We start from the raw sequence: 121,896 nt of genomic DNA on the forward strand, positions 1-121,896 counted from the left end.
TTTGTATAATTGAAAATTTTATTACGTAAATGTATTTTTGCAATTCAACAGTAATCAAGGACGTACAAATGAAATATTTCAGTACAAAACCAGATTGTGTTGTTCATGACCTGCCTGTATTTAACAATGTTCTATACCAGCAGCATTTCACGATGCATTTGAAGAAATGACAACATCCTAAGGCATTCTTTCACTTGTCAAAGTGTGTCGGAATGGAAGTGGCCTCCATGTCCGTCCAGCATGGTGGAGAGAAAGCAGCAGTTTCCCTCTGTGGTGATGGCCGTTCTGTTTGACACGTGTAAAAACTGAACGGAGTTGTGGGTTTTGCCAGGCTGGGAGCATAAGGATGACTTCCTCAGTGCTCTCCACGGGATTGCCAATGAGTCAAAACAAGGAAAGCATGAACTGGAGCACTTTTCATCTATCTGTGCAGCAGAAGTGCACCCTGCAAGGATGTGCAAGAAGGATTAGGCCTCATCCCGTGGAAGGGTAAAGCCATTTCCTAGACTGCTAGCTGTGCAGATGCTCAGTGAAGGTTCAGGTCCTGACATGCCCACCTCTTCTGTGGCAGGTCTGAAAATCCATCAGATTCTCCGAGCGTGTGGTGATTTAGAGCTGCAACAATGGTGCACGTCAGTCTGGTGTGAAATTCTCTGGGAGGAAGTTACCATAAGAACACTCAAACTAATCAGACAAATGGTCCAGGCTGTACAAATGCCTGTCTGACTGCATCTTATTCTGGAACATTCTTCTGCTTGTAGGACTGCAAAATGCCTTAGCTAGTAGCTAGTGCGCAAGTCACTTCTTGCAACTGAAGAAGGAATACTTCACTAAGACGAGCGCTGAAGATAGTAGAAATGAGTCCGGGATAGTTGCCAGGAGAGAATACCTAGGAGAGGCCATAAGACAAAGGCACGCAAACAGTGATAGCTTTGCAGCACCCTCACCCAGCAGTTTGCAGCTCAGAGACCTCCTGGGCGTGTCTTTATGTTTGCTAGCTCTCCCGTGTGCTTTGCTTTCTGGGCCGCCTGGGATTCCGTGGGTTTGAACATTGGAAAAGCTTAGTATGCACAAAACCGATCAGCGAGAAGTTCCGTTGCTTAATGGCAGGAGAACCACCTCCTGTTTGCTTTAAGTCACCCACCTGCTGTTCGCATTTCATGCCACCTTTCCTTTCACAACACTGTCACCCAAAAATGTACAGATCCGTTGCAAGTTGCTTGTATTCAGGCAGCGTGTATCTCTTGCTTTGATGCGGGTCACTGTATCTGCCACTCAGAAATTACGGAGGTTCCCCACTGAACAACCGCTGCAGAAGGTTCATCCAGCTGCCAAGCCACATCTTTGGTCCGTTTATTCTTTCTTCAGATCTCTTCTCTTTCATTGCAAGTGCAGCTACCTCTAGGTGAAATTTGATCAGAAGAGGGCGGTACTTCCCTGATTTTGACAAAGAGTTTCCCAACCTGGAGTACTCTTACGAGGGAGGGGTACAGCCTGTGGGGCCCTCAGAACATCCTCTGATGAGGGTTTGCTTTTCAGCTCTGCCCACTGCTTAGCTTCCAAGCAGGTTTACCTGCAATGAACACATTTCTCCTTAACCTAATTAAAAACGGTAACTTCAACCACACTTCCTCCAGTTCAGAAAGATAATATCCTGGAGGATTTTTGCTACATCCTGGGGGAATTTTACAAGAGCACTTGCTACATGCAGTTAAAATTGCCTCAAGCGGCTTAACTTCATGCAATTGCGTAGAAATATATCTCAGTTATAAACCTTCCATTTTTAGGGCTGTGAAGCGTCTCACCTGATGGCTGATGATCTACTGGGTTTTTGCAAGTCAAGGAGCTTCACTTCAGCAAAGGTAGATATGGAGGAATGCAAAATATTGTAATAAACCCGGAACAGTCCCTTCCAATATGCTTACGGTTAGAATTAGTCCGAGTGGGAAAATGGCGTGTGACCCTGGATCCCGACGTAATGCATGTACGTTGCGGGCACAGATCTCTGGAAGTACGTGCACAGCCCTGTGTCTGTTTGGAGCCACGCTGGTTCAAAGGGTCGATTAGTGACATACCTAGGTCTGGTTGCAGGGAAAAAGACACAGTTTCTGAAAGCATCCCTTGGGGTGTTTGCAGGGACTTCTTTCATGTTGTTTGTCATTGTCATTGCTGTTTTTATATCAGACTACATAGCAGGAATTTACTTGTCCCTGCAAGCAGCGTATTCGCTTGGATGGATACTTTTGCTAAGCTTTTAAGTTTTGTCAGTGTAGTTTGCAGGTATGAACGGGAAACACGCATGCCCACAACGGATCTGTATGCATGAGATCAAAGCTGATGTGAACACTGATGCAGAGACGTAAGATGACTGCAGGAAGCAGTTGATCACAGTGCCGATCTGTAGCAGGGAAGGGTCTCCTGGGAGTCATTCTGATTCTGACAGGAAAAGAAAAATCACGCAGGAAATGTCTTAGAAGTGCGTGAAGTAAGGCATTTCTGTGGTATCTCTTTCCAGATTCTGGATGGTACTTCTCCCTTTTTAAAGTTGCAGAGCCTGTGGAAAGGACGAGCAAGAGAAGTTCCATATTCCGTATGTCTTTCTTTTATCTTTATCTTTTTAATAGCTCCAGTTGAGAAAAATGCTGCACTATTTAAAGTGAAAATGTTTACAGAGTTTGGGGATTTATGGAGTTCTGGAGGCATCCCAATTAACATAGAGGTGCATAACCTTGGTGCTAAAAAAATGCATGTATTATATGGTATATTTTCATGCGCCTATATTTACATGTACCTCTTAGTATGTGTTCAATGGCATGCATGCCGGACCGTTATCAAAAGGAATCCACACAAAAATGGGTAGTCACCTATTCCTGAAAGTCACATTGCAAATTAGGTCTGACAAACTGAGAGCAGAATGCTAACTAATGTTGTTAGAGTATGGACCCTCTGAGCATGAATCTAGGTCAAATGCTTCTTGCACAGGGTTCACACTTGTGATTGGAATATATAACACATGAATGCTGAGAAATAAACACCAGCCAGAATCCACACCAGGCGTAGCCTGGGACATTTAGAATAGACCACAGGGCCTATCCACATGGTCCAACCTCCTAGAATGAGACAGTTTACAAATTGCCTGAGAGAGAGTGCTCCAGGTACCTATGACAGTATCGTGCCAGTTGGCAAAAACCACCGTCGTGTTCTAAGACCCACGGTCCGCCTAGAGTACAGAAAAAGCAGGACATCACTATCTGATGTAATTTAACATGTCTCAGCAGAAATACAGAGGGATTAGACTTAAGTGATGTATGCAGCCATAACCGTACCATTTATTTTGAATCCTGGCCTTTGCCTCCCTAACAGAACCACTGAGTACAATTTCTTTTTGGATGGGAGGAAGCATATGAGAAACTTTTTTTCCAGAAGTAGCTTCTCAATAAAATATACCAGGAAAATAAACATCATCTATATCGAAAGCATTCTTATCAGCTCACAGAACTGGCCATGACATGTTGTTCTACCTAAGAATGCAAGCAGAGATGTGTGATTTTGTTGTTGGCGGTGTTGTCCCCTTGTGAATAACTTACTTTAAAGGTGGGGGTTTTTTATCCTTGAAGGCAAGGACAACACTGGGAGGTAGTCACAAAGGGAGGTCAAGAAGACTGAACAGTTTCAGCTGAAATAAAAATCCCAAGATCAGCAGAAGAGAGAGAAATTATTCCTCCTAGAGCATAATGGTTATGGGTCTGTCCTAGCAGACAGTGCTAGATTTCAGTCCATTTACTTAGTAGCAGAAACTGCACCTGTGTCATACCTCCTGCTTTGTGTCCTGAGGATGGCTGCTAAGTATAAGCAGCGCAGAACTGTACTAGTTTCCCTCTTTGTTTACTTTGTATAAGCAAAATGAAGTTATTAGAATAGATTCTTTACACAACTCAAATACTCCCACGGCACCGCAGAGAGCTTGAGGTTGGGAGGGACCTCCGGATGCCATCTTGTCAAGGCCGCCTGCTCCAGCAGAGGCAGCTCGAGCCGCTAAGCCAGGACCATGTCCAGACTGCTCTTCGTCATCCCTGCTCCTGTGACTGGGCACCACCAGAGAGAGCCCGGCTCCACCTTCTTGGCAGCCTCCCTTCAGGCCTTTTTATACATTGATCAGATCCCCTCCGAGCCTTCTCTTCGCCAGGCTGAACAGTCCTAGCTGGCTCAGCCTTTCCTCAGAGGAGAGACGCTTCAGTGCCTTAATCATCTTCACGGCCCTTTGCGGGACTCTCTCCAGCACATGCACCTCTCTCTTGCACTAGGGAGCCCAGCAGTGGACGCAGCGCTCCTGGTGTGGCATCAGCAGGGCCAGGTAGAGAGGAAAGACCACCTTCCTCGACCCGTTGGCAAAACGCCTCCTAACGCAGCCCAGGACTCCCTTCGTGTTCCTTGTGGCCAGGGCACATCGTTGGCTCGTGGTCAACTTGGTGCCTACCAGGACCTCCAGGGCTTTTTCTGCAAAGCTGCTTTCCAGCCGGGCAGCGCGCCGCACGTGCTGGTGCCTGGCGGTGTCCCTCTGAGGGGCAGGACTTTGCGCTTCCCCTTGCTGAGCTTGTCGGGGCTCCTGCCTCGGCAGGGTACGACCCTAGGCTGACGCAGAGAGCAGCACCGAGTCGGGAGTCTGCGCAGGAGGAGGGATTTGGGTGCCGCTGTAGCGAGGCTGCGCCCGGCAGTACAGGCTGGTGGGAGAGCAGAGCCCCGGGACGTGGGGGCAGAGGGTGCGGTGAGGAGGAGGACGAGCCCGGGGTGATGAGCGGTGGGGCACGGGCTGGTCCTGGAGAGCCCCCGGCTGGAAACATCTGCCCCGGGAGCAGTCTAGACCTGCTGAAGGCTGACTTCAGGCAGGCTGAAGGCAATTTATTGTCTTTCACAGGTCGAGGCTGCCGAGAGCCTTCTTTCTGGTTGACTTGCGGGCCGGCACGTACCCCCGCTGCTGGCCCGGCCCTGGTTTTGGCAGCTCCCGGGCACTAGGTCTAGTTCTGCCAGCGGGGTGGCCTCTTGGGGGGCTGGGAAGAGTCCCGGGAGCTGCCGGCCCTCCTCTTCGGGGGTCGCCGTGGCCCCCCAGGTGAGCGGTCCCTGTCGCGGCTGGGACTGGAGGGACCCGCCACAGCCTCCCCCGGATCCTGGCGCGGCTCTTCCTGCTCCCCGTGGGTGGGAACGGGGACGTCGCGGGGGCTGCTGGGACGCCCACGAAGAGCAGCGGTGGACGTGCTGGGGCGCTCCTCTTCGCCGGCTCCAGGTGGGCTGCCGGCGGGGGCTGGGCCAGGGGCAGGAGACCCCCTCTGGGAGGCAGCAGGACGACGGGCAGCCGCGGGGCTGCCCTCCCGCTCCTCAGCAGCGTGGCCAGCCTCCAGGCCCAGCAGGCGGTGGGCGTCCCTGCTGCAGCGCTGCACGGCGACATCGATAAGCTGTTGGACGAATGTCGCCGCGCGATGCTGGAGGCTGGCCTGCAGCAGCCGGACCAGGACCTCTTCGTCCAGCCCAAAGAGGCCCAGCACGGACAGGATGAGGTCCTCCAACACGACGGCCGTCGAGGGCTCCTCCGCAAAGATCAGCCCCAGCTGCTGTTGCAGCCAGGGCAGAAAGCGTCGGAGCAGAGCTGGGTGGTCGTCGAAAAGGGACGCCCAGGTGTCGGGCTGGAGGCCACCCACTGGAGCCCTGGGCACTGACTCCACCGCCAGCGCCCGGGGTGTTACAGGGCGAGGGGGGCGGCGGGGAGCTGGGTGCCTGGGTGCTCCTCCTGCCTGGCGGGTGCCGACCGACGCCGACGCCAGCCCAGATGGTGTGATGACGACCTCTTCGAAGTCGTCATCTGCCCGCACCGAGTGCACGAGGGATTGCACTCTCCTCTTGCAGAGGGGGCACTCGGGCTTGCTCTCAGCCCACCGCAGGATGCACTGGTAACAAAACTGGTGGAGGCATGGCATCACGTAGGCAGCATCGTCCCAGCTGCCCAGGCAGATGGGACAGCGGGTGTCCGGCTCCGTGGCCATGCTCTCCACCTGCTGCGGTGGGCTGGGGGGAGCTGGGGATGACGAACTGATCCCTCCGTTTGGTGTTGCAGCAGCCGGTGTCGCGCTAGAAAAGGAAGAGAGGGCAGGGTCACTAGCTGGCCCGGGGAGGGGTGGAAGAAATGCCCCGGTCCCTTAAGAAGAAAACGCTCCCAGCTCCTCAGGCTGAGGTGTCCCCAGCCAGCTCACCTCTGCTGCTGCGAGCGTGCCTCCTGGGTGCCCCGGCTGCCTGGAGCTGGCAGGGCCGGGGCCGGGGCAAATCCTCCAATGGCTCTGGGGTCAGGCACAGGGAGCTGCCAGGAACAACTCCCCAGTCAGGACACCAGCACCGAGACCTCGCTCAACGCTCGAGCCTCACGAACTGCTCGGCTGGAGTGTGGGCACAAGCCAGCTGGGTGGTCGGCTGGTCACATTCCATCGCTAGGTGACATCACAGCCCGTCCCTCGGTGTCGTCGGAACCCGCTGTCCCATCGGGGACGTCAGCGTCCATCGCCTGGGGACATCACGATGGGCCGTCCTCGCCCACGGCGCTCGCCCCAGCAGCGCTGTGGCCCCAGCACAGGCGTCCGGGCTTGCCGCAGCACCACTGCCCGCTCCATCCTCCCAACTCTTGCCTCGTGCTCGGCATCGGTGTTTCACACCAGTCACGGAGGCCTCGGCCGTGTCTTCCCGGGGCCCCGTCAGGTCACTCTGTCCAGAGCAGAGGTCTCCGGGCGCGTGCGGCAAGAGGGTTCACCGGATAACACCTCGTGCCTCCCCGGGAGGCTGCGGGACAAAGTTCCCACAGGCTCTGCCCACACCCCAGCACTGCTGGCCAGCCCTCCGCGCTCCCCTGCTTCCTCCCACGGGGGGTCACAGACAGGACTTGGCTCGCCCTCGTGGGTCTTCTCCTGTCTTTCTCCCCTAGCCTAGAAGGCACAAGGGTGGTCTGCCTCTGCTTAGCACCCATCCGGCCTCATCCGGCCACTACGTCCTCTTTGGGGTCCTGGGCAGGAGGGAGGCTGACAAAGCAGAGGGGCTCAGGGCAGGCAAGGAGGGTCTGCGGGCCCGGGGCTGCTTCAGCATGGAGCCAGGCGGCAGACGGCACACGCCAGTGCCCATGGGGAAGGAGTCAAGGGGTTGGGGACAGGCTCTTCCCAGCCCTGCCTGGTGGGAGGGTGGGAGACGCTGGCATCTCCTGGAACTCGAGAGGTTCGGGCTGGAGATACGGAATCAAAACCAAAATCCCCGTGAGGATCATGAAGCCCTGGAGCAGGCTGCTGTATTGGGTCTGGCTGAGATGGAGTTAGTTCTCCCCATAGCAGCCCTCGTAGCGCTGTGCTCTGCATCAGTAGCCAGAAAGGTGTTGATAACACACCAGTGTTTTGGCTACTGCTGAGCAGTGCTGGCACAGCATCGAGGCTGCCTCTCCAACATTTTTGCCCCCTCTATGGCAGGCTGGGGCTGGGCAAGATCTTGGGAGGGGACACAGCCAGGACAGCTGACCTGAACTAACCAGACAGATATTCCATTCCATATGACGTCAGCTCAGATATAAAGGCTAAGTAAAGGGAGACGGAAGGGGGGGCAATTTTGTCTTCCGGAGCAGCCACTATGCCTGCTGAAGCCCCGCTTCCCAGGAGGTGACTAGACATCGCCTGCCGGTGGGAAGTAGAGAATAACATCATTTGTTTTTCTTTGCTTTCGCGCGTGACCTTTGCTTTCACTTTATTAAACTGTCCTTATCTTGACCCACGAGCCTTTTGTTGTATTTTCTCCCCGCTGTCCAGCTGAGGAGGGGGAGTGATAGAGCGGCTTTGGTGGGCACCTGGCGCCCAGCCAGGGTCAACCCGCCACAGTTGCCCAGAGAGGAGGTGGGATCCCTGAGCCTGGAGATCAGCCTGCAAGACCTGAGTGGCCACAACCCGGCACATCCAGGTCTATATTCACTGTTGACCCCGCCCTAGGCCAGTGCAGTTCTTTCCTCAATGTGGCATCCAGATGAAATGCCAAGAGGCCACGTACTGGTTTCTAACGCTGTTCCTCTCTGGTCTCAGGGGAGCTGCCGCAAGGCACCCTATGGGCCAGCAACTTCTCTGGGCCCTGCCAGACTCTGGCGAGGCTGAACTGTAGCCTCTGAGTTTCTTAAAATATCCAGTAGTGATCAGAACTTCAGAAGCGCTGCAGTTTTAAAAGTGAAAAATCGGGAAGCTTACATGTCCTCAAAGAGCAAGACATCCAGTTAAACTGCATGCCATGTATTTCAGGAATGGCCTTGGGAAACACTGACACTCTCTTCTTCCCTTCTCCCCTAGCAGCTAGTGCTGGAATATTTCAGGCAGCCTCACGGATTCTACAGACAGGTTCCATAATTTAACATCTCGATATTCCAGCGTAGACTATAAGCACAGTAGCTCACGCCAAGACACAAAAGCAGAACGGAAGGGATTAATTTTTATTTTTTTTTTACCCTGACGACATTTGGCCACAAAACATCTTTCTTGTGGTTTTGCAACTAACCATTCTAACGTGACATTCAAGACCTTCTTAAGTGCCCACTTCGTGAAGAAAGGTAGCCAAAGGCAAGGTAGTCTATCTTTCTTGATTTGAACGTGGCGTAACCGTCAGCAGCATTCGGTCAGCAGCGAGGCCAGTGGAGGCAAGGGTAAGCGTGCGGCCAAGTGCTGGACTGAGGCGGACCGGGAGGTTCCCGAGGCCCTGGAGCGCCGGGGAAGAGTGGAGGGACCGGCCAGAGCCGGTGGCTCTGGCGAGAGAGGCTGGCGCGCCGCGGGAGATTTGAACGGCCCCTTTCTGTTTAATATCTTTATCGATGATTGGATGAGGGGATTGAGTGCACCCTCAGCAAGTTTGCAGTTGACACCAAGCTGGGAGGCAGGGTCGATCTGCTGGAGGGAAGGAAGGCTCTACAGAGGGATCTGGACAGGCTGGATCGATGGGCCAAGGCCAATTGTATGAAGTTCAACAAGGCCAAGCGCCGGGTCCTGCACTTGGGTCACGGCAACCCCATGCAGCACTACAGGCTTGGGGAAGAGTGGCTGGAAAGCTGCCCGGCAGAAAAGGACCTGGGGTTGATGGCTGACAGCCGGCTGAATAGGAGCCAGCAGTGTGCCCAGGTGGCCAAGAAGGCCAACGGCATCCTGGCCTGCATCAGAAATAGTGTGGCCAGCAGGAGCAGGGCAGTGATCACCCCCCTGTACTTGGCACTGGTGAGGCCGCACCTCGAGTGCTGTGTTCAGTTTTGGGCCCCTCACTACAGGAAAGACACTGAGGTGCTGGAGCGTGTTCAGAGAAGGGCAACCAAGTTGGTGTGGGGCCTGGAGCACAAGTCTTATGAGGAGCGGCTGAGGGAACTGGGGCTGTTTAGTTTGGAGAAAAGTGGAGGCTGAGGGGACACCTTATCGCTCTCTACAACTACCTCAAAGGGGGTTGTAGTGAGGTGGGTGCTGGTCTCTTCTGTCAGGTGGCTGGAGATAGGACGAGAGGAAATGGCCTCAAGTTGCAGCATGGGAGATTTAGGTTGGATATTAGGAAATTTTTTTTTTACTGAGAGGGTTGTCAAACATTGGAATGGGTTGCCCAGGGACGTGGTTGAGTCACCATCCCTGGAGATATTCAAAAAGCAAGTGGACAGGGTACTTCAGGACATGGTTTAGTGGACATGGTTGATGGTTGGACTCTATGATCTTGAAGGTCTTTTCCAACCTAAATGATTCTCTGATTCTGTATCTCCCAGTTACAGTGCATGGAGGAACAGAGGATACTGCTGCTGTAGTTGTTTCCAGGTCTGAGAAAGGAGCAGGAAATCCAGTAACTGCACCAAAGCAGAGCTGATATGGGCGTGATGGAGCAAAAGAGCAGCAGAATTTAATAAACAGGCAGGAAAAGTTAAATTTTTGAGAGAAACACTTTCTGATAGTGTTTGAGCCTCCCATTTCTCCCTTACATATGTCTTATGGGAGACAGAAGGCAGGAGGAATAAAAGGGTTAAGAACAAGGACTAAGACTGTCAAACCAGGCAGGCTAGCTAAAACAAATGGATCCTTTCATGCTAAGTTGGATTTGCCCAGTGCAATGTTTATAGCTGGGCAATAAAGACACAAAAAGCCTTATTATGTTGCCAAGGAGCTAGAAATATCCTTCAGGCCAAGTCAAAGCCGCTTCTTTCTAATTTGAGACTCCAGCACAAACTGAAGTTCTCTCTCACACAGACGCACGGTTTGTTTTTCTGAACCTCAAAATAAGCTTTCAGAAAGTTGTTACTGGATAGGAGCTGAGCCAAAGACCACGAACCATCTCAGTCTTTCCCTGATGGCAAGCACCTCAGGAAGTGCCAGTCAGCTCTGCATTCATGTGCTGATGCGGCGCCAAGAATATTCTTTGGCCCGAGTCCTTTTCAAGTGCTTCCTCAGCCACCCTTCTATCTCTACAGTGTCAGTTTTACTCGGATTCAAGCAGTAAACAAACCTGGCATTTGTACCTTTGAACAACATACTTGAGGACGGCAGTCAAATCAGAAAGTTGAGAGAATTCAGCAGAATACTGCACTTGGTTTCCACACTGCTGCTTTCCCAGGAGCATCAGCCCTTCTCGCCCAAAGTAAACAGATACATATATTGACTCTGTGGCCGATTTAACCACACTAGCACAGCTCACAGGACACCACTGTGAATACAGCCTCCAGCACTCACAGGTGCACACACAGCAGGCCTGAAGGCAGCAACCATCAGAAGCTGGAACTTAAAACATCCTGGAAGGAGCGGTGTCAACAAACGTAAACACTGAATTTTCAAACAGATGCAGATTTAAGCAGTGGCACCCATTTTCAGAATTGCAGAGCAAGGTACGTCCATCCAACTGACCTTAGCTCTCTCAGCTGGGCTGCTCTGGTTGGAGAGCTAAGCACCATCTGCTTCCTCCATTAAGGAATGAGTAGGTTCCCTTGAAAATCCCCAACAGCCAAGTTCCTTCTGGACACACATTTTCCTCCCCGGCCTAGAGAGGGAGCCTCAGGCAGCCAAGCTGCTAACATCAGCATCATAAGTAAAAGTTATGTGGCAGTTGGTCCAAACTAGCCTCTTTAGTCCTCCTAAAATGAGAGGTACGGGTACATGAGCAGACTTGAGAACCAAAAGCAGTGCTTTCTCCCTGCAAGTCACCTGGTGTCATTTATTCTAAGAAATCTTATTTCAACCGGGGTAGTTCAGAGCTGGGATGTAATAATGTGAATGACCAAGCTACTGTATTTTCAGCTTTTATTAAAAAAGAAAAAAGACATCACATTTACATTTCAGAATATTTTCAAACAAGGCCTTTTTGTTAAAGCTTTAGATATCTTGAAAGTGTCTACATGATTCACACTTGCATGGAGCTTTGCAAATCACACAGTACTCACCAAACAGCTATATTGCACAAAGATCCACACAATACCACACCATTCTTAGCTTAGCCTACATTGTAAAGTGCTGTTTCATAGGAAGAAACTTATTCTGGAAAAATAAGTATCTGGACAGGCAAGTACTGCTAAACTGTACTTCTGAAAGGTGGCAGTTCCATTGCAGTGGAAAAAATCTGACGGTGTTTTCAGTGCCTCTGACTGTGTTATTTAATAAGCTGGAGTAAGCACCACAGAGTACTGTAATGAATCCATCCTAAATATTCAAGTAACACCAAAAGCCAAATCATTTAAACTCGGAATGAGAGAAATACAAACAGACATATCAAAAGGTAGATTGGATAAATGTTTAAGGTAGTGTCAGTCTCTGTCCAGTAGAATAAGTAATTGCATAGCAGAGCACATCTCAAACGAATGTAAGGTAAAGCTATAGTAGAAAAAAAACCCTAAATCTTTAATTTCTCACTTCTATGTTCTCAAATCAGTAAAATTTAATCTTTTTTAAAAAATAAATGAGTCTGAGAGACTGTCTTCATTCTAAGATAGAGTATTCAGTTTATTAATATTTCCATGAAGTAATGAAAGGCCAAAGCCTGGTGATATTGGTCCAGATGCTTATAAAGAATCCAAACGTGGAACTGTGGAGTGCTAACCATGACAAAAACCTCTAACTTAGACCCATTTCTGAAACAGAGGAATCAAAAATGGTACATTTGTCTGTGGAAGGAGATTTGGTCTAGCAAAAACAAAAACCAGAAAGTTCAACCCTGTAATCTATAGCTTTGAGCCATTACCAGGTTTGGTAGATGAACGGACAAATGGTGATTATACAATGGGAGAAATCACAGCTACTGAAGAGAAAATCCTGTCTCCTGGGTTTATCCTACTACAGGGCTCACACACACAAGAACATGAGTCATCTACTCAACAGAGTGTACTAACATGTAAAAGTTTCCAGTGCTTCACTAGCTAATCATGATTTAGTGAATGACTCAGGGGAAAAAAAGTGGAAGGAACAATAAATTTTAACAGCAGAAAGAGATTTGCTGCGTCCCCCTACAACTTAAGTTGCCCCACGATCTGGAAAAGCAAGCAAAAAAATGATCACGTTTGTGTTACCTATGAAGCTACTCAGGAACATTCAGCTCTAGCAGTGACTGAAGAGCTGCAGGAGGCCCTCAGGACTAAGTGACTAAGTAAACAAGCAGATGACATTCAACATTAACAAATGCAAAATAACACACAAGGTGGAGAAACCCTGTATGTGCACAACTTGTTTACAACTCACCATCAGGACTGCGTGGAAAACACTGCAGAAGAAACTTTGTAATGTCACCTTAACATTTGGTATCAACCAAAAAGGCAAATATGGTTTTAGAACTATGGAAAAAAGGAAAACCCAGAATTTTGTCATCCTTCACAGCAACAGAGTGTCAGAAGGCAAGAGGAGAAAGGAGGGCAGCAGGATGCTCACCAGTACAGAATGGCTTCCCTCAGCAAGAGGAAACATGAAGGGGAGGGCATAATGGGACAGAACGGCTATGATAACCATCTATTACAAAAAGAAATGGCCTAAAGAATAATTAGCGAGGGACAATTTGCTATTTCTCCTGCAGGATAAAGCTTCAGAAGATATCCACTCCTTCACACCTGCCGCCTGGGACATCAAAGTGTTTCTCACACAAGCATACAATTAAGGCGTGGAACATACTTCCATACAGCCTTACTGAGGCAGAAATATTTGCAGGTGAGGCCCAGACAAGAAGTTGCCCTTGCTGGGCCTTTCTAGCCCCGAAAGGGCTGTCAAGCACACCTTGGCGCAGATGACATTTCTGCCAATTACCATTTCTGCCAATTTCTTCTGACAGAGGCTTACGAGAGAGGACACTGTGAGGGACGGACTCCAGGTCAGATCAGTATGACAGTTCAGACAGCAAAGCACACAAAGGTTTTGCATTATGACCTACATTCATTAAAGTGTATTGTGATTTTCAGGTCCCGTTTCATAACTCCACAGCTGTATACATGTACTTAGTAAGCATACTTCACACACTTTCATCAAGATGCAACACTATCCCCAAATTAGAAAGCATATCCCCAAATTAGAAAGCACCAAGTATGTATTAGAAACATCCTTCACTTTAGATCCTTATTTTTCCACAACACAAGTTAACAGTGCAAGTACCCAAGTGGTTTTTTATGTAGATTTCTATAAACAGATGCAGTCCACCTCCGTGCCCAGTAAGATCACGTAACAGATCCTCCTGGAAGATACACTGAAACATATGGAAGACAGGGAGGTGATTAGAGACAGCCAGCATGAGTTCACAAAGGGCAAATTGTGCCTGTCTCAGTTAGTGGCCTTCTGTGATGGAGTGACTGCATCAACGGGCAAGGGAAGAGCTACAGATGTCATATAACTGGACTTCTGTAAGGCCTTTGATAAGATCCCCCACAACATTCTTACCTCTAAATTTGAGGGAAATGGGTTTGATGGATGGACTGTTCAATGGAAAAGGAACTGGCTGGATGGCCACGTCCAAAGAGTTACAGTCAACAGCTCAATGTCCAAGTGGAAACCAGTAATGAGTGGTGTCCCTCAGGGGTCTGTACTGGCACCAGTATTATTTAGTATCTTCATTAACAACACAGTGGGATCGAGTACACCCTCAACAAGTTTGCAGATGACACCAAACTGAGCAGTTCACTTGCTAGAGGGAGGGGTTGCCATCCAGAGGGACCCTGACAGGTTTGAGGAATGGACCCATGTGAACCTCATGAGGTTCACTGAGGCCACATGCAAGGTCCTGCACTTGGGTCTGGGCAGTCTCCAGTGTCAGTACAGGCTAGGGGATGGAGAGCAGCCCTGCAGAGAAGGGCTTGCGGATCCTGGTGGATGAAAAATTGGACATGAACCAGCAATGTGCCGAGAACCTAAACGTTCAGCTGCAGTTCTGATTTCTCCCTGCTTTATACTGTATTTTTGCAAATGTTATTTCGATCTGAAAGGCCCAGCCTCCGGTGCTCAGGGGCTAACTGGAAAACATTTGACCCTTCAGAGGTATTCAGGCAGATTTCTTAAAAGGAGAACAGCAATCACGTGCTGTCAGCTTTGACTTCATTCAATGGAAAACTGACTACGTAGGTTTAAGTTACATAAAAGGCAGATTTCTACCCCCGAAGAGTAATTTTGGTTGCTAGTCAAACTCCTTCCCTGCTTCCCCCCGGGAAGAAAGTCTGCAGATAACAGCATTGCACAGATCACAAGAAAGGCAGGAGAGTTCCTGGAAGAACATTTCCCACTGGTGTGGGAAGTGTCTGGACTGTTTGTTTAAAAAAAGCATGGCCCAGAGGCTTGTGAGCAACATGTAGGTAGAATGTAATTAATCAGGACTGAAAACCAAGGTAGAATTCTTCTGCTTTCATCTTCCATCTCAGAACAGCAATGGGAAGGGATTACTGCACTAGATGTCATCGTGGTACTCCCCATACCTTGCTGTGACAGCTTCCTCAAGATGAACCGCTGCGCCACCCATTAAGGCAAATGCTGGGTACATCATGCCAGAGCAGTCCACCTTGGATTCATAAAGGCATTTCATACTACCTGCGTCGTAAAACCCCACCTTGCCTTTGTCACAGTCAAGGCAGATGCCCAAGCACGACGGCAGGGGGAGGATTCTGCTTGCTGGATCCTTGGGGGAAGCAGGTGTCATGGGGATAAAGAACTTCTTCATGCCTAAAGTGACTAGTGTGACAGGCTGCGATGAGTCAAAGAAGGCATCTTCAGTCCCACTGTCATGGCCACTGTCTTGCTCGTATCTAGAACAGAAAAACAACCATTTGCTTTTGTCATATTCTGAAGCGGGATCAGTGATGTGAACTGGAGAAAACATTTTTGTATGAGAGGTAACACCACGCTATCAACCACAAAAACTTGTGGGGTAAAAATATAGCTAAGCCAGGAGGGAAGATGAATTTAGTAGGTGGAGAACAGTTACTTGGGCCACCTCAAACAATTAATAACAGCTAAACACTACTACTGAGGACGAGGCCACAGAAGGCTTTACTAAGGAGTGGATGTATCTAAATGTACTCATGCTAGGCAATCATTAATGAACCTACAGGTAAATTAGTTAACTTGAGAAGTAATTTAGCAAATATGACTAATCATTACAGACAACATACGTTTAACTTTATTTACGTAATCTCAAACAGCACCAGTAAATACATTTCACATTACTGTTGCCCTATGAGTTTTCCATGACGCTGCTGTATTACATTGTCTTCAAATCTCAAAATACAAAAAGCAGTGGTTTCAGGTTTTGGTTGGGGGTTTGTTTGTTTGTTTGTTTGTTGGGGTTTTAAAAGTGCTCTGCCTGGAGGCTTCCGTGAACCCCTGTTCCCCAGCTGGTTACTGGGGAAAGTTTGTAGCTAGGTTTGTTCAGTTTACATGCTTTTCCCCCTACTCCTGTCCCCAGATGAAGACAGAGCTGAGGAGCACGCATTCTTCTGTGCAGACAATCCCTAGCTAGGTGTGCAGGTTTGGGGTGTATGGGGGCAAGTTGGATGTGTGTCAGCTAAAGTTTTCCAGATATTCGTGTGGATAAGGAAAAAGAAATCAGGAAATCAGGATCTAATTTCTCACTTTGCAAAAAGGCTCCATCTGACTTTAAGCAGCTCAAGACATTTGCATTTTTACACTTTCACTATGTTATACAGGAGGAAGCCAATACATTTGTTAGATTCCTGAAAAAGTTAAGAGTTCCCAGGAGATAGCCTCCCAGCCTGCAGTTCCTGCACACATCCAGGCTTACTACAACTGTAATTGAGAGCTGGAGATCATTTTGCTGGTTTGTCCACTGTACTCTGGCTTGTGCTCAGTAGCACTCCAGCACTGTAAGCAAGCTTATAGCCTGGGATAAGCCAGTGACTTGGAATCCACCATGATGCAAGCTACAGCAAAGTTACACAGATATGCACAGTGAACATTGTACCTCTGAATGGCTGCCAAACCCAGTATGCTATGGGAATTAAGGCAGAGTCTTACTATTGACAAATAAGCATTGCTTCGATCTCGCAACTGACAGCTTTTTTTTACGTTCTGGCTTTACATCCCTATAGATGTATCTTGACATTTCTTTCCCAAAGATTTCTTTCCCAAAAAGAAAGAAAATAGGACTCTGGATAATTAGAATTTCTTTCTACTAGTAGTAGGGGATAAACAGGACAACCTGCTTACACCATATCCTTCAAGCCACTTTCCACTGGTTAGCTTCTCCTTCTGTACTAATTGAGACCAGACTCACCCTTACTTTATTTTTTAAAAAGCCATCTCCTTACATAAAACATGTATTAAGCAAGAGTCTGGAATTTACCTTGGGCTGGTCACATCATGGGTATTATGGAACAATTTCTGTATCTTGCTGCTAGAAACAACTCCCACTTTCACCAGGTAGGAATAGGCTTCCACATGAAAAGCCCAGAAGTGCTTCCCTTTGGCAATCCCAGTGTCACCAATGATGTAATCCAGGGTTGTGTAGCATCCAACCTGCATGTGCTCAGATCCCAGCAGTAGAGGAAATCCAGCCCTGCTTTCCACAGAGGTTCTTCTTGGGTTCAGCAGGAGATGTTCGCTGTTGTACCCACATTTGTCATCAAAAAGAAAACTGAAAACTGAAAAACAGTATCCCCAAAAATTTCCTCTTAGTTAAGTATTTGACCTTCTGTGCTTATAAACTACATTTTAAGTCACACGGGTGTTAGAATTTCTCACTTTTAAAGGCTACCAGGAATGTCATGCAAGCCTCAGTATGCTACCCATTTAACCTGTTTGTTAACAGTGTTTCTCAACATTTATGCAACCAGTAACAGTATAGTAGAAGTCTGGGAGCTACTGGAAACCACCTACAGCTCTTAACACGGACAGACATGGATTCAGCACCTGGTCGACGTAAGAAAATCCAATACCTGGAGCTGGAGGCGTATGCAAAATAACTTCTTGGCTCCAAGGGCTACAGATGGACCCTTTATATCCTCGAACTCTAAAGGCATAGCTGCTGTTGTCATCAAGATCAGATATTACTTTGCTCTTGCTGCAAACTTTGATCTCCTGCCACGTCGCACTCTCCTCTTCTCTGTTAAGCTTATGATACTCAAGAACATAGGTATCAGCTGTGTCTGTCTTCCCAGGGCGTTCCCAACTGATCAGAGCTTTGTTGTAGACTCTGCTCTGCTCTTCATCGATTTCTGGTGTTTCTAGACCTGGAATGCCAGAGATTCAGGAGAAAAAAAAAATCTCAAATTCAGATATACGTTGTTTCAGAGTTAACAACACAAGCCCTTTCTTGAGTGGCTATAGCACTGCGTGTGTGCGAGTTGAATCTGATCTGCCTAGTTGAAGAGTGCATACGAGGATGGTTCTGTTCATGCACTTAAATAAATCCCCTGTTTTCTGTTTTTACTTTGAAATTTGTATTACTTATTTCTGCTGGCAGCTAAAAAAAACCATGTAAAAAATTAGTTTTTTCTCTCATACAACAAAAAGCTTCTCGGAAGACCTAGTATTATTTAATTACGATATTTTGAAAGCCAGTGTAAACTGGTACTGAATGCAATGGCATCTTAGCTTCTTTATCAAAGCTGAAGTTAGCCTTGGTACCAGGCAATGCCTTGTGGATCACGGAGACAGAAGGGACAACACAAGCCACAACACTGAGTTCTGCAACTACAGCCCTGCATAAGCTTTGCCTCTTTCCAGAGAAGCCCTTAAAGCCGTAACTCGAGAAAGACCTGATGCTCTCGCTATTTACCATTGGAATGGAAGGCCAAGTCACCAAGGATGTCTTCTTGCTTGGCTATGTCCACCACAAAGTCTTCAAAAGTAGTTTCAGCTGCTGGCCTGAAGTTCTTCAGAGATTCAGTAGCTTTTTGGATTCTGAAAGCACAGAAGCAGAAGTATGGCAGAAGAGAGAAAAGGGAATTCACATGTCTGCATTCCTTAAGGCAAAAATGCTAGGTTTTGCTTTAAAAAAAGTTCTGTTTTCATGTACTCACTCATGCCTCCCAGAAATTTCTGTCTCTCTAGACAGAATTCAAATGCAAAATTTAAAGGGTTTTTGTAGATCAGTGTAAATATAAGGAACAGGTAATTGTTCAGCTGGCAAAGCATTGTAACAATTTGGGGCATTATGTTCAAAGAACAACACAGGTGTGAAGCACTAACAGAGAACAACCATTAAGATCAAAGAGTTTAAAGCCAGAAGAGACCTGTTAGATTAACTTGCAAATACCCAATACAATCTCTGAGCAAAGGAATGTGTCAGTGAGCTGAATGGGCTACCCTTCCACTGCAGTCCTACTGAACAAGGCTAGGCGTTGTCGCAGGACAGAGCCCCTCCTGTGTGCTGTTCCTTAACGCACTCTGTCACGTAGTAATTTCTACTGCATGGTACCAGGACCATCTCCTGAGCATCTGCAATACAAGGTATTGCATTCAATACTTTGCTAGCAGGCGTCAAAAGAGCATGACTGACCCGACATCCTGGAACAGTGCCTGTACCTCAAACAGAAGATAATTAAGATACCTGACATGAAGTTGTTTTGCTGTTTGAACAAAGAAAGATGGATCAGTTTCTTTAAGCACTTCTTGAGCATATCCTACAAGGCCGTTATTTTCCAGGAGCCCTTGATATTCTTCTGCTTGCGCCTGCAATTTTTCCAGCCTTAAATTCTTAGAGGCTTCAATTGCCTTAAGAGCTGCAGATTTCTTCTCTTCCAGGACATGAGATAATTTCTCAAAACTCTGAGATGCTTCTTCTTTAGCTCTCTCACTGTTGCACTAGGAGGGAACAAAAGACATTTTAGACAGAGTCCACAGCACTGTGACTGTGTACAGGAACACACCTAAGGTTGCTCAAGGTATCATAGCAATCTAGTCACCCATTTGACAGACAAGACTAATGAGCTTTGTTATGCTCCTCAGCACTGAAAATGGAATCAGCACTGCACCCAAGCTAGTGAGCATTTACTATCTTAACACAGAGAAGGAAGACCAGGAAAGTATTCCTCTGATTACGTCTTGAGTTATGCACAGCGTTTGTCTGAACAGCTCATCGAAAAGCACTGTAAAAGCAGGTCAGTCTCTGAAATCTCCATGCCCAAGAGCTGGGTGCTCTTCCACCTTCCCCAATCACCCTCAACTGGGTGTCCAGCCCAGTTTCTCACATGTGCCCTCAGAACTGTAGTGCCACCTCTGCCCAGTGCCCTGGATAAAAGGAACTACAAAGTACGAAGACAATCTCTGTCAAGATAAAGGCAAGTGCCAGAACTCCTGCAATTTCTGCCACTGCGTTTTTCAGCTTGTATGTGAGCTCCCAGCTCTGGCTCCTCTGCAGGGAGATTTTTGCCCTTAATTCTGACTTTCCTGCAACATCCTCAAGGCAAACAGACGGTGTAAATTGTGCAGCACCATTAATACACCAGAGCTGTAAGTCTAACCCACCTCTCTTTGGTTAAGGTATCGAATAAGCTTTATTTCAATTAAACTTACAGCAGCACCCGAAACTTAACTTCCCTCTGTATCTGTATGTTGCCCAAATTTCCCATGCTGTCAGGACTAGGTCTTACCGTGTGTGATTCAGGACTAACACAAACTGTTCAGAAATTGTTTTACTGGCTAACTGAAAAACCCCAAAGGATTTGAAACACTTCACTAAAGACAGTTCAAGTCCCTGCTGTGTCCCTGCAAGGGCCATCCCCAGACAACCCACAAGCCACTCTTACCTCTGTTTCTTTCAGCAGCAGATCCAGCTGTGTGATGTGAGCTTTCACCTGGCTCTCCTTACTGATGAGGTACTCGATATCTTTTGAAAGCTTCTCCTGTTAAAAAAAACCCAGCAAACTGGCAGAATAAGGGTATCCCACCCAAACTGACCACCGGCGCAGGCAGAACATCCCACTTGTGCTCGGTTTATCTAGTTAAAAGGACAGCAGCCTGCCACCAGTCACGAGCAGCAACCCTGCGGAGAATTGCTCGGTGACCTCTGATGACTGCACAGGGGTATCAGGCCACTGCTGTGAGCAAGACTGAGGGCACAGCCTCTAAGGACAAGAGGCAACAGCCTCAGCTGGCTCATTCTTCCCCAGCCACAGGAGTCACCTTCTCTTAGGCTAGGAACACGAGGCTTCAGGACACTACTAAAACTTACAGAAAAGCCTTGTTAGTTATTAACTCATTTGTAGTCAGATTTGCTAGAAAAATTAGTGTTTCAAAGCATGAACTTGGGAGTGTCTCTGCACTTCCTTAGTTGCAAGAGGTAACAGTTGTACAGGAAAAGCCTTGCAAACAGTCAAGGAGGCCAAAGAGCACAAGGCTGGCTGGTTTGGTCTTTCCTTTTTTTTTTCCCCTGTGAGCAAGAGAGGAAGAAAAGAAAGAAGCGGAGGTAGCAGCAAATCATTAATAACAAAGCAATGTCTGCAAGTCTTCCCTGTTGTACTGTGCTTAGGGAACGAACAGCTATGCAACTTCAGAATTATACAAGGTCCCAACAGATAACTTCAGATGCAAATTTTTCAGGAGGGCTTCTAAAGTTGTCAGCTAACCCAAGCCACAAGGACATTTACCTTCAAAATGCTAGACTGTAAAGTAGTAAGTGCTTAAACCTTCGACATTGCTCAGTACTGCTGTACAGTCGGCTAAAATGAGGTGAAAGCACTTTTAAGGGGTTATGTTTCAAGCCTCATAGAAAATACAGTTCAGTTTCTCAGAGGTGCACTATGTCACACTAATATATACATTAACAGGTGCTGCCCAACAGCATGCCTCATGACTGGTTCAGTGTCCTCTAAACACATGTCCTGGCTTCCTGCCAGAAGGAGTTTGCCCTTACACCAGAAGCTCAGTACTCTTCCCCTTCTTAAGGCCAGGTCCAACAGTATTTACTTTTACCTTAAGGGTTTTGTAGGCAGTGCTCATGGTTGTTACTCTATGGTTTGCATGACATCCACCCAGTTTACAAAGATGACAAACAGGCCTTCTGCAGAGTTCACAGTACATGTTTACCCTCTCCATTTCATGTTCTGGACACATCAAAATCTGAAAAAAAAGAGCAGAGCGAATGCAGGGGTACTTCCAAAAACTGAGGTGCTCAACAAGCCATCAAACCACTCAATCATCCCACAGCAGTGTCTGATTTCATTAGTGAATTTTTTATATTCAGTTTATCTTCCACCTTTTATATGTGGCCATGCCAGTGACAGCCAGCAGATGAGCACACTGTTTCACAAGGTTTACAGTCAGTAAACCTGTGGCAATGTCTGTGTACACATCATGTAGCCTCTATCTTGCAATCAACCCTGTGGCTAATCCCTGAAGTTGTTTGCATGCCTCAAACTCCCTACACTCCTGTTCAGACCTGTAAATGCAACATACAACACACCCACCCTGTCAAATTTAACCGCGTCCATGCCAGCATCTCTTGAAACAGCTATGAAGTGTTTCTTAAAGCAAGAGTTGCCATAATATGGTAATGATTTAAGTTTAAGCTGGACTCTGATCAGCCACACAGCTGTTGCTCTTGGAGCAACAAACAAAATGCAGCCACCACCACCAGTCACAGTCATTTTAAAGACAAAAGGCTCCAGTGTTTCAATTTTTCTGTCTGACTCCAGTTACGAGTTGTTCATGCTGAACGCTAATTCCAGCAACAGCTTAAACAGCATTGCAAAACATACACACACAGGGCTGTGCAGGCAGACATCTCCAAACACTGCGGTCATGCTCTTAGCCTGTAGAAGGAATTTTTCCACAGCAGTGCATAGTCACACCTAACAGAAACCTCGTATAAACCAGAATGACAGCCTGCAAGCTGGAGACAGAAGAGGTTAGCAGATTACCTTGTCTAGTTCTCTCAAAATTCAAGAACAATCAGCCCAGTATGCGCTTTTCCTATCCCCACCACACACGTTACAAAGTGCTTTCCAGTCTGGTTGTAAATTAAAGTGATGACTGGGAACATTGTTCAGGTGACCAGCAAATACTCCATGCATTCAGCTCAGGTCTTAACAATGCGGTGCAATGAAAAACACGCACTTTTCTTTCTTTATATTAAGCTCAAACAGTCCTCAAAAAAGTCTCTACAAGAGCACACTAAAGTTCAGTTTAACCACTTCTCCCCCTTTTGCTCTGCTTCAACAGAATTCAACTCCTGACTTTTAAACCCAAATTCAGTCTGCATGTAGTATAACAACATGGTACCTTTATGACTACACAAGGATCACAAGATGCCTTTGGTGTTTTTACGTAGCAGCTTTGCAGCGGTGAGGGTTTAGATAACATAGAAGCAAAGGTTTTAAGGAGCTGTACAGCATTTTAGATCAAGAGCTGGAAGACAGCATGCAAACCTTTACCTTACCCATTTATCCAATGAAGGGACATTTCACAAAGACGGCTGTGTGCTAGTGCATTTTAAAGCACACCAAGCACATGCTTGTTCTTAACTACAATGAATGTGTTAGACTCAAGAAAAATGGCACCAAGTGGACTTCTAGAAGTTCACTATCTGCCAGCTCGCTAACTTTTGAGGCTCTAATTTCTCCAGCCTCAGAAAGAAGGTACACCACCAGTCAAGAGTTTCTTACGCATTGCCCATTAAATCAGATCTACTTAATTTAATCAAAATTAATCAGGACTCTTTGAACACCAGCATTTCCAATATTTGTGGGACCTCCAGCAAGGTCACTGGCCACAGACACTGCCATGTTCTGCACCACACTTAGCAGGAGAAACAAGGTAACGGAACTTGCAATCACTCTGTATTGTCTAAGTGCAGCAGCAGCAGCAGTATGTAAAGTAGGAAACTTGCCATTACATTTTTCTCTTCTGCTCTAGCTAAAAAAATAACAGGGTGTAGTAACAACAGAGACCTGAACTCCACCTTTTGCTATTGCTAGACGCAAGGAAGAAGAGAAAGAAGATGCTTTGTGATGGATCAAGTTCAGACACAAAACATCCAAAGGCAACCTGCCTTAAGGGGGCAGGGGGGAGGCCACTTGTTTTGGGGTTTTTTAAGTTTCGGCACACAGGCATTCTCCTTAACCCGACTTTCAGAGAAAAGCACTGTCATTCTAGATGTTCAAGATCATTAAGTGTTCCAAAAAAAAAAAGAAAAAAGACCCAAATCACAAATAACACAATCCATTCCCCAAAGTAAAGAAATCCTTATTTTTAGAGTCCCCTTCAAATATGTTCTCAGTGTCCTCTTGAACAACAACCACTTCATCATCAACAAGAACAAAAGCTTAGGGTTCGCTCAATAAATAACAGCAATAATCAGTAAAGCAATAACGGTCCTAAAAAGCGACTGCCGTTGCACAGGTATGTCTGAAGCTTTATGTGAATGGCACAACCCAAATTCTGTAAGATACGGTATCCTTACCTTGGGTCTGAAGTTGGTGGTTGGTCCTACATATTCATGCTGGGCTTTCACAGTTCCCCAAGGATGGTGTATTTTGAAACACTCATTGCAATAGCTTGCACTGCAGTCCATGCAGCTCTTTGTGGACTCTTGAGGTGGAGGTTTGCAGAAATCGCACATAATAGCAATGGCTGCCCTGGCTGCCTGTCTGTACCTTTCCACAATGGTTTCCAGAGTAAAATTGCGAAATAAGCCATTGATGCCACGTTCTCCGAGATCAATATCCCGCTGGCAACCCGGACAAGGAAATAGACTCGATCGAGGAGTCAGTGAATTGCGTTTTCTGCCTGTGTAGACACCAAATCCTGATTTAGGAGGAGCATAAAGAGAAGAGGTTTAGATTTTAAAGGGAGAAGCACAGGAATTTATGAACCAATTCCGAACTATTGTAGCACATCGTCCAAACCAGTACAATACCAATTCATATGCAGTCTGCCAAGCCAAAGAGAATACATTTGCCACCACAAGGTAGTGTAAGGTCCGAATCCAGGGGACGTTGCAAACTACTGCTCTAAAACTTAAATCTATGTTAAGATTAATTTAGCTGTTCCAACCCTATCTTCTTCACCTAGTTTTGGATGCACTCAAGCTGCAGCCTTTCAAAACACTAAACACAAACCCTTCCAGAAACCAGCTGGTTTTAGGCTAACTGGGTGCCCATATAGAGAGCAACAGCTTCGTAACATATTGACGTGAAAGATGCTTATTTCCACTGTGAGACTAGTTATTCCCATACAAATATAGGCAACTTTGAGCTCCCTCAAGTTTGCTTTGGCTGAGTTGAGCTTATCTGGCTCATCCCAAGAGGCACCATCTAAAAATAAAGAGGAAAACAAAAGAACTAGATATTACCTGTATGAAATCCCAGACAAATCATTTAGTCAAAATACGCAGAGGCTGACTTGGCCCTTGCTGAATGGCCTTGATAAAGGAGGGCTGCTAAGTAAGCCCCGCGCACCAAAGGCAATGCCGAGATGGTTACGCCTGAGAGATTCCTCTACCTTCAGCTGGGGAATCACAGAATGGCTTGGGCTGGAAGGGACCTTGAAGGTCCTCTAGTTCCACCTCCCTTGCCATAGGCAGGGACACCTTCCACTAGACCAGGTTGCTCAAAGCCCCATCCAACCTGGCCTTGAACGCTTCCAGGGATGGGGCATCCACAGCCTCTCTGGGCAACCCGTTCCAGTGCCTCACCACCCTCACAGTCAAGAACTTCTTCCTTACATCCAATCTAAATCTACCCTCTTTCAGTTTAAAGCCGTTACCCCTTGTCCTATCACTACATGTCCTTGTAAAAAGTCCCTCTCGGGCTTTCTTGTTGGCGCCCTTTAGGTGCTGGAAGGCTGCTGTAAGGTCTCCCTGGAGCCTCCTCTTCTCCAGGCTGAACAACCCCAACTCTCTCAGCTTGTCTCCATAGGAGAGGTTCCCCAGCCCTCTGATCATCTTCATGGCCTTCCTCCGGAATCACGTATCTGCATGGTTACACAGGGTACATCTAACTCTTTTCATTTCAAAAGGACACAGCAGAGAAACTGCACTCCTACCAAACAGCTACGCACAAATTTCCCCTCCTCTCCAAAATAAAGGGATCGAAGGCTCAGGTAAAGCCACAAGCCTAAGGAGCCTCTGGAGCCTGTTCAGGGGGATGGCTCACACAGACCCAAAAGCTGATTTACAGGGTAACGTTCTTGAGGCTATCAAACAGGGAGTGCATCCCCGTATCTCACTCATGAACCCACAGGACACAACTATCAAACAGAGCCCTTTAGGTATTTCTGAAGCAGGGCAAGCCAGTGTTTAGGCTTAACATGTATCCTCTCAGCTTCTCCTTGCAAAGAAACAAAAAAGCATTCTTTGTAGCCGGGGTGTGGTTTTAAGATCCCTTTGAGAGGACTGCACGCTGGTATAACTAACGCATTTGTAAATGGAGGTATGACTTAAAAGTTGAATTCTTAGTGTTGAAACAGGTTCTTCTTCAGAAGGGGACATTTGTTCTCATCTGTATTTAGTCTGTATTTAGATCTTCCCATCAGAAATGTCAGTGCTTCATTTCTTTTCGAAGTGTCCTTTGCTGCTATCTAAAAGACACTTGCCTTGTGCTGCTCTCCTGTGGCTGCTTCACCCAACAATCCAAAACCTCCCTTCCTATCACGACCCTTCCAGTCTCTTCAAAAAGCCCGAACCAACACTCCATAAGGAACCAGTTCCTTTAAAAATCTTTGGCATGTATCCCATGGTGGTTATGCACGACTGCCAGCTAAGAACCCACAGAAAGAGCATGTGTGTACAAGGTGGCAGTCTCAAATTCAGCTGGTCTCATGCTTTTCTGTAGGTTCTGAGCAGAACAACTAGACTGCATTTACAGAACAGCATGGGTGACAAAAGCCACTGGTATAGAACTCTCTGGCCAAGGGAAGCACAGATATTTTTTTATGATTTTTTTTTAGTACTTACTTGATGTGAATTAATTACTCAAACTGTATGTCCTGCAGTACCTGTAACTTGGCATACGCAGCAACACACACACATGCAATGCACAGCCACAGCAGTGAAACACAAACTGTATTTGCAATGTATGCTCCAAGCTAGCACTGCACACAGGAACACAGAGAGATCTTCTACACAAACTTCTACAATGGCCTGAACAAAAAGATGATTTTGCATGCAGCACCATGCAGTCAACGGCTACAGAAAGGCATCTGGAGTACTTACATTTCCTAAAACTAAGAAAATAATGATACAGTGTACAGGGACTGCCTACAAGCAGTGCGCTGTAGCAGAGAGCAAGCAATGACAAAGAAGGATAACAAGAGGAAAAACCATGGTGCAGTGGTCAAGTTTAAAAATACTATCTGAAATTCGTATCCAGTAGCATGCTTTTGAAGTCTGGCCCAAGCGGCTCAAACGTGGAAGGGGTGTTTGTTTAACTCAAAGGCGAGTTCACCTGCACCCCAATGGAGGCCTTTCATTCTGCCCGTGGTGGACTGACACAAGACCGTCATCACGAGCCATGCTCTGTGAAGACTGGCGACACTCTGCTTACGGAAAGCAATCCAGTATCGAGGAAGTCCTGTGCACCTTCAGATGTCTCATCCCTTTTCTTTGACAGCACTCTAAGAGCCTAGGGTTGGTTCTTTTCCCCTATTTTAAACCCTGGAAGTTTACTTGCCAAACGTCTTGGCATGCTCTGCCACTTCAACATCTAAAGTATGGAAACATCCTCTTTTTGCCTGGCGAGTGTTAAAATATTAAGATGCAGTAAGAATTACTCTGCTTTCTGCTCACAGGATTTCTACGCTTGTATTTTAAAAAGAAAGCACTGACGAAGTGCTAAATTACTTCAAGACTTATCTTTCCTATCGGCCTTCTGTCCAGTTTGCTAAAACTGAACTCTGCTTACATACCAAAAAAGCCCCCAATCCACAGAGCAGCAAAACCCATGGATTTTGTAGTCATATTAGATGTGCGGCTCAGAGATTAGCTCCTCCCCGTATTCTCTTTTACACTTTGTCAATCTGGTTTACAACAAACAAGTATGTATTTTGCAAACTATTAGGAATCATCACAAGAAATTTTCCACTGTGGTTTGTAGACAGACTGCTCCACTTGCAATGAACAGCTCAATGCTTAACTAAAAAATGAGCACAAAAATTAGCACACCATATGTTAATGCTCAAACTCACAAATATTAGGATATAGATTGCAAAGACCCAAGTCAAAGAGCAATCTTAAGTGTGTCTAGACACAAAGGCAATGTTTAAATGTCCTCTTCCCAAGGAGAGGTACCAACACTTAAAATGTTGAAAAGCCCAACCTGCAGCTGATGGTTTGCAAAGGGATAAGACATCTTAAAGATAAAATTGTGTTTTCCAAGTAAACAGTGTCACCAGAATTCTATGGTTATGGAAGACATGGAAGTTAAATGTGTGAGAGCTTAAAGAATAAAGATTTTAAAAGTCAACTGGATTCTCATAAAAAAATTTTTAAAAATGTAAACGTATATTGCTACCCCCAACCCCTGACTCGGTTAATGCTTTTGGACAAATTTTTAGGAAGAAAGAAAAGAAAAAAAATGTGAGAGAAGTCAGTAGCTGCAAAATGTCATTTTCAGATACTTTGATCTTCCCCAAATCAAGGGTGCTTTCTGCAAAAAAAGCAGATAAGGACAGCTTTCCAAGAGCTCTGCCGGTGTCCTACGGTATCCTTGTTTTATGACACTTTCAGTCTTCAAATGAGCCAATTTAAACTTCCCCTTCTGATTAGCTGCTTTGTCCTCCACTGAGTGTGAAATCCAGATTTGTGTTTGGCTTAGTTCACGACTTTCTTGAAGGACACAGTATTTCTATGGATTGTTCATGTACCTGTCAATATTACGGCAACATGGAGGTTTGGGCTTTTTTTTTTTTTTTTTTTTTTTTTTTTTTTTTTCCTGTTTTTGACAGAGCATCACATAGAAAAAAGAGAAGTATTTATGTTAACAAGCCCATACAGTGGCTGAGATGCTCAGACTAGCTCAGTTTTGGAAATCAGATGTACTTAAAACAAAGAGACACTGGCTATCCTTCAACCCGACTGTGCCACTAAGCATACCAAACACTACAAGTGTATCAATTTGAAATATTTAGTTTTCCTCGCATATTGATGTGCCGTGCTTAATTGCCAGATCCAGAACTACCTACTCAGATTAACATGGTGTAAACTTCAACCTGCTTCTTTATCAAATTAAGCAGGCTCGGGTATAATGAAGAACCAGTATGACCTTCCATTTAAAAGTGATGGCCAAGCATGACCTCTCAATGTTACAAAGATCAGTCTAATAATTACACTTCACTACCAGTAAGACAGCAGTTTTAACTGAAACTTGAGCATGTAAACTCTTGAAAATTAAAAAGTATGGGGCGGGGGGGACGACACACACGGGCCGGGACTGTTGGGTTTTTGTTTTAAAGGGAAGAGGGAACGTGCATTTTTGTACCCATCAATGTATATTCAGTCATGCATACAGACAAGAAAAAAAAAAATACAATCCAACCCTTAACTGAATTCCAGTCCAGTTGACCTTTAAGTCAGTGTTAAACAGAATGAAAAGCTTTCCTTACAGAAGTCATTTGCTGTACCTTTGCTCACCGCAAAAGCCATTTTGTGGACTTGACCACTGACAAAAAGCTATATGCTAACCAGCAATATTTAACTTGAGATCTAAATGCTAGACTATCTCTAGCCAATACAAGAAGGGAAGCATTTCTACCTCTCCACCCAAAAGACCTCCTCTGTGAGGCTGCGAACAATGAACAGAAAGCTGTTTAGAAATGAAAAAAGGAGATATACCATTGGTTTACGAAATGATGCTTTTCAAACGAAAAGCATCAACTGTTTTCTCTCCTGTGGCTGTTACACTACTGCAGGGCTGAAAGGCAAGAATGTTTAATTTCCTAGCACATGAAACAACTGTAGTATTTAAGCAGAAGAGAAAAAAGGACAAAGAAGAGACTGGGGGGCGGGGGGTGCATGGAGAGGTATTTGAAACATTCAGTTTCTGCGTTATCAGTCAGTGCTGCGCAAGTGTCAACACAACCACATTTCATGCTTTACTCTAATTACACCAACATTGTAATCGCAGTAACGTTACAGAAGATGGATTAGCAATAAGAAAGATCCCTTATTTTCATTTTCTATGCAACATTCTTTTTTAATCGAAACTTATTTTATATAAAACAGAAACAGTGGGGGGGGGGTTTAAACCAACACATCGGATTTTCAGAAGCACACGCACTCCGTTTCAATTGAAAAATAAAGAGTTCTACCAGTTCCGGCCTTTTTACATTAAGATAAATTGTATTTGTAAATGCAAGCTGCGTGTGCGCAACAACTACGGAACATGGAGCAGTTCCTTCTGGCACCTCAAGAACTTAAATGCCAAACTCATTTTAAATAGATGATACTCCTTATGGAGATAGCAGGGATTCCTTAAGTGAAATAAAGAAAAAGAAAAAAGCCACAGCGGGAGGAAGGTGTCGTATACGTTTTCAAATATAACAATAATGTCTCGACAGCGACGTGCCCTCCATTAAGCTTACCAGAAATTCTAGTGGTTTTTTGGTTACATACATGAGGCCCCACTTTGGATGTTTTCTTGTATGCTTTCTCTCTTATGGAGCTGTTTTATTACAAATTGCCCTACGGATCACAAAATGGATTAAGAAAGGCAATGCACAGCATGGGTACGTCAGATGCAAGACGAGAATTGTACGAATGTAAGCGGGTTGAACGTTACTGGTACCAAACATCTGAGAGCAAATCTCACACCCTACATCGCAATGGAGCTATAATGCCTGTAACATTAGAAACAAAGACAGTACAACCTGAATGTCCAAATGTGTTCTTTAAAGCTCCCATTTCCATATGCTTTTCATTTTGCAAATTTGAACTGTCTGAGAAGCTAATTTTCCTGTGATGTGCATCTGCCCAACACTCTTTGGGGGGAAGGGGGGAAAGCCCATTATTTCCAAGTCTCAACCCTCTCTCGCTACTCATCAAACAGGTATGAAGTCTTCAGCAAAGCATTTATCTCCCTCTACTAGCAGGTCAGATGAGGAGATAACACACGTAACTTCCCACCAGTCTGCTGGGATGGTGGCGGACCACGGTGGCTTTAAAGATTACCACCCTGCCACAACTTGTGCGCATGTATGGGGGCATGGGGGGGGGGGGTGGGCAGGAGTGCCAGGAATGGGTCTTTCTTGCCCTCTCATTAAGGGCATCACAAGCAGTAATGCTGAACCTTGCAAGAAGAGCAGCCAACAGCTATGGCAGCACTGCGAACTCAACTCTGCGCATCTAGTGGTAATTAAATGCCAGGTTCCCAAGGGAGCTCTGCCTCCTCCGCGCAGCGGGCAGACCGTGCCGCAGCACCGCGTGCGGGCCGAGTCACGCTACGTCGCTATTTCTACTGCCCGACGGGGAGGAAGCTGGAGGGCAGCTTTCGACCAGAGAGAAAGGATTTACCGCCTCCCTTAGGCTGCTGAAGGCAGCGTGGGGGGGCTGTTAGCTCCCCGTGTGAAGCCCGTCCGATTCTCCCACACTTCACAAGCCCCAGTTCTCACAGGGAGGTGGCGTCACCCACGGCGCATCCACCGCTCCCCGGGGAACCCAGCCTGGTGCTCCAAGGTCCGCGTTGCAAAAACGTAAATCGGACAGCTGCGGCAGAAACCGGCGACGGCTTCGGTCCACGCGCCCAATGCCATCCCAGAACATTATGCTTACTGAGGAAAAAAGGGAATAGACTTGGATTTGGGAGAAGGCAGTCACCCATGGGCTCTCTCCGTTCAAACTTAACGCTGCCGTTAGAAAGGGCTCAGAAAGCAGCTGAAATGTACGCGGAGCTCAAGAGCGACCGTGGGGCTGTGCACCCCGTGCCCAGAAAATAGGACCGTAACGAAGATAACTAGCCACTTGGTTTGGGGATTGCCCCAAACCATGTAAGCCTCAACCAGCCAAGCGATAGCAAACACAGCACTCGCTTGTCAAACTGATTTGAAAGAGCACCAGTACGAACAACTCGGGCGCTGTTTAAAAGAAGCGGGTGAAATAAAACATTTGAACTTTGAAAACTGGGAAGGGGAGGATGAATGTTAGTAACATATGAAATGCAAGATACAGCTTTAGGGTTTGTCTTGGGGGTGACTCTTCCAGAGCACTGTGGAGTGTGGTTTTAAAGTGGATAATTATGTCAGAAGGAAGCCTAAAAGCCAAGCCAAGGTTTCTTCCAACAAGTACAGCACACACAAAGTACTTCTGCTGTATCTGCGTAAAAGTACTTCTGACATCGTTATCTGCGTAAAAGTACTTCTGACATCGTATCTGCGTAAAAGCGGATCAACTCACGCGCGGATTGCACAGACAGCTGTAAGAATCTTTCTAGCGTGACAGCACAAAGAGCCTGAGCGGTCCTGCAGCTACGCGCTCCCGAAAGCTTCGAGCAGAGCCCGCTGAAAGAGACTGTTGGTGCAGTCGTCTTTCTTGCGGTCATCTGCCCTCCAATTCTGCAACCATGCAACGATCGTCACCTATGGAAAAGGACTTGTTGGAAGCACAATGGAACGGGCAGGACAAAGGTATCATCTGCCAAGTCTGGAGAGGCTCAGAAGGAAGTTGGAACTGCTGAATTTAGGCTGGCCGGTTGGAACTGCTGAATTTAGGCTGGCCGAAACCTGAGAGAACCACCTCCACAGTACTTCTGACAGGCAACAAAACTGCTGAAATCTACATCTCGACGCTATGGAACATGATGCTACTGCATCTCGCTGTAGGTGAAATAAACAAACACAATGGTTACAGAGATTTACAGGATGCCACAAAGACAAGTCTACTATCTCTGAAATGCAGTGCACTCTCCTTGAAAAATATTCCCATTGTTCTTGCCACAGAATGAACAAGACTTGCAGTATCCCCTTTAACCACGTCAGGAGTACTGGGAGGACATTTTGCCACCACAGATACCCTTCAGCTCACATCAGTCTAACGGACGAAATCAGTCAGGAAAACACGCAAAAATTCCGATACATACCTGATCTACTAATCCTGTCAATTCTGTCCAGGCTAGAAGAAGTGATTTTAATCCGCGGGCTACTCTGATTAGAGGATTCGGAGCCTCCATCAGCAAAAGCGTCCTCAAACGCAAAGAGTATTTCTTTCACGCATTTGTGACAGACGTTGTGCTGGCAAGGAAGGATCAGTGGGTGGGTAAATAATTCCTTGCACGCCGGGCAGATGAGCTCTCTTTCGATACCCTTAATGGTAACCTTCGTGACAGAAAGAGGGAGAAACCAGCGTAAGCGCGGAAAACGTGAGCCAGCAAGACGTGGGGCACCGCCGCACGTCGTCTGCGTGCCACCAAAGCCCAGCTCTGCAGAATAACCGCTGCGCCCAGTTTTAGATGGTCTGAAGCACTCCCCGGGTTGACGCTGCGAACGAAGCCCAGTTAACACTTACGGAGGCACTGGCAACGCTCGTTTCGACCGAAACGAGCGCTGGTTCATCCTCGGGTCATGTCTGCATTGCAGGGGAGGGAAGGAGAGGAGGGGAGCCGTCTAAATTCCGCTCAAGGACCTAGGGAAAGGAAAGCAGCCCTACTTCCGAACAAAAGGAGTCCACACGTTTAACGCGGCTTGCTCGCTCGCTTTCCAAGGGGGGCGAGGGACGGGGAGAAAAAAGGAGCTTAGGTGTCGGGCTGGTTAAACAGGAGGCTTTCCCGGCGCGTAATTCCCATGGGAGGACTGAGGCTGCCCTGGCTTCCCTCGGCTGACAGCTCGAGTCGGGACCGTTCCCGTTTGCTTGCTTGCTTGCTTGCTTGCTTATTTATTTATTATCTATGATTCGCCGCACAAAGAGCAGCCCGTGGATCAGCGCAGCTCTGCCGTAATTCGACGACCCCACCGCCATCTGGCGCCGCGCCGCGCCGCGCTCCCAGCCCGGGGCACCTGCCGGGAAAGCCAGCGGCAACCGAACCCGGCTTCGACGCCCCAAGCTGCGGGCGGGGGCGCCCCCCCCGCGCCCTCCCCGTTCGGCCCGCCACGCACTCGCGCCGCGTTCACTCCTGCGCCTGCGGGAGCGCCCCCCCGGCGCGCCCCCAGCCCCCGTCCCAAGCCCTCCGGGCGAGCCCTGCCCGCCGCCCCCAGCGCCGCGGGGCCGCCGCCGGCGCCGCTCCCAGCCGGGCAGGGGCAGGGACCGGGCTCCCGCCGCCGCCGCCGCCGCCGCCGCCGCCGCCGCCGCCGCCGCGCACCGAGGGGCGGCGAGCGCCCCCCGCCGCGGCACAAGGCGACAGCCCCCGACCCGGCGGCCGCGTCCCCCGGCTGCTCACCGCGCTCTCCAGCCGGTCGCCCTCCATCCCCGCGGCGGCGGCTGCCAGCCCGGCGGGGCGCCGTCAGGTCGGGCGGGAGGCGTCCCGCCGAGGGGCGGGGGGCGAGTGCCGGCCGCCGGGCGGGGCCAACGGCGCCGCCCAGCGCACAATGGCGAGCGGGCGGGGCACCGGGCACCGGCGCGGCGCGGCGCGGCGCGGGGGCGGCCACGCCCGCCGCGGCGGCGCGGCCGGCAGGGGGCAGCGCAGGGCCGGTCCCGCTCCCGCCGGGGCCCCGCCCCCGCCGCCAGCCCCCGCCTGGCCGGGGCCGGAGTCGGGGCCGGGGCCGGGGCCGGGGCACAAGCGGCTCTTTAATTAATTTGGGTTTCCCTTTGGCCAAGCGGCGCCGGATAATGCCGCCCACCCCGGCGGCGGGGAGCGGCCAGCGCGTTCCCCGCTCTCCCCCCGCCGCTGCCGCGGCGCCGGGGTACCGGCGTGTGCCTGCGCCCGGGGAGAGAACGGCGCGGTGCGCGGGGCACGGGAACGCGAGCGGGGCCGGCGCGTTTCAGAGGCGGAGCAGGCGCGCACCGGGCGGCCGTCGCGGCAGCTGGCACGAAACGGGGGGGCGGGGGGGCGCCACGGCTGCCCGCACCTCCTGCCCTCGCCGCGCAGCGTGGGCAGGAGGGGCAGCGAGCGCCCCGCTGTTGACCGCCGGCCGGGACGAACGGAAGAACTTCTGCCTCCCCAGCTGCTGCTCCAGGTCTCGGGAGGGTGCGGACGCCGCCGCTGCGGACGCGCGCGGTGCTGCCCGTCCCTCCCGTAGCGTTCGGCTAAGGGGGGAATGGCTAGTCGGGGAGCTCGGAGCAAGAGCCTGCGGTGTCCTTGCGTTACGCGACGGAAGGAGGCCGAGCGAACAGGAGCGGGGGGAGCCCGAAAGGCCGTCAGTTTGGCAAGCGCTGCATGCGACCTGCTCGCCTGCCCGAAAGACTCGCCGCGGGACAAGAAGTTCCTTTTTCCCCTCAGAGGTACCCTTCCTCTGTTTGCCAACAGAACGAACAGAACCTTCTGTTTGCCAACAGAACAAACACGCCGGACGTGTCTTGTTTGGGGTTTGGTCACAGTCGTGACCCCCAGGAGTCACACCCGGGCTTCAGCGGCCTGGGCGTGGAATTTGGATGGAAAAGTACACTCGGCAATCGGGAAGACAGAGCGGAGGGTTTGGCACGACCAGGACTACTAAAAACTTTCTAGAGAACGCGTGTAAAGACGTGATTTCACGTTCACTTTAGGAACCACCCTCATAAAGACACGGACTACTCTGCTTGAAAGGATTCCAACAATGTCGGTAATGCACAGAACGTCTATTCAAACTGAAACGTGTCACTTGACCAAGGGGGGGGCAGGGGATGGGGAGACGGGTTGGTGAGGACTTGAGTTGTCAGCCTTCCAACTACGTTTTGAGTAATGATTTGCAAGCACCTCAATAACTGTATTATCCCGTAACCACCTCAGCTATCCCCAAATTTCCTGCTGTTACAGGCAGACGTGGCTCTTGCTAAGCCCCTGTTTACATTAGCACACTACCCATCGCTGACACTGGATGTGGTTGATTTGGAGCCACGTTGAACTACCAGCCGCGGAACAAAACAAAGCCCCTTTGGCTCTGCTGCCGCCTTTGAAGCGGTGCGAAGAAGTTTCGTCTTTGGGGCGCAGCGAGGCAAACTAGTCTGCGCTTCATGCCAGAGGGGCAGGTGCCAGCAGAGGAGGGTGTTCCTAGCGTGGGCAAACCTGGAGCAGGTATTTTCCTCCTGTCCTCCCACAGCCTTCAGGCAGACCACGGTGCCAACTACTGTTACCACCGGGACTTGCGGCTGACTCTTTGAGCAATCCTTGAATAGATCATTAAGGTATTAGCTTGTTTGTGTGCCTGTTTGCTCTGGCTTCAGGGTACTTTAGGGCAGGATTTGAATTGCCACCTCCCCCTCCACCACATTCAGGTGGTACACGGCTGAAAAGGTCCTTGAAGGCCTCCAGACGGCAAAACTCCCCCTTCTGCGCTCGCACCTTTTTCCTAGCCATCCTGATCCTCCCCCCAGCCTAGGACTAGGGCATTTGCAGTGCCAAAATTCGCATTAGCTTTAAGGTACTGGGAGGAAAAAACAGCACTTAGGAATCACTGGTACTTGAAAGAGGTCAGAGCACAAACCACTGTCAGAAAAGGCTCCTGTTGGCAGCCTCTGCAGAAGGGGTTAGTAAGACCAGCGTGGCCACAGAAGTCGGAGCTACCCTTCTGCTTTGTTTCCACCACACGACTGGACACCTCTTCTGCTAATGAGGGACTCCTTTTACATGGAGTAATACCTGGGAAGTGTCAAGATACTACAACACACCCCTCATAATTTGCTCCTGCGCCCTCAGCAGGCAGCGTCTGAGCAGGCGTTGCTGGCGTGCCTCGCATTCCCAAGACAGGAGCACAAGACAGAAACGGGGGGGGGGGGGACGGGACGGGACTGCCATCCTATTTTCCCTCCTACCTCAGGTTAAATGTGCTTGTTAATTTAATCATTGATACGCAGCAGTCTCCCGAGCGCTCATTTGCATTAACTGTCAGTACAATTCAAAGGAAGGATGCGGCACTGGTTTTCAACAAGCCATAAAAATCCTACGCTTGTTACACAATGCAGTTGGGGTCCTACTGCGCGAAGCAACGCAGCCCTGCCCCAAAGCGCTCGGGAGGTTCTGGCAACACCTCCCCTGCCTTCGGTAGTCCAGTCCTCAGACCAAAGCTTTCCTGGACATTTTTTTCCACGCTGCTTTTGCAACCATGGCTCGACCCGGAGCCAGTTCCCTGTTGGTCTGCACCCATCTGACTGAACTGCTGCTACCTGCCTTGCACTAGGCTTGCATCAGAGCAGAGCCACTGATGTGTCCACAGTGGAGACAACACAGGGTGAATAGTGAGATTCGTTCCTGAGCTAACATGACTGTCCTGTGGACCGAATTACCAGGGAGACACTGGTGCAGTGGAAGTACTTTCTGCCAGGATGGATGCTGTGGGGTTTTAGCCCGCATCTCACTCTCTGTAAATTGTCAGCGATGCGATGCGCTTCTTTCTCTGCGTAGCCCTGCAAAGTTGAACCTTGAAGATGACTCTTTGCCCCAGGATCTTCTCAGGCATGCAGGCTGAAAGGTAAAGTGTTCGCTCAGCAATAAGGCAGGAATTTATGCTGCCTGAGAGAAATGTGCCCGTTTCAGCTCAGGAATACAGGCTTCTCTTTGTCTTCTTGATGGTTGCCCTTCAACTGTGTCACCCTGAACAGCCAGCAAGGTCCTCTAGACCTTGGGTTTTTCAACACGAAAATAGCGATGACTTGAGGATCTCTTGTCATAAAACAAAAATATCAATCCCTAATCCTTTGACTCTAGTTTTTTATCTGCTCTGAGAGATGTGCTGCAAGCCTATAACCCTCATGGCTGGATGGGTTTCCTAACAGATCCCATGACCCGATCGGCTGGACCGAACAAGTTTGGAAGGTCACACAAGCCACTGCTATGCACAGAGCACTGAGCCAATAAAGACTGCAGTCATCGAACTGCCAGAATATTGGGCTTGCCGTCAGCTTTGGGTAGCATCTGTAGCTAGCACATCTCAACGTGTGCTAAGTTGGCTCAGTATATCTTTACTTTTTCACTTACTGCCACGGGTACGGTACTCTGCTTCACGCCCAGGACACATGGAAAGCAGCAGTTGCAGGGGATCCAAAGAGCAGGTACAGACAGCAGTCCACACAGAGGACTCTGCTGTTTCCCTCCACACATTGTAATCGCTTGCCAAGCAAATGAAAGAATTACAGTGAAAAAGCTTCCCCAAAATACATGATGTTCAAGTCAAAATACCCTCCAGCTCTGAACTGTCTGAATCGTACCTGTAAACGAATCACTGCTGTTTAGCAGAAAGGAACTGTTATTTTTGAAAAGGATTTGGAATATGAAAAGTTTACATTTTAAAAAACTAAAATCAAATTTACAGGAAGCCCAGCCACAGGCTCAGTTTCTGACACCATAAAGATGTGGCATGAAAAATACGAACAATGCACACGTAGCACATCGGGAACTCGTATTCTGTCCTGCTGCCTTCTCTCCCTCGCTTCAGATTGTAGCTACCCCTGTCACCGAGGGCAAGGCTGGCAGCTCGTCCTTTCCATGTCGTATCCCATTGTCCTGGTTTCTTGTAGGCGCTTCAGAGAACCCACTACCGGAGCGATGAGGACATGGCTAAGCTGTGGAAACACACCTTTGCCACACAGGCTGACTAACTCCTCAAAGTAACTCAGATTGAAAGCTGTGAAGACAGGCAAATTGGATTTTAACTCCTCTTAGCTGCTAGATTTCAAACTCAGACTCCTCTGCAGTATTTAACTGAAGCTGTCACCTGAATTTGAACTCCAAGTTTTCTTTACATGCTCTTTTAACCCAGGTCACCTTTTTGTTCAAATACTCCTCATAATATAGACATAACCTGGCACATTTCTGGATACTCAGTAAATGGAAGAAAATTGCTGTTAAAAGAGCTATTCTCCTCATAGGACTCAAACGAGCACTTCCCCACACATGAGCAAGAAATATGTAAAGCCTTATCTTCTCAAAGATGAGGAGCAGAACTCCAGTTCAGCCGAGTCAGGCAGCCCAGAGCCACCCGCCAGCCCCCACAGCCGCTAGTAAACTTTGCTGTATTCCCTCTCTCGAGTTCCTCATGTGATTTGGTTTTTGTACCCCCCCCCCCCCCCCGCCCCGTGCAGCTCCATGTCTTGCTCTAACCTGGCGAAAAGCTGAAATGCTACCACGAGAGAACTGTACATCAGTCACTATATGAAACCAGGCAGAAGGGAGGGACAGAAATCAGTCTCACCTGCAAGGTCCGGGTGGAGAGCATGCAGAATCTGAAATGCCCTTGAAATTATTTTTACACATTTCTCACGTTCACATCATATGGGCTTAGGGCTTGATTTTAGTTGTATCTGTTTCTCTAAATGCTTTTTCTGGAGAAATGATTTTAAAGCTGCTCCCTATGAATCACAAACTGTCAGTTTCTGCAAAGCATGCGGAGGGTAGGAATCGATGGTAAAACAAAGCAAATGAGTTGAGGGGAAAAAACAGAGAGGGCAAGGGGGTTGATTAAAAAATGGAGCATGCCAAGATCCTTATTTCAGTGAAGTCAACAGCTAGTGCACAAGGACAGTGTCAGTGTTGCTAGCCTCGCTCTGAAACTCACATTGGGTTTTATCGGTTTATTGATTTTACTCCACTTACAGGATGATGCCCAAAAATGGTTCTACAAAACGGATGGCAACTGTTGGTATCAGTTACCCCCATCGGACACAAATATTCCTTCACAGCATCTAAAACTTCTTTGACGTTAATACTACAGGAGAAGCAGATGCGTTCCAATGAAGAAAACACACATCTATGCAAGTAAAAGAATGTTGAACGGAGTGAGGGTGAATAATTGTGGGGGTGTTCGTGTGTTTGACTTTTGCAAGAGGAAACTTACAGACAGTGAAGAAGAGAGAGAGAAAAAAGAAGCCTGAAACCATTTCTGGAATACTGCGTCGTATTGAGACAGTTGAGCGTCCGTCCTTGCTGTGATTTGAACTGGGATTTCAGAGTCCTGAAAGAAGGTCATACAATCTCTTTCTGCCTCAGTGCCTCTGCTACAAAGTGCAGTTAACTGTTAATCTATCTCACAGGGGCGTTTTGGAGCGCTCAGATGCTGCTGTGAGGTTTGTGACAGGTGCCTCGGAGGCCCAGAATCTCTCACAGAATATCGTAGTGAGCCCTAAACAGATGTTGTGGACGTACAGATTACACAAGGACTCTCTTATTGGGGCTAAAAGCGTTACAGGCATCTTTCTGTTCCAGGTACAATGTGCAAGTTGCGCGTGTGAAACAGAGTCACAGAGGAATAATTAGTACAGATCATTAAAAGAGATAACAGGTTTTTGAAGGGACCTTCCCCCTGGGAAAAGCGATATACAATGATTTGCCCTGTTTGAGAAGCCTGACGGAGGCTGCAAGCTAAGTCGAAAACCAGCACGAGTGCCGACAGAGGTCACAGTGCCATGGGGTCTAAGAGCTGACGTATCGTACCTGTCGGGGACCCTACGCAGGGAGAGGTGAGCGTAAAGTACGGTTATTGCAGTCGTGTTTCTCCGGCAGTTCTTTGTTCAGCGAAAGCCTGGTGCTTAGCCGTTCGTTCAGAGCATGTTAACGCTCTCAGGCTTTGCTGCAAAAGCTTTACTGGTAAGGGAGAACGGGAAAGGGAAAACTGGAGTGCTGGGACCTCTAAGCAGTTAAAATCCTGCCCACAAGCAAACACAGTTTACCACGCAGAACTGTCCTTTTGCTGGCATGATTTATGTCACCTGAGAAAGCTGCTTAACTATCCCAGCAGAATACCGCCGAGCTGCTGGACAACATCAATAAATTACAAAAGGGCTGTAATCTAACACCCCGGTCCGGAGGTAAGGAAATGCAAAAGGAAGATGTGGAGAGCGAGAGGTCTCAGAGCTGGCCCTTGGGGAGCCTCAAGCAGTGACCGCCACTACGGAAAGCGTTTGAGGGTCACACGACTGCTACTGCTCCTCTCCAGGTACATCAGGTGTCTCTGAGGATGGGGCTTGGCAATCCTCCACGTATAAACAACAGCACTGTTTGTAATAAACGTGCGTCTTTCACGCTACTGCGCTAACTGGGCTCTCTGACGAACCGTATGCTCTTGCAGAGGGTGTCCGATTCAAGCGACCAGCACAGACTCTTTCACTGAGAGATAAGGAGCAGGCGTAGCACCCCTTAAAGGGAAGTCACAGGCAAAAGGAGTTTCTTGCCCGAAACCCTCTGTGATTTTGTGTATTGCATAACATGGGCAGGAATAAGACTTGGCCACCTGAATTCTCCTGTGGCGGCCCAGGCCTGGTTACTCCCGGGCGAGAAGCAACAGAACGTCACGCGGGCAGGAAGCTCCTCTCTCATCTGCTCCGCAGTTTCATCCACGACTTTTGGAAGAGGCAGTGGGGGGGAGGAAGGGTGGGCGCAAAAGACGGAGTGTGAAGACAGCCTCCGGCGACGAGCTGCAAGGTCTTCGGGATGTGTTCAGAACAAACCGGCTTTCCAAGAACGCCGTTGTCTGCCGCACGTTCTGAAGTTCAAAGGTGCCGTGACTACAGTATCTTCTTCCAAACCCACCACAGCAGAGTCTTTGGGGGGAGGGCGGAAGAAGCGCTCCCTGTTTTTTATACCTGTCAGCAGCTCACAAGTACCAGCAGTTGGGTTCCCCCCTGCCTTTCCTACGGAACGCACGTGCTCGTTTCCCTCCCAGCATTCGCCGACTCCGAGCCACTTCCCGGGCGACGCTTTTCACGCCACCGTCGCCCGCAGCCAGTCCGGCCGTGTGGGGGTGACAGACGAAGCCCCCGTGGCCGGCTGGCACGGCCGCGGCCCGCGTTAGCCCGGCAGCGCCACGGAGGAGCCGGAGAAGCTGTCCCGCACCGAGCGGAAGGCGGCGAGACCGGCAGGAGAAGCTGTCCCGCACCGAGCGGAAGGCGGCGAGACCGGCAGGAGAAGCTGTCCCGCACCGAGCGGAAGGCGGCGAGACCGGCAGGAGAAGCTGTCCCGCACCGAGCGGAAGGCGGCGAGACCGGCAGGTGCCTCGCTGTGCCGGGCTGAGCGACACTTGGCGTGGCCGCCTTTCTGAACTTTCTCGCCCGGCAGCCGCCGAGGCGTGCGGCAGGTATCGGGCGAGCCTCCAAAGTGCATCAGCTCTGAAGACGAGCCAAGCTCCTTCCCCGCCGCCCTCCCCCCCCCCCCCCCCCCCCAAGACCCGAACCCCCAGCAAGAACGGACGGAGGGAGCGGGCTCCCCCCCGCTCCGGGAGGCGCACGCCCGCCCAGCGGCACGCCGCTCCCGGCGCTGCTGCCTGCCCGCACCCCCGCCGACACGCCGCCGCCGCCGCCGGGGACCCCCGCCGGCAGTCCCGCCGCCCCCGCACACGGGCGGCTCCGCGGCCGCGCCGCCCCCACCTTGTCGCGCTTCAGCAGGTCCAAGACGTGGCCGAAGCGGCTGCTCTCGGCGCCCACCGCCATGGCCCCGCGCTCCACGCGGGTCAGCCGCGCCCCGGCAGAAGGAAAGGGAAGGGAAGGGAAGGAGAGGGAAGAAGGAGAGGAAGGCCGCCCCGGCAGAAGGAAGGCAGGCCGCCCCGCCGCTCCCTCCCTCCCTCCCTCCGTCCCTCCCCCCGCCGCGCCGCGCCGCGCCGCGCATCCCCGGCCTCCCCCCCCCCGCGGGGCTCGCCGCGGGTGGGGCGGGGAGCCGGCGCGGCGCGAGAGATGCGCTCCGCGCCTCCGCTCCCCCCGCCGCGGCGGAGGATGCTCCCGGCAGCGAGGGCGCCGGCGGGAAGCTCTCACCCCGCCGCGGCGTGGGCGGGCGGCGCGGCGCGGCGCGCCGAGGGGCCCGGAGGCGCCGCCGCTGCTGCGGTGCTGCGGGCCGTGTCGAGGCGGGCGCGGCTGGAGCCGCGTGCGGTCCCGCCGCGCCCGAGTGCTGCTGGGTGAGCCGCTCTGGGTCGCCGCTGCGCCCGTGGCGTGGGGCTGGTGCCGCAGCCGCGCCCGCCCGCCCGGGGCAGCACCCGGGGTGGGCACGGCTCTTTTCGAAGAGGCTCGAAAGCGCGGCTTCGAGCGGGACGCGTGCCGAGGCGCAGCACGGTGCCCGCGCCCCCTGCGCGCCCGTCCGCTTTTCTCACGCTCCGCGCTTTTGTTCAGGGGAAAACTGCGCCTAAACGCCGCTGCGGGGAAGGGCACCTGCTGACGCAATGCCCGTACCTGCGTGTAGGCCCTGTCCCGCGTGCTCGCCCTTGGCGGGTGGCGCGTCTCTCCCTGCCTGGGGTGGCTCAGACAGGAGGAAAGCTCCCGCTCGGCCGCGTTTCTGCAGCCCGGGCCTGATGCGAGACGGGATGGGTACCACAACTGCGGCAGAAAGACTGCTCCCAGCAAGCCGAGCGCCCCGCAGCCCTTGAGGACGGCGATCCTCGGGGCCAGCTGAAACGTTCGCACCGGGCAAGGGGGCCAGCTACCGGGAGAGGCACTGCGAGACGCCACCCAGAGGCGGGGAGCGAGGGGCCCCCACGGGACAGCTGGGGAAGGGGTGCTGGAGGTGTTGCAGACGTCGCCCCCCGGCTCCGTGCCCGGCCCCGCTCCACGCCCCACGCCGCCGCTCCACGCCGCTGCAATAGCTCGCTGCTGGCAGAGGCGCCACGGGTCACGTCAGTCAGCAGCTGGCCCGTTGCTTCCTCCTCCGGTCTCAGACTGCCCCAACCCCCAAGGTCCCCGCCGCCCCCAAGACCTGGGGGAGAGGGACGGGTGAAGGGCCCGTCCGCTGCTCTCTCGGCAGCTCTCGCCCAGACTGAGAGGCGGAAGGGGGCAAGCCGCCCCTGCGCTGTAGCTACCGGGTAGCCCGCGGAGCACGTCACCCCTCGGCGGTGAAAACATGCCAGAGGGTGTTCTGCAGCAGTATAACCCGCCTCTTGGGAGGCCGTCTTGCCCAAGCCTATTGCTAGGGTAGTAACGTTATCCCGGATTCTCTCTACGGGCTACTCGCGGAAACGGTATACCCTTTCTTTCGCGGGAAAGAGGGATTCGTGAATAGCCACCAGACTTTCCTGCTACTAGATACTGTACAATTATATGTGTCAGATGACTCACTAATCAAATAGCTCGCTGTTGGGATGTAGACGGGCTTTCAGCGTTCCACGTATTGCTTTTCTGTGAGCAGCCCGGCAATGAACAGTGGGCAGCGGCGCAGGGAGCAGTCAGCTGTCATCGCCCAGGCAGCTGAGAGGTCCTCGGTACGTCATTTACCTCGATGCGAGATACCTTGCTTCTCTGATCTAATTCCGGCTCACCGAACGGCACTCACGTAGGAAGTTGTCGCTACTGTAATTTCTTTGGGTCAGCGTTGAGCGCTGTCAGGGAGCGGGGCTGGCCGAGGCTGGGACAAGGGACTGCCTGAAGGAGCGCCTCGCCTCGCCTCTCTCAGGCTGCTCAAGTCCCCTAGTCACCTGCGGGACACCGTGCTGGCGGTGGCCTCAGCAGCAGCGGCACTCCCGCGGCAAGGAAGGTCGTACCGCCAGCGCCAAGCACCAAACGTGCCTTTGACCTTAATGCCCAGTCGTGACAGGCTGTGTGGAAAGCCAGGGGGCTTGCAACCCTTTCTGCTCCCTAGTGCAAGAAGACAACGTGCAGCAGTTTAGGCCCCTGGAACCCTTTCAGCTGGAGGTATGTCTGCACCCGAATGTCACGGCAGCTTTGTTGTAATGTTAAACGACCCCCAACAACCATCTCCCAAAGCCTGTGAGACAAGGGCCTCCCCTGGTGCGCGCGCCGCGTGCCTGCTCTGAGTCGGCGCTTTTGCCTTGCGTTCTCTGGCCGTGAATCGCACCGGTATTTTGAACTACGTGCTCTGAATTTCTGGCTGCTCTCTCATGATTTTTTTGCTGCACCAGTGTGATTAAGTCGTGCCCGTCCGGCCCCCGCCCCCGCCCCCCATTCTGCTACACACGGCGGGTTATGGCCGGCCTGGCCTGAAAGTCAAGGACTTGGGACGGAAAGGATGATTCCTGGTTCCGCTCCCGTCACCTCCTCACGTCCTGCTTCCATAAACTGATCAGCACCCCAGTCACAGCTGAGTTGTGCTGTCCTCCAGAGCAGGGGAGTGCTGTGGTTCTCATTAGAGTGCTCCGTAAATGTAAAGGGGTGTAAATGTAGCTCAAGCCATGATGTCAGCCAGGGCAAGAAGAATATGAGAGAAGACGGAAGAAGCTGATAGTTCTCTCATGCTCTTTTCCTGGAGCAGTTTAGCTGTTAGCTCCGTTAGCGCGCCGGGTCCGGGTGGCTGCCAGTGACAGGCAAGCAGGAGGATGCTACACACCGCTTTTGCGTTGATTTCACAGCTTCGGCGATGGCATCCTCCCGAGCGGCTCTTGCTGGAATGGTCCTGGCCCCTGTGTGACAGCGCTCTCTGCCATCAGCCCTGCAGAAGACTGTGTTTCTGCAGAGTCCTGCAAGCCTAGGCAGAGCCTTGTGGAAGGTTCAGTGTCATCAGCACGAGCTGTCTCCATAGATCCGGACTAGTTAGGAATTTGGGACTATGCTCTGTAGCAGATATCAATTCCTGTAGCCATTCTGGGCGCTCCCATTTACCTCCCCTCAGATGGAAGACAGTTTGTGCTAGCCTCTGTCCTGAGTGGCTGCAGGCTGACAGGGGAATGTGCACTTGGAAGGCCGGAGACAGGTGGAGAAGCTTCGTGTTGCAGCTGGTGGCCCAGGGACTTTCACCCCTCTTAGTAACTGGTCGCTGTGTTTTATGCCACCTTTACTGCGGTAGGCTGTACGTCAGCAATAGCCGGGAGCTCCTCACCTGTTCCACATAAATCGCAGATAGGCAATTGCTTTTCACACTCTTCCTCCTTTTGTTTCATCTCTCAGGTTGGTTCCTTTCTGTGGAGCCAGGATGCTGAAAATTAATTCAAACCTTCCCTTGACTTGAACTTAGCGATCTCAGAGCGTGTCATTTTATGTTAAAATGAATCAGCCGAAGGATTTCATTTGCTTCCTATCACTTAAACGTGAAGCGGCTCTCCAAAAAAAGCAAGGATCCCAGGCCAGATTATCAACTGATGTAAACTCATTTGTATAATTTTATACCACTGGAAAAACTCTGGCCCTGTACTGCAGTCCTGAAGTGTCATGCGACACAGGGATCTGTCTTGGCACATTGGTAGAGAAATTAAAATAGAAAGGAAGCTTGTGTTGCCTGACCTGTGAATTATGCTGGTTCTCCCAGGACAGCAGCGACAACTCTCGATTTTCTGGTTGATCTCCTTCTCCGTCTTGGTTTCTACTTCGGAGCGAAATCTGAGCAGTGAAGCCTGCTCAGATGCTCTTTTCTTTCCGCTCCCCTAGGATGGTGAGGTATTTTCCCATTTCCGCTACACAGCGAATCCCCTCAGACATGCACCCTTGGCAGCCGTCTAGTGTCCTCAGGGGAGGCCTTCTCCCACCTGTACATCACGCTTGAACTTGGTGGCCATCATTACCTGAGGAGATCTACTTAAAACGTGTTTGAAACCAGTTGCAGGTGGCAGTAGGGGAAGGGCTAACACAAATAACTGAGTACGGAGGACAGAAGGAGTGCTTCCATTTTATAGTGTGCATGGGGGAAACAGATCTGTGTAGAGGTACTTCCATCTCAGGGGACTCTGATGTCGCTGACAATTGCAATGCCAGAGCAATGGAGATGCGAGAAAGATGATGTTACAGGTGGTGGAAAACTGTGCCAGTATTCAGTACGAACTACTTCAGTGTTAGACTGTACATTTGAAATAATGAAAAAAACCACCACTTAAATGCATTTCCAAGTGTGCCTGCCTCGGGTAAGGATTGTGACCTGCTTTTATTCTCTTGACAGTGTTCAGAGGCTTGCATCCAGCTTGAGCAATACTAAAGAGAATTTGTGTAAATAGTTTATGAATTTTATATAAACTGCTTCCTTCCACAGGGAGTGATGTAGATGGGAACTGTCACTAGCAGGAAAAAAAAAAAAAAAAAAAAAAAAATTGCCATGAAACAGACGAGACCTTCTGACGGCTGGAAAGGCTTTACTAGCAGGACAAATGAGATCAAAGTGTATTTCAAACCTCACAGTACCTGCATACAGACCTAAACCTCTCCCTGCAATAAACCCCATCCCCTCTAGTTCTTTTAGGCACCACGGGGGGATTCCTCCCCCACCCCCCATTCCCACCTGTGCTGCTCTAGAGAAGAAAAAGGAGCACAACTATCTGTGGTCTCTTGGTGAGTGGTCAGGGATCCGCCTGCTTCTGCGTCTCTTCGACATTCAGTTGAGGTCCCATCAAGGCCACTTCAAGCAGACAAACTCCTGCACCTTCTCCCTGATAGCCATGTTAATAAATCCCACCCAGGACTCAGCTTTAGCCTGTGATTCCCTGGGATCCCCAGATCTCTCACTGTGATGCATCTGCCAATTCACATCCTCACTTCCTGTTGGAGAATTTGATTTTTGTCTCCTCAATGTGTCTAGCCTTCCTTAGTGATCAAATTTTTACTTTCCATCACCACAGACTGAAACAGGGTTTCGCTTATTTTTCTATACTTTGTTCTAATAGATACTGGCAAAACCAAGGAGGTCACTAAACCGATAACGCTGAATACGGCAAACAAACAGCAACAATCAACACGAGAAACTGAAGCAGTTCTGCTGCTGCTCTGTGGCTAAGTCAACATCATCCATTGCTAATGGCCAGAAGAAACAGTCCTGCCCTTAGCCTGTACCTCTCATTTCCCTTACTTCTGGCTGTAGGTCCTCTGGCAAAGGCAAATGTAATAAAATTAAAAGGCGAGTTTCAAATCCGCGATATTTGGGAGCCAGACTTTTTGTTCTACTGTGCTCAGACCTTTCTGACACCGGAGATGCCTACCTCCAGGCTTTTTGTCTTGCTCCCATTTAAAGACCTCCATCCAAATACCGTAAACATATTCATTCTGTACGCGTGAGGCATAAACAAACCAAATAAAGTGCAGAGCGAAAACTGCATCTGTACTATGTGAAAACCTATCGTTATATTTCTTCCTAGCCTGTCCCATGCGACACTAGCATAATACCACATGCCCCTGGGAACAAGCTCATTTAAGAAATGTGGGTTAAGTAGGTAGACTACTATTAATATTTGATGTACTGAGTATGTTATTAGATATTTATAAGGAATCAGCTAAAGTACGTAATGATGCATACCGCCAGTATATAGCGTAATTGCCATTTTTTGCTACAACTACAGTTAATCAAGTTTGACAATATAAAGAGAATTCTGGATATCTAGAGCTTTAACAAATATGGAGAAAACACAGCAGGCTTGAGTCTGTTAATTTACTGATTCTATTCATTTGCTTAAAAGAATGTGTCTAATGAAGAAATCAGAGACATGCAAATCAGGGAAAGATAAGGGAAAGATGAGCGCTGCCGAGATCCGCATGCGACTGCGGCAACCTATGTTTTAGTGATTGTGTGTGTTTTCCAGAAGGGGCAGTTCTGTAACAGTGAAGGCTCTGAAGAAGGCGGCTTAGGCGCGAAAGCTTTTCAGACTCATCTGCCCTTCACAGAGAGCACCATGCCCCTCTACAAAGCATGTCCAATTTATGCCTTCAAGGTTTCAGCGCGCCAGCTGGGGTCCTGTGCTTTTGTTCCAGCTTAACTACCCCAGGATTAGGTTTGAGTTAACTTTCCTTTTTCAAAATGGCATGCCCTGTGTTCCTGCAATGAAATTCTTCTGCTCCGTTTACCCATGGGTTAATACAGTCTTTCATCCCCACTGGAAGTGGATTAAGGTCAATTTGCGTAGAGCGAGGCCGGTGCAGACCCCGCTGTGGCCCAGCGCTGACCCTCCCGGCGTCCGCACTGCACCAGAACGAGCCTGCACCTTTACCTGTGTGTCCTCTGGGCGTCCGAGGCTCTGCAGACCCTTGACACCACCAACACGCTTTTAGCACCAGTAGCCAGCTGGGATCAGCACTTAGGCAGATGTCCGCGCTGCTGGAGCACCTGCCTACAGCGCAGCGAGAACACTGTCACAGCCAGCCTCGGCCAGCAGCACCGCACCGATGGGGGGTCCTGCATCTGCTCCCCCCTCTGAAGGGTGAAAAAGCGCTGGTGACCCCTCAGAGGGCCACTGGCTTAAGCAAAGTTGGCTTCTGCGCACGAAGGGACGTGCAGCGCAGAGCAAAAGGCCAAAATTGTCACTTAGGGGAGTTTGTCTGAAGTCACAACAAGGCAAGTTGTTCCCTGTAGTGTGGACAAAAAGCCGAGGGTGAAGCACGGTGACACTCCTGCTCCCTGGGGCTCGGGCAGCAGCTTGTCCTGGACGTGAGATGGATGCCAAGGCTGGCCAGCACCGTTTGGGGCCGAAACCCCCAGATCATGATTCCCTGTGTGTGCTGTGGGGCAGGACGAGCCGAGCAGCACAAGGTGCAGGGCCAGCCACGGGGTGCAGCGTAAGAGAGCTGCAGCCCCGAGCGCTCGGCTGTTGCTTCGGAAGGTGTTCCTGTCCCATACGCACTGCAGTGCCGAGTGAGCTAGGACAAACCTTGCCGCGTGAACTTGGTTGCTTTTCTCACGTGGGCGATATGCAGAAGCACGGTCCCTGGTGGTGGGAGACTGGGCCCCACCATGGGCAGACAAGCACTTACGTGCTGTTCTGGAGTTTCTAGAGAAGGAAATTTCCCCGGGTTTCCACGCAGGTTTCTTTTCATTCCTTTGACTCCTGCAGGCCTCTTGCCAACTTCAGCAGTTCTCAGCATACTTAAAAAGGCATCCCTGATGCAGCAACCCGAGTGGAACAGATTTCCCTCCGATTCAGCTATCGTGCACTCACTTCACGAGGGCACGCTCGCTTTGCCCTGCTGTGAAGGAAGGGAAAGTTAAACGCATGTTGGTCTGCCAAGGGTGGCTCCTCCCTGCATCCTCCCCAAATGACTTGCCAGCCCAGGATTTCAAACTGGCTGAAGGCAAGAAAAATCCTTCTCCTACTAGCTAGGAACGTTGCATTATTTATTACCTTTTTACTGTCTTCATATAGAGCTGGGGTGGGTGAAATAAACTATGTCGGCAGAAGGACACTTTGGCCTGGTTTGGTTTTATTTTTTTATTTATTTTTTGCCATTAGTTTAAAGCGATCAAGAATAATCTGTTCCTGACTGACACCAGTAGGTGAGCAGAAGTGTGTAGGCTTGAGCCACCTCCGCCCGCAAGGCAAAGCGCCTCCAAAGTATCCGAATCTTCCTTTGCCAGTGTTTGCAATGTACAGACTGGAGCGACTGAACATCGGAGCGTTTATTTTTGAAGGACAAAACCCCCCAAACTTCCTTTATGTTCCTGTTCTGGCTTTATGCTCCAAATCTGGCTAGCATCAGAAAGCACCAGAAGGCTCAGCTTGTTCCGATGGCAAGAGTTGTCCGTGGGTAGCTGGAGTCGGCTGGGCAGCCAGTAGGAGGATGGGAGGGGGATCCCATCCAGGCCGGCTATCAGATCAGCAGCTGCTGCAGACTTTAATTTCCTTTTATAGAAGGGAGACCGTGGGAACTGTTGCTCTTCATAGCCTGCGGAGTCTTCGGCTTAAAATACTGCCCTCCCTGGGGACCAGACGCTACGTAACATCTCAAATGCGGGTCTGCGTGTTTCCTCGGGTTTCTGCTGCCCCCAAAAGCAGCGTGCTTGCCTTTGCTTCGTACGGGGACCTGCGAAGCCTCCCTGTTCCGTGGCTCCTGGACCACGACCTGGAGTCACAGGAGGTGAGAAAGCCTGCGACAGCTCGGAGGGGTTACAGGCGGGTGGTAAAGGAGATGCAGAGTTAGGGCCCCCCAGGAGCAGGAGAAGAAATGGGCTAGGAGCCTACCTGCTGCTACGCGTGGGGCCCCGCAGGGCAGAGTGCAGGCTCTGGTGCCTGCCTGGGTCCTGGGCCGAGTGCTACTGAGCACAGGAGCGTGCCCACGACAGGGCTGGGGAACAGCTTTCCCACCGAGAGCTGCCATTCCCAACTCACCCTCGGAGTCGGGAACACCCCTCCGCGGGGAGGGGTGCGCATCTCAGGCAGAGCGGAGAACGTGCGCCTCTGCTCTTCCCTTGTATCTGCGTCTAATAAAAACTAGGATAAGCCCGGGGTGGCAGAGGGGAAGGGGACAGGACTTGGCCTGTGGCCAGGGAAGCTCACCTTGGTAACACGGTTTGCATCTTTTCTTTAGATACCCACCATCGCGGTCCTCACTCCTACCAGCAGCAGCTCATTTTGCAGCAAGTTGCTTGGGGCTGGAGTTTACTTACAGTGAAAACAAGTGTCAAGGCATGGAGCCTGCTGGTAGGAGCGCTTTGCATGGTCTGCGTAGGAAGCTATCTATAGCAACCGGGAAGCCACAGAGGGCACATGTCATCACCACTCCACAGGACGCACTCTGTCTGGCCATATACAGGGAGTTATATATAGAGCGGTATACGAAAGAAGTATAGAAGAGCCCCTGGCTGTGTTGGAAAGCCTCATCCAGACAGATCTCTAGCAGAATCCTGTGTTTGACCCCCCCAGAGAGCTGCGCACTTCAGAGGCTATTTCAGGAGGACGCTGGGCAGCCAGCACCGCCCCAGGACAGCTGACCTGCAAAGTATGAGCGCACAGACCAGAGTGCAAATATGCCCAATCCTTCTAAGATTTCTGATTTCCTCTGAAGTATCTTTGTGCTATATATAGAAACACCCCCCCAATCCCATCTACGTACCTTGCAGATCAGCACTACCTTAAACAGTTCCACCAGCGAAACTCTCCTTCATTTAAGAATTTACTGGGGGGGGGGGGGGGGGGGGGGGAATGACCAAAATTACAGCATTAAAGTAGAACTAACTAAAGAACTGTAAAAAATAGTCCAGGAAGGTCCTCAAGACCTTAGGAGTCCGCCAAAGTGCCCCAAGGCGGGATCAGCTGTCCTTATGTCATTCACAAAAGTTGTTAGTGTAACCCGCTATGAAAGAGCACCCCTGACGAAAGCTCCTTGGGCAGTAGGTTTACACAGATGCCTCTCGGCACGGTGCTTCTCCACCATGAGTCTGAAGTTAAAGGAGGCTTTAATGGTATAATAAGCAGTACGAAGGTTGGGTCCAAGATTAAAATGTAATTTTGTAAAGTGAGCCTATTTTAGTAAGGGTCATAATTTAAAGAAGGCTGCTAAATGAAGACTCCCGGGCAGCATAACAACAGCAAACAGATACAGCTCTGTGCTTAGGGAAACCTTTGAATTAACCAAAGGCAGCATACAATTTCAACAGCAGTCCTGCATATTTAGCTCTCTAGGCAGCATAAGCACCGCTCTCGTCCCACAAGCGCTCAGGAAGGGTGACGACCAACAGGAAGCTGTACCTTGACTTCTATTCTGTCATTTTCACATCAAATTGTCCTTCTGCAGACCTCCCATAAAAGGATAAGGCGGGATTCTCCCTCCCAGGGTGAGGCAGAGCCTCTGTCCCATGTGCTGTAGCGAAGGGGACATGGGGAGAGATCTGGATCCCTGGAAACCCAGGGATGGTTCTTGCAGAAATAGCTTCATGAAGGTCTCCGTGCTCTCTCAGACTGCGAGCATGCAAGCTGGTTGCTTTATCTGGCACACAGGGTCCTCCCGGTCCTTGGACCAGAGCCTGGTTATCCTCACTGTTAGGAGTTAACACGGAAGCCACCTTCACGTGCATACATGACTAAAACTGTAAAAACACAGGCTCCCACGTGTGTATCTCCCTCCTTTCATTTGTGAGTTTAACATAAACAACCTAATCTGTCAAGTTGAAAGCCCTTTCCTTAACACAAACATTTCCCCTCCCATGCACATTTTGAAATTCTTGAAGTGAGAGGTTGCAGATTGTTCTCACACAGATTTTTCTCTTCCTTCATGAACTTCCCCTTTTTTACTGAGAGGCAGGACCGTTTCCTTCCTCGGGATCCTGCTTGTTCTCCAGTGATAGTGGCCACTTCTGTCCAGTCCCATTCCCAAGTACAGAGCCCGTACCTACAGATGAACATTTTAAAGGACATCCTTGCAATGCAGTTACCAAAGCACTTTGCCAGTGCCTCAAAACCAAAGTAGTAGCGTAGGGGTTTGCTGCCTTTGGTGGGTTCAGCTTGAAAACCTTTGGAGGTTATAATTTTCAGTGCCCTTGAGGAGATGGCGCGTGAGCAATTCTTCACCCAGAACATCCGACTGGTTTGGCAAGAAAACCCACCCCGCAAGAGCTACAGCTCACGAGGAAGAAGAGAGTCTTCCCTGCTTCCCAAAGCAACACTTCCTTGACTTTCATTAAATTCAGAAACTAATCAGGAAAATAGAGACCGGGAAGACAAAAGCTTTAAACTGGTGGGCTGGAGGTGTAAATCTGTGACATACTGTAACCACTCGGTCCAGTAATTTAATAATCATTTAGTATAAAGATGATGAGACTTTCTTCTCTTTCACCCAGTGCTTGTCTAAAGCGAGGAAAACTTGTTAAATAGTCTCTACTTGCAATAGCAAAACGAGAGCTTTTCAGAACAACCACGGTATCTAACACCAACCTAAACAGATGAATATTGTCATTCACCTGATGAATTCTGGAGATGTTTCACGTTTTAGTTGCAGCAATAGGTTCTGCTTACCTGGGGGTCTCTCTCCTCACATTCCGACAACATGTCATCTACCTCTGCAGGGGCACCAACAGCGGGGTTCTTCCAAAACGCAAGGAGAGGTGCTGTCCAAGAGGGCTCTGACTTTGGAATCATCGTTCCTTCCCTTCTGCACAAGATAACCCCAAACTGAAGGGCAGAGGACTTGCTACAAAGGTGAAATGTATTTTTCTGGGAACGCAATTCTTTCTACAGGGTATTTCATTTTTGATACTGGCTTCCATGGAGAACTGCACATATGATGTAACTTCTTCAGCTCCGCTCAGGTTACCTTTTACTTTGTTACAGGGCATCAGCGCATGGATCAAGGTAGACTTAATATGTTTTTCAGCATACATGCTCCAACACCCAATTTACTTGTTAGTTTTTGTTCACAGCTGACGACTGTTCCATTTAGAAAAGAATTTCTCAAGGGGAAAAGTTCATAAGTACGAACATATTTAACAACAGCCTTCCACAATGGTGTTACCGTATCTGGCAGCAGCTATGTAGAAATCAAGTTGCTGTGAAAGCCCCAATGACAATGTTTAAAACCTCACTCCTCAGATCCCGTTGAAAGGACACATTTAACTTCCTGTGCTCAACAAGCCAGTTCAAAGCTGGTTTTCCGGAAGATGAGGTAGAACCACAGACACAGTTTGAGAGCCCTTCAGGCAAGATAGGGGCAACCCAGCTGGCATACGTTTGTCAGCCTGAGCCAACATCGGCAAGCTTTGAGTGCTGCTGAGGATTACATAAGGCATTAATTTTATAAAGATATTCTTGATAAACAGGAAGAATTGGGAAGCGGGGCTGTTGCACGATACCATTGCTGGAACTTCAAAAGGTTGTGGCAGCGTAGCCATTGTGCGTAGTGCAAGCCCTGATGGTCAAGATGGTTTACATCCTCAAGAACACGGTAAAGCCATTTAATGTATTCGTTTCTTACTTAGGTTCAGCCTCAGCAACGTGAAGCTGTGGTTAACAGAAAATTATTACTGGTGGATAGCGATCACATGGTTTGCTTTTTCTAGCAACATTTAAGCTTCACCGTTCAAGTTTTCGCTGCATTTGGACGTCTCTGTTTTAAAAGAGGTTTAGGTTATGGACTCCTCTTCTTATCTGTGGAATTGTTGTCCATTGATTTATGATTTAACACTCTTCTAGTCAGAAGACACGATAACCACAAAAAAGGGAGAGGCAATGCAATCTAGCATTAACTACACAGTTAACATTCAATGTTCACCATTTGTTTGCCCCACATCAACTAGGGCATTAAGAATGGCAAATGATGCATGCGGAGTTGGTTATTAGCACAGATTTTTGTCAACTTAAAAAAGATTAAAGATTTTAAACCAATTAATTAATTGATTCTCAGTGTAATCAGATTCTCAGCGTAGGGTGAAGGCATACAAATTTTTCTGGCTTCAGAACAAACTTTGGGAATTAATGGGAAACAAATACGCCTCCTGCAGCCGTTAGAAAAGGGTAACTGCTGTCAACGTTCAGCCTGAAAGAATGACGTTATTTAGCTGTGGGGAAAAAAAAAAGTTGTAGAATAACTGGGGGCCAAGGAGATGTGAAATGTAAAATCTGTAGAAACAACCCAAGGCAGCTTACAGATACAGAAAACAAAGCAAGAAATATTAGCTGCTTTTCAAAGCAGAACACTGTTAAATTACTTGCCATGAGAAATTAACTTGTTATTCACAGAGTATGATTTTCCACTGCTGCCCCCATATACTTCTCTACCCTGATGTCCCTCACAGATGAGCACCCAGTCACAGACAGGCAAATTCAGGAACCATAGTTTAGGATTTTGCAAGTAAGGATTTGCGCCACAATAATCAAATACATCATTCCTCATGCAGCCAAGTAAGAAAGTATCAATATTTGGGATGTTTCCCAGCAGAGGCTTAGAGCACCTTATTCAATTCTTCCAAAATTCAAAGGTACTTCCTCTAACAGGGAATGTACTAAATGCTAGAAGTGTTTTTTAGACACAGACAGTTCTCCAACAAGGCGAGAGGTACAGGTAAGGATGGGTAGCTACAGTTGCATCTCATCTTCATTGTAACTTTGCCATGTTCCAAAACCCCACCCCACTCTACCACGGGTCAACTTGCAGCCGCCATCTGATGTCATGGACAAGCAAATACTGTGCTATTTTGAACAACTTTTACACCAAGTTTGGTGGGGTTTTTCTTAGTAGACTCTCAGCTAGGTAGATCCCCATGACCCGAGTCTTCTGTTCACGGAAGCTACCTCAGCCTTTGCTGACCAACATCCCATTAAGCTCCTCCAGAAAAATGGACTCCCGCAGAACTACTGTAGCGTGCCCCCAGCCTGGTAGATCCTCTCTGTTTGGTATCTCTACTATTTGTTTTTATTTGCAGCCGATTTCAGGTCATCTCAGGACACAGGGAATAAAACAAATTCCCAAGCTCTACCTTCCTCACTTCACTCTCTCGGGTTGCTCGAGTCAGTACCTCCCTCCTGCTCTTGCTCCCTGATCTATGCACTTACCCATGGCAGCTCAAATCCTTTCCACCATTTCGGTTCCACACTCTTACTCCACATTCCCTTCCCTATTCGTCTCTTCTTTCCACCCTCTGTATCTCCCAGTTCTAGTATTCTCTTACTCCGCACCAGTCCTACTCAAGCACCTCATTCACCCGTCCCAATACTAGCCCTACAGTCCCGTTGCTTACACCGCTCCGCATTTCGTAGTTCTTCCAGCTACGTAGCCTCTCCTCCTGCAAGGAAAGTGTCTACTGGGACATGCCTAGATCACACGTCTTACTTCCAAGCCCTGCCCCATGCTCTTCTGCTTTTCAAAGCAGACCACCACCACTGGTGATGCTCCCAATGCTGCCATGGAAATTAATCTGCTTATAGAAATAAAACCCATTTCTTTAAGTAGGAAGGCTGCTACAGGTTTGGACACTCGGATTGTTCCGTTAGCCTGCAGGTGCCCATTGGATCTCTCCAACATGTCTAATAGGGGTACAACTCCTCTAGCCTTTTCACTTGCACTGCATTGCAAAATCAGAACCATGGTTATTCCTGAAGCTCTTTCTGCTGACTGAAAGAGTCTATATCCTGTTTGTTTGGGCTTAGCGGTGTCAAACGGTGTGCTTAATCTGGCTTGAGAGGTCTTCAGTTATCTGTGTTTGGGAGTCCTTTAGAAAAAAAATGTGCCTTAATGACTGGCAAGCAGAAAGACATCCTGGTGTCTACTGTATGCCTGAAATGCACAAACTGACCTGCCACAAACACAACAGCGGCAAAATTACGTGCTTTGATTCTGAGCAGCATTTCAAGCATACGAAGTAAGGCACCACTGCTAAATAAGCTGAGAATGTTCATCATCTCTCTAACAGTAAACAACTGCCACTACTTTAAGACCACTGTTTCATTCTTTACACAGAATGGTTAAGAAACTCTGAATTATTTCACACTAAGAGGGAAATATGTGTAAGAAGAATAATCAGAGTGCAGCTGTACACTTTTAATGTATTGCAAAGGCCTGACTTTGGAAACAGGTTCTAATGCTGCTCTGCACACAGCTACTCCTCCAAAAGACTGTGTTCAATATCTCTTATTGTCATACCTCAATCCACCACACTCTCATTGCATTTCACACAAGGAGAACATTTCAAATGAAAACTCTTTGGCTAACGATCCACTGCATCTGTGTAGAAGCTACTCAGAGGAATTATGAAATCCATTTAGTAAGGCCACACAACTTTAGAAGTCCAGTATACTGAATAAAATAATTTTTTTTTTTTTTTTTTTTTAACAAAGTTTATGGAATCTGAAAGTAGACGATAAAAGGTAACCTTTAACCGAGACTTAAAATGGGAGATTCTCTACCAAAAATATGTCAAACATTAAGGTCATAAAGAACTCCAAGGTTCTGTGCTATACTGTATGATATGTAAACAGATTTTGAAAATACTTCCCCATTATATATTTTGACACAGTATGCACAAATTTAAAAAAATAAAATAAAAATGAAGTTTAAATGCCTCAAGGGATTTCTCAGAAGTAAAGCCATTTGAAGAGCCACTTACAGTCTGTGGTGACAAACTTCTATATAATCAAAATATTTCCTTTTTTCACAATGCAGAATAACCTGCTGAAGGCAACTCTCTATCAAAGTGATGCCACCAACACAGATCTGATTGTATGACTCCAGCACTTAAAAGAGCACATTGGTTATACATGGCTTTTAACCTTGGGCTACAATTATGCTACCAGAACTACATTCAAGTCTAAGTCAGTCACGTAGAGACGTGTGTGTTGTCTGAACACTGTTTTGAGTCCTTGTTTTCCAGATCTGATGAAGCTGGTGAAGGCGCTCTGTGGTTCTTGTGCTTACGTTCAGGGCGGGATGAACTTGGCAAATACCAGGTTCTCCAATTAACGACAAACCACAGATCCCAAAGTAGGCATGCAAAGCATCTGAAAGAAGGACAGGAAAGGAAAAAGAAAATTATGGCAGGCTGTAACAGCCAAGTGTTCCTGGATTAACACCTCTGAATAATTACAGCCAAGGAAAACAAACAAACAGATGCTACATTTTAAACTTGAGTTTTGACAGAAGAAATCAATTTCTACCCAAAGCCACCAGCATGAACTGACAGTCTGCAATCTCTAAAACTAGAGTCTGGTTTTCTTGAGTGCTCAGGCCAAACAGCAAGAGGATTTGAGCATCTGGAGATAATTTCTGTCCACAAAGCCAATCTTTTTTTTTTCCCAAACATGAACATTTTTTTGCTGATTACTTGATGAACAGCTGACTACTGAAATATCAAAATTAGAGCCAATAGCTGCCAAACAGTAAGATTTAGAAGTATGAACAGGAGTCATACCCAAAGAGGAGTCTCTCAGATTACTGGGAGAATACACTAAGGGTAAGAATTCATGAGGTGGCTTGATCAGTCATAACAGATGACTGCCACAAAAAAGGGATGCTCCTTTTCCTCTGTCCCACGCTGCTCCTGCTGCCTACCTTACACCAGCTTGCCTACCTTACAGCTCGCTGAACACCCTCCATGACGTAAGGCAATTGAATAAAGATGGAGGACAATTAACCCAAGCAGGAGAAAATGGACACTTTTCTGACATTTTAGTGAATTAAACTGGTTTGCAGGTTTTGATATACACCAAAGCTAATGCAAAAAGGAGAAAGGACGTACAGCCGTACTTGGCAAAGCTGGGAGGAAGAGAAGTGAGCGTGCCTCCCCTGGGCAGCAGCAAGCCACTAGATTGGATTATCTGCCCATGAAATCACAGGCTGAAGATGGAAAGAGGATGTGAACTTAAATGTGCCCCTTACAAATTCTCAACACTTAGTAATCTTTTGGAGGTGTCGGTAAATTCATATCTGACTAGCATAATACTACAAGAAGGTATCTGGATAGAGAGGCTCTGAAAAAGGGCTTCTGCTTATCAGCATTAACATGCAGACAAGCATGCTCAGCAGATACAGCCCCTACTGACCTTGCCGAAAGTACATCAGACAAGGACACCTCAACTTCAGGACATAAGAGTATATTAACCCCTGTGGACAGCTGCACTGATACGCACTAAAAACAATATACAAACCTAATTACCTGTATACGGCTATTTGCTGGGTTTAACCACAAAGTTCAGCAGTTGTGCAAATCCATGCTAACTTAATACTCAAGTTAGTTCTAGCCAAAACACATGTATGTAGCCTGTGTACTCCTGTTTCAAGCTATGAAACACACCAGGTTTTCAAGGTCAAAAAACATAGGTCCAAACACTGTGTCTCCTAAGTGACTCACAAATACAGAATGCAGCATGCAACCTCGCAACTGCTCGGCTGCCGTCTTAAAAACAGCAACACAGTAAGGTGTACTTACACTTCTATGAGAGCAAATGTCACTTCAGTGTTTTACTTGCAGTAATTGCGCACACTCATTTTCACCCTCTCACTCTTTTACGTTAAACCTTTCGATCTGTATGTACTTCCAATTCTTTTCTATTGTGTATAATTTAAAGATAACAAACGAGGTACAGCAGAGTTGCGGCACGACCTCCTGGGGCATGCGGCAGTACATCTAGTGATTTCAAATAAAAGTTTATTTATATCTAGTCATGACTTATGCACAAGTCTGAAAAAACCCAAACGGCTCAGCTATGTGTTGTAGCGAAATGTTGTGGATTAACCCTGGCAGGCAGCTAAGCACCACGCAGCTGTTCACCCGCTTCCCCCCTCCACCCGCAGTGGGAGAAGAGGAAAGGAAGAGTAGAAGTGAGAAAGCCTGTAGGCCGAGATAATGACAGCTTACAGGGAAAGCAAAAGCCACGAGTGCAAGCAAAACAAAGCAAGGAATTCGTTCACTACGTCCCAACCGCAGGCAGGTGCTCAGCGGCTTCCCAGAAAGCAGGGCTTCATCACCTGTAGCAGTTACTTGGGAAGCCAAACACTGCAACTCCAGACGTCCCCCCTTCCTCCGCCTCCCAGCTTCTACTGCTGAGCAAAACGCCGTGTGGTATGGGGTCCCCCTGTGGTCAGCGGGGTTCAGCTGTCCCGGCTGTGCCCTGTCTCAGCTTCTGGCGCACCCTCCCTCTGCTCGCTAGCAGGGCAGCGTGAGAAACAGAAAAGGCTTTGACACTGCGTAAGTGCTGCTCCACAACAGCTAGAACATCGGCGTGTCACGAACGCTGCTTTGGTCACAAATCCAAAACACAGCACCATACGGGCTCCTAGGAAGAAAATTAACTCCAGTAAACCACATTAATGTGGTTTAATGCTTTTAACAAGTGACAGTAACACCGGGTAGCAGATCTAACTGCTTAAAATGAAAGACTTGGGAAAAAAATACGTATCCGTCATTTGTAAACAAAGAACAGAACAAATACAGTAGGTGTTCACTTCTGTTTCGAAGTATGACTCTCCTTAAGCCAGTGTCCACGCCTGCTTCATAGAACAGTAATACTACTACAATGATATTCAGAAGATTGTTCAGATGAAAGCCTTTCCTATGTTTGACAACCTGCCAATCACTACGAACAAAACAAGTCATGTTCTGATCCACTTTGTTAGGCTCATGTTTTCAGAGGATTACTAGCACTTAAGAGCCTTTTGACTTTTTAGATTTATTTTCAAAGGCAAGAAAGTTTTCTAAGCTCACTGCTCAGTAAGCATGCTGGTCCAAACACTATTTTAAATCCAGAAGAAGTGTTAAATAACGCTACTGGCCTCCAGACCAAGACTGTATTGATGTCTGTTAGCATGGGAATATCAGTACTACAAAATAATATTTCCCTGAATCATGAGTTGTGAAAAGTAACTTGCAACTTTGGAAGTCCATGTAATACATATATTCTCACAAGCTGTTGACTCGTTTTCTGCAATTTCTTCTAGACTTCTTCCTAGACACATTACTGCCCTGCAAAGACAGGTTGACTATCCAAATTTAAACAGAGCTTTTATAAAGTAGGAGCTACAGAAGTTCAAATTCTGAATCTATCTTAGAAATCACCTTTGAAAAAATGCATGTTCTTACTTTGCAAACTTTCCCTGGAATATTTTGTCACATCTGTGTTTTGCAACAAAGCCAAAGACAGCTTGCCTTTCAGATACTATACTGAGCTTGTAGGAAGCTCAGCTCTGTATGTATGACAATAAAATCACAGTTCCACAGAAACAATCTTTGCAATGCTGCATTTAGAGTCACTCTTCACACCAGAACTGCATTGACTTTTTTACTCTGTCCTTCAAAACACAGACTTATGTCACCATCTGCCTGAGGAAAGAATGGTGCAATAAGCCCACCTAGCACAACAAAACAAGAGACAGCAAAAGCTTGCTTTATAGGAAACAGTAGTGTGCAGGCTGGAAGACCACACAAATCAACGGAAAACAGCTTTATTACAGTCTTGACTTTCTCAAATCTTAACTCAAAACAATCACAGATATGCTAAAAGACAGGTTGAGGAACTTTGCACATGGCTGTGTTTTAAACAGATTTTTTAATCCCTAGCTCACTACGTAAATGGTTCATCAAGATAAACAGAAATACTTCCTCCAAGTGATACTGACTGATCTATATAATAGAAGAGTAAATACAGCTACAGTTCTCAGGAATCCTAAGCTTACTTTCAGGGGAGTGGGGGAAGCAAATCTATCACGAGCACTGTGTTTTCAGTGTGGGTTCACCTTGAAAAATTATCAACTCTTGATAAGAACGATGAAAGGATGACATATCAGGACACAGATTCTGAACAGACTCATCCTTTATTACGACTAAATTTTTATCTGATTGGGTCAGTTTACGGACTGTTTATCTGCCCCGCACAAAATGTCACTGGGCAACGCTACTGGCACAAGGTTTGTTTTCACAGTTTGCAATACCTTCATTGAACTCTAGCATCTTTTAGAATTATTTCAAATTAAAAGATTTTAGCATCCTTTCGAGTTTTTCACTACTTCAAATTAGGCACTTCCAAAAGGACAGTAATTAACTTTCAGATATACTACGTATAATTGCTATGTGCAGCTACAATCTGTAAATCGTAATATGTGACTACGTAAGTTTTGACTGGTTTTACATACATCAGTGACGTGCATAAGCTTAAGGATTCCTTTATTAAGGAAAAAAATGTTTTGAAATACTTTACTCAGAGGATTTACAAAGATACCCACTGCACAATATTCCCTTTAACTAGAACAGTTAAACACATATGGAGAGGCTTGCCCAGCTCTAAACAGACAGCGATACCCTTTTAGCAAGAGTCTCAACAACAACAGCTCATTTGCTCTGTGACTGAGCAGGGAAAAACTATACCTCTCTCTTTCCACTTAAATAATGAAAATCTCATTATATTTTAAGTTGGGGTTTTTTTCCGTTTTTTGAAGGTGACTGAGGAGAAAACTTCCTTTACACCTCTTGGATGTCTGACTGCTGGAAGGTATTTCTAGCTTAGAACACACTCACCATGATTTTGAAAAGTAAATTTACCTGGATGGCTATCTGGCCACTTGGCAAATCCACCAACAAGACGATCTTGAGTTGACAGGATGTAATTTCGGTTTTTCTCAAAATTTGTATATTCAAATATATTCAAGAGCTGAAAAGAAATAAATTACACCATTACAGTAACATACTAAATCTTAGTATATTTTTAATAATAAAAGATAGTGCCTATTTATGAGATAAGCAGTCACAGCAGAGATAGCACTAATCTGGTAAACCTCCACATTCTGCATTTTTGCAAGATGAAAGGCCTTTATAGTGATCTGTGCATATTCATGCACTTGTGCCAAATATGTAACTCTTTCAAGCAAAAAGATATAATGCTTAAAGAAATCAAAACAAGTCAGTAACTATCCTGTAGCTGTTCCATACACTACCTTCAATGTTGCTCCCACCCAAAAGGAATAGCAAGTGTCTACAGGTTTGTTGGGTCGTCCATGGTAGCCGTTCTGTTGCCTCATTATACACCATCTTCTTATTCTGTTCAGTTCTTTTTCCGAAAAAACTTCCTCCAGTTTACCCATCAAACATAGCGATGCAATACCACAAAATGTAGAGCCACCTGTGAAGAGAGAGTTTTTGCAATGTTTTGATACCTAGATTTTCACAGAAGCCTGTACGACCTCACTCAGAACTTTAACTAGGGTAGTAACAACTAAATCAATGGATTTTTAGAAGTACAAAAGTGTTAATTTTAAGCCTAAAATCCAAAAAACACTTCAGTTCATGTATGTCAAAGGGGAAAAAAACTTCAACCCAACTCTTGCACAAATAAACCTGAATTTGTTTTCTTGAAGCTGGATTGCCTCTCAATGCTGCGCAATTCACATTACACAGCAGTCCAGAAATAAGTAAATTGCAACGCAACAGAAAACATTTCTTCATATGTAACTTAAAAAAGAAAGCTATTGGGATACCAGCCATCAGACTGAAGCAAAGATGCCAAAGGCAGTCTCAGACTCAATCCCCCAGAGGATATAAAGACACAGAAGTGTCTGATGAGCAGAGAGAAAAAAAAAAAAAAAAAAATTAAGGGTAGATACAGATTATTATAAAATTCTAAGCAATTTTTTGTTGTCAAGGAAACTGCACTATAAAATTTTAACTTAGAAGAGAAACTCATGTTCTTTGTGTACTATGGCCAACACCTGTTAAAAACCATCAAAACTCATTCTGAGTTTATTACCTGATATGATAAAATTACAGTCTGGGAAAGACCGTGAGCAAGCTGTCGATGCAAGACTTGGGGCCCAAAGTTCCTTACACTACCCCGGTGCTAGAAGACCTCAGGAACTCTAAGGTTATTTTCATTCTGATGCTGAAGTGCAGCAGGAGAAGGATACTGAAGTAATGCTATCTGCTACCACTAGCATTCTACAGTATCTTAGTTAACTCATTTTTTTAAATACGTAAGGGTATAATTTAAGGTTTTCAACTTTATCCATCCTGCAGGAAGAAAACAGATGGAATCCTATCAAAGCTCAATACTAAGGATAAAGCTAGCAAACATTTGATAGATTTAGTATCAGTCACATAGAAGTCAACAGTTTCTCTGTCACAAGCAGACCAGACTTCATGGCACAGAAACGTTTTGCTTAAAAATATTAGTCTCGGGAATTCCTATCTTCACAACTACAGTTCACAAAAATTAACTGCTACTTCAAGATTTGAGCCCCTCCTGGATGCTGTAGTCTATCAGAGGAAATGTTTCTAGGTTTTACTAATACCTGCTGAAACTGGAGATTACCAGGTGCGCTGCACAAAATCTCTTGCAGATAAATCCAGACTAGCAATGGTACACGTGGAAAAGTTTGCTCTGTCAGCAAGAGATGAGAACTACAGGCAACACCTTTCAACAAAACATTCATGAGGGAAGATTAATGGAGTTGTTATATTAACAGCCCATCTGGTCTGATATTAAGCTGGAACTAAGGGAAGATGACAGATGATATTCTGAGGCATGTTTTGGATTTGCTCCTCATCATCCTACTTCCTTAAAATTGGAAAAGATGGAAAGGCATGACATACCCTGCATCTCTTACAGCATTTGCAACCCCAGTCTTTACAACAGGCGGAGAACATTTTAACACTTACCATGAGATTCCAGTCCAGCTCCCTGTGCCAGGCCATTATCATAAGACTGAGGAAAAAAGCCCATAAACCAGTTATTTTAGAACCACATCACTTTCACAGACATTGCAATTTCTCAGTTAGCTAGCAAAATTATCATCATCCCATAACCGCCATTTAACCTGATTAAATTCTGAACCTACACCTCAAACACAGGTCTTGGCACAAAACAGTTAACAAATCAGCCTTGTTTCAATGCAGGCAGCTTTTATGACTTTAATGGAGTTCATTTTAGTTGTTACCTATGTTAAGAAGTCTGAAAATCGGTAAACATGTCTTTGCCAGAAAAGCAAAACATGTGATGCAGATAATCATCAAAGAAGAAAAAAAGAAAACCAACCCACTTTTTTTGTCTTTCTAAAAAGAGAAAACGGATATGTAATTCCAAACAAAATTAAATGGATAAAATAATCTGTCTCTAACCCAAAAGCTGGTTAACGTACAAAAAGGCAAAACGCAAGGTACTACTGTGCGTGTAATACTCAAGTACAAGAAATGCTTTAGTAAGGAGCAAGAACATCAGGCTTTAAAAAAACATGAAGATGAGGTGGGGGCTGACAGAAACCAGAAGCAAAAACATAATAAAGCATACTGTTGGACTAAACCTGCTCTGTAAAATATTACTGTTAAAAAAAACCCTTAGAAATGCTGAAAAATCACTTTGTTAAGTGAAAGAAAAAGGAGAAACTCGAGTCTGATGAACAAAGCACCGAGCACATTATAGCACAGGTCTGTTAAGAGCAATCCAGGACCAGATGATGCTGTATATGTAGGAATAACAATCTTTCTTCCCTAAAAATTCATTAAATAATTTTGCATCAGAAACAAGAGATCACAGTAAGTTATACGTAAAATGGAAAATGTTTATTTTACAAGAGTTCATAGGATACTTAATACATTATCACTGGACAAATACCGTACTCTTTAGTAGGAACAAAAATGAAGTTTAACTTTTGAAGTGAAATTGCACAGGTCCTACGTCTTCTACATTAACTGCTCAATTAATGATTGGTTCAACATCTGATCAGACAGAAAGCAACTTTAACTCCCCCTCCTGGGGTGCTGACTGTGAACTTCTCATGCTTTCTCCAAAACATTTAACAGTGGCTCCTAGATAAAGGACACCTTGACAGACCACTAATGACTCCTATAGTCCTAACCAAAGAATGGCTACAGGACCTAGCATATCTTTAGGAACAACCTAAGGATTATTTTGTACATCTGTTTTTAAAGCCGACATTGAGAAGAAAAACAGAAATAGAAGCAGACACAGAAGTGTGCTGGCTTTGGCTGGGATAGAGTTCATTCTCTTCATAGTAGCGGCTATGGGGCTCTGTTTTGGGTTTGTGCCGAGAACAGTGTTGATAGCACAGGGCTGTTGTCGTGACTGCTGAGCAGTGCTCACACAGAGTCCAGGCCTTTTCTGCTTCTCACCCCACCCCACCAGCCAGCAGGCTGGGGGGCACAAGGAGTTGGGGGGGGCACACGGCCAGGACAGCTGACCCCAGCTGACCACAGGGATATTCCACACCATGCGGTGTCATGCTCAGCAAATAGAGCTGGGAGAAGAAGGAGGAAGCGGGGGACGTTCGGAGTGATGGCGTTTGTCTTCCCAAGTAACCGTCACACGTGATGGAGCCCTGCTTTCCTGGAGGTGGCTGAACACCTGCCTGCCGGTGGGAGGTGGTGAATGAATTCCTTGTCGTGCTTTGCTTGTGTGTGTGGCTTTTGCTTTACCTGTTAAACTGTCTTTATGTCAGCCCACGAGTTTCCTCACTTTTACCCTTCCGATTCTTTCCCCCATCCCAGCCGCGGGGAGTGAGGGAGCGGCTGTGAGGTGCTTAGCTGCTGGCTGGCATTAAACCACAACAAGAAGCTATATCAAAACTATATTGCTCAGTTTTTGAGTTGTTGCTGCAGGCTGAGGCAATGAAAAAGACTATCATCTGATACATACACTTCAAGCTGCAGCTTGACCTTCTGAAGTTTGAACCGGTCAATTTTAAGTAACACCTATGAACATCTCAAAGTTACAACATACAGCGTAAACTCTTCGCACTGCCTTTTGAGAACGCAATGCAAAGGTGCTACCACACACCATTAATTGCTAAGCAAAGGCAAGATGATTAGCACAGCTATGCTGGCAAAGCTAATTAACTCTGCAAACAGTTAATTGTAAGAGGAGATGGTTTGCTTTATGTACGACGAAGTAATTAGCTCTGGAAAAAAGCTGTTAAGCGTGCATCCCAGACAGTGTAATATGCTGAGCTGTACCATTAGCTTGAACTTTTAATAGACAATAGTTGACCTTTGGCTTACTGGTGCCTGTTTATTTACAGACAGCAGCTGCTCTTTGGGGACTTGTATGCATTAAAGAACTAAGGAAATACTTTTGTTTCTTTGTCCTTTTGAAAAGACCCAGGAAATTATATATATGCAAAAGAGGCTCTAGGTTACTGCAACATGAAAACTGCATAAATACTATCCTCAGAAAATGTGTAAATCCAGTGGGGTACAATCTTTGCTTCGCAGTCTAAAAGTTTTACAACCAGCTTAATTACAGCAACAGACTCACATACCTGCATTTCAGGAGGACTCTCCTCTACTAGAAGTAGCAGATGCTACACTTGAAGCTTCTTTCGATAACTCTACTTAAAAAACAAACTGGCAGTAAACCAAGCAATGTTGCAAACCCCAGTATTTTAGAGTCTGTGGAAGTCACTAAAAATTTCTGCGTCTTAGTGTCTGTTGTTTTGATTAGTGATATATCTGTCTTTTGAATGTGAAAGCCAAAAATCAACCTATGCTGATAAAAACTGTGATTAGAACCTGACTATTTTACCGACAATAAAACTGATGCACAATTATTTGTGACCAGTACTGTATAAACACTTTCCAGTCAGATGATAACAAAAGGGCTATCCATTCTGTATGAAAAGTCAATTCTTTTTAATATAGTTACTTTTCCGAATAAAGCAACACCATTGTTTCATATTCCAATCTTCTGCTGTTCTTGACGTGCCTAACTACACAAACCTCCTCCCTCCTTCAGCTGTACTGAACTATGTCACAATTCTTATATTGCATGACTAAAGAGACAAATTCCAAAGAATAAGCTAAAATAATCCAGAAACTTATTACAAAGATTACAGTGTTTTACCAGTCACGTTACTCTCCATCCAGATTAATTGCACTTCACATGTATGCCAATTTGAGTAACTGAAAAAAGTTTGTTAACTATCACTTGTTTCATCTATGTGCAAGTGACATATGATGGTACGACAAAACCACACCTTTGTCACAGCAGTGTACTACTGAGCAATGCAACCTCTTTTGTTTTATAATTAATGGAAGTACCAGAATGAAGTAACATTGTACTAAAACAGGCATAAGCATTTGCAAAAAAGTCAGTAACAATATTCACTGTATAGTTGGTTACACAAGGACTACGAGATGAAATCATCTCAAATAGAATTTACTTTATATACATATATAGGTTATTTTTAGCCCCACCTACAAAATCTTAACAGGAGATATCAAGCTAACATTCTTGGATACCACATCTCACATTCGTCGTATTTATTTAAGAAACATGCTTTAAGAAATACTTGGTTCATGTGATAGGTAATTGAACTGGAATACATCTCAAGGAGGGTTGTGGAAAGAGATGAATGAGAGGAAGGAACAGCCACCACTGTGAAATGATTTTCACAAAGGTCTGCTCCCCAAACGTTTGAGGCTTCTTCAGAAACATCTTCAGCTCTACAATGTGACCAAGCAGGGTGTAAAGTTTTTGTGTATTTGCCTAGAAGTGCCAGACACTCTGCAACCCAGTTAGTGCATTGCAATACTGGTCTGACCAAGCAACGCACACTCGGAAAACCCAGACAAAACTAGTGTACATGTGCATACCAACTCTGCACTGAATTAACAATATACCAATGCTTTTAAAAAAAGAAGTCCTACTGAACACAATGTATAGTCAAGCTAACAATTCACAAAATTATAGCAAGTGGACAAAAATATAGCATCTCTTGTTACATGTTAGCACACGCTAAGACAAGTGCTGCCTACAGAACACTGCTTACAGGATCTCTTTACTCTCCGAGCTAGCCGGAAAAAGACACAGTCTTCGTGATAAGCTGGACTTTGACCATGCCCAGACTCCAGCTTTACTTCACTGGTCAACCAAAGTATTACTACAAGCCCTTGTTCTGTTCAGGCTTCAATTTTTTTTTTTTTTTTTTTTTTTTTTTTTTTTTTTTTTTTAAGAAATGGCATCAGTTTTCCCAGTAGGAACATAACAATTGGAATTTGCTGGTACAAGGATTAATACTAAGACTCTAGAAGCAAATTATAAATTTGGTTCAAGATCACTGTAGACAGTCAATCTCCAGTGCCATTTCAAAGCTCCAAACTTCCAAAAAATCTCCACTTGCCTGCTCTACTAATGGCCTCATATGATGCTCTCTAGTTCTTGTCCTAGAAATAAATAATTGCTCCCTGCTCACTTCATCTTTTCAGTGCTACTTACTACTTTTCATACCTCTGTCACGCTCCACTTAATCATCTCATTTCCAGAACGAAGACTCCTAGTATATCAAATGGCCCTTTTACAGAAGCTGGTTCATACCTCTGACAATTCAACTCAACTTTCTTTGTACCCTTTCACTTCCATCATACACTTGGGACCAAAACTGCACTAAGTGTACAAAATGCTAACTAACACTTGATGTGATGTATAGAACAACACAATAAGGATTTTGCTCTCTGGTTTTGTTCTCTATTCTGTCTTAATATTTGATTTTCCTATTGCATCTCTGCTAAGCTATCTGATTACAGGCTAATCTCAGCAAACACAAAGGTCCAGCAAGCGTCAGAGGATGAAGAACCCTCCTGACCTAATCAGTCAAAAGCAAGCACCCTGCGTTGGCTGCTCCCTCAGGCTGTACAAGGAGAACAGATAAATCATTGTCCCCAGCTGAAACCCGCCGAGAAGATTCAGCAGAGGGAAAAGGAAAGGGATAGAAGGTGATATGAGAGCTTGAACAGCCTGCTGGTCCGTATGCGTGTATGACTGAGCTCTGCCCTTGATCACCTCGGTTGGTCCAAGACTATGGTAGTGTGCCAGAAAAAGCTTCTTGTGATGTACAGTAAGAAATGCTTACAAATCTAACTACTGCCGTAAAAAATAAAAACCAATTTGGTCTGAAGCAGGAGATTAAGTCTTTTTTAGACTTAAGAGTTTCTCCCTCAAATTTTACAATCTCACTGTTGGCAGCAACTACTAAAACATAGTGGTTTACAACAGAAGCTGTATGTAATCATAAATTTGGCTCTTTTTTGTGGACTGAAAGAGTTTACTATGTATGTTTACTCACATTCAGGGAACTGTAGTTTTCAAGCTTACTCAGCTTCTTTGAAAAACACTATTTTAATCTTGGAAAATGAAACCCAACTGAACTAATGAAACATCATGAACAAAAGCTGAAAACTCTTTTGCTCCAACCAAATATGAAGACAGCTTGCACGGACACAGAAAAAAAAAAAGTGTATATACTAATATTTTCCTTCATTCCAAATATCTAATAAATAACGAAGTACATGACTGGAAACAGTTATTAAGCTCAAACTGATGTTAGTAATTAGTTTTTCCTTTGATTTTGTATATCATTTAAAAAGCAGGACTACAGCTCATTGAAATGTGAGAATTTTATGGACACAGTGCTTTATTTATGAACTTTTTCTAAGTTATAGGAACATCAGGCCCCAGTTTTCAAAAACTTGCTTTCGATTTTAAATTGAGTTTTAAAGAAAATCAGATTTAATTTGCAGTGAACAAACACACCGAATAAAATTATCTTGCTAGTGCACACACATTACAATGAAAATACAAATGCAAAAAAAAAAAAAAAAAAAAAAAAAAAAAGAAAGAAAGTAGTTTTGGACAGAGAGATTTTTAGTCATAGTTAAGAAATAAAGCTAGTAACTTTAAAATGTAGTAAGAAATAACACTTTGTGAATACTCACCCTACTTCTTCTAATATAGTCTATCGCTTTTTTCATATCCATGCCTGACCAGTTATTGAGCATGTAGCAGATGCAGGAAGCACAGTACACAAACCTCATATCATTCTCACTTCCTTCGAGCACTGCACAAAAGCTGAAAGAAACGTTTTTGTCATTATACACTATATAGCCGGTTGTATCAGAAAATATGAAAAGCAGGTTAAGAAATTGTGTAATTTTTCCTTTAAAAATTCGTTACTTTTATTTACAGTATTCACATAAATATAACCCAAAGCTATGCTAGGTTTTCTTTTCAGAAGATGTGATTCTAATTAAGCCAAGCAAAATGAATAGAACTATTAACATTTAGAGGCCTGGGTGACTATTTTCAGCAATGCACAGCAATGCAATGGCACTGGTCTTTACTTATTCAAAGATGCTAACGCTTACAGTCTTTCACCTATCACAGTATATACCGATGTATGAGTTACCATTTTAACATTTACTGTTTTGGACAGAATTCTTTGCCTTCCTAGAAATCTTAACAGCTCACAAGGCTTTCTTTCCTGACGGCACCTTCAGGATCAGTTTCCCATGTATATATAAATTTAGTTATTATTACTACCATTTCTAATACAAATGGTGAAAATGACCTTCAATCCAGTTTTTGATTTATTATGGCTACAATCTCTCCAAACTCTATGAACATTTTAAAGTAGTTGTGTCCGGGTTATCTAGTACAATCCTGTGCTCTCTCAGAGGCCCTTAAAATGAAGATGGATGCTGTAATTTGGATGCTTGTATCAGAAATAGCGTGGCCAGCAGGAGCAGGGCAGTGATCACCCCCCCCCCCCCCGTACTTGGCACTGGTGAGGCCGCACCTCGAGTGCTGTGCTCGGTTTTGGGCCCCTCACTACAGGAAAGACATTGAGGTGCTGGAGCGTGTCCAGAGAAGGGCAACCAAGTTGGTGAGGGGCCTGGAGCACAAGTCTTATGAGGAGCGGCTGAGGGAACTTGGATTGTTTAGCCTGGAGAAAAGAGGAGGCTGAGGGGAGACCTTATCGCTCTCTACAACTACCTGAAAGGGGGTTGTAGTGAGGTGGGTGCTGGTCTCTTCTGTCAGGTGGCTGGAGATAGGACAAGAGGAAATGGCCTCAAGCTGAGCCAAGGGAGATTTAGGTTGGATATTAGGAAAAAAATTTGTTGTTGTCAAACATTGGAATGGGCTGCCCAGGGCAGCGGTGCAGTCGCCGTCCCTGGAGGTGTTTAAAAGTTGTGTAGATGTGGCGCTTAGGGACATGGTTTAGCGGTGGACTTGGCAGTGTTAGGCTAACGGTTGGGCTCAATGATCTTAAAGGCCCTTTGCAACCTAAATGATTCTATCATGAACAGAAACAGGTAGCAAGTTTAATTCCCTGTAACAATAAATAAACCTTTAACTGTTTGTTCTAGGATTTGCTGCCTGACAAGCCTCCATTTGGTTCAAAGAGCTAGTTAGTATATTTTGATGACTTAACCATTTGCAAGAAGCCAGCAAAACAGAATATTTTGATGAGTCCTCCTGACAAATCTCTTCTCAAACAAAGAACAAAACCCAAAGGTACTTCTGACTTTAAAGACAGTCTTTTAGGCACAGCTATCACCACTAGGACACTCCCTCTTTGACCCTGCAATTCAAGTGCGAACCGCGTTCTCTTCTTGCGCAGAAAAGCCTCCAACGTTTACTGGGACATACTTCCAGCTCTCCCAACCACAATTGTGCCAGGCCCTGCTCTCTGCTGCACACACGGGCATGAACGCCGTTGCTCTCCGGATAAGGCACAGGACATTCTGGGAAACCAGGACACTTCTTAACGTGTGCCAGTGCTGTGGTTTATAATCTCGCCCTATCCTCAGGTGACAACCACACTGTATGTTATCCAGATACTTCAAATCACATTCAGCTAAAGTAAGGTAGAAATTAAAATACACACACTCATTCATAATGTAAAAAAGACAATATAATTTAATTAAATCTGGTTGGTTGGTTTCAGGTTTTAGTTTTTGTTTCTTCACACCTGTCTTTTGTTAACTAAGGCTTGCATACTTATACTAGGGTAACACAAGAAAAATGTCTCTGTCCCTCACTGAGCTCGCTTGCTGTTTCCATCCAGACACGATGTGGGCTCAAGTTCTGGCCATCACACATCCTTCCCCTTCGGAGCAGTAAAAGTGGTTTTCATAGGTATGAGAATGTCTGCCAGAGTAGAAATTGACTCCTCTCAAAGTAACAATTCTATACCAGTGCAAAGCACTCTCCTTTTCCTATAGGGGCTAGATGGCACTCCTCCACAGGGAACATAAAACACAGGATCATGTGTAAGAGTTATCAGTCTGCACATTAAAACCACACAGAACACAAACACGCAAAAGAGGTTAACTGCATGTAGCTTATTCCTGTAATTTGGCAAGATGACAAGTAACCACTTCAAGATGCTTGTGGGTTGGGAGCAACTCCCTCCTTTCAGATATACTCTAAAAACAAAAATGGTCTGACAAATAATATGAATGCTTGGAGCAACGGAACAGGCACCTCCACACGCCTGAAGGAACTGCAAACTATAGCAGATCAACAAATACATGTATATGTATCTGCATCCATACATTAGAACTTGGCCCATTAAGGTCAGCTTGCTGTTATAAATAACAGAAAACTGCACATCATATAGTTCATACTCACCAGTTACATTCTGAACATTCTGGAGTTTTGTGTTTGGGTTTTTTTTTTTATAAACACACAGGTAACATTGCATTTTTACAGTTGTGTTACAAAAAAAAAAGTTTTAATTATAAAAGATGTCTAGGCAATACACAGCCATTTGACCAAAACAAAAGCTGTCTTAACTCATAAAGGGTGACAGCAATTTTCATTGTGAAGTAAAAGATAATTCCTTCAGGAACTACATTTCTGTAATTCTGCATTTCTTAAAGTACTCTTTCAAAAATTACATTCATAAAACTTAACAACATAGACAGATCATGTGCACTAGCAGAAGTTTTCACTAGCGACCAGCTTCAGCCTGCATTAAAAAACCCCAAACCCCAGCAACGAAGTGGATCAAGGGGTATATACCATCTATTAAAAAAATACAGGTGAAAAGGGCAGATTTTACAATGAAGTTTAGTAATGTTATACTCCGTAATATATAAGCTAATTCATCCCGTGTATTGATATCTTGACACTCTCAAAACTAAATAAACCCCATCCTCCCACAAAGCACAGCAAACATCACCATAGCAGTGTTCCAAGGGCCCTGCAAAAAAACAGAGAATATAAACACAGAAAACCTCACTTACCTGAAGGACAGAGCAGAAAAACTATCCTCGAGACATAAACCAATCCATTATCTTTCCAGTAATATGCATCTACAGTTGTAAGCAAATACCATCATTCTCCAATACAAAAGCAAAACTATACACAAAGAGCTGTTTGGTCCTGTAAACTGGCACGTGTTCTATGACTGATACTGATTACCCACTGAAGTATTTTCTAATATAAATAACAGATTACATAGGTACTTCCATAAAAAACACGTTTCTTATGTTTCATTCCACATCTGGGTTTTCTATTAACCTTCCAGGGAGTTGTAGAACATAAAACATCTTTCACCTTCCATCCTCCAGCTGGAGAGCTCTCAGTCCTGCCAGTATGGCATCTTTGTTTACTCGACTTAAATCATCTCCAAGAATAACCAGACATGACAGACCTGTGTAAGTCATTGCTATGTGCCCACTATCATAGGGATGAAATACACCTGGACCCTAGAAAAAAGGGGGGAAAATAAAAATATTGAAACATCATAAGACCTTAAATTACAGTCAAGCTTCTCCCCCCCCCCCCCCCCCAATTAAGAGGTAAACAAAGTTATTTTCCCTTTGCTCGCTATGGTTAAACTGAAGGCATCCCACTCAGCTTTTCTAATCAAATTAAGCTACTGCACAGCTCTGCTACCCCTGTAAACAGTTGGTCAGCAGGAAGCTTTGGAAAAAAAGCTTTGCCGAGAGTGCTATTTATGCAAAGTTAAGCAAAAAGATGGGATGTGCTCAACTGTACCTAAGTTTATCCTGACACACCACTGGGCATTGGCTTCCTCGCAGCTGGGTAAGCACTGTTAAACAGTCAAACCTCCGGAGGTCCCTTCAACAAAGATTTTACTATCTAATGATCTACAAGATCTACAAAGCAGTGTGAGGGATTACTAGTACTCTCTCTGTCAATTGAAGTAATACCAAATTAGCCTCTCATCTACTTTAATCTCTATTCTAAAACAATAATCAGAGCTTAAACAAAGTATTTACATTGCTAATAATGTCAACTGAGAGGCTAAAATGAATGAAATGCTGACTAGACACATGATACAAATCGCAACAATGGTCGGGGATTGATACAGCTGTGCTAAAATTATTGTTTTTCCTTCTGATATTTCATAGGCACATCCTGGACTGTACTGCTTCATGAAAACAGAAAAAACATGTAACAAGATGACTCAGGGGACTGTCGTGGTTTAACCCCAGCCGGCAACGGAGTGCCACACAGCCACTTGCTCAACGCTCCCCCCCGCCCCAGAGGAAGTGAGCCCCATACTATGAAGAAAATGAACTCTATCCCAGCCAAAACCAGCACAGAGAGTTAGGATGGTTCAATTTGGAGCGATTGCAAGACAACTGTTTTGAACAGGGTAAAAGGTATTTCAATACTGAGTACTAGAGACAAGGAAGTTTACAGATCACATTTTACTAGAATTATTGCCCAGTCAGTTGCCATTTTTATTTTGCAGTTCATCCTAAAAACACAAGCAAAAAGTAGGATAAAACCAAGTTTAAGATTATGTTATGGGGATATTTTTCAGGCAAGTCACACTTATTCCCAAAGCCAAAAAGCTTTGCTTCTAAGTAAGAAACTGGGAGAGAAATACTTATTACACACTAGACAGCAAGGGACTGTTCTCACACTAGGGAATGAAACACAGTTGGGAAAGGGAGGCAGAAAACAAGGTGAAAGTGGCTGCCGCAGCACTGACAAAGCTCTAGCTATGCAACAGAGAAGGGGAACAAGGAGGTGAGCGCTGAGAGCTGTACCTCTTCTCCCTCATTTCCAGCCCTGGACTCTGTTGAGAAGGGGGCACAAATCTCCACAGCTCCCACTCCTACCCTGAGCTGCCCCCGCCCCCATCACTGTCTCCTGCCCTGCATATCCCCTAGTCACACACACACAGTCACAGAACGGTGGAGGCTGGCAGGTGTCGATGCAGAAGTCACGGATACTGCACACAATCAATATGATCAAGCAGATGCCACTTTATTGCCCAAATAGCTCAGTTTATATAAGCATTTTAGTTCCTGCTCATGCATAAGCCATCTGTTGATTGGTTAGAATGTGCTGTCCATGCGCCTAAAACAATAATTTGATAGGATAAGGTCTTCTGATCACGCGAATGGTTCCCTCCGCCTGTATTCTGTCTTGTGTCCTGCTTTCAGTCACGTACGCCCAACTTTGTTCAGCTTTTTGTGCTTATTTCATCAAACTTGTAGCAACAGTTAATTTTTGCTATGTCCTTGAGGACTGCTGCCTGCAGAGGCCTCTGGCTCACAGAATAATCAGTTCCATTGTGTCTGGATTGTTCACTATATGTCCATTGTTTTCCAAATATCTCACAAATCCCTCTTTTTGTTTTTGAACAATCCAGACTTTGGCCATTGCATTCCGTACCAGCTTTCCTATACAATTGAGTATCCAAGGAATAATTAGTAACAAGATTAATAATACTAACAAAACAATTCCCAACATTTTTAACAAATCTCTTACCCATCCCATAATTCCCCAATGGGTAAACAGTCTATCTAACCACCGCAAACCATCACTAACCTGCAGCTTTTGAACTTGATCCTTCATCGTTTGTATAGCTTTATGAATCGATTCAGAGTGATCAGATAAATTCATACAACATATTCCATCTAAAACTTCACAACCATGACAATGTACTAGTAACAAAAAATCAACGGCAGCTCGATTCTGCAACGTTGCTTGCCATATGCTATCAACATCGCTAAGCAAGCCATCTAGGGCCAGTGAAGTTAAATTACTCTGGCCAGCCAACAGCCCAACTTTCATAGATTCGTTAAAGCACTTGCAACTCCTACTCCCAGGGCTAAAAGGCTGGCTGCCACAATTTCGCTAGGCAACCAAAATTCCACTTGATCATTACATTCCGGTTCAAATGCATGGTAACAAATTTTGCGCTTTTGTCTTTTGTGCCTCCTTCTATGTTGCCAAATTTGGGTGTTGTTGGGAAGTAATACGGTCAAACAACCCAAACTACATGGCCCACCCTGCAAATGAGAGGGTATGCCAGGCCAAGCTCGGTCTCCACAAATCAGGAATGCCCTGGGGGTAATTGTATTGGTGCATTGCTAGATCTCAAACATTTTGAACTAGTATAGCTACACCAATCACTTGCATTGTGATACACAGGCAACGTTGCATTGACTATTTGTCCTTTTTTAGTATGATTACTGCTATAGTTAAACATCACACAATAATCCATTTTTACAGAACCTAAGAGTTCTAATTCTTGTGGTTCCACTACCGCCCCAGGTAACCATGCCATAATCTGATCCCAGTAGTCAACTCTGCCAGTGCCCTTGGTCATGAATGACGGTAGTCTTATGCTTGGCGACGGCCATGCCTCATTGTCCAAAGACACCCCCACCTAACATGTAGAAAATGGGTTATCGGAGTTGGCCATAGCCAAACACAGGGTTGATTGATGGGTAGGGTTGGCAATCGTGAGCCATATATTCGTCTTGGGTAAAGAAGGAGCCCAAAATACTCCAGCACCTTGACAAAACATTGAAACAACAAACCACCACTTCAGCATCTTTAACCTAAAATAGAACAATAACAACAAACGACAGATTGGGCACGGTGATCATCCGACTTGCTTGGTTCTGAAGACAAAGAGCTGGCGAAAATGGTGGTACACAATCGATCACCGCCCATTCAAGTCTCTGTCAAAAACAAAAATGATGAAATAATGAATCAGATATCACTTTCCTTGTTTCCAGTTTCACCCATTGGCTTGGCACCCATTTTGGTCCTTCATCTGTTAAAACACAAACATAACCACGACCGGTCAGTTTCACTTCTACTGGACCTTTCCATTCCCCCGTTCGTAAATCCCAATATAGCACTTTAATTGCATCAGTTTCTTTTTTGAATTCCTGATTGCAATGACATGTGATGAATTACAATGGGAGGGGAGTCTCTTCCTTCTGTCAAACATAAATAGTTCCAACACATACAGCGCTTTTGCAAGTCTCTCAGATGGTGGCAACAGTTCTCCCTCTTTTTGTTTTTGCAAAAGCGATTTAAGAGTTCCATGAGCTCTTTCCACAATGGCTTGTCCAGTGGGCAAGTGAGGGATACCTGTTAGATGACGAATCCTCCATAAGGTACAGAATTTGCTAAAAGAAGTTGAAACATATGCAGGACCATTATCCGTCTTAAGCTCCTGTGGGATACCTAAGACTGCAATGGCATGGTGCACATGTTTCATCACATGTTTAGCTGTCTCACCTGTTTGGGAAGTTACCCGTATCACATGTGAAAATGTGCCAATGCAAACATGGACATACTTTAAATACCTAAATTCAGGCACATGGGTGACATCCATCTGCCACAGTTGTAAAGACTTTAAACCTCGAGGATTCACTCCAATGCCTAAGCCAAATCCTACCTTTTGACAAGCAAGGCACGACTGCACAATGCCTTGTGCATCAGAGACTTTCAAGTTGAACTGTCGCGCTAAAACTTTTGCTGACTGATGAAAAAAGTTGTGTGATACTCAGGCCTGCTCAAACAGGTTAATTCCGTGCTGCTGGCATGCAGGAGCAACTAATTTGTCTGCAATATTGTTGCCAATAGACAATCCACGCTGAAATTGATGACTGTGAATGTGAGTAATAAAATGCTCACTTTGTCTCTGATTTAACAAAAACAATAAGTGCATCAACAACATATGTAAAACAGGATTTTTTACTTGCTTAATCATTGCTCATTCTAATCTTTGGGTGGTTCCCACGACATACAAGGAGTCTGACACAACATTGACAGGTGTATCAAGCCGATGTTGAAAGACCCACAAAACTGCTCATAATTCTAAAGTTTGCAAAGAATCCCCAGTATGTCCTGAAAGTAGCTGTTGATGCCACTGATCATTTTCATACCAGGCTACAGCAGCTCGTTTTGATTTTCTTCCTCCGTCTGTAAATACTGTTAATCCATCAAAAGGAGTTTCTGACCTGATTGGTTTTTCTTCAAATTCTTGATTTTGTAACAATGGTAATAGCTTATCAGAGGGATAATGATTTGTGATTTTTCCTGGATATTCTGCCAAAGCAATTTGAATTATTTCTGAGGTGGCCATTAGCCAGTCCAAATAGTCTTGTCTTATGGGCACAAGCATGGTTTCAGGTTCATGTCCTGAAATTTCCAAAACTCTTTTTCGACCTTGCATCATCAGATGCGCTAGTTGTTCAATTTTAGTATACACAGTAGTTTTAGGTTGAAAAGGCAAAAATACCCATTCTAAAATAGCAATTTTCTGTTTTGTTATTTGAAATATCAACCCATTAAGGTGTTTTCATTCAACCGAAGTATTAATCAATAAGAATTGCAACAGCAAGTCATTTATTTTTCTTTGCACACTACACTATTAGAAACCACTTCATCAATGACCTTATCAAGTGCATCTTTTTGTTCAGATGATAGTTTTCAATAATCATTTGCTCACTCCTGTTGTTGTCCCTAACAATGGTATCAAGGGCTCTAAATCATCACTGGTAATTCCCACAATGGGTCTTACCCATTGAACGTCCCCCATCAGTTTCTGAACATCTGTAAGGTTTGAAATTTTGGAATTCAACACAATTTTCTGAGGGTGTACCAAACTTTCTGTAATGACCCAACCTAAATATTTCCACGTATTTGAACATTAGACTTTTTCTGGGGCTACTTTTAGACCTTTAGGTTCCAATTCTTTAGTGATGTCTGCTAAGGTTTTACTCATGTCCATATTTTCTCCTGCAACCAATATATCATCCATATAATGATATATCAGCAATTCTGGATTGTTTCTTCAAAAAGACTGTAACTCTCATGATACAAACGTCTGACATAATGTACGTGAATTTTTCATGCCTTGTGGTAACACCACCCAAAGATACCTTTTGGCTGGTTCTGATTTGTTAATTGAGGGCACTGTAAATGCAAATTTTTCAGCATCACTGGGATGTAAGGGAATTATGAAAAAGCAATCTTTCAAATCAATAATTAGTAGTTTCCAATGTTCTGGAATCATAACAGGGGACGGCAGACCTGGTTGCAAAGCACCCATATCTTGCATGACCGCATTTACTGCTCGAAGGTCGTGTAGCAACCTCCATTTTCCTGATTTTTTAGGAATTCCAAAAATGGGTGTATTCCATGAACTTGTGGAAGATACAATATGTCTTGCTACCAATTGTTCATTCACTAATGTTTGTATGATTTGCAGCCTATCTTGTTTCAGCGGCCACTGATCCACCCACGCTGGTTCGTCTGTTTTCCAGGTGAGTTTTAATGCAGGCTGCTCTTCAGAGGCCACTCCTAAAAAGGTTGTGTAACTAAACGAGCACCCATTTGGGATAAAAGATCCCGACCAATTAGAGCTATCGGTAAATGCATCACATACGGTCGTGGTTACCATAGTGTCCTCTGAAAAACAAAAGGAAACTGGTATTTTACTGATCATTGTTCGTTGAACGCCTCCTACTCCCACTACCCCTGTTGGCACTAGTGGCCACTCACTAGGCCATCTGCCTGCAGGGATGATGGTAAGGTCAGCTCCAGTGTCTACCAGCACTGACATTGCCAGGGATTGTCCATTAGGGTGCGATATTGTGACTTTTTCCTCAGGCTTTCCTCTAGCAATGTCAACAGCTAACAGCACTTGAGGCTGACCCGTGGGACCGAAACCCCCGTGGCCTCGTTCCACGGCCTGCGCTCTGGGCACACGTGCCCAAAATGGTATTAGCTGGGCTATTTCTGATCGAGCTGGTATGGTAACAGGAAGGGTCAGCGTATAGACCATAATTCTTATCAGACCACAATAATCTGCATCAATAAGTCCTGGCACTATAAAAACGCCTTTCCGAGAAACAGAAGAACGACCTAATAGCAATGCGCTTAGCCCATGCCCCAATGGTCTTTTTTGATCAGAATCCGTAAGTTGCACTTCGGATGTTACCAGCGTAATGTCTACTGCAGCTGCCAAGTCCACCCCTGCGCTTCCGCTGGTTGCGGCTGCGCAGCGGTCCAGGCACCCTCTACTTGTGCCGTCGTGCGTGGGTGAGTCGCACTCTGAAACTTGTTTCCCGATCTCCTGCACTCTTGGGTGTTATGATTGTTTCGCTGACAGTTTACACACCTTTTTTTCTGTGAATCACTCGGGTTGGTCTCACTCGAGCCAACAGCTATTTGGCTCCAGCAATCCTTTTTTAAATGCCCCGTTTTTCCACAACAAAAACATTTTTTACCTTTTCGCACTCCTTTGCTTTTTGTTAATAGGGGTTTTACAGCCGCTCCTACCGCAGCAGCCACCACTGTTGCTTTTTCTGATTCTAGCATCCTCTCTGCAGCTTCTAACAGCTGAGCGGTGGTAGAACCTTTTGGCAGTACACTAAGAGCTTTTTTGGTTTTTTCATTTGCATTATCAAAAGCAAGCATATCCAAGAACTTGGTTTTCATTTCAGGATCTAAATCAGGGTGTGCCATGATAGCGGTATGCAATCGATCAATAAAAGCTGAAAACACTTCCGTGGGGCCTTGCTTCACCGAGGTAAAAGTATGTCCAATTTTCTCATCATGCACGCTACTCAATGCTTTGAAAGCTAAGTCCTGACTGAGTTGTAAGACTTCTGTGACAAATTGTGCTTGCCAGTCAGACCTGGTGTAAGGGCCCACACCCAGCAACATTTGAGCCTGTACACCACATAAAGGATCCCCTTGCTGTCGAGGGATAGCGGCTGCATTTTCACAGGCCGCTTGCCAGTTTTGATAAAACTGGAGCTGCTGGCATGGAAGCAATAACATTTGTACAATCATTTTAACATTGTACGGTGTCAACAAATGCGCAGAAAATACATGTTGAATAATAGATTGACTGTACGGTGATTTTAACCCATATTGAGTAACTGCTGCCTTAGCTTCCTTTAAAACTTTCCAGTCTAATGCTTCCCAAACAAGACCTCCATGTGCACCTGTCACAAACGGAATAAACTGACCTTCAACTAAAGCACCTCTAATTACCCCCTTCCATCTGTTTGCTGGATCTCCGACCCAACGCCCCGTTAACAAAGCCGTCGGAGGTGACGGCAGCAAAGGTGCCATGGCACCGATCTCACCCGATACGTCCTGTGAATTAAAGGGATTCGTTGGAGGTGGTCGCGGGAACGATGAAAATCCTGTGCTGAAAGGTGGCAGAGGTGCAGGAAAAATTGATGACACCGGCTCGGGCTTCACCAACGACTCCAGGCGGGCTTCGAGAGCCTCCAGCTTTTGTAGCATTTCCCTCAACTGCGTATCCCCCAGACCTGTCGCCCGTTCCTCCTTTTCCTCAAACAGGGATGGAGGAGTGGATGGCGGCAGCGGTGGATACAGGGACGAAGTGACTGGTTTAGGTGATGAAGAATGGGATCTAGAGACTGAGCTGTTTCCTGTCTCTTCTGCTGGTGGTGGTGGAAATTCTGCCAGGCTGTCAGCTTTTTCCAAAGTCTGGTCTCTGAGCTCTGGATCTGCTACCGCAGACTTCCTAGCTGCACAAGTCCGTGCGGAGACCCTGTTTGCCCCAGATACATGGGCTGGAACAGCGGCTGGAATTTGAGGCTGCTGAAAGAGCAGAGCTGTCGAGGAAGGCATCTTCTCCAGACCCTCCAGTTCTAATGCTGCAAAAGCAGACGCCGCAGCCGAGCGCTCTGCCTTCATACTTCTTAAAGTCTCTATAATTAACCTCCACATCGTGGAGAATCTGCTCGCCTCTTTTGAACCCAAACTTATGTTTTGCCAAAGTTCTTGCCCTATCTTTTCCCAAGTAGGGATGGCAAAAGCATCTCCAAATGTAGGGAGCAAGCCTTTTTCTCTCGCCCAAAGTAACAGGGCTTTCAGGGTAGACGAGTCATAACTTAACCCTTTCGTTGAGAGCATATGTTGGAGGAGCTTAACCACTGCTGCCTCTTCCTTGGACATAGTGGACCCCATCTCCTCCCCGGCCGCTCGCCTGATCAGGGCAAGATTTCCATAATGCTAGCGTTTTTCCGAGTGCCAGGGCAGCACTCACCTATGGCCAGCTTCTGCATGCTCTCTCCGTCGGCTCCCATCATAGAATCCAACACCGATCCGAGGGTCCCTGTTCGGGCGCCACTTGTCGATGCAGAAGTCACGGACACTGCACACAATCAATATGATCAAGCAGATGCCACTTTATTGCCCAAATAGCTCAGTTTATATAAGCATTTTAGTTCCTGCTCATGCGTAAGCCATCTGTTGATTGGTTAGAATGTGCTGTCCATGCGCCTAAAACAATAATTTGATAGGATAAGGCCTTCTGATCATGCGAATGGTTCCCTCCGCCTGTATTCTGTCTTGTGTCCTGCTTTCAGTCACGTATGCCCAACTTCGTTCAGCTTTTTGTGCTTATTTCATCAAACTTTGTAGCAACAGTTAACCTTGTTCTACTTTTCATGCTCGCTTCATCAAACTTGTAGCAACAGTTAATTTTCGCTATGTCCTTGAGGCCTGCCGCCTGCAGAGGCCTCTAGCTCACAGAATAATCAGTTCCATTGTGTCTGGATTGTTCACTATATGTCCATTGTTTTCCAAATCTTCCACAAATCCCTCTTTATGCCATTGCCATGGTTCACTCAACCCCTGCTCAGATTTTGGCTAACCCAGCTCATGCTAAGGCTTGATGTGTGCTGGTAGCAGTGCCATTAGGTCAAAGCAAGAGCACCACATAGGCAGGACAGGCAGCCAGAAACAGCTGAAGGGCCATTATGCAGCCACTATCACCTGCAGCTTGCTGTCTCCTGCAGCCATTGTCTTTTGTCTAGCAGTTTCATCAGAATCTGCTAACTTATGGAAATGGAAAAAACCTCCAAGCTGGAAGGTACAAAACATCAGCTTACCCAAAAAGCTTTTGAAGGGGATCCAACAGCAGCTGGACTGCTGAGGCTTTCCTGCTTCCCAGTGAGATACAGGGGACACCCGCACCATGACAGAGGCAGAAGGATGAGCACTCTCACCGTCAGCTAGGTAACTAATTCTTTTTTTTCTTTTTGCTCATAGGTGCACAAATTGAGAGTTTTAAGTTATGAACCTTACTACTTGAATGATAAGTGAATTCAGGTTATAAGACCACTCTGGACAAAAGGGAATTGAGCCCCTCTATTTGTTGTACTTCTTAATGAGCTCAGGAAATAAAGGTTAAATCACAGAGTATGTTGTCCTGTAAATTTGAGACCCAAATGGACTGTGACAGCCAGTCTTACAGAAAAATCTTGGTTACCCAAATGTTTCAGAAGTCTTTGGGGGAAGATATGACATAAATATCCTTCTGCAAGAAACAAGCATTTAAGTGATACAGTACTTACTTCAGGGTCCACTTTGAGATGGAGCCATTCATCTAACTTCAGTAGTGCCAGATTAGCCATTGTTTTGTCCTCCATCTCACTATCACTGTTATCATTAGATACCCCATCCCCTGAATTAAATATAAAAGGTGCATTAACATTTCTATATTATTTCCGCTTACATACAAAAACCTGAACACTACTGTATTACCAGCAATGAACTCATTTTCCTTCTAAATTTTATTTTTGAATGTAAACATTTGTAAAACCACTTTTTATTTTCAGCACATACACCTCAGTGAAAAGTCTTTGCTTCAGTTAGCAGAACTCAAGTACCCAGACCTGCTGAGGCCCCTGCTATGTAAGTACCTGTATTGGTGTGATCCGACTCACTCGTGTACCTTCATCAGTATCAACAAGCCATTGTCAAGCTTTTGCATGACGCTGTTTGCAAACCCACACATTGCTCTGTGCTTATTTCCCAGTAAAACAGCAGATTTAAAGACCCATTAAGAAAAAAAAAAATTACATATACATATGCCTATTAAGTAGGATTCTAATTTTTTTTTTAAGTGCAGTTCAATCAGCATAAGCACTATTTCAAGGGTAACAGTTTAAGAGCATAACAAGAAAGCTTCAAAAGTAATCACAGAATCATAGAATCGTTTAGGTTGGAAAAGAACTTAAAGATCATCGAGTCCAACCATCAACCCACCACCATGCCCACTAAACCATGTCCTGAACTTGGACTCTTTGATTCAAACTAATATTTCTAGAGAACTGGCAGCAGGATAGATTATTTTTGCTTCTATTCCTACAGCACTCCATTTAAATAAAAAATTTTTTAAAAAAAAGGAAATTTCTATATATTTCCTATTACTTTAGTTAATAGTACAGCTAATTGTCATTAGAAGTTATCAGTAGAAAATAATCTTTAAAATGCATGTTTCAGCTGGAAGCAATGTGACTGACTGCCACATTGATAGTTTCTAAATTATTATTTAGTTTGAATAATCTGATTCAAAGTATCAAATAAACTAGTCCTTAGAAAAAACATGAATACTACACTTCTCAGCATTAGTATTGTCATCAGACATTTTGTTTGCATTTTTTATTTCATTACAAACTATAATTTCTGGGAGTTCAGAACTATGTAAGTGTAATTTATGGATATGAATCTACAAGGATTCACAAAACTGAGACATTTATTACAGAGCCTATAAACTATTCTTGAACAGCTATAGGAACTATAGCTCTGTCATTTTAAGAATTAGCTAATATATGTATTAAATATTCTTGAAAAATAAGCCTTGCATATCACATACTAGTGTATACCAACGGAAACATTGCAAATCCAAACCCTACTATACCTCGAAAGGATGAAGGCTCCTGCAAAGCATTACTTGGTAATCTAGCTGGTCCACAGAAGAGTGACACAGTGACAGGTGTTACAACAGAACAGCATCTGATATTTGCTATCCTGTGAGCTCTCGTCATTTCATCATATATAAGCCAGTCTGTAGGGAGTGCCTGAATGGCTGCAGCTTGCCCATTTGCTGGGGGAATCTGTGCAAGAGCAAATAAGACTAGGCTATTTTACCCTCTACTTGTAACTAAAATAAATCTTAACATATTTCTTGGTTTATATATGTAGAAATAAATATATATGCATAAATTTATACACAATTTAAAAAGTGAGAGAGAATTCAAGCAGACTTACAATTATCTCACCACCTTGAAAAAAAATATTTTGTTTAAAAAAAGGATCTAAAAAAAAAAAAAAGAAGTTCCAGAGCAGAACTTCTTCCTGCTATTATGAGCAGAGAGATTGTTACCTTTTTAAAATAGTTTCATAACTAGTTTTTTATATCATTTTGTTTTATTCCACCTAGAAGAAGGATTAACTGAAGTAAGTTTTGATGTAATAATATTGGAAAAATAAACCAACTCCAATTCTTTGTTTTATCAACTGCCAGGAGAAATGTGTTCTACAAACGTAGTGTTTAATGCACATGCTGCTTTTAAAGTACTGACAACTACGAAGAGACATTTGATATAGCACTCTTTTTGGGGAGCTATAAATTCAGAGTGATTTTACCTTTTTATACTGAGGTTGACTAAGAACAGAGGTAGGATGAAATCGCACTTTCTTCTCCTTTGGTCCAGTCAAAACCAGGCTTTCTCTGTCTACATGCACTAGATTGGGATACATCCCAGCCACTAAGGCAGCTTTAACTACAGCCCAGTTTTCAGAATTAGTATTAACATCTCTAATATCGACTCCTCCTCTGCTTCTAACAAAACCTGAAGAAAGAAGAGGACAAAAACATACTTGTTTTAAGATCTACTTTTCTGCCTCTCAAAAAGGAATTTGGAAAAAAAAAAAGTGAAATAAGCCACAAATTTGTTACAATTTTCCCCACTGCCAACCTTAACAGCACAAAGAAGAAACCGTTATATCCTTCCTGATAAAGTTTTATACTAACACGGAATTACTTTTTATAACATGAAGACACTTCCTATGGAAATAATTTATTAGAACGTAAAAATCCAAGGAAACATATCTCACACTGAAAGCCAGTGGCATATGGAACAACCAGGGCACTTTCATTTAGATCAGCTGTTCCCTAGCCATGCTTCCTCACTCCAGCATCTGCACCATGCCCCGTACCCCTGTGTACTAGTCTGTTTCAAATTAAGGAAGGAAAATTACACCAGTGAATGCTGTTCTTGTTACAATTTGTATACACTTGTACTAGGCATACTATTTGACTCCAAAACTACGTCAAAATTTTTTGCAAGTTACTTACCTGAGGCCCTAAGCTGGCCAAGCAACTGTGTTCTCATTCCTATAATGATCTCCATCCTTGCTTGAGACAGGAAGTTCTTTTCACAGAACGCTCTCTCCCAGCCATCACTGCGCGCCTTCTGCCATGCCTGTAAAGAATATTTTTTTACATTTGCCTATTAATTTAATTAGCTAAAGTTTAAAAATGCACTTTTTTAAAAAAAATTACGTGTACATCAATAAAACGAAGGCAAAAATCATTCTGAAAGAAAGAAAATGTATCAAACCAGATATTTTTTTTCCTGGTTAAGCACTAGATTCTTCACCCATTCTCTAAATTAACATAATGATCATTATGTTATTATAAGATCATTATATTATTTTAAAGATCATTATGTTAAGATCATTATTTTAAGTTATCAGTGTCTCAGGTTATAAAGTGGCACCTTGTTGGAACATTCGGAATTTAACCAGGTTTGAATATATAAACAAAAAATCTGTAAGAAGTGTTCCTCACAAATTTATGAATCCAATACACAAGAAAGCCACTAGGCAAAAATAAAGTTTCTTCTCTAAGGACTTAATCATAGCCTATCATTCTACTTCCAACTTGATTGGTACATCATTTACTTTGATATGTGATCTATTGTGATTAGTACTCTTTCTGAAGATGAAATAATACCTGGAAAGCCCTGAGAAGCACCATATGGTCACTAAATGTTCCTGCAGTAAAACGTTTTCTACACAGCATGGCTGCACGCTTTTGAGAGGCCAGTGTAGGTAGGACAAAAGGGTCTCGATATGCAAGAGTGCAAGCAATAGTAAGAATAGGATCCAGGCACTTCAAAACAACAGCACACAACACCATTTTACCAAGGTGTGGCTCTACTGGTAATTCAGTGAGATGATAACCAAGTTCAGTGAGATCTTCCCAAGGGTCCATCGCATCTATTGTCTGTTTAAAAAGAAAAAAAAAGGGGGGGGGGGATGGAGGGAGAAGTGGACAAAATTAATTTACAATAAAAGCAGGAAGGATGTGAATGCTAAGTATTAACTAGACTTGTTCCCAAACACTAAGAAAGCAAGTCAAACTCTTAACAGTTTGAGACGAGATTTTTAAGCAATCTCTTCCCTTAACACAGAAAAATATATCCACACACACAACATTAAAATAGACAACATGCAAAAACTCAAAGCATCCTTAAGTAACTAAACAACAGTCTCAGTACAAACAAAACTCAGTAAATATGTTGCAAACCACAAATACAGAATCAAATACAATTCCCATCTAAACCTATTCCCCTGCTGACCTTCAGCATTTGCACAGCATTTCTCACAATTAAAGCTGGTGGAGGATCAGGAGCTTTCATAAGAAAGTCAACAATTGGACAGTTAATCGGAGCCAGAAGTTTTGTGTGTAAACAAAGCTCCTGCAAGTTAAAAAGCAAAAAAAAGACTGTTAAGATTGGGGAAAAAAAACAACCCACCACACACTTTTTTGGAGTTAATAGTATGGTTTGATGGTAATACATTTTTTAAAAGTTATAATTTCTAACTGAACATGCACCTGAAGTGGCATTCTCAGAAGTTCTGGAGTCTGAAATTCCAACATATTCTGAAATCGGAGCCTGCTGAAGAGATGAAAACAGACTCCCGGCTGACAGCGCCCAGCCCTTGAAAATAAAATATGGGAAGTTGTTGAAAATTAGAATTTCTTAAAAAAAACCCAACCAAACAAAAAACCCCAACAAAACCACACACACAAACTTAGAATGGAAATGTAGAAGCAGGTCTAAGAAAAAGATAATTTTGTCATTAAGTGTAAGTTCCACACAAGGTGAGAGTTTTGCAGTACATGGGTTATTTTTCGTAGTATGGAGATTTGTTACTAGAATTTTACCCCAACACTGAAAGATCTGGAGAAACAAAAATAAGGCCTATCTAAAAATAAAGTGATGTGGGTTTTTTGCTAACCTAAGATCAATCCAAATCTCAACTGTCCTTTGCTGTAAGGAATGTAAGTCGTAACCTTCATTTCTTCCTTTTCAAATCCCCCGAACAGTTGGAAGTTACTCTGGGAGTAAAAGGTAGAATGAAGACCAAACAACTTTGAGTGAGGGGATGGAGACAGCAAATGCTCACATTCACGCTCAAATTCCTGCAGATTAATGCCAGTATCGTACCACAAAACATAGGTGTTTGTTGCTACATATCCTCTTAGCCCTCACCCAGTGTTGGGAAGAATATGATGAAGGCCTGTTAAGTCATGAATAGTTTGGAGAAGGTGAATAAGGAATTACTCTCAATGTCTCTTCTAATACAGGGATGAAGGGGAATCAATTAAAAACTAGCAATAGGCAGCGCTTTGCCCACAGGTAAGTTGTGAAACACCTCATTGGACACCGTAGCTGCTGGTGCTACATGGGAGAGAGAGGAAGGAGAACAAGTTCATGGGGGGAAAACAACCTAGACCTAATGTAAGCTTTGGGAAATTCCTGAGTGTCACTTTTCTACAACTTGGGACATGACTCCAAGGAAATACATGCTGACCCTTACTCTTCCGCAGAGAATTAGCACTGGCCATTGCCCAACACCATACTGGACTAGGCTAGTAACATTACGCAGTGTGGCTGCTACTACAGTGTGTAGTTTATCCTTAACCTAGAGGATGTTGGCTATCTGCAAAGTAAAATTCAGTACAAAGCATTTATTACCTGCCTTTTCTCTGGATAGCACTGGCTTTTGAAATCCACACCATTTTTAGCATTGTAACACAACTCAGTGCATCAAAAGACTTCTATAAAAGCAAAGCAAGGAACATAAAAACAAGATTGAATACAGTACATGAAATAAAAGTTACTAATGATTTAGATCATCACCAGAACTCTGAAAAAAAAAAAAGCACCAGCAGCTTCTGGCGCAAAGGTATGTTCAAAAGTACTTAGTTTCAAGTGAATTTATGCTACCTCCTTTGCAATACCTTTGTGCTACACAGTTTTCTAAATTAAAGTTTTCTAGTCAATAGGTAATTGTAAGTCAATAAAAGACATGGATTGTGTTTTGTTGTATCCCAAACCAAGCAAAAATATGTTACATTGAATAAAGTTTTCCTCTCTGTCTTACTTGGAAATTACACCTTTATTTTCCTACATTTGATGCAAAATTACAAAAAAACTGTATTACCATGAGAACTTCAGAAATTTGGTGTGCGTATCTCCTATGAAATCCAATTTTATTTTCTAAGCCATAGACTAGGTCTTAAACTTCCTCATTATGTTATCTCAATTTTCTTAAACAAGTAAGTAGGGAATGGGCATTCAATACATTAAAAACAATGCTTAAAAACTTAATGGATTAGACTTGGGCTAGATCCAATAGAAGGACAAAGGGAACTCCCAGTGTTCTCTCAGTCTCAGGAAGATGGCAGTCTAAACTGATGGACTTGTTTTAAAAAAATCAAACAGAAATACTAAATTTAAAAAAACAATAAGACAGATATATCAATATATCAACCTGCAATAGCTTTAACAGGGTTTTTAAACAGCTATTTACATTATTTATCATAAAACAACTGGATGTCAAAACTTCCCAGTATGTTTTGTCGCTTGACATGCACTAGCTCTCAGCCTGCTATAAAAAAAGAAAAAGTTCTCCAAAATTTATATATTATGTATTTTAAAATAACACTAGGAATTTTACTTCCCAAAGACAGTTTAAGCCAATCATACCTCTTTCATCTTGCCTGAGTCAATAACAAATACAACATCATTGACTGTTATGCTGGTTTCTGCAATATTAGTAGAAAGAATCTGCAATTTAAAAAAAAAAAAAAAACCACAACAAAACCACTATAGTAACTGTAAAGACAAAGGCAAAATAGATCAATATAGTATCTGATGAAGTCCTCTGATACTTGCTATTTTGCTGACGCCAGAAGGTGGACTTTTAAGCACCTTCTTCTGATCCAAAGTCTGCATATTTGAATGAAGCATGAAAACTTGGTATCTAATGCAAGACAAAGAGCACATTTTAAGGATCTTTAAAAGAAACAATAAGAACTCAAGACGACCATAGAAACTAGAGGTTTTACCTGTGAGCATTATCAGCAAATCTCTTGTCATCAAAAAGAATACGGTCCCTCAGGCTAACTATCTCATCATATCCAGGAAGAAATACTAAAATCGCTCCTAAAAAAGAAGTTCGTTTGCAGACTTGAACAGAAAATTCACTTCAAATATAAGTCAGTACTGCATATACTAGCACTCGGAAGGTTTTACCTATTTGCTATTACTGAAAAAAGAGCACCATTCATCAGAAGCTGAATACACAGCAATTTATTGGGAGTGTCTGTATATACCTACCAGCATCACAACTATGACAGATGCTATAAAGTAAGTGCATAATCAGGTCCAGATCTACTTTTTCATCATCAAAACTGTGATGATAAGCATTCAACAGTTCTCTGTCTTCTGCACTGAGGTCACTACCACTTATTTGGACGAGGGAACTTTCATTCAGATTTCCAAATTCCACTGAAGCGCTGAAACATACAAATACACAGGCCAGAGTTGAACTTGTTTGCTTTGGGTTTGTACTGAGCAATTGATTCAAATTTAGATCAAGACCAACAAGCCTACTCATCTCAAATTTTAATTTTAAAGTTGAGCAGAACAGCATCTCCACAATACTATTACTGTTCACTGATTTAAGTGTTAACCCAGCAAAGCATGCAACTTCAATTTTTAGCGTTAACTTTAATTTCATTATACTTCATTGAAACACAACCATAAGCAAGTGTGACAGAACTCAAAGTATAAAGACAACATTTGTTTATCTGTTAAAGGAAAAATATTTAAAATAATTCTATCTTCCAAAAACTTCCCTACCATAACAGTTAAGCAGGTACTACACTAACAGAAACTACACTAAGAGAAATTATAATAATATAGGTCTCTACAAAACTGTAACTAAACTATGATAACTGTAAGTTAATAAAAAACAATTCTTGAATGGCTTAGTGTACATATTGCTCATATAAAGTTTCTTTAATATGCCTATCATGTATCAACAATATACAGATAAAAGCACACAATAGATTGGTTTCCAAAATAAGCACCTGAAATTAAAATGGTACATGGTATAGAATCAGTATTTCCTCTGCATATTTATTTGCCACTATCATCACATCCTGCCTAGATATATAATCATGATAGGAATGTCCATATCAAGGTGATAAATGCTAATAACATAAAAGAAGTCCTACACCACTAGAACTATATCCTAGGAGTTCTCCAGACACAACCACTATGATACTGAATACAAAACAAACTTTTGGTTTTTTACATAACTCTGTTTTCAAAATATTCCTATTCTCAAATAGATGTTACTACATAGGCGAGATTTTAAAGCAGAAAAAGGTAAAAACTGTTCTGATTAAAATAAGACAAAACATCAATTTCCCTTCACCATGTTATACAACCGTTTCTGCAAAATAGTTATAGCTTACCTGTAGGACTCCAACAGGTCAACAACCTCTGTCTGTCTAAAGCGCTTAGCCCAGTCCAAAGCCACCCTGAAAGAATTGCATAAAAATCTTTATTAATTTCTCACTTCAAAAGATACATACGAATAGCACATCAGATGACATGACAACTGACACTGCACTTTTCTATCAATTTCTGCATTATTGTTTAATCAGTGCTGTTACTGCTGGATCTGCAATTTTCCATTTTAAAGTGCATACACAGGTGTAATAGCTATATGATTTTTAGATAACTGCAATTCATTACCAAGAAAGACCCAGTTTTACACAGAAGTACACAGAAAGATGCAGAAGGAAACAAGGAGGAAGAATGTGCCATTCCTTCAAAAACCACACACCAATAAGCAGAGATAAGCCATGCCTTTTTGCACTACCCTTTACTAGCCCCTTTAAAATCATCCTGAGAAGTCACATCCCAGACATTTTTCTCCAAAATGTGTGAAAACATTGGGCTTTCTGATGTCTTAGGGAAGTTGGCCTCCACACAATGCAGTTCACTGTGTTTTCCTTCTCAACTGCATTCCTTCCTAAGTTTTTCAAATGGTAGTACCAAATATCTCATATTACAATTATTTACTATAGTTCCCTGTTTATATGAAGATACAATTTATGGCCACAAAATTCTAAGGTTTTACGGACTGATGAATATTTTTAAATAATACAGTGTATTTACTGATATAACACAGCAAAGATCTTTGTACCTGTAATACACTATTTTTAAACCCAATATAGGTTACTCTCTTAAAATAAGAATCACCAAACTTCTGGGGTCTAATTCAGTCAACCCAGTGAGGAAGACCTGATTTTTTCTTCTAACCAGTGTGTTAAATCAGACTCATTGAAACCAAGAGTGTATATCTTATATTTGAAACTGTTTAATTTCTAATTTAATTTAGAATTTACAGAATACAATGTGATAAACAGCAGTTAGAAACTGTTTAGACTCTCAGAATCTACTAGGGCTTACAGTAGTCTCATAAATTTAGCAAATTAGTTTAGAATTTCTAAATTTCTTTCTCATTTGTATATTGACAAATAAATCTTTCGGTTTATCTGTTCTGTTTTTACCAGCCATTGGATGATTTGCAGTGGATACTTGCTCCCATACTGATCAGTTGTTCTACTTGACTCAGAAATCCTCTCCCTGAAGCAATCATTAGTGCTTCAGGGAGCTTCAGTGCTTCAGTTGCATTGGTTTCACTGTGCCTATAATCAACTGAGAAGTTAAAAAAAAAAAAAAAAAAATCAGCAAAACCAATACATTCTATTTTTTTCATCTAAGCATAGTTAAGAATATGACTTGCAAAACCCAGCCCAAAGAGAATTTGTTTCCTCACTTCATGCCACCAGTCAGTTCATGTGAATTTAACACTATTTTAGAAACAAAACATCTGTCAATACTTCAAAACAAGTAGAACAACAAATAACTACAAAACTCATTAATTCTACTAACCCTACTCATCTTTTTCAACAGCCATCAGAATTGAAAGGTAACAACATTTGAAACTGGAGATAAAGTACCCACAGAAATTCAAGTCATTTCATGGTTGTTTTTTTCTTATGTAATAAGATGAGAAACTTACCGCTGACATTTTCGGTTAAAATGAGATGGAACACTTGAGCAAAGGCATCAATATCTTTATGCAACCAGATGTCAGAAAGACAAGAATCCATCTCTTTTATTAGCCATGGTTCAAGGCAATTCGCATCTTTTTCAGTCTGAAGAGAAAAACCAGTACTGAAAGATTAATCTCTTAAAGAGTTGTCTTTACTCTCATACATTAGACATGAAGAATTTGAACAGTTAGGTTTTCCAAGCAACAACCAGAAATACAGCATATAGGTATCAGTTAAAGCATTTATCATATGCAAGTGCTTTAAACAATGGCAGTCTAGCCATGTGATCTAAACAAAAGTTTTGTACAACCATCATAATTGAAAAGCATACTTTAGCTAGAGTAGTTCATGCTAATAAAAAATTAAATTGTTTTAAAACACGTTAATATCCTTCTAGAAGCTCTACAGAAGTACTATCTTCAGAAAACAATTTTTAAATGGGTAGTAATAATTCAATGCAGATTTTAACATCTCTTCCAACAAAAGGAAAAACATACCAGTTGATTAAATACTGCATCACCACTATCATCCAACAGATTATACTCTTCAGTTGCACTTGGGACAGATCTTTGTCTCCGAGATTCCACTTTGCTATTATTTTCTTGAGCAGAACACCACTCAGTAAGAGTGCTTTGCTGTTTTTCTTCTAGAATGCATAAAGTATTTCCAAAATAGTTTTACAGTAGTCTTAATTATCCATTGTTTTCAGTTACAAAAAATAGTTACATCAAGTCACAAAGTTTTAACTATTCAATCTCTTTTATTTAATCTAGAATGCTGTTACCAGTCCAATATAAATTCCATGATTAAGGGCACCCAAAGTGCACCATTGCAAACATTTGCCCTAAGAACAAAGTAAAAAATACCATTTGGGTGCTTAATCCCCAAAGTCTCCAGTATTCCAACCCACTGCATGCAAATGAGCTTCCTAAGTATTTTCTACACAAATTCTAAGTCCAGATCTCTCTCCAGAAGTGAAATACTAAAGTGATACAGTTGCTGCATGTAACAACTAATTTTTATACACAAGTAGCAGAAACAGTAGAAGACACCAGTGCCTGAACTGAACTTTTCTATCCACAATGATCAGAGCTAAGCACCATGACAAATGTACAGCTAGGATTGTACGTTACAGCTTTGGGTTTTGCCCCCCGCCTCTTTTTTTTTTTCTCTAAATACACACTAGGATCATTACTTTCAGTTGACGGGAAAACTTCTCAAATAATATATCTACTTCATTAATTGAAAAACAACTATATTAAGGTCAAGTGTTTTAATGCTTTTGAGCTATGTATATATGTTAAATACATCCACGTCTGAAGAATGCAGTGAAAAATGTTACTAATAGGAAACACTTCTGTGCAAGATGTACAAAATCCTGCCCTCTTTAATGGCTGCACTTTAATTTGCACCCAAAAGTCAGCACAGAGTATCTTCTGCTTATATAATTTTCATGTGGGCAAAGCCCCCAGTTATATGCAATTCTACTCCGTAATAGTTAGGCAAAATATTCCATTTATCAACTAAAAGAAAAAAGAATGCAGTCACTGAAAGAAAGTGAAAATATTTTTTTAAAAGTTATGTAATCTACTTCAATAATGTAAACACTGAGAGCTTAAAGATACTTGCTGTCATCTAGTCATGTCTCATTCAATATTATGATTTTGGAATTTTAACAGAGAATCATCCTATTCAGTTCTTCAATCAATGAGACTCATTGCCAACCCTAAAAATTAAGAAGTCCACCAACCTCGCTGCTTCTCTTTTTTGTACTTTATCATCTCTTTGTTTGTATACCCAGTGCTTCGTAAAATGTCCTCCAAAAACATCTCTTCAACTTCAAAAAGTCTTCCTTGTACTGAAAGTATAAATAATTCATAAAAATATTAGAGATTCCCTAGCTTCAATTATAATCTTAATTTTTAAAAGAATTTTTGTAGAAACAAAAAGTGAACTAAGCATTATTAGGGCCTGATTTAAGGAATTATCACTTTCCTTGAAAAGTCTTTTAAGAGCATCTTCACTGGAGTTTATATTCTTAAGATTACTGGGCCACAAAACAAAACATTTCAAAAGGGAAATGCCAGCAGGGTACCTTGTTTCTCATTAACCTCTTCCAATTCTATTAAGTGTTATAGCAAGAGATGCTCGCAAGATTGACAGTTAATTGCAATTTTATCAAAATGAGAAAAAGAAAATAGCCATTTTTGGTTAGGGTTACAAAAAGAATTTACTGTGTAAGATTGCCACCTGTATTACAAAATATAACAGCAATTGATACAGCTTTAGTGCAAGATCCCACAAGCAGACTGTTACCTTTGTATTACACTACTTTTTTCCCCAAGAAGTATACAATGAGATGGACTTCTCTCAATTTCCTCAATCACTTCAGCCAAATTTGGCTTTCTTTACTGAATGCTTCCAGATAAAAGAGATCATTTACTGTGATGTCTTTTTCAATATCACTGTTTTCTAGACCTTATTTATGGGCATTAAAGGATGCTTTTTCAGAGGAAGAATTAAAATATCTAGATTTTAATTTCTAGTCCCTTAGCAGACATTTGCCATACCTGAGTTTAAATCACCTAGGACTTTTCTTCAGAAAGAACAAGCTGCAATTCACATACTTCTAGAAGCTGTCGTGGAGGAAGCCTTCCAACACTGATCACAAACTCTGTGTACTACAGAAACCCACAACTACAAACGGTTGGTTTCTGTGGTCAGGATTCTGTCAGCAATACTATTGAAGGAGGATCAAACCTTTCTCATTACATTAACAGCTGAAGTATCTAAACTCTCTTCTTTTAATTCTGAAATTCTCAAAAATTGAAAAAGGAGTGTCTTTTCAATTGTGATTAGCCTGTGAAGACTAGTATGTGCATTAACAGTATAACCACTGAGGTAAACTGGAGAAAGAGTTTGTCACCAGAATTTCCTGAATAACCACATTGATCTAAATGAACAGAAAGGTACAAGAAGAGTAAACTGGAAAGCCACACAACAATTGCAACTGAGGCTTCCCCTCTGCAAATAAAATCTGGAAAACACTGAAATCATGTAATTTCCAGATTCCTGCCTCCAACAAGCTGCAAGCCTTATTTTATTAGGCAGAAATTCAGAACTGGGAACTTGAAATAAACACTTCTATCTGGAAAAAGAGATTTCTTTTTCAGGAACATTCACTAAAATAAACTGATGATTTGTAGAAAAGATTCTAAAGAAAGTGATCCTGCCCATGTCCTGGGACTGTTGAGCTTCTTAAAAAAAGGCTGATGTACAGACGGTCTACTTGATTGTTTTGAAAATAAAGCATTTCTCTTAAAAGCTTCTTTTCAAAACACTTCTACTTAGACATCACTGTTGAAAAAGGAAGAGCACTGCAAGGTGCCAGAGGAGCTCACCCATGCAGAAAATTTACAAGCCAGGAGGGTGAAGGGGGGGGGGGGGGAGCATCTCCCACAGTTCCATGTTTTACCTCTACTAAAGAACAGTCAAATGAAATTAAAACAGCAATGATGACAACTTTTCTTTGCATTTGTGCAGATTACTGAGTCTGAACTTAAATTAACGTAAATTGCCATGCCTTTTCTCATTGTTTACCTAGATTAACAGCTAATAATTTCCTTTAAAATAAAGAATCATGCGATTAAAACATGAAAACCCAATTTGCCTAGGACTGTATTTCTAAAGTGACAAGGTGCGGTCATCTGTATTTTATCCAGTAATAAGTAGCAATCTCTGTGAGCCTGAAGAACTAGAATCTACTGGAATGAATTAATACATATCACACTCTTGTAGATCCTAGGGTCTGTCGTGGTTTAAGCCCAGCCAGCAACTAAGCACCACGCAGACGCTCACTCACTCCCCCCCATCCCACTGGATGGGGAAGAAAATCAGGGGAAAAAAAATAAAACTCCTGGGTTGAGATAAGAACAGTTTAATAGAACAGAAAAGAAACAACTAATAATGATAACGATAACTAATAAAATGACAACGGCAGTAATAAAAGGATTGGAATGTACAAATGATGCTCAGGGCAATTGCTCACCACCCGCCGACCAACATCCCGCCAGTCCCTGAGCCGCAATTCCCTGCCCCCACTTCCCAGTTCCTAAACTAGATGGGATGTCCCATGGTATGGAATACACCGTTGGCCAGTTTGGGTCAGGTGCCCTGGCTGTGTCCTGTGCCAATTTCTTGTGCCCTGGCTGGGCATGAGAAGCTGAAAAATCCTTGACTATAGTCTAAACACTACTGAGCAACAATTGAAAACATCAGTGTGTTATCAACATTCTTCGCATACTGAACTCAAAATATAGCACTGTACCAGCTACTAGGAAGACAGTTAACTCTATCCCAGCTGAAACCAGGACAGGTCTATTATCACCATGGACATCAGCACTTTAAGAACTTTTTTCCTGCTTCTTGAATTGAACATGGTGGGGGCCAGGACTTCCCTGCACTTAGACAACTCCCTGTGATAAAAACACTTCCCTCTGAAGTAGGTGCAGGCAGTTAAGAAACAACAAAAATGAACAAAGAACAAGCACTGCTATAATTCTCAGTGTATTTATCATATTCCCTTACTCAGAATTGTATGCTACAGTTTAATAAGATCTTTAAGTCCTAGGGCAGGTATACTCAGATTTAAGAGTTTACGTAAATACTTACTGTGTATTACTGGGCAACTTCCAAAATACCTAATAAAGAGATTTGCATCTAGGGCAGCACTAGAAATAATTAGTTTTAGATTAGTCTGTTTTCGCAACACATCTCTGAGTTTTATTAACAAGAAGTCACTGAACCTATCCCTCTCATGTACTGCATCCTATAACAAAAGGAAAAAAAAAAACAAAAAAAACCCAACAGATAAACATCACAGATCCAATATCCTAACTTTTCACAAACATGAACTTCTCTAAAAACTAACATACATAATCTGTGGTTATCTTACAGATGCATTAAAATGTGTAAGTCTAGTTTAAGTAAGATTTTTTTAAAAAGCACCCAAAAGTCAAAAAAATATTTCAAAAAGTTTTCTAAAGACATCAGAGCAGACTGCACTGGTAATGCACAAGCCACATATACCTTCATTTCAGAGGTTAAAGTGAACTTCTGAAACTTTTCTAATTCTCATATTTTAATCTCATTTTCAAGATAATGACAGAAACTGCAAATCCTACAAATCTTACTCTAATAAATTCACACTTCACAATTGATGAACATTTAAAGAAATGCATGATACCACATAATTAGAAAAAAATTAGATTGCTTACATCCATTAAGTCATGCACAAACCTTATCATCAATTAAGGCACACGACTGATTAAACATCTTCGTTGGTGTGTTCTGTTTTGGTTTATATTATGAACTTATGAAGCAGGGACCCAAATACAACATTTTTAGGCTGAAGTCAAGAATGTATAAATCTCACACTTTTTCCATTTTGATAAACAGGCAGGCACCTAAAGTTATCATGAATTTTTCTGTCTTCAGCAGTGGAGAACTTAATCTTGCAGTTAACATTCTGGTTCTGCTGCCTTATCAATCTCCACAGTAGCAATATTCACATAATCATAAACAAACGCACTTAAATAATTTGCTGAAAATTAGACTACTCATTATCTTGAAAACATCTGGGCAAACAAACTGCAAACCTGGTACTGCTAAAACAAGTACATGATACAAGAAATTGACACACTCGCATTGAATCGTATCTACATAAGCCTCCCTAAGGCTCTTCTGCTTTCTGACAGAAAAAGTTCAGAAAAATTTAGAGCTCTGTCCTCCACAACTGCATCGTGATTCCAAAATTATTAGCATGAACCTAAAATAAGGTACTTCTAAAAAAAAAAAAAAAAACAAAAAAAAAAACAAAAACAAAACCCAAACGTATATGCTACAATGAAGACTCAGTAAGTCTTTAATGTTAATTCAGATTGCAACCAAACAAAACACCTTAAATGCTCAGCAAATTAATAAAGAAAACTAGGATCTCCTCTTCCAGTTAACAATACACGCTGCTCCACGTCACATGAAATACAAGGATTCTTACCACAATAATATGTGTCACAGTTGATAGAGCGCTGTCTCCTACCATTAGCGTGCGAAGCAGTATGCCATTAGTGCAAAACGTTAGCAGTGTCTTTGGAGAAACCCTGTTGAACAGTTCATAAAGATACTTCAGTATTTTGCACCTTTTAAATGCTGCTACCTTTCCACTACTTACTGAAAATTAAAGGATTGAACAGCTGCTCACCAGAAGTGGAATTATAGTTCTCTCACCAAAGAATTTATGCATACTATTTGTTTTTAAACTAAGACTATTCCCAGAGAGTTCCTAAGGAATCTTAATGCTTACACTTCAAAACTTCAGACAATGGATTAATTAACAAAGTGAGATTCAAAATTTATATAAATAACAAAGTAAGTGAAACAGAACGTCGAGAACCTCTCCACATTGTTTAATTTACTGGAAAATTCAGTGTGGACTGCTTTGGAAAAACAGGTTCCAATTCTTCAGCACATGCTTGGATGTAGTCTTTGTATGTGCCTATATGTGGTGGATTGACCCTGGCTGGACGCCAGGTGCTCACCAAAGTCGCTCTATCACTCCTGTCCTCAGCTGCACAGGGGAGAGAAAATATAATGAAAGGCTCATGGGTAGAGATAAGGACAGGGAAAGATCACTCACCCATTATCAACAGAGGCAAAACAGACTCAACTTGGGGAAATTAAATTTGTTACCAATTACCACTACCTTCTCCAGCACTGGCACCCGAAGTACTGAAAAGTTCCTTTGTATCGTACTCTACAGTTCTTTTCAAGAAGACATGAGCTCCCTAGTTATCATATGTGTATTTCTTTCCAAGTTTGGAATTCATCACTACTTTCAACACTCCTCCTACATATTCAATTCAAGGAACATATCCAAGATGGAAATGCTTTGCTTTACCCATCTTTACTCTTCTCTCTTCTTCAGCAGCCTTCTAGAAATCATCATTGCTGTCCAATAGTTAATAAAACCTCAAAAATTAGACTCCTGTGTTATTCCTCCTGTCTAAACCCCTCCAATCCACATCTTTTCTGCCCAGAGTTGGAAATACTGTCATGTCTCCCTTTCGCTCTTTCTCTTGAATGAATCTATTGATTCTTCTTAAGCAGGATTTTTTGCACTGCTTCCAGTAATTCTTCCATTTTGATCTGACCTATACTTCGTTCTTCTTCAGACACCATAATACTTCCACACAGTAACCATCCACTTTATTTGCAATTCATTGTTACCAGCTCTTTTAATCCCTTAACAGCCTTAGCAGTTTCTGTACGCATATTCAAATTCTTCTTTAACTTGGCTTTGTTGTTCAAGTGCATTCATTTTCATTAGCTATGTGATATCTTCATCCACACAAGCAACGTAACCAACTATACCTTTTGCTGTCTTCCTCTCACCCATATCCCAAGTGCTGCCCACTCCTCAAAATCCCACTATCTACACAGTTCAAAGAACCTAGAAACCACACAGTCTTCAGACTTTCACCCATTCCTGCTCTGCTTGAGGGACAAATTTCCCAGGTGACCTAGAAATCTCTATTTTCGTATCAGTTCATGCTTTAAACATAAAAGCTGAAACAGAATAAATTTAACCCAAACTAGATTGGTAAATAATGCTCAACTTCATCGTTCACTTTCAAATTTTGCTTTTTTTTCCTTTTATGTCCCCTACCAACTCTCACTATATTGCATTTGTCACAGCATGCTGGTCTTCCTACTTATCTGCAAAGCTTGCAGAACTTTCGGATCTATACATGTTAAAAGTAGGGAGAAAAAAAAGAGAAGAAAGCATAGACTTGATCTGAAAGTAAGGCAAGAAATGCCACACACACACAAAAAGAATTCACGAGAAAGTACCTGCAATTCACTTGTATAAGACAACTTACTACATGAAACTGCCAAATACAGGATGAAAACCGTCCTTTTCACCCTTCAATATTCCATGACTTGAAATAACATATCCTATCCATACTTTACATACTGAGCTTTTACTAGGCCGTATCTCAAGTATACTGTAGTTTAAATGTACAGAAGACTAAAGTACCTAAACAAGATCAACTGACTTTAAGAAATATCATTAGTACCTGCTTTCTAATCGGATCTGGTAACCAACTGTCTGGCCAACCTTTTCTCTTCTTTCTGCTGCCACTCTTTCAGCCACACCAACAGCTGCCAAACGTCTTGGCTGAGTGCAAAATATACGACACGGAGTTCTGTTTTTGTAACATTCGTCAAGAAGGAACTGAGGGATCTGTAAAGAAGTGGTTTAAATTTACTTTTTAGTTTGATAAAGTCATCTCTTTTTTACCATGGTGAAACAATTTAACTGCCTCTCAATATTACATAGGTTGCAAAAGGATTCACAATGGGATTAGCATTGCAAACGTACTTGAAGGGGCAGGAAGGCAGAAAAAATAAATTTCCGATTTCAATTTTAATCTGTTTCAGAAAGAAAAAGTTGAAGCTTCTCTTACTTCAGAGAAATCTATAAAAAAAACCCTGCAGGTAATATTTCATTTACAACACAATAATATTCTACTGTAGAAACTAAGAAGAGAGCTAGCTTTAGAAGGAAAAGGGCTATTCAGAATCATAGCTACTCTCCCTGCAATATTTTATATCACTTTAAAAAAACCCTAGTATCTACCAGAAAATCATGCAGAAACATTCATGCTTTTAGTAAGTATCTGCTGGCTCAGTATTTCAAAAGCAAGAAAGTGAACTAGAACACAAGACTTTTGACTATACAGGAAAACAAAAGCCTTAAAACTAGCATAAAGAAATCCCTTACTACACAAGTATTACAAATTTGGCGTGTTTTGTATAAATACTGTTATCTTTTTTATTTCATTAAATAAACTTACTTGAGTAGTTTTTCCTGATCCAGTCTCTCCTACAACCAAAACAACTTTATTGTCCTTTATTATTTTGATAATTTCTTCCTGTTTCTCAAAAACTGGTAGGGATTGCCTGAAGGAATCAAACTCCGATTCCCCTCTTTTCACTGGAACCTGGGGGATACCATTGTTAAGCCGTCCACTTGCCTTGTTCACATCTCTGTTTTCTGTGAAGAGAAGTTAACAATTTACTTAGATACAAAAGAAAACTAATACTAAAAAATTTATTTAAAATCATACGTAAAAATGAACATTCCTAACTTTATATGCATCCCTATAGATAAAGTGACAAACCCATCACACGTTTAAAAGCCATATTCATAGTAATGCATCCTGTTAGGGTGCTTGAAATAAATATTGTTCAAATGAGTTACTACTTTCATGGATATTTTGAACAAAAACAGAATGGATATTTTGAACAAAAACAGACCATCCCACTGCACTGCTCAAAGCCAAAAAAGGTCACGAAGAGCAAAAACAGAATAGAAACTAAATCCCAGAAAAGCAGCCTGGCGTATTTGCTTGGCCTTTGTATCATGTCCGCACATTCACACCTCCACAGTTTGTCTAGAAATATTCACTGTACGGTTAAACCTTTAAGTTATTCCAAACTGACAAGCAGGTCTTCTGAGAAAAAGGTACCTCTACTGTGATTCATCCACCTTCTTTCTCATCCTCTCTGATCTTTTATGACCTCCTTTCAGACAGTCTTACATAACCTAATGCTCTAGTCTGTAAGATTTGTCTTAAATCACACAAACTGAACCATGCTGTACCTAGACCCCTGGACCCATACAGCACAGTGCAGTGTGATGTATTAGAAAGCAATGCATAAGTAGCCAAAGAACCTGCACATCTTCAGAGGACACTACTTCAGTTTCAGTAAGTGCTATTCTATAATTCCTCAATAATTATTTTCCAGAACAATGAAAAACTTGCTGTAAATTCAATTATACGTATTTAATGTGATAATCAGATTAATATATTAAATTACAAGCACCGTCTTACCAAGACAGACACAAATTAAAAGAGCCAAAAACCATTCTGGAGAAGTGAAGAAAGATAAATTTTACACTATTCATTAGTTTATATGCCCTACATTCCCAAGGAATTGCTTTTCAGTACTTTTATTACAGTTGCCCTCTGTTCATTAAACAATCCTATTAAACAACTGAAACAACTGAAAAAGAAAACTAGCAAAGGAAGCACTTAAAGCATGAACTATCATAAATCAGGAATATCCAATGAAACAAGGCATACTGGTACAAGTGTTTTCTGTGCACTACACCCAGCTTTGTGCACAGAAACACAACTTAACTCTTACACTCATAACTGTTAAAGCAATAATCTTGTTGACAGCACTGTTTAAAAAAAAAAAACACAATATATCAGAAGTTTGTACTCCAGTAAACTCTTTCATATTCTAGAAATCAAGAAATCCAGAGAGTAGTCTTAGGGACCAGATCTATTTTAGAAGACAACGAAACAAAAGATAAACTTATCTTACCAAGAACGTGAATTTCTATAAGCAGAACAGCCAACCTCATTTTCTCATAAGGGTGTTCTCATACAGCAGTCATGGTAACACTTCTCTTTTCAATCTCACCTCATGGAAATTGTAGGAGCTCACATTTCAGAAAAGTGCTTCCAAATAAACTTGGCTGGAACTAGCTTGAAGATTCAAAAGTAACTTGGTGCAAGGCAGGCATTGGAATGTGGGTGACATGACTGCCTAAGTTTCTTATGACACTAGTTATAAACCCCCCCTATATTAACAATTAAAAGACCAGAAAATTAATGGGTTTGTTTTGGGGGGGAGGGTGTCAGCTGGGACAGGAGAGGAGACAGAAAAGAAAGGGTTTTGTTTTGTGGTTGGATTGTTTGGGGTTTTTAAGCAGTGTTGATTGACAAGTTCATATCAGAAGACACACTGAACATACCAGATTCAACAGCACATGCATTTCCTCGCTCCGTCTTTGGCAGAAGTTCTGTTCGTTCTTTATTTGTGACAGGAAATCTCTGAATTAAACTCCGAATGGTATGTTTCGTACTGGGAGCCAAGCTGCAAGTCATTACTGCATGTGTTGGTTCTGATACATCCTTCTTCCTTACAGTCAGGTATCGATTTGCTCCTTTCCTGGAAGAAAAAAGAAAAATGTATTTTAGGAATAAGTAACTTATTTACCTCTATGTAATCAACTTTGACCATAATTTTTTCAAGATGGCCGTCAGATTACTGTCAAATATAATGTCATAACTAGAAAATTGCTAATAATGTCCTATGTAGCATAACACACACCAAAATAGCAGAAGCATCCACAACATCCACCATCAAACCACCACATTCACACACTGTAGTGCAGCACTGCAGACTTTGGATGAGTACACTGAGCACGACTTTACAGTTAGGCCTCGATAATGTAACGCTGTTATGCTACCTTTCTGTTGAAGGTCTATCACGGCATTTGCTTCCCAAAAGACAGCCAGCTCCATCAATCAATCACTCAATCAATACTGAGAGGTATGACACAAACCTGATTTCTAGAGTAATTCAAGGGAGTTAGAGGTTAAAAATCAACAAATAGACACAACAGACAAACAAGAAGCCTTCTAGTGATATTCCAAGCCTTAATAAAATCCTTTAAAACAAATTAAGATTCCCGGGATGTTCATTTTCAAAGATTTACAATGTAGAATTAGAGCCAAAACACTTAATCATAACACCGCATTTGTTCTCAGACTGAAGTCTGATACTGAAACGCGAAGAGCTGTTGTATATAGGTTTGAAACTGAACTATCCTGTGCCTGGGCTACAATGACATCTCAACACTTCGAAAACTACTTCTCAGGATAAGAACGGAAGGTCACCCTACAAGCCCAGCACCCTGTCCCTGGCAGGGGTGCTATCGTGGTCTGTATGAACGGGGTGCAGGTACCCAGGTGCTGGCAGGGCAGCCTCTGTGAGGAGAGGCCCGGGCTGCCCTGTATGGGACACAGCCCGCTCCAGCAGACCCACCACAGGGCACAGCTGAGCCTCTCAGTCACGACGGTGGTGACTCTGTAATAATGTATTTAAGAAACAGAAAAAACGCTGCACAGCAGCTGCGAGGGAGGACTGAGAAAAATCTGAGAAACAGCCCTGCAGATACCAACGTCAGTGAAGCAGGAGGGGGGAGGAGGTGCTCCAAGTGCTGGAGGAGAGATTCCCCCGAAACCCACAGAAGAGACCTCAGTGGAGCACATTTATCCTAAAGGAACTTCCGTCTGTGAGAGAGACCCCATGCTATTTTCTCCCCACGTCCTGTTGAGGAGGGGGAGTGACAGACCAAGCTGGCTGGGCACCTGGCAGTTGGCCAAGGCCAACCCACCACCACATGGCTGCTTTCTAAGTTGTTGGCTTGGGTTCAGCTCCTGGTCAATGCAACGTTTCAGAACAGCAAAAATTCTGAAGCTGGAACAGTACTTGAATGTGAACGTCCAGGGAAAGGGAAAGGTTGGCAGAATTGGAAAAACAAACTGCAATGCTTTCCATGACTATGCTCCCAGTCTTCACTAGTTTGTATCTGAGCTACTTAGAACCACAAAATCACAGAACCACTGGGACTGGAAGGGACCTCTGGAGGTCATCTAGTCCAAACCCCTACACAAAGCAGGGGCACCTAGAGCTGGTTGCCCAGGACCTTGTCCAGACAGCTTCTGAATATCTTGAAGGAAAGAGACTCCACCACCTCCCTGGGCAACCTGTGCCAGAACGCGGTCACCCTGACATTGAAAAAGTGTTTTCTGATGTTGAGAGGGAACCTCCTGTGTTGCAGTCTGTGCCCACTGCCGCTGGTCCTGTCACGGGGCACCACTGACAAGAGCCTGGCTCCGTCCTGTTGGCACCCTCCCTGCAGGTGTTGATATACACTGATAAGATCCATCCCGATCCTTGTGTTCTCCAGGCTGAACAGCCCCAGTTCTCTCAGCCTGTCCTCATAGGAGAGACGCTTCAGTTCCTGCATCATCTTCTTGGTCCTTCACTGAACTCTCTCCAGTACATCCACATCTCTCTGCTACTGGTGATCCCAGCACTGGACACAGCACTCCAGGCGTACCCTCACCAGTGCTGAGTAAAGGGGAAGGATCACCTCCCTCAACCTGCTGGCAACGCTCCTAATTGGGGGGGGTAGGGAGGAGCTGGAAAGACAACCCTGATGTTGTACGAGCAGTGCTCAGCAGAAGCCCAAGTGCTGGTGTGTTATCAAACACAAGTGTTACCAGCTACAAGTACAGAGCACAGCAACTCAAGCCCAGCCAGACCTGACACAGTACACTGATAATGTCTAGAGGAAAACATAATAGCTATGAAGAGTTTATAGTAAGTTTTCTGTAAGTATTCAACATAAGATAGCTTAACTCAAAGGAAAAAACCAAAGACACAAAATATTGTCCTACGGTGCCCAAGCAATAGCTTCCCTTATTTTTCTACTCTGTGCAACAAGTGCAGATACAGTAATGAATAGCAACATCAAAATTATACCCTAGCGAAAAAAATAAGTTATGAAAGCCAATCATGATCAAGCTTTTTGTCCTGGTTTCAGCTGGGATAGAGTTAATTGTCTTCCTAGCAGCTGGTACAGTGCTATATTTTTGAGTAAAATATGAGAAGAATGTTGATAACACACTGATGCTTTCAGTTGTTGCTAAATAACGTTTCGTCTAAAGTCAAGGATTTTTCAGCTTCTGACGCCCAGCCAGCAAGAAGGCTGGAGGCACACAAGAAGTTGGGAGGGGACACAGCCAGAGCAGCTGACCCAAACTGGCCAAAGGGGTATTCCATACCATGTGATGTCATGCCCAGTATATAAACTGGGGGGAGTTGGCCTAGGGGGGGATCGCTGCTCAGGAACTGACTGGGCATCGGTCAGCAGGTGCTAAGCAATTGCATCGTGCATCACTTGTTTATTCCAATCCTTTTATTACTACTATTGTCATTTTATTAGTGTTATCATTATCACTATTAGTTTCTTCTTTTCTGTTCTATTAAACCGTTCTTATCTCAACCCATGAGTTATACTTCTTGTCACGATTCTCTCCCCCATTCCACTGGGGAGTGAAGGGGATGTGAGCGAGTGGCTGCGTGGTGCTTAATTGCTGGCTGGGGTTAAACCAAGACACTTTTAAAGACCAACCATTTCAAAAGTTATTACAAGCATAAATACTGAAGAAACCTGCAGAGACTAAACATGAGTAGAACATTTGAATTTATTTTAAAAGGAAATGTATGTTTCTTTAATGTGCAATGCATTATTATAGTTTAAAAAAAAAAGATACAGTTTAGGTCTTCCCAGCTCAATATTTCCTTTTTCTCATCTATTTAAATTTCAGTTCAACTATTCTCCAAGCTTCATGTCACCATGAACACTCCACATTTAAAAAAAAAAACCACCACCACAAAACAAAAACAGGGGGTCGAGGGAGGTGATTGTCCCACTCTACACTGCACTGGGGCCGCCCCACCTCGACTCCTGTGTGCAGTTTGGGGTGCTGCAATATCAGAAGGACATTAAGATTATCAGTGTCCAGAGGAGGGCGACCAAGATGGAGAAAGGCCTCGAGGGCAAGACAGGAGGAGCGGCTGAGGTCACCTGGCTTGTTCAGCCTGGAGAAGAGAAGCCTGAGGGGTGACCTCATCACAGTCTACAACGTCCTCAACGCCGGGGCGGGGGGGGGGGGGGGTTAGCAGAAGGGAGGTGCTGATCTCCCCTCTCTGGCGACCAGCGATAGGATACGAGGAGATGGAATGAAGCTGCATCAGGGGAATTCAGATTGGTCATTAGGAAAAGGTTCTTCACTGAGAGGGTGGTCTGTCACTGGAACAGCTCCCCGGGGAAGCGGTCACTGCACCGAGCCTGTCCGAGTGCAAGGAGCGTCTGGATGATGCTCTTAGTCCTATGGTTTAGTTTTAGGTAGTCCTGCAGGGAGCAGGGAGTTGGACTCGATGATCCTTACGGGTCTCTTCCAACCTGAGATATTCCATGGTTCTACGAAAACAACGACCAAAAATACCACAGAATCTACTGGGGAGCTGCTCAGAGAGACTTGCAAAGCTCTACAAAGAATCAACAAGGATTCGAGCAGGCATACCAGTTACAGTTTAGAGCAGGCACCGTACAACACAAGCATGTTCCCGCTAACCAGTTGCGGACATCTGACAAGGCTTTCTAACACTCCATGTTCACAAACTATGATGCAAAGGTCCACAAGCTCAAACAAATTTATTGTCTCAGGCAAATAAATGTAGCAAAAATGAGCTACACAGCTGGAACAACACTGGAAGAATAACGTCACTTGAACAGCACTATACTTGAGTAAGATCTGCTGAAACCAAGCTACACAGTCAACACAATCAGTGCTGAATAGCACTTACTCCCTAATTAAGTATAGATCAGAGAACCAGCATTTTACAATATTTTTGCAAGACTCGTGAAGTATCACCAAAAGTGAGGAACAGCAAATGCTGTTCACACAGTCCACACACACACACGTTACTCCACGTATCTGCATTTTTCCTGTATCTTTCCCTTTCCTGTTGATTTGCCACCTGAACTCACTCCCAGGGGAGCCCCATTCTCAGCTTTCATGCAAGCTCATCACATCAAAGAACACGGGTTTTCTCTTCAGAAGATCAGAGCAGCGTAAGAGAAAGAAACATCACCGTACCTGCATACGAACCCTCTTCTGCACTTCTCAACAAAAGCACTCTCTCGGACATGCTACTCTAGGTTACGTTTTATCTGCCAAGGTATGAGATTCTATTCAAAAGCCCTTGGGCACACAACAGTACATGAAAAACAGAACAGATCTGGGGCGAGACGTCTTTTTTACGGAGCCATGACACCCACAAAACAGTATGAGGGCAAGCTACCTCAAACTAAGCTCGTCACAGGTTTAAGTGCACCTAAAGCAAAGCGCAAAGATGCTCATTTTTACCTTACTTTTTAAACCTTTTCCTCCAGTCCTATTCCCTGCCACAGCGCAGGACACGCTAGGAACACAGCTCACTTTGGCGCTAGTCATGAAACCCCGTAGTACGGCTTGCACCCAAAAAAGGCAATAATAAATAAAAATCAGACTCCCACCTACCCTTTGCTTTTGGATACCAGTCCGAGAGACTGACACAGCCGGTGAACGAATGCTCTTTCGGTGCTAGTGAAGGAGGAAGGAAACTCCATTTCTGGAACAACAATAAAAAAGCAAACATAGCAACAAGAGGCGCAGTATTCTCGACACGGCACCTCGACGTTACGAGTTCCTCGGTCCCCAAACCTACCACGCTCTCCCGCCAACGACGGGACTAACGGCACGGCCGCACCTTCACGGCGGGAAGCCAGGCAGGGCTCGCGAGCAAGCCCCCTCACTCGGGCAGAGACGAGGCTTCTGCCGGCGAACCGGCGGCGAGCCTCCGCGCCTCGACGTCCGCCACCCCCCACGCCGGGCCTCGCCTCCCCCCGCCGGCCCAGGCCAGGTGCCCACAGCCGCCGCCCCGGCTCCCCGCCGCCACGGGCCCGCCCGGGCGCACCTGCCAGGCGGGGCGCCCCCCGCGCCCTTCTCCCCCGCGGCCGGGCCGCCGCTACGCACCTTTCTCCTCTCCGTACCGGAACCGCTCCAGGGCGAGGTTCACCGCGATCTCCACCTCCTCGTCGACGCGGATATCCTTCAGCCTCTTGCCGCGGCCCGCCGCGGGGCCGGCGGAGGCGGCGGAGGCCGCGGCGGCGGCGGAGGAGGCCGAGGCCGCGGCCGCGGAGGAGGAGGCCGCGGCGGAGGAGGCCGAGGCCGCGGCCGCGGAGGAGGCCGAGGCCAAGCCCCCGCCAGGCTGCCGCGACGAGACGCTACTGGGCCGCGACGAGACGCTACTGGGCCGCGACGAGACGCTACTGGGCCGCGACGAGACGCTACTGGGCCGCGACATGGCGCGGCAGCGAGTGCCGGTGGCGTGGGGAGCCCTCGCCGGCGCAGGAGCGGGCAGCGGGCCGCCGCAGCGCCGCGACGTCACTGCGCGGGGCGGGGCGGGGCGAGGCGAGGCGGGGCGCGGCGGGGCGCGGCGGGGCGGGGGTGGGAGGAGCTGCCCCGCCTCGGCTCCCGTGGCGGCGGAGAGGGCGCGAGCTCGCGCCGCCTTCCCCCGCCCCGCCCCGCCCCCGCGGCGGCCGTTGGGCGCCTCTCCTCAGCGCCGGGGGCGGCAGCGGCGTGGCGGAGGCCCGCGGGGGGCGGCTCTTCGTGGGGCTGGGGAGGCGCCGGGCCCAGGGCCCAGGCAGCCGCAGGGTTGTGTTCAGCCACGCACGCCTTTGGGGCGCTTAGCGCAAGTCAGTGGTGCGGGCGGCGTGACGCGTTGGCCGCAGCTGCCAGCGCCGTTGCTTGGGTGAGCGTGAAGGCTGGGTAAGGCAACCTGCCCTCCTCAGCTGGGGGGCGGCAGAAGTGCTCTCTGCAACGGCGGGGGGGGTGCACGCCGCAGGCTGGCGTCCGCTAGGTACAAAATGGTATTGCGAACGGAAGGGGCCTGGGTTTTTTCCGTGAGGCTGGCAAAGTATCGTTGAAATAGCGTACAGCTGGCAGTGACTGGGAAGTAGCACTGATAGGGCCTGTCTGGCCGTAAATTACGTAATTGAATTGAGTGACATGCAGTGGAGGTGGCCGAGATCGTTGCAGTCCTCGGCCTCTGCACTGTGAAGTGTTACTTGCCCTCGATTTTGTAAAATGCAAGTAATTTTTCAAGGTGGTACTCCGAGGCAAATTGTTGAGCCATTTAGCATTATGGGGATTTGATGGTGTCTTGAGCATTCTTTAGGTCAGTAAATAAGCCTTTGGCTGAAACGATCGTCTTTTCCTGCTGACGCCGCACCGAAGATATAAAAAACAAACAAACAAACAAACAAACACCACCACCCCACCCCACCACCCCAAAAAAAACCACCAAACCAACTCTCGGCCATGACACAGGATTAACTGTTGCAGGTTGCTGCTACTTTGGAAACAGCATTCAGCCAGAAGGAGAATACTTTGAGGAAGAGCAGACTTCCTCACGTGTGAACTTAAGCGGAGAACTGAGTAAGTAGCAAATAAACACTGTCTGATGCAGCTGCCTGAAAAATGTCTCCTAAGAGACCTCTGCCAAGGCCCTATACAAAGCTCACTTCAGCATATTTCTGCACTGAGAAGTGGCACTGGAGCTGAAGGTTTGCTCTGATGTAAGGTTGTTTTTTAAACTTTCTCAGTTTTTTTTTAATCCAGATACCTTCCTATACATTTTCAACCAAAGTACTTAATGCTGTTTCCTTATAGCCGTTTCTGTGACATTCAGTGCTGTCGAGTTAGAGCACATCACGTCTACTATGAAAAAGTAAACCTTTAGTTTAACAAGATAAGGAATCCTCTTATCTTCCTTAGTATCACCAGTAATAAATGATAGATTGTAACTCATTTGAGAGAGTCACATCAGAAATCTTTAATTATGAACCCAGATCTCTTACCAATTCCTATGTCTTAACAGCATCATCGTGCCTTCCTACAAGGAAAGCACGTGATTCTGCAAAATGGTTTCCTCGGGGCCTATTCTGATCTCAGTTTGCAATCTTGTGTATACAACAGCGCACAGAGATAATAACTAGCTGTTATGTTAGGTCTCATCTATATCGTGAAGAGCGCAATGAAGCCTGAGTGCATCCTGCATAACAAGCTTCTTAATACATTGCTTGCTTCTTTCATTGCTGGGTTGACTCTCCAATGCTATTAAGTGTGAAAAAAACAGGAAGCTGCAGTCACTCAGGTAAAAAGACATGACTCAAAGCATATAGTCAGGATGCACATGGAGAAAGAAAAAATCATTTTTATATATTCCTGCTGGAAAATAAAGTTGCAGCCTGAATTCACAGCTAATGTAACTCTGTTGGTACCACTATGCTAGAGGTTAATCTGTCTTCAGGAGTTTAAGACAGGAACTCATAAAATATAAAACGAAGGGAAGCCTGACTCAGTAAACTAATAGTGTTTGAATTTAACACATTGTAAAGATGAGTGGAGTGCTGGCACACTGAGCATGATTTAAACTATCTGCTTGCTATACATTTTTGCTGTAAATACACCTTAAAAAAAAACCTCAAACAGCCAATGAATCATTCTTCCCAAACTGCTGAGACAAATTAGAGGAGTCAGCATTTAGGTAACAAAACCCACTGAACACAGAGTAGTTCCATGCTACAGTGAAGCAGCAGGAAGATTTTCTTGATAAGGAGTTGTCACCCCCATACTGCATGCTGCAACAAGTGCTGTGCCCTGCTAACTAGTTGATTGCAATCCACACTGAGCATAGGAAAAAAGTGAAGACAGAATTGTGCCTTAAGCCCATGTCTTGGGGCAGCTGGGCAAAGTGGTCTCCTGTTTTGGTGAATTTACTTCCAAAAACACTAAGGGTGATTCTGGACCGCCTTTGAGGTTGCCCTCCAGCTCCAACTGGCCTATGTGCAGGCGATGGCCCTGGGAAGGAGGAGCAGCAACGTACTTTCTGGTGCACGTGGGATCCAAACGTGCTGACACTAGCGTGGCATAGGGCATGTCTCGTGGTGGTGTAACACAGGTCCAGCTTCCCATTAGTTATGTCTTCCTTCAGGCTTTTGAGAAAAGACCTTTGCAGACAGGTCCGCGTCTACCAGCAAAGGAAGTGCTCTTCTGCATTCAGCCAGAGTTTCACTCAGCCTAGCATTCTAGCTCCAGCTCAGGTCCATATTAGATGCAGAAGTACAACAGGAACATACAACAGATCGTTCTGAAAAACGTACACACAGAACAGCTTTTGTCTTTGTTTCTTTCCAAGTTCTTACACATGGTGGTTTATATATATTCTTTATACATTTTCTGTTAATAAAAATTACTAGCTGTAGATTTTCTTATTAGAATTAACAACTCGTAAGACTTTTTAAAATCGTTTTTCGTGGTTGGCCTCAGAAATACCTTCTGGCTCAGGCTTACACAAAACAAATATCTCCCGGAGTAAGAAGTATTTCCTTCTATCACCATATGTCCGAATGCCCATATATTTTTTTTTATGAGAAGCATTAAGAGGCAGCAGAGTTTTATGCTAAAATACATCTGCATGTTCAAATACAATTATGCATTTTTATCTTACCCTTCTCAGAGGTACTTATGTAGCAGGTTTTGCTGGCTTCCTTTTACCTTGCAGAATATTTTCTCTCTTGTGAATACTATAAAATTCCACAAAAGATGCCACTACTGAGAGAAAAGGAACCACAAAGTAAGTTTGTAAAACAAAATTATCCATTAGGTACTGTGTAAGTGTACTGTGTCAGATCTGACTGCAAAATAATTAGTCTTTTTGTGAATTTTTTTTGAAGAATTTAGTGTTGTAAGACTTGTTATCTCTTGAAATAGGATGCAAGAATCACTGATGAGCTAATATTACTCTGCAAAGGCAAGTTAGTGAAGGAGCACGGGATTTCTTTTTTTTTTCAGTTCCTTGATTACAAAAAAGACATTGTGATATGTTTTTATTTTAGGCATTATAGTAACTCGGAAATCCAGATAGGTATTGGCTGTTACGGTTATTAATGATGCCATAAAATGAGATACATACTTACGCATACTTAGGGAAGTATGGCTAATGTGAAATTATAATGGGAGGTATTTGTTTAATAAATTACCTGTGGTGCAAATGGGCATCTATTGCTTTACTGCACACAGCTGTATACACTGCCAGTTCCCCAGAACTTTTGCTGCTGATGTAGGCTGTATGGTTGATCGCCTCCTCCCCATTTATGTTACTCCTTGTATTATGTACTGACACATAATTTCTTGTTCATCTGTCTCTTCTATTGCCCTTATTTGCTTTATTTTTTATTTATTTTTGAGGCATAAGGGGAAAAGTCTATTGATCAGTTTAAGCAATGGTGTGTCAGTGTGTGTATAGATAGATATTTACATGTGTGCTTCTATCCGTCTGCTTTCAGTCCTTCCTTAGATAATGTTTGAACCTTTTGAACAGTATAAACAAAAAATGAAGGAGGGGGTGAAAGTCTTAGATGCCAAATTCCTCAAAGTATAATGAGAATAGGCAACGGAGTAGAAGATAGAAATCCTACTCCTATTCAACTAAATAGAAAGGCTGCAGCATGAGCTCACAGTCCTTATTACATAATGGAAAGACTTAAAAAATGCATCAAGCCCAGGTTAAATTTTGATCTAAGTTTGTGTCTCATTAGCTCTCGAAAATCCATCTAACCACACACCTCTGTTAGGGATTCATGGAACCAATTCTTTTCTTCATTGCCACTCTTCTACAAGTTACACTAATTTTTTCTCTGCCCTCATTCACTGCCAAAACATGGCCTCACAAAGGGTTTCAGGACAAGGGTGGTAGGAGGCCTCAGAGGCAGGGCATCTGGTAACATCCAGGTTTGTTGGCCATAAGGTAAAGAAGAAAGTGACAGGCTATAGTTTAAGTCTGCAGCCTTTGTCCTGGAAAAATACTGCCATGGCTACTCACGTTTGAGTCTGTCTAAAGGCACAGAAGCTGTGTCTGCATGCACAAAACACACTGTTGTTCTGAGCCAGGACCTGGCAACCAGAGGAATTCAGGGAGCCATCCTCACAGACTCACACTCCCAGCTTGCCTCTATTTCTGAATCCTTTGGCTCACTTAGGTTTCATTTTATTTAGGTTCCAAAATAGGAGCTTCTTTTCTTTTTTTCTTTTTTTTTTTTTTTTTTTTTTTTCCCCTGAATAAAACATTCAAAACAACCATATGAATCTAGAAGGTAAAGTAACATTTTTCTGATCAGTGGAGAGAATTGCTGTTTATCACTGCCTCCTGTTCCAATTTATGAATAAAATTATGTCCTCTACCCTGTTTTGGAGAGGGGAAAATGCTTAGGTTTTGTTTGTTATATGTTTTTTGTTGGTTAGGAAAAAAGTTATAAAACTGCATTGTGTAGCACAATTCCCTGTCTTCTATGATAAGATACTGTTTGTCAAACAGATTTCACAATATGAAATCTAATGATGGGTATGCACTTTTTGTTGGATCTTAAGGAGTTTTCTTTGCTTGTTTTGGGCTTCATTAGCCCATTTTTATATTCTTTCCTTTTTATATATTTTCCATTGTCAAAAATGGTACCTTATGATACAAAATAGAAGCCATGTAACTGTTTCCTCACTGATGGGTTATTTGATGGTCTTTCCTTCAAGATTAGTGCTTTGAAACCAAGCTGTAAATCCAGGAATATGTCATGATCTTTACTTATAGATAATCTCTCTCTAGTAATAATCATATATTTGTCTTTGGTTTGCCTATCCCTATCACAATCACCCTTTTAAGTATGTCTTACTACTACATAGTACAATTGTCTCTGCTGTATCTAGGGTTTAGCTTTGAAATGTAAAGGATATTAGCTACAAGAGGCTTAGTTAGGGCATCATCTGTTTCACCGTAGCTGTTTCAAAGTATATATTGTCTGTATAGACCCCCCACTGACCTTACTGGGGATTTTTACTTTACCTTGAATACCCCATAACACCTGTCACCCAAAATCACTTTCAGTTCTGCACAAATCCTGCATGCTCAATAATTTAAGGCAGAAATCTACCATAGCAGCAGCAAAAGGTGAGCAATATTATACATCAGTATCTTTTTCTTCTTTGCAGTTTTCTCCTTTAATATCCTGTGGAACTTGGAAACTCCATAAATACTGATGTTGAAGGTTACACGGTTCTCCAATTTATTTTGTCGTTGAGGAACTACCTCTCTCAGATCCCCATTTAGAGCAGTCCAGAGCCTGGGTTGTTGAACCTTCAGGGGAAAAGAGCAGCAGCCTCCTGTGGAGCCCAAGGCATCTACAGAGTTCAGCAATATATCCAGAATGAGGGCTGGGAGGGTTCCCAACCGGGTTGAATATGCCCCAGTTCTTCCAGCTACTCGCTCTACTACTCCTCCCTCCTAAAATGAGAAGCTGTAGTTTCCAGGGTGAGCAAAGGATAGAGGGCAGGAGGGAGAGTGGAATGATCCTGCACTAACAGATTTTACTATGCCTGGAACATATCATAAAGGCAGCATGAAAACTGCAGGGATCCCCTGTCTTAACGTGCTGAGGGGTAGACTGAAGGCAGAAGGATTTTGTAGCTGTCATTCATATGCTTGTGTCTCTGCCGAAATTGGAATTCAGTGGAACTGGTATGTTCCCTAGAGACATTTATTTACACTGAATTGTCATTTCCTGGTAGAATACTGTTTCACTGAAACATTTTGACCACAGTTATACCTGTGTTGCAGAAATTTTCTGAAGCACAGAAGGTGTTTAACTACTGCAGCCATCAGCAGTCTGCAGAAATAAGAAGTTATCAAGGTTACCTCATAGTCACAGCCTACAAAAAGCCCATTTATCTTTACAAGTGTCCCCCTTTTTTTCAATAAAAGTAGTATTTTGTTAACAGAGATAGAGATTCAAAAAATAAACTTTGATAAACAACAGTGGAAATATTCAACATCTTTGTTTACATGTACATAAAAGAAATGCAGGAACTAAGTGCTCTGTCGTCTATGCAGATACAAATTGTGGATCCATATGCAAGATCCAGGCCTAGCAAACTGTATTGAGTAGGAGAGTGGTTTAGGACATTTTTGGAAAAAGGGGCAAACCTGTTCTCACTTAGATTCATTATCATCAAGCAAAAGGACACTCTTTAAAACAGAACAGTTTTACAAGCTGGTTGAGCATTATAAAGGTGAAGACTGAAAAGGCGGCTTCTCAAAAAATGGCATTAATATTCTATCTACGTGAAACTATTTTCAATCTTGGACAAAATATCTGTTTTGCATATCACATTTTGGAGCAGGAGAAAAAAATCACAAAAAATTGTCTCACCGGAAAAGTTATTTTCTTTTGAAAACAGTATTTTAAGACTTTTCGGCCAGCTCTGCTCAATAAGAACTCGACAGTAAAGGCTGCACAAGACTTACATTTGCAGCTGGAGCTTGGAATCCTAGGTCTGTGATGTGAGGTGGATCTAAGTGAAGTAACGTGAGAAGGATAGTACGGTGAGTCCAGACATCAGGATTTTGATGAGAATTTAACTAGCAATTTCCTGGTAAATGGTGGCTCTGTTGGTAGCAAATGCAGTTTGCTGTACACGAAGATTTTTGAAACAATATTTCTTTTAACTCACCTTATATGTCTGTTACTTTAAATTTTGTTACAGTGGAGACCAACAAACGAAGACGGTCCTCATCTGAAGCCTACGGAAGTAAAGGGTAATCTCTCCTTTGATACCACAGGCACTGCTTCCGACCCTTGTGTATGTCAGAATCTTCAGTCTGAATGCCTAAGCCGCTGGAGCGATTTAAATAGCTAACCCCCGATGGATCCACGTTACAGTAACATCAGAAATACGCCTTTTGTGAGCAAGTTATGTGGCAGGAAGTAAAATACTCGTATTAAGTTCACTTCCCCAACTAAAAAAACGTTTGCATAGGAAATCATTTTTACTCGGCTGCTTTATAGGCTGGGCACAGATTACGCAGGCGAGGCACGGGTTTGGCCAAGGGGTACACACTTGGGCCTGGGTCCACATCGTACTGGCCCGCTACACACGTGCCAAGTCACAGGATACGAACGCGCCTGCCTGCCGTGCCTCCCCAGGCAGCCCCCCCCACCCCCGGCTCCCCAGCCCCCGGGGAGCGGCCGCTCTCCATAGGAGTCCCAGCTGCAGCTCAGCCGGTGGGCAAAGATGTGTTGGGCTCCGGAGGCGCTGAGGATCAAGTCTGGCAGTGCAGGACAGATCAGCCAGCCAGCGGTTTTCAAGTCACGCTTAGCTGTCGCGACTGACGGCAGTGCATTCTTGTTGCTTTCAGACAGAAGAGTCATGTGCGTACAAAACAGGCGTGCAAAACTGCCACGGACAGTGATGCTTCCACAGCAGTAAAAAAAAAAGCAAAAGAAAAGCTTGGGACGTTAAGCGGTTGCACTTTATTAATTGCTTTAAACCCAAACTGTTTTCTGTAGTATTTGTAGCGTGTTCCTAATGCCTGACATTTACGGCTTGCTTGGAATACAAAGTCTTTTCTTCGTTCGGCAGAAGTAACGGTGCGCCAGGCACAAAGGGTTCAGGGATTTTGAGGTGTCCTGGTTTCAGCTGGGATAGAGTTAACTGTCTTCATAGTAGCTGATAACGGCGCTATGTTTTGAGTTCAGTATGCCAAGAATGTTGATAACGCTGATGTTTTCAGTTGTTGCTAAGTAGTGCTTAGACTATAGTCAAGGATTTTTCAGCTTCTCATGCCCAGCCAGGGCACAAGAAGTTGGCACAGGACACAGCCATGGCACCTGACCCAAACTGGCCAACGGTGTATTCCACACCATGGGACGTCCCATCTAGTATAGGAACTGGGGAATGGGGGCAGGGAATGGCCGCTCGGGGACTGGCGGGGTGTCGGTCGGCGGGTGGTGAGCAATTGCCCTGAGCATCATTTGTACATTCCAATCCTTTTATTACTACCGTTGTCATTTTATTAGTGCAATCGTTATCATTATTAGTTTATTCTTTTCTGTTCTATTAAATCGTTCTTATCTCAACCCACGAGTTTTACTTCTTTTCCCGATTTTCTCCCCCATCCCACTGGGGGCGAGGGGAGAGTGAGTGAGCGGCTGCGTGGTACTTAGTTGCTGGCTGGGGTTAAACCACAACACGAGGATTTTGAGAGATCAAAAGCATGCCAGACTTGGCACTACCTCCCAGCTGTTCCCGCTATATTCTCATTTTTCTGTGGTCGCGATACCCTTGTCTGAATAACTAGGTAATTGGTAACTCTTAAAATGTACTGTGTTTATAAAATGTGGCCTGAGATACTGGCACATATTGGAAAAAAAAAGGGGGAAAGATGAAGCTACTTGTTCCTCTTGCCCCATTTCTATTTATTGGCTGAGGCAAATGCAGAACATGGCTGTCCCATCACTGAAGTGTAGTCCAGGGCCTACCTACCAAGTACAGCTAAAAAAAGTGGATAGCAAATTGGCTTAATTCAGTTAAATAGACCACTAGATTGCACCATCTTTATAGGGGTGTGTGACCGGTACCCCCTGCTCCCGACCCCTGGTAGTGTGGTTAGCATAACTAATGCCATTTTATAAGGCAAGCGGCCATTCTTGGTGACCAAGGGGGTCCCGTATTCATTCCTTTCCTCTTGATATCAGGCCCTGAAGGTCCTGTGAAGCAAGCAGACAAACTAAACAAATTCCTTTTTCCCCTCCCTACCAGCCTCAAGATTCCTGGGCTCCAGGGCAACTACTCCTTCCTTACTGGCCTTGAAGGTCCCAGGCACCCAGCCAACGCCGTGGCCATGATGACCCTATCACAGAACAGGGAAGTGTAACAGCACCCAGAACACTGACCATAACATCAAGCAGTTACAAGCCCTAAGTGTTGTCTGAAAAGCAGATTCGTCACCCAGTGTGCAAGAACCCAATAGTCACACACTGAGGAGAGACACTATTTATTTCATATTTGCACAAAGATGGGTGCTAGGTGGTAATTCCACAAAGCTAGCTCACCCTACAGTTAAACAAGCAAGCAGCTTACACAGTTTTAGATTCACCCACTTAGTTTCCAAAGTCCTTGCCCCAAATCATTATTGGTAGTTGCTTATCTGCCACCGTTTCTATTGGGCTAAGGTTTTCTCCCCTTCAAATTAAAAGCACAGTGTTCTTTTATTCTACAGCACATGCTCAAGGAGTCGGGGTGCAAGTCTTCAGGTCTTGAACTGAGTCGGTGGTCGCCATCTCCCCCCGCCGCCTTTACTCTTCCCCTAGTTCATGCTTCTTCGGCAATCACCTGGCCTTTGATGCCTTCTGGATGTTTCCTTTTTATCAGTCTTTAGTCCCTTCTTCAAGGGTGTAGTTGGTGGCAAAGGCTGCATCTTTATACAAAGTAACCAGGCCTACATAGTGAAACTATTGAGTAATGGTCCTCCTTAAAGGACAATGCATCGTGTTTAACCCTAAATTGAGCAGTGTCACCGCAGTTAGGCCGTAACTCAAACATAGGACTGCATTTCCCCCTCTTTGAGACTTGTATGAATACTCTTCATATAAGTCTCGTTCTAAATGTAAGAGTTTAGCACTACTGCAACTATTAAGATTTTTATCAGTTTCTTAACCCGTACACTTAAATCAGGGAACCAGGAAGTCAACCATCTAAATACTTCTTCCACTCCAGTGGAAGTGTCATCCTTTTGGACTTTGTGTAATATCTGGGTTTGGTTCCACAATTATCCCCAAATGGAGGCTGTTTCCCCACGGGCTATCATTTCCCTCCTGGTTCCCTTGACTCACCTGATTCATGAAAGTGAGAAAAACGAACCACAACATTCTTCTCCTTACTAGGTTGTAAAAAGGTAGACAAATAGAACAAAAATAATATTAAAATAATTCCCATAAAACAATATAAAAACACGTCCCCTTGTGTACACTCTAAATGCAGGATGGACTCTATATTAGTCCACGTACAGTTCATGTATCTCTGTGTATTTTCAGCCAGTTTCCTCAACTCTCCACATTTTAGGAGGCGCTGCTTTCACTCGGGTATAGTGAATCCATGAGTCAATTCCCTCCAGCTTCACGGTGGTATGAGCTGTCAGCAATACCAAATACGGTCCTTTCCATTTTTCTGCTCGTGGTGGCTCTTCTTTCCAAGCTCACAAATATACTTGATCTCCTGGTTTGAATGAATGCACAGGCGAATCCAAAGGTACAGGGGTTCTTATTTGGATATACCTGTGGAGGGAAGAAGGAACTCTTGCCAAGGACAAGAGGTAATCACTAAAGTTATCTGGTCACCTTTTAGGCACGCTTGATTGCCTTTTCCTGTTAAATTTGTTATCTAAGGTTTTCCATACAAGACCTCAAAAGGGCTAACCCCTTCTCTGACCCTTGGAGTAACTCTAATTCTTAATGATGCTAATGGTAAAACTTCAATCCATTTGATGTGTGTTTCCTGACACAATTTACTAATTTGTCTCTTCGTTGTTTGATTGATCCTTTCTACCTTCCCCCTTGATTGCGGCCTCCAT

At 44.5% G+C, this 121,896-nt stretch overlaps 3 protein-coding genes and 1 long non-coding RNA gene across 9 annotated transcripts; 1 reads left to right on the forward strand and 3 right to left on the reverse strand.

Moving 5' to 3' along the window:
* Positions 1-11,333: 11,333 nt before the first annotated feature.
* Positions 11,334-41,906, reverse strand: LOC126035833 (E3 ubiquitin-protein ligase TRIM36-like). Of its 6 annotated transcripts, none has more exons than XM_049794830.1 (11): positions 41,830-41,902; positions 32,486-32,720; positions 29,168-29,197; positions 23,881-24,224; positions 21,393-21,539; positions 20,228-20,323; positions 19,030-19,283; positions 18,256-18,380; positions 17,414-17,707; positions 16,822-17,119; positions 11,334-15,265 (listed from the first exon to the last, which is right to left on the reverse strand). In XM_049794830.1, exons 1-11 carry the CDS (start codon positions 41,890-41,892, stop codon positions 14,911-14,913), a joined length of 2,241 nt encoding a protein of 746 aa, XP_049650787.1. In that variant the 5' UTR covers positions 41,893-41,902; the 3' UTR covers positions 11,334-14,910. The 6 variants fall into 6 exon arrangements, with proteins under 6 accessions (XP_049650787.1, XP_049650789.1, XP_049650790.1 ...); XM_049794832.1 differs by lacking the exon at positions 41,830-41,902 and adding an exon at positions 33,779-33,849; XM_049794833.1 differs by lacking the exon at positions 29,168-29,197 and having other exon boundaries at positions 23,881-24,206.
* Positions 41,907-55,327: 13,421 nt separating this feature from the next.
* On the reverse strand, positions 55,328-110,771 carry LOC126035830 (3'-5' RNA helicase YTHDC2-like). Its single transcript, XM_049794822.1, is given in 28 exon segments — positions 55,328-57,369; positions 57,372-57,503; positions 62,036-62,144; positions 62,428-62,612; positions 64,145-64,190; positions 70,211-70,343; positions 73,839-73,990; positions 83,915-84,024; positions 85,264-85,459; positions 85,992-86,197; positions 86,704-86,830; positions 87,364-87,636; positions 87,992-88,111; positions 88,249-88,354; positions 89,396-89,478; positions 90,410-90,490; positions 90,599-90,686; positions 90,772-90,868; positions 91,043-91,221; positions 92,188-92,253; positions 93,292-93,439; positions 93,807-93,942; positions 99,896-99,998; positions 101,976-102,142; positions 102,756-102,955; positions 104,729-104,925; positions 109,917-110,007; positions 110,412-110,771. Coding segments are annotated over 28 exon segments (3,909 nt in total). The 5' UTR covers positions 110,743-110,771; the 3' UTR covers positions 55,328-57,322.
* On the reverse strand, positions 77,148-82,593 carry LOC126035847 (uncharacterized). The gene is made up of 2 exons (XM_049794869.1): positions 81,671-82,593; positions 77,148-77,236 (listed from the first exon to the last, which is right to left on the reverse strand). Exons 1-2 carry the CDS (start codon positions 82,521-82,523, stop codon positions 77,229-77,231), a joined length of 861 nt encoding a protein of 286 aa, XP_049650826.1. The 5' UTR covers positions 82,524-82,593; the 3' UTR covers positions 77,148-77,228.
* Positions 110,772-111,081: 310 nt separating the features above from the next.
* Positions 111,082-118,418, forward strand: LOC126035860 (uncharacterized). The gene is made up of 3 exons (XR_007505057.1): positions 111,082-111,189; positions 111,783-111,875; positions 118,032-118,418. It is a non-coding gene; the product is annotated as an uncharacterized LOC126035860 (long non-coding RNA).
* The last annotated feature ends 3,478 nt before the right edge of the window (positions 118,419-121,896 follow it).

Source organism: Accipiter gentilis, chromosome Z (assembly GCF_929443795.1).
Source record: "Accipiter gentilis chromosome Z, bAccGen1.1, whole genome shotgun sequence".
Classification (NCBI taxonomy): Eukaryota; Metazoa; Chordata; class Aves; order Accipitriformes; family Accipitridae; genus Astur; species Astur gentilis.

Excerpts from the sequence above, each read along its gene's own strand:
- LOC126035833 (XM_049794830.1), bottom strand. The coding sequence starts at position 41,892 with ATGGCGGTGGGCGCCGAGAGCAGCCGCTTCGGCCACGTCTTGGACCTG. Across the intron at positions 20,324-21,392 it reads CTGCCTACAAAACCCTTAAG|GAGAAGCTTTCAAAAGATAT; the intron begins GTAAAAGTAAAT and ends TTTTTTTAACAG. Across the intron at positions 15,266-16,821 it reads CATGATGTGACCAGCCCAAG|ATACGAGCAAGACAGTGGCC; the intron begins GTAAATTCCAGA and ends TTTCTGTTCTAG.
- LOC126035847 (XM_049794869.1), bottom strand. The coding sequence starts at position 82,523 with ATGGGGTCCACTATGTCCAAGGAAGAGGCAGCAGTGGTTAAGCTCCTC.